Raw genomic sequence first — 120,115 nt, 5'->3', positions numbered from 1 at the left:
ATGCTCTTTCAGTGTTGCTCAGGCTGTATCCCTGAGTCCTCAGAAATCTTCTTGCCATAAAAGAACACCCTCAGAACCCAGCAGGGGCTTCCTCCTTGTCACAGAACCACAGTGAAATCACTTGTTATTTGAAAATCATTGTGTGATGTCAGCCTTTGAGGTCAGAAGAGAACTACTTTATTATCCTTCAGAAGGAAGAAGGGGCAAAGAGAAAAGGAAGGTTTTTTGACTTGAGAAATGGAATCTGTTGTGAAAAAAAGATGGTGTCCCAGAGGTCTGCAACGGTCCCCTCTGTCTTGGGCTAAGACTGGGGAGGCCCAAGTTGAGTTTGTGTCCTTAGGCACCCAAGTGGTAGCGAGATTTCATGTCCTGTGCTTTTAACCCAGTGCCTGAACTGAGGAGACGTCACCATTGATGCTGTCAACTTGCCCCAGATCATTCTAAGCTTCCGGCTGCTTCTTCCTGTGTGGACAAGCATCTCCCGCCCCATTGTTGATTCTAAAAGGCCTGCCTTCTGTGCCACCCTCCTATGTGCACAGGGCTTCAGGTCAGGGCTGTTTGTTCCACTGCCTGTGACCTGCCTGTCATACTTCTTCCACGTACATCCGTCACCCCTCTGAGCCATGGCCTCTAGTCTGGCCATTGGCCCAGCCTTCCTGAAGTCAAAGACAAGTTCTGTTTCTTCCTTCCTTTACGTCCCTATGCCTTTAAGAGGCATGGCCCTGGGTCCTTGTGGGAATGGAGAGTAGGAAAGGGATTGATGGTGTTATTTAGGCAACTGGGTCCCTCACCACTAACCTTCGAAGGCAACATGGGCAGCTAAGTAAAATTGCAAAGTTTTTGCAGCCCTTGGGCTGTCCAGGGCTTTATTTCCTCAAAATAGCAACCACACCCACCCTCCATCTCACTGTTGACCATGGTACTTGTCCCTTAGCAATGACTTCATTTATACTTACTTGAAATTATATTGCTTATGAGATGTCAGAGAGGGGAGGGAGAGAGAGAGCGTGTACTCTGAAAGTCATGTGAACTAGGAAGTGATCTGAGATTGGTAAATGATCCTAACTGAGAAGTGCATGACCAGATGACTGCACTCAAAGCTGATCGGTTACATCAAAAGGCACACACATATGTGTGTGTACAGACACATATGTACGTATGTACAGACACATGCATGTGTGTGTGGCTTTTTTCTCAAAGGTCTTAGCAAGCTTGAGAGAGTGTCCTTATGTTTAGGGCCCTGGCCAGACTTAGAATAGATGTAATCTACATAGATTTTTTTCTTTCCGGAACAGGGGCATGAAGAAACTTCAGGCTGGAAAATGGCTTTGCTTCCTCAGTCTATGGCAGAAGTCAGGGGCAGAGTTTTGCTGGCATTTGTTAGCTTCGCCAGTTGATAAGAATATTCTCAGCAGGTATATAGAACAGCTCCAGGAGCAACTCCTTGTTTTCTGGTACTATGGTCCTATCCATAGACCTGAGCCAGTAGCCTGGCCATCCCCAGAGTAGATGAAGGGAAGGAGGTATACTGTGGGCACAGACTTGTCCCTCACAGCTCTAATCCTGGCCAGTGTTTGATGTTCTTGTCAACTACAGTCACTGTGGGTCCCTGGAGGGGAGGCTTAGGCCTGTCCATGAAGTCACATGAGGACTCAGGGACAGGAAGAAGCCATCCTCAGAAGGGAAAAGAGTTCTCTGTGCCTTGAGCGAGAGGTGCTTACGAAGAAGGATGCACTGACTGAGCCACCAGCCTTTTCTTGAGCCCCATCAGATTCTGAGGCTCTTCCTCCACTGAAGAACCAGGACAGCCACCTATGGTGATACAGTCCATGTCCTAGTAAAGGTTCAGAACTGGACACATGCTCACTAAGATTGTCACCTGCCACTTGAAAGGCCTAGTATTAGATGTGAGGAGATCACAGGGTCTATCCAATGCCCCTAGAAACCTTTGCAACTTCGATCCCCAGGAGCAGAGTTTGGGGTCCCTTCTCTGATCTGTCACTTGTACACAGCCTGCGTTTCCTGATACATTATGGTATGGCTGTGAAGTCAACAACTGTTGTGTGCAATGCAGGACGACCCCTTGCCCCTCCTCGCCATCACCCTTCTTCTCTTCCCTCATCCTGGCTGTCCCATGGTAGCCTCAGAGTCAAGTGAGCAGCCAACTGACTCTACTTTTCCCATTACACCTAAGTGTGGTGCAACTTCCAACTCAGAAAACATTCTCAGGTTCTCTTGTCCTCAGCCCCAATCCCCAATGTATAACATTTCTACTGTCCTTCCCCTGCATCAGCTTTTTGTGACAAAATCTGTTTCCAAGAAACATACAGAAAAGAAGCTCTTTGGGGTTTGAAGAAAGGAATTCAGAGATGGTACACAGGAAGATGAGAGTGTAATCCTGGAGGGACAACAGGGGGCCCTGACTTCCTGCGTGGCTCTATTCTTTTACTGTTTTTTTTAAATGACAGATTTATGATAAAAATAATATGAATATGTAAGTGGAAAAAGGGAATGAAGAAAGGAGAGAGGGAGAAAGAGAGGAAGGAAGGAAGGAACCTTCTGAGGTCTGTCATCTCTTGGTGTCATTGGGTTGTCACTGTGGTGCTGTTCAAAGCAAATACATTTTCGTCCCTATTGCTAGGCTGAGTTTTCCAGCGTTTTCTGGCTCTGTGTCTGATTGAATCCTCCTCCTCTGCGTTAAGTTCTGATTTCTCCTGAGCCTTCTGCTCTCTAACCCCTCTGCCAGAAGACTAGAACCCAGCCTCCTTAGAAGGGTGGTTGTTGGGAGTCCATTTCTCACATTTGTTTAGCTTTTCTTGGATCCTCTTCTACCAGTCATCCATTTCCATTTCAAGCCAAAAATGCTGATGACACTGCAAGCAGACTCTGTAGAGCAAAAGGAGTTGAACTTCTCAGGTAATTCAGAGCCTTGAGTGCATACCATCTGTAATTTTCCCAAAGAGCTAATGCAGTTTTTTAGCTGCTCCTTTACTCTGAGCACTGGCTCAGAGGTGGGGTTGTATGAATGGGCTTGCATTTCAAGGAAGCAGAGTTACTGACACTATTAGGTTTCAGATTCCGGTGTTTTCCTCCTCAGACAAGTGATCAGACTTACATCCATGAAAGTCTAGAATTCAGCCATTCCTACCTGATGACAGGTGCTCCAGTCTCTCCCTTCCAGATTCCATGAGTCAGGCAGCTTTTCTCAGATGCACACTCACACTTGTGTCCAGCCAAGAGTCTTTTCTCCTTCTCTGTTCCCTCATGTGTCTGATCATCTTGGTCAGTTCTTAAACCTTGAGAAATGCTGAGTGAGTAGAACGCAGATTCCAAAGCTCAACCCATACCTTGCTTTAATTTTGACTCTGTGCTGTTAACAATAATGTACAGTCAACCACAGACTAAGGACAGAGCTTGTCAGCTGAGCCTCCCAAGCATGCAGGTTCATGGCTATCTACTGCTAACCAAATTCTTCATCTAAGGGAATAAAGTAAGCCAATTTCAACTGGGTTTGGTGGCCCATGTCTGTCACCCAGCTACACAAGAAGTCCAGATGTGCCCAGGCAAAAATGAAAGACCTTATTTCAAAACAAAACTAAAAGCAAAAAGGGGTGGAAGGTGTGGCTCAAGTGATAGAGTGCTTGCCTAGCAAGCATAATGCCCCAAATTTAACCCCTCGAATCACCACCAATAAATAAATAAATAAAGTCAATTTCTAGCCCCCTTCTCTCTGGAGCAGGTCTGTGTGGAAGTTGCTTAGCCAAGATTTGGGGAAGGCTAGGTACTGTACTTGCCTTTCATCACACTGGGTCTACACAGCCTGTGAGGGGCAAGAAAAGGCCTAATACATGTGGTGGGTGACAGGTTTGTACTTAACGCATGCCTTTGGAGGGAAAAAGAGCCCCCGATCCTTCAAACATAATTTAACTGAGAATCTATGATATGTCAAATATGGTCCTCACCCATGGAGAAAGCAGGAGGGGACAACCTCTCGTCAAATAACAACCCAGAAGGTATAAAAGCTGAAAACAATCTGCACCTGTCACCGTGGATGGTACTCCCAGGAGGTACTCATTAAATCTATGCTTTGTGACTTTAGCCCAGTTATTTATCCTGCCTAGTTCTAAATTTCCCAAATACTTTTTTTAATTTAAAAATACTCTGGCCATCGTGACTCAGAAACTGACCATGCTCTAGTGCAAGACAGAATATGATAAAAATATAGAGGCACAAGCAAATGCTCTTGACGTCTACAGGAAGGAGCACTTGACCTTGACGATAAGGAGAGACTGGGAGGAGGCAGAGGCAGCCTCTGTGCTGAGCCTATCACTCCCATTTCCTAGTGCTCCTGGGGGCCACGAATTCCACCTGCCACCCAGTCTCACTTGGGGAGCAGACAAATTTTGATTTCCCTCCCTTTCTGCCATCTCTGGTAGCCACAGCAGTAGCTCAGAGCTGAGCTTTACCTTTGCAAACCTACCTGCTGTGGAACTGGCTGTGCCCTAGGTCAGAGGAAAGACAGGAGCTGGAGGCCAGTGATGTATTTCCTGCCCATATGAAAGTTCTGGAAACCCAGGAAGGAGGAAATGGACAGAGACCATTTCCTTAAAACCAAGGTCAGGCAGACAGAGACTTATAAACACCTAGAACTATCCATGCAGGAGACTTGTGGTGACGGCAAAAAGCATGAGAGGAGTTCCAGGGAAGGATGTGGGGTCCTGTGAATTAGCTAGAGGAGGCTTCTGGCAACTGGAGGACTCTTCTGGCAGAAGTCTTTTGTTTGTCTTGCTGCTTATGCCCCAGAACAGGCTCGAATATATAATTGAGAATGTAGACAGTGGTAGGAATCATTTATTTTCCTTCTACAGAAATGGGAGTACCACTTTGGTACAGATAAACATCTGGATTTGGAAACCATTAAGACTAGAACCCCAGTTCGAGGAATCAGAAATAAAAGCAAGAATTCCATATAAATTAGTATACTGCTGAGATGACAGTCAACCTCCCACCTTCACCAGCCATCTGTCTTCAAAAGACACATTCGCCCAGATTTGGGGAGAAAGGCCACTATGCAGGAAGCCATCTCCATCCTGGTACCCAGATCTCCCAATCTTATAACCATGGATTTGGAAAGAGGAAGCAATCAAAGAAGCCTGCAGGTCACAGCAGCATGACCAGCAGTTTTCCTTCATCCAGCCCAGATTTAGAGCCTGGCAAGGAGAGTGACAGGTGGGAGTTCTGCTCCTGGCTTCCACACCCAAACCTTCCCCTGGGTAATGTGGCTCCAACCTGGAACCAGAAGCAGGTGGAGATATTCAAGGGCTGACAAGTATGGTGATAGAAAGTAAAGTGCCATGTAATCTACTCTGCGACCTTTCCTGGCTTGGCCAGTGTCACTCAGAATCCTTGGTGCTCAAGGTGGCCAACGACTTCTGTTTCCTTGGGTAGACTCTGAGGATGGAGTCGTGGTGATCTCAAACCAACACACAAAGTTAGCTGTGTGGACACCCATGGACATCTGTCCATCCTCATTCATGTAGATCCGGTGCTATTTATGGCAAACTGTGCCTATGGGTGTAATAGCTTTCCCTTCCTTCCTTTCTTTTTTCTAAATGCATTACAACCGAGTAATTATGTTACAAGGTTTCCCATGTAGGACTTTCCTTAGCACAAGGTTTTTGTCTTTTTTCTGGAAGACTTGGTTTCTAATATCTGCAGCCCCTTATTTCTTTTTAGAAACTGAATTATTTTTTCCTTTCTTATTAGGCAAAAAGAAAATTGCACTGCAAAGGACAATGTCAGGTTCTTTCTTCCCCCCTCCTGTTGAGTTGGGACGGACAGATGTACATGACCTAAAATTTTTTCAATCAGTGGCTTCAAGACCCTTGCTAAGGATGAACGACTTCAGTCTCCCACCATGGTGAGGTCAGGGCAGTGAAAACACACAATTTCACTTCTTGAAACCTTGTGGTGCCTTTTCTTGTGGTGCTTTTCTGTCATGTGACTCCACTCAAGGTAGCCACTTGCAGCAAACAGCAGTGCCAGCACTTCTCCTTGGTATGGTGTGCCAGCATGGTTAAGACATGAGTGCGTGCACAGATATATACAGATATAGCTATATAACTAGAGTTATAGAAATATATAAGTGAGGTTCTGATGTAGCTGTGATGGGAGTTGATCATTCTTCAGCAAACATAGGATACTACTCGCCTGACTGGAACTACCAGCTCTCTGGAGGGTGTTGACCTTGGGGAAGGGCACCAACTGATGAGGGGGTTTATTCTCCTGTGACACACGCTCTTCCTTGTAAAAGTTGCTGTCTCCATGACACGGACTGTTTGGTAAGGGATTGAAAGCAGTTTCTTTTGAACTTCCTTTGGTGCTGATATATTTTTTTCAGATTCTTTGTTTGTTCATTTTGCTTTCCTACTAGTAGCCAATAAGCTGCTTTTCCAAAATCTCAACTCACCAATCAAAGGTGTTAAGGGAAAGGTTGGGAGTGAGAGGCCAGCGAGGGCATTCTTGACTTAGTGTCCTAATTCAGACAGTTTGCTCTGTGACCTGCAGTCTCTGAGACTCAGTTTCCCTGTCTCCGGTGGGTATGGTGGTACTATTTCCTTACCTCATGGGGAAGGGTAACTAAAAAGGATTGAGTGATGGGGTAAATCACTAAATCATTATTAATTTGGAGACAGCAACTTAGCATGATTTTATTTGTGTGTTGCTAAAAATTCAACCTTGGGGTTTTTCTTTGTTCCCCTCTTTCCCTTTGTCTCCACTATGTTTTATGTCCTCCCTTTGGAAATATCTTTGGATTGTGTAACCAATCGAGATTCTGCTAGGGCATTGGGTAGTGCTAATTTCTCCCAAGGGAACAACATCACTAATACTGTATAAGGTGCTAGAATCAAACCTCATTTTATATACTTTGGTTCTTAGAGAAAAACAAAACATGCAGAATTCTTTCTGTGAAGCCTTACTATAGATTGTTATAGCCAATTGTTTATCCAAAAAGTGAGAGAGAATAGAAAACACAGATAAGATGCAGAGATTCTATATAAAACGTAACTAAAAGACCTTTGCTATTTCCCATATTAATTAAGCTGCCCTATATATATATGTATATAAATATATATACACACACACATATATATATATATGCTTGAGGCAGACAGAAAGAATGGGAAAATGTAAAGTATGCTCATCTTTATTTTAATTTGCACTTGGTTCACAGGTTTTAGTATGTGTGCAAGAGAGGTTTACAGTGGGGGTTGGGTGAGGGATGTCAATGTGACAGAGGTATTGTTCACCTTTCTGTTCTGATCATTATTGTATTAGGAGATCAGTCTGAATGAGAGGAAAGGGAAATAAATTAAAACATAGATATACTTTTTAATGTTCTCAATTCTGATGTTACACTTGGGTGTTGTTTCTTCCTTATACGAAGGTTTTTCAACAGCAGTGTAAAAATGATGGCCACTGCCTAGGATGTTAACAAATGTTTACCTCAAGAAAGGTTAAAAATAGAGGCAGTTGTTTTTCTCCCATCTCTTAAAACATGATAACACCCTCCCACCCTAGCCAAAATGTGGGGGCATTTCCACAGAAGCTCGAAAATAGAATTGAACCATTCTGGTGCTTTCTTTCGTGTCTCATCCTTCTGCCCCCTGGTTTAGTTGTTACTGAAAGCAAAAATCTGTGCGATGACTTTTGACAAGAAGTGGGGTGAGGAAGTAGGTCAAGTGTATTGGTGAATCCAAAACTTTGGTGGAACAAGCGTTGAGGGGTCCTTCAAAGGTTGGCTGTGTGATTCAAGTGTTGTGCTAGCATGCATGTGTGTGTGTGTACTGTATATATGTTTCCATGTATGAAATGTCTGATGGACAGAGAACAAAATACTGCAAACAGAAATGAACAGAAAAAATATATCAGATGCTATTTTATCAGACGGTGCACTTGTTCACCTTGATGAGAAGCCACTGTTTCACAACTATGCAATCTTCCAGTTTCTCTTCCCTCCCTCCTTCACCTCAGATTCCAAACTGTTTTTCATATCCCTCACAGATTTTTCCTTTGTCCAAGAACCACAATATCCAATCCCTGGTTCAAGGTGAGCATGCTACAGTGATTCTTTTCCTAAATTTAACACCTAACAACAAAAAAGTTTTCTTTCATTTGAAATTGGTTCTATAAAGTAAATTGATGTGTATTTTATGTTTTAGTTGTGTGTTTACAACTTGTTTTCATCCTTTATTGGTTCAAGATATTTATTTTCCTTATAGATTCTACTTTTTATAGTGTACATTTTGGGGATGTGTTGACTTATGGCAAGAAAAAAAATTTGGCTTAATTGGGACGATGAGCATGTGACCTCCGGGGTTGGGGTGGAGGGTGCTGTGTGTGCACCCCAAGCTATTGTAGCTCCTCCATGGCAGGGAGCTGATGTACTCTGGGGAGGATTTGACCTCTTTGATGTTTTTCTTTCCTTATTTGTGGTCATCTATATGGAGTAATCTGTCCTCAGAGGGTCAAGTAGAATTTTCTCCCTTAGCTTTTGGCCAACTGCATTCTTCCCAGTTAGTCGCCCAGTCTGTGCACCTTCCCCCAGTGCCAAATTCCACTTGCTATCCCTCCTCTCCTGCAGCCATGGATAGCAACTGGCCTGAGTGGGTTAATGACTTTGTTTTCCTTTTGAAGCTTAAGAGTAAGAAGAATCTTCGAGAGCCTGATATGAAAAGTGCTCAGGAAGCCAGCCCTCAGCCTACACACCACATGGAGGCACTTGTGAACCACATCCCCCAGTGACTGAGGATTGTAGCAAATGCCAGTGTATTCACACACTAAGCCAATTCAGCTGAATTGACATGGCTTTGTGAGGTTTTAAAAAGGAGTTACAGTGAAGAAGAGAGGACCTGGGGTTACACAAAGCACAAACTAGGCAGGGGAAGCCCTGCGTGCAGACGGCAGCTTCTCGTCTTTTTAGCTGAGACTCTGCACAAGTCTGAGTTTTGCTCATGGTTTACAAATCTTGCACAAGGTGGCAGAGCCATCCAAGACAGTTTTTAAAAGATAAATCAGACACTGCCTAACTACTCTAGCACAACATCTTCCCATTCCCTGGCTGGTGGGAGTTAGATGGAATTCCTTCAGGAAGAAGGATGCTGATCCTCTAATGAGAGCATGTGCTGGCTAGCAGCCTCGTTTCTTGCTCCCCTCCCCCTGCCATCCCTCACACGCTCTTTTAGCTACTCAGGGGATCTAAATGACATGTTGTTCATTTGCTTTTGTCTTGTCCATTTGCTTTTGTCTTGTCCATAGACCACACCTGCCAAGACTCATCCTGGGAATTCTTCACTTACTCTTTGTTTTATCTCCTAAGAAGAGGGTCCCTTTTCTCCTTTGGGGTAGTTTTCTGGAGACCTTCGGACTCACCATGGCATCCAGCCCTGCATAAGCAGCCCCGTAAAAGGCTTTGCCAGAGGCCAACCAGTCTGGAAGGCTCAGAAAATTCTAGGGGATCAATTCCAGGGCACATTCTGGCTCCTCTCTAGGAAGTGGCTGAAGAGCTGGGATCTCTCCATGGTTGCTGACGTCCTGACCTATGCCCCCTCTTCTCTGGCTTGGTATTTTTGCCTCAGAGATCTAAAGTCTTCAGGTCTTTCAAACAGTTCAGGGTTGGGGGGCAAAGCCAAGAGAGACCACAGGGTAGAAGTGTCCTGACCCTTGACTGGTCAGCCAGGGTCCATCAGACTTCTCAATGCCACTTGGGGCTGTGACGACCTGCTTCTCTAGGAAGAGACTTGCCTGCCTCTGAGGGGCTGTAGTGGTGCTGAGTCTCTTCCACAAGTCTAGACCCGGGACTCTGCCTGTGGGCTCCCAGGCGCTCATTACTAGCCTGTACTGAAGAAGCCTCCCATCAGAATGGGAGGTCAGAATTGTGGTCTTGGGCTGACCCTGAGTCTTGCCATTGATTGGCACCCTGTGGACACCCATTAGAGGAGTTGACAGTTGGAGTTAAAACAAGTTAGGCAATTTAATCTTCCTGGGGTCAATTTTTGAAGGCAGTGGTTTTGGCTTGGCAATGAGAAGGACCCAGCCGGAAATTCCCTGTGCTGGGTTGAGAGAGAGGCAGCCCAGGGGCAGGAATGAGTGCAGGCTTCGAATAGTGCCTGCTCCTTCCCCTCCCATTCCTGGACAGCCACTTGGTGTCCATAAACCTCTGTTTCTTCTCCTCTAAAACACAAGGGTGAGCTTCTGAGAGTGATCCAAACCAGAAAGGCATAAGACAGTGAGACAGGCATGCACATCTGATGAAGTCTCCAAGGTTGAGCTGATGTGTTCAGATAAGGGAAGATAAACCACTGTCAACTCCTAGGACCAGAAACGAAAGGACCAACATCAAAACAGGAAGCTTAAGAAAGTGATATTCCCAGCCCTATATGCTGGTTCCAGGAGGAAATAATAGAGTGACAGGGTTGAGGAGAGGAAATGGGCAGGCGGGGTAGATGAGAGAGGTTTGCAGATCAGGAATGAGAAGACTGACCTACTCTTTTTCCACCGTCAGCCTCATGCTTTGCACATTTGCTAGCAGTAATTGTATTAGCTTACTGCCTCCTGTGCAACCTCCACACGCACATACACATATTCACTCTGACCCTTCCCTGCCACAGCAGTGATCCATGGGAAGGGCCTCAGTCTTTGAGCATAGCTGGGTGTCTTCAGAGCACAGGGCACAGTGCCATCTCAGGGTGCAAAGGAGACCCACCACCACTTCAGCTTTGCTCTTTCACACCATCACAGACAAACTTACTCTCCAAGGCCTCAAAGGACAAAAGCCACTCTCCTTTGTTCCCAAACAACCTCCCTAATGCCATCTGATATAGACCAGCTGGTTTCTTTTACTTTGGTTCTTCCAACAGACAAAGACCCAGACTGTGGATTAATGAGTTTTGGGATCTTTGGAAATGCCCTCGGTCTTGCCTTGTGCAGGACTCCTGAAGGCAAGAGTGGGAGTCACAAGCTCACCTTGCCTTTGCCTCCTAAAATAAACTGTTCAAGACAGATGGCATCTCCTTTTCCGCCCCCTACCAAGCTCCCATCCATTCGGGCTGGGGGCAGCTGCTGGACCTGACAGTGACTTGGTATTACACAAACTCAGAAGGATTGATTTGGGTTCTTTCTCCATTGGGCCCAACCCAGGATGGGTTAAGGAAGGAAGGAAGGAGCCCTGTGTACTGCCTAGATGGGATAGATATCCACAGTGTCTCCAAAGCCCTGATAACCCCACAGATAGCTTTCCTTTTGCCCGAGCCAATCCTCCTGTTGCATTTCCAAAAAACACAGCTCAACCTGGATAGTGCTTTCCATGGGCCAGGTGCTGTGCTCAACTCTGGAGAGAAAATGGAAAGAGGGTCTCCTAGGGCATTCACTGTCCCCAGGGAGATAAAGCCCAAATGCAAGGGACAGCCCAGCGGACCCTGGCTTGTGGGAGGGTAGGGAGCTCCTGTCAGCAGAGGCTGCCTCCCGCCTCACTGCAGTACTCCTTGCTGTGCAATGCGACCCCCACCAGTACACTCTCCTATCTTCCCACCCTACCCAAAGGAACCAAATGTTCCACCAGGACCCTCTCAGTCTTCTGTCTGGTCGAAGGCCAACCTGGCCTGCAGCTGTTTCCCACTGTCTCTAAATAAAGCAAATCTCACTAAAAACAGGATCAAGTCAAAATGAAAATAACTATTAAACCATCCAAGAAAATTTAATTCAGTTTGACTCCTACAGATAAATTTGATCTTTGTTCCCTCCATATTTTTTTCTAGGCCTCTAGAGCCTCCTAGGACTTATGACAAAGCCAAAGGTACTCTGTGACTCTCGGGTGGGAGCCCCATTTGTCATCTCCATTCGTCTGAGCTGACCTTCCTTGGTTGGATGTTTCATGCCTCTGTTTAGTCACTGCCTCACCTGGACCAGAGTACTCCTCTCCTGATTCCTTCTCTCCACCCACCCTCCTATCGTTCAGGATGCAGACATGAGGACACAGAGGGGCTGGTCTCTGTAGTAGCTGCCACTGCCTGATGGTGCATGGACAGTGACAACACACATACAGTTAAAATCAAAGCTGAAGAGGAGCTTCAGTGGCCTGGTAGGTTTTCCATTGGAAATGATAAAAGGAAAGGGACATCCCAGGATCTCCAGCTAGTAGGCGCCCATGCTTCTACCACTCTGAGCTGATCCCAGAAAGAAGAGGCTTGCCAGAAACTTCACAGCCAAGTTCATTTCCAGCCAGTGTCAAAGACCAGTGGTCCTAGTCTCAGTAGCTGCTGCAGTGAGGGCCTCTCCAGAGAACAGGCTAAAACCCTGACTTTCTCACCATCTATATCTGGCTGCTGAACTCACAAGGTACCCCAACTCCACTTGGCATAATACACAGAACCCTATGGGACAGATTACTCCTAACTAGATCAGTTAAAATTCCTTCTTTTTTTGGTGGTGGCTGGGTGGGGTGGGGGAGGGGAGCACAAAAGCAAAAGCAAAATTTTTCTTAATTTCACCAGGGTTTGCAATTGAACATATCTGATACCCTGATTTAAAAAAAATATTTTTTTCTTTCCATTTTGAAGCAGGTATTTTTAATGAGGCTTATTTTTGATTGGAGATCACTGGGCTTCTTGCTCTGTGACTCAGTGCTTGCTGCTGTATTGAAAATGCAGACATTGGTGACCACAGTATTAAGCCAAATTTAAACTCTTTAGTCTCCTCCATCTGTAAGTGTTATGTATCTACCTCATTATGATTTTTTTGGTTTCCTGTGCTTTCGTGTTGTGTATAATGTCAGAGGTGAAATGTAGATATAAAAATATATATATATAAAAATATATATTTTTGCTTTGCAATAAAGTTCAAAGCTATAACACAGAATATTCATGAAATGTCATAGCCTTTTATTGTGCTCTATCTTCTTAGTTGTGAATTGTCCTCGGGAGCCCTTTCGCCTATTCACGAGAGTCAATATTATTGTATTTGTCATTTGATGAATTATTCTAATTATTTTAACTGTACTTTTTTGACACATTGAATAAGACACTAGGATTCTTGAACAACTCTTAGTTTCAAAGGTGCTTTATTTCTGTGGACTCAAGTGATCGAATGGAAGTGTCTCTGTAGACTTGAATCTTCCAGATAAAATTATCGATCTCAACACCATTGCTTTTTGGGTTTAAAACAAAAGGTTCGTGCGTAGGGGGAAAAAGGAAACATTGGTTTGGCTTTGACTCTTTGAAGCTTTTGCTATTTATTTATGTCCAATCTGATTTCTTTTTGTCACTTCAATTCTTTGGCATTGAGAATGGTATTAACTGACTCACTAGTGTTCTGTCTAATTTGGAGGCTTTTGACTTTTTGACTTTGCTGTTTTCTCTAAGTTGATATTATGTGTTATGTATGCTATTTGGTGGTGAACAAGGCTGCGCTCAGCCCCCACCTCTTCTCTAAACCTTCTGGAACTCTCTTCCATACCATGTGCTAAGAGGGGTGGTGCTTTGGAAACATTTGTAGCCTATAAACCAGTGATACCCATAAAGACATTTTTACAAGAGTCCTGATAAATTACAGGACAGGTTTGTGATTTTGAATAGAAAGAAGGTGGATTGTCTGCAATTGATTCCTTCTATCTATATGTTTGGACAAAATTGCTTTTCTTCTGTTAAGCTGTAGATTGTGAGCTCTACACAATTTATGTGGTTCAACAATCCTTGTTTTTCTGTGTCTTTGGCTAAAATATGTAAGGATTTCTTTTCATATCATTAAATATGTTTTAAGTGAGATTTAAAAGTCTGTAAGTTAGAGCAAAATATTCTGTAAAATGACCCTTCTGTAAAATCCTCCATTATTTTATTTCCCCAGCTCCAAGGAGCTAGGGAAAAATAGGAATCGAAGAGGGAAAACCATTCCACAAATGGTGATTTTCCCATCAAATATGTACAATGCTACAAAAAATGAAAACGCCTAAGATTCAACTTCATTATATGTTGGGTTTTCTCTTTCTTCTAATGATCATAAAGAATTGCTGGTGTATTTTGATAATTGCCATTTTAGCCTGTATTTGGGGAGGTTTGCTTTGTTAAACAATGCTGAGTCCGCATGTCAAACAACTCTGGCTAGGTTATACTTTGCCTGTTCTTGGCTATTTCTCTTGTTCTGTGGTATAATGGTCTGTCTATGAATTGAAATGCAGAGAACTTATATACTGAAGATGGACTACACCAGCGTTATTTGGAGGGAAAATATAATGATAGATATGCATTTATACATGTATACATGTGTAAGTAAGTGAGTGGGAACACACCCTGTATTCACAAACACACACACATGGGTACAATTGATAATATGCTTCCAAAGTTGGTTGGCTTTTGATTCTGAGGAATTTGCCACCTCACTGAGCTTTCCAAGATTCCAATAATTAAAATGTTTGCTTTTTTTTCCCTTCCTTTCCCTTCCCCCGCCCCCAACTGTTGGTCCTAGAAAGCACAATTCTTATCATTTCCTATTCTTTTGGTGCCATTGCTATGTGGATTCAGAGGAACCTATTTTTAGGTGGATATTTGTGGGATCCTGTCTTGTCCCTCCACCTTCCATCCTACCCAATGCCAAGGAAAAGTTAGTTGCAGAGACATCTGCTTCTGCCTAACTTGACTCTATCTTTCCATGTACCACCTCGTTTGCTCTGTTTTTCCATGGTGAGGGGGTCTTACTTACTGGAGACCCTTCCAGAGTTTAAATACTGGACTCCCTTCTCTCTCCATGAAGGTTCTGGGCCACCTCCCTACTTTGGTGCCATCCTTCCTGGATGCCATGCCCATTGTACAGGGCGGAGAGGATGGGGAGGTCAGTGTTAGCAGGAGACTGTCTTCCTGTGTGGCAATAGTTTAAGCATGTGTGTTGTGCCACAGAGCATGAGGCTTATTCTGTTTCTTTTAAAAGAAGGTCCGAATGAATCCGATTCTAATAGTTGCCCAAGAAGAGGGCATGGATGAGCCAACTTTGTCCATGCCGTGACCTTTGGCTCGTTCCTGGGCACAGCTGTCTTGGTGGGAAGGGATCCTAGTAGGTCAGAGCAATGTGGAAAGGGGAAAGGAAGGTGAGCTTCATCCACTGTGAGAATGAATTTTCTCATCTCCTGCCTTTTCTGTCCAAATAACACATCTCTGCAGGGTGCTGGTCCTTGGCCTTGACCACCATTATTGGGTGTTTCCTTCATGGCTGTGAGGCTTCTGGGAGTGTTTTCTCACTTTATGTTATCTGGACACCTCTGTCCCCTGAAAGGGAGAAGACACTATCCCAGAAGGGAATCATTCTGGATATAGATGCTTTCAGTCCACTTCCTGGTTGTTAGTTACTCTTGGAATCTTCAATTTGGAATCCATTTCTGACCTCCTCTCTGCCCCCACAGCTGATTTCTGGCTGCCCTGATTTTGGAAGAGAATAACTTCCAGGTCTGAGGAACTTTGAAATCACAGGGCCACAGGCAGAAGGTGTATTTCAGTGGGATGTGGCAAATGGTGATAGGATTTATTTTACCCTGAATTGGAGGTGTTGTACAGCCATGGTAGAGACTTTTTGACTTTGGATTTCTCTGGCCCCTAGGTCTGCCATGTTCTGACCTTCCTGCAAGGACAAGGTGGCAGATAATGAATACATTTTACCTCACAGGAGTTTTCCTGACAGAACAGTGTTTCTGCTTCAAATTCAGGCAGTCAATTAACTATCAAGTATTTATTGAACACTTACTATGCCAAGCACAGGGCTAGAATTGGAGGGATGCAAAGGTGAAAAATTCAAGTCATTTAATATAAGAGGCAAGAAATGTACACAAATCACCATAATATTGTGAAAAATGGAGCCCTAGGAGCAGTGCAAGGTGCTATGGACATCCCAAACAGGAAGCAATACTTCCAACTCAAAATATAAGGAAGGGCTGAAAAGACTGGCATTTGGATGAAGCTTGGAGATTTCATGGACATGTGGTGGTGAGCAAATGGTTCAAGCTGTGCTCACAGTTACATCACATTCATTCGCTTAAGATCTTGTTTGCTTTCTGATGAGAAAGCAAGACAATTTCCAGCAGTGTACATTCATGCCATCCAGTGTCATTCACTGTCAACCTTCCCTTGTCTGAAGAACATCCTTCAGTTACAGGTAGATGAACTCTGGGTTGGAAATGTGACCTCAGGAATGGATAGCTACATTCCCTTCTCAAAGGCTTCCAGGACACCTTGAAGGGCTGACTTATAAATGCTCATATGTGTTCAATGTACATGCCTTGACTCCAAGTTTAGTTCCCAGAAGACTTGTGTTCTAAAATCCATCCCTGTGGTCCTGCACATGGTAGAAGCCAGGAGGACTGAAGTCTGAAGCAGTGACTTGAAGTCTCCACCAGCAAGGGCCCCTGTGAAGACTGGAAGGTGTCAGCAGATCACTCTGCATTTGATTTCTGGGACCACTGAGCCCATAAAGTCAAAGGGAAGGAATTTGAACAATGAATGGACTTTCTTAAAGCCAAGCTTCCCAAGAAACACATAGAGCCCTAAAAAGGTTTCAGTTCAACCCTGGTCAAGCTAAACTTCTGGAATATTTGAGATCATGAAGCTTCCCAGAACCAGTTGAGCCATGCAAATCTTAGTCATTCCCAGGCCCTCTTGTACCAGCCACAGCAGTTAGTCACAGTGGGCAAAGCATGTCCTATTGGAGGACTAAGCCTTTGGGATCTGGAGTAAGTTCCATTTTCCCCTATAATTTATGCAGTAGTTTCATGCCTTTCCAGATACCACAAAGAATATAGAAAAGAAGGCCAAGAAAAAAATTTTTCTCTTTCCTCATAAGTCTCTAAATTCCTTAGCCCTTCACTGAGATTCTCCCAGTTTTTTCAACCTAATTTCAAGTTCTAAAAGTTTAGAAAAACACAAAAACAAAAACATCCAAACAATGAATGAGAGATGCAAAGGCAAAAAGAATTAGGTCCAGTGTGAGAACCTACCTCCACGTGGATCTGTTCCTAGAATTGGTCATCTCAATTCCAAGTGCAGCCTGGCCTTGAAATAGACCTTAGATCTCAGCATGGCCAGGTGGAAGTGCAAGGGTGGCAGTTCTGATCCTTGAACTTAGAACAACAGCCTTGGAATTCCGCAAGACCTCTTACTCTGGTTCTTCACAGTCATTCTCCCTTTAACTTCCATAAAATACCTACTCTTGCCAATGCCTGGCCCAGGGTTCTTTTCGGCAGGGGTGGGATGGTACCTACCTCCCTCACTGGGACTGAGAGACCAGCCTTCTCAGTCCAGCATCCATTCAGAAAAGGTGGACTTTGACTTTTCACAAATCACTTTTAACTCCAAGTTTCAAGATATTAAAGCTTGAAAATTTCTTTACCATCCACCAGCTTGGAGTTCTGGTGGGCCTGACCACCAGGCTTACTGATAAGGGTGGCACCTAGACTCTCCCTGACACCCATGCACCTCACATACCATGTTGCCTGCTCAAGGATGCATTGCCCAAACTGTCATTTAGCTAGATTTAACTCATTTGACCAAGCATTTGCTTCAGGCTGATTTGCTAAGTACATTTCTATTTTCTTACATAGTGTGCCTAACTTATTCTTCATAGAAGACTTATTATCTAGAGGGATATAACAAACAGCTTTATTTTACAGATGAGGAAAATGAAACTTGGCTGACTGAATTGTCTCCCATAGTTCCTTTGATTAATAAGAGGGAGGAGCCACGATGCAGGCAAGCTCTGGTGTTTCTTTGGGAAGTCCCCTGTCTTTCCCCTCACACCTCTGAGCACACTCTCCCTTGCTTAATTGGTACAGTGTTTTGCCTTTTTTTCCTATTACCTAATTGAACTGTGAGGGTTCTCTAGTAAAATGATGGATTTATCAGAGTCTTCACTGCCAAGAATGACTTTACCCATGTGAAAACAACCCATGTTGAACAGAGTAGGGGGTCCTGAAGCATCAGCTTGAATCTGACAGATGGAAAAGAAATCCTTCCCTTATTTCCAAAGATGTTCCCTAGGCGGGGAGTAGTGCCTACCATGCATCCTGTGAGAACCAGCTTTTTCAGTCAATTGGTTTTCCTCTGAGGTTTCCCAGTAGGACCCTTCGGTAGGATCCCTCTACATGGTAGAGAAGAGATCAGGGGATTGAGTAGCACCATTATTTTTTTAGAACTCATACTGCTAAAAAAAAAAAAAAAAACAGTGAAGCTCTGTGTGTGATAAATTTTGCTGTCTTCAAATTGGCTGACCTGAAGGACTGGACTCTTGCTTTTCTTCCAGAAGCTTGCAAAGATGGCTTTGATGGTGCCAATTGTCGAAACTGGCAGCCGTATCTCTGGAAGTTGAAGGAAAAGATTTCTTCTCTTGAGAACCAAGGGCTTAGCCAGGTCACCCAGTGCTTGCATTGTTGATTCATTCTGATCCTTAGTCTTCTTATTCATCTTTTACTTAGCAGAGATCCCAGGCTCTTGATTAGACCCTGTCCCCAAGTCATTTACTCTGGTGGGGGAGCTTAACTCTGCACACCAGGGGCTGAAAGGTAAGACTGAAAGGGATGAGTGCAGACAGAATTCTCTGAGATTCAAGGTCAGGAAGCAGCCTAACAGCACTGAGTTCAAATACACAGGGTCACACAGGGCATTATGCACTCTCTGTCATTAACTGTCTTTCTGAAGACATGGGCAGCAGGTCCTGGTTTTAGGGACAGGTGATGAGGAAACAATGAACACGAAATGTGTCCACTCCACTTCCCTTCCCTTTCCTAAAAGTGAGCCCCAATGTGCACCTATATGGTGATTCTCTTAACCATCATTTTTAGAGGATGCCTTCTGCATGATCACCGAGAACCCATCTCCACACCAACACTCTCTTAGGAAAAATGGCTTAACCAGAAAGAAGAGACAAAGAGAATAATAACATAGTGCTTTTTCTCTAAGATAGATTGCTCTAGAAGAAGTTGGGCTGCTTCCCCATAACCATGTTAGCAGCAATCGCAAGACTGAAGAATGGGCCTTTATTGCCTTACCTCCAGGAGGATGGAAGATGTAAAATTCAATATGGCTGCACTGTTAGATCATTATTAGTCACCATTTCTTTATGTCCACAGAGCATGTATGCCTTCATCCTGAGTCTTAAGCACTTAAAGCATTTAGGTTAAGAAGTATGTTGTGAACAGATACATGGGTTATGAGGACAAGGGAGAAGGATATTCTCTTAGGAACAGCCAAGAGAGACATGGGACACAAGAGCGTGATGCAAGGGCAGCACACGCCTTGTGTTAGTCAACTCACCTTCTAAGTTCCCTGTGAGATAAAAAGTTCTAGACCAATCCCACAATACCCCTTCAGGCCAACAATGAATTGTAATCAATTCCTTATAAGAACTGTTCATTCTTTGTCACTGTTCTGTTGTCATGGCAAACCTTGAGCTCTTAAGTCTTGAGGTACTTATCAAAAGAGTTCTGAAGTCATGATATATCATAGCCTTTGCATTCGTTCCTTGTTAGTTGCCTATTTCCAAAATATGTATCTCCAAATAAGTCCATTTTAAAGCTACAGGTTATGACAATAGTGGGTGTTTATTTTTTACGTCCTCACTACTTAACAGTATGAGAAATAACATGTTCTTTTCTTAAACCTTTAAAGAATAGTTATTGCTCCCTCCTTAATCTCCTAGTTCAGTTTAAAAAACTGGACCTCTCAAGTCCACCAGGAGTGTGTCCAGAGATTTTCCCTAAGCACAGTGGGTGAGAGGAGGTTGAGAATGATGTCTGTCAGGAGAAATGCAGGGAGTGTTAGAAGCTGTCACCCAGCCCCTCCTCCCCTCCAAGCAGGTTCACATCTCTTTACAGCAGCTGGGGCAAAACAGCTGGAGGTCTGGATTTACCACCAGCCTACTGCACTAGCCTAAACAGTGAAGATGTCACTCTCTGAGGTCCCTTCCTGTCCTCGAATTCTGTTACCTACACACCCATTCATCTAACAACTGAGAAAAATTTCAGCTCCTCCCTTCCTAACTCGCCCTAACGTTTATGAGCTTAAGAATCCAGGGAGACCCTCCTTAAATCAAATATGAACATCTAAATCAATTCAACTATATTTTTCTCTTGATTTAAAAGAAGCCAACTGCTCAGCACCTCAGTTCACATAGCCAAAACATTTATTTTAAAGGAAAACTTACTTTGCTCCCTCTGATCCTTTTTTTGTGGCTGATGACAAGCAGTTTAAGTGTATTTGGGTGAAAACCAGAGTGTTGACTTGTTATGAGTTGGGAAATCAGCCATGCTGGATGTACAGAGATTACTGACCAAACAAAACAGAAACAAACACAGAAGGGCTCCATAAGTCCACTGTCTTTTAAAAATCCACTTACAGCAGATGACCGTCTCACTAAGGATATACGTTGGATATGGAACATAATCAAACTTCTCTTCAGGGGCAGATGCTCTGTGTTTAGTAGAAGTGAATGAGGCTGTCCATTGCATTCCCCAAATGCCTGTGCTGGGCTTCCCACACAATAGCTCATCAGGTCTTCTCAGCAACTGTGAATAAAGTGACCTCACACCCAACATGCCAGTGAGAAGACTGAAGGCCGGAGAAGTTGACCTGCCTAAGGTGACAAGCCACATTCTCTCGAGAGTTGGAAAAGCACAGGCTGCCTACTCCCACCATTGCCTGTACTAACGATATATATTCTCCAAATACCATTCTTAGAAAATGTCTTTCAGCCTAGGGCAGCTCCATAAGTCATGGGAAGTTCTGGTTAGCAAGAGTAGACCATCCTAGCCTTGTCCTGGCGCATGTCCTTAGAGCAATTCTTCTGTCTTAAAGCTACAATCCCCTAATTGCATTCTGACCCTTTCCTAATGTAAACACATCAATGATCACAAATCCTTAAATGTTTCAACTACAGACTTCCAGATTGGAAGTACACAGTTTGGAGAGAGTGGATTTAGCAAGGCAGAGTCTTGAAATTTATCTGAAGAATGCAGCTCATTTGTGAAGGCTATGTGGGCAAACAGCCTTTAAAAGTTCTCCATTCAAGGGAAGAACCATGGTCAGCAGTTACTGTAGACTTTAGCTGACTTGGAGGGACCAGCCACTTAGTGATAATGAACAGAGTGGTACAATGAGCAGAGGACCAGGCTGTGGGCTATATTGTGGACGAGATAGCGTGGGAAGCACAGAGCATGTCTGTAGGATGACTAGTTTGGTATAATGGGCTATAGATGGGTGATGAACTCAACCATAGTCAGGAGATTCAGCAGCCTGGGGAGATGGATGGGGAATCTCATCCATCTAAAGAGGGGAGTGTGAGTCCTTTTTTGCAAAAAGCAAGGGGCAGACACACAGGTCTGCCTGACCCTGTGACTCCTAGAACAAACTGTGGTACACCTGTTGTAGGAAGCCGTGTGCTGGCTGAGCACAGCTGTTCACCTCTTCCTGACTCTGAGTGCAACCCAGAGCAGCACCAGCATGGATGCTGGTGGGCATTGAGCCTGCAGAGTCTAAGAGCATTGTTTCCTTCTTGAAGAATGCAGCAAGTTTTTTAGAGGAAGTGTAAGCTTCCACCAATGGTAAGATCTTAACCAAATAATCGAGTGCTCCCTGGGCTCGCATCATCACCTCACTCTTTATTTCCAAGGTAAGAAGATGTCCTAACATGGGGGTGAGAAAAGGCTGGTATTTCTTTCCTTCTCGTCTTGTAGATGTGAGTAACATTTCACTCAAACCACTGACCACAACCTGCGGGAGACAGGAGAGGGTGCTGCTCACACCCCACAAAGGGTGAATTAATCCTGGTGCCATAAATAGCAGCCTCTTGTTCTCTATAATCTCCCCCCTCAAAATTCAACAAACCTGGCTCTTGCCAACAATGAGCAGGGACTTAGAGGGGATAGGAAAGGGTGCGTCAAATGGGGCACAGCTTGGTTTTCTTAGGCTAATGGGGGGTGGGTGCTGAATGAGCAAAGACCAAGGTCAGGCTACTGGTATCCACAGATAGCTGGCCTGCTGTGTGTACCCAGGGTGCTGAACATCCATCCTTTCCTCTTGGCCATGGAGAAGGAGCCTCTCTACGGCTCTCCAAGGCATAATACATTTCCTAATCCACCCCAGACTGGCTGGCACTCGAATCTCAAGCGGAGAGTCTTCCACGGTCCCTCTTGCTTCTCCCTAAGTCCCTCCTGTGGATGTGAAGTCTGTTACCTGTTTACTTCCTTTAGCCATTTTGTTCCTTTCCAGCCTCTTGCCCCAAGATGAGGCTCTGGGGGAATGGCGACTGCTGTTCTCAGCTGTCCTCTCAGGTTCTTGACTCTTTCCTTCTTTCCTTCTAGAACATGAGACTGAACTGAGAGGTACCATGGTCTTGGCAAGGGCTATCCATTTGCCACATGTTGGCTCCTCGGTCTGTCCACCCTAGCCCCGAGCTCTCTTTCGTTCCATTTTCCTTTCCTGGGGTGGGGATGGGGGTGTTGTTGGCCACGCAAAGAACCTGATCCTGTTGTTTTCCTTCCATCCAGTAGACGGTGCTGCTGCCTCACCCAACAGCCGGGGATGGCAGCTGGAGCACAAAGTAGTGCTTCTCACACTAAAGTATTCTTTTAAAAAGGACAATGGGAAAAGCTCAGTGATGCGGGAAACTCCCTCAGCATCCTCCACCCTTCAGTTCTGGTTTTCCAGTCCTTTCTTGTTGGGATTTTAATACCATCAATTTCTTAGTGTTATTTTGAATGAGAACCTCATGCTGAGGAGTTGTGCAAATGACACCATTTTTTTCATTACTTATGGAAGGGGGCAAAGGCCAGAGTGAACTCTGTTTCTGTTAAGATATCCATTTATTGTACTGAGTTGATTTCCGATTGGTGCATTCTCACTTATCAGGGACCTCTGATTCTAGGAGAACAAAATCAGCTACTTATTCTAGTTACTGTAAGCAGACACATAACTTTTACTGTAATTTGAAAAACCTTGCACTGTAATGGTTAAAACAAAAGCAAATCTTACTGAAACTGATTTTGTATTTTTTATTACATCTGAATTTTCACATTTTTGTATCTAACCATGACCACGGTAGTGCTTCCATAGCTTGTGTTCAAGGTCTTGTTTTCTTTCCAGGTTGAATTCTTTAAGATTATGTTGACGCCAAAAGTTTAAGGGGCAGGACTGGGGCTCGGCTAGCAAAACTTGTCATGGGGGCTGTGTCTCCGACGGGATCACTGGCTGGCAACAGAAAATCTTGCGTAGACGGAGCAAGCTGATGTCTCATCCATTGCGTGAATCCCCACAGACAGCTCACATCTCCAGCTAATTCAAGGCCAATGGTTTAGGCCAAACCTTTGCCAGGGACTCTCTCCACTGAGCTGTCCCCACCCCTGCATTGCCCAGATACCTGGGTAAGGGAGGACATTTTTGAAAACAAAACTTGTGAAATTAATTTGTGATTCTGATCTTTTTTTCTTCTTGCTGGAAATGTGCTGGAAAACAGATAGCATGATGTTAACCGCTCTTTCTGCTTTTCCAAAGCAACTCACCCGTCGTGCTCCTTGGTTTCTTAGTGAAGAAAATTCTAGACACAGACCTAAATATGAACTCTTTTCCGCCTGTATTTCTGATTAGCAATTTTCCCTATGTATTCCTAACTGTTGAAGTGTTTTCCTTCTTAGCATCGCTTTTCATATTTTGCTTTATTTTTTTACTGAGCAACAACAACAAACCCACCAAGAAACAAATAATCTCTATTTTCCGCTCTTTCTCTCTGATGTGTAATGTTGTGTTGTCCAGATTCTGTATAAAATATGTATATGATGTATCTGATACTTGACAGCCACTGGCTGTTACTTTAACCAATATAATTAACAAAAATGCATAATGTTGGTGTTTGATTTTTTTTTTTTACAAAAAAAAAAAACCAACCTAGTTAAGATGTTTGTGTATTTTTTGCATGGTTAAAATGTACTTAGTGCATTGAGAAATGTCGTGGAGTTACTCAGTAAAAAAGGCCGGTTTACTTTTTGATTCTAATGGTGATTGGTTGTCGACCAGACTATCCCAATATGTCTGTCTTCTTTAATTTAGCATAATTCTATTTATAACTTGTTTTAGATTCAATGCAAGATTCAACATAGTGTATCTCTCTATCTCCATGGTATTTACTGTTCCTTAAAACCAGGTCGTGGAAGTTCACTTCATCTGGCACAGTATGTCCATTGCTGAGTTCTGTTCAATTATGCTTCCTTGAATGGCTGTACAGTCCAGATCTGAACCATCGAGGCCCTGTGGAAAAAGAGATGTTATCTCTCCTTGCAAAGGTCTAGTCCTTTGAGCAGTACTGCAGTTTTGCCTTGTCCTGGAACTTTTTTTTCAATCCTAGTTAATACAAAGAAGAAGAAAAGCACAGGAAGGTAAGCAGAAATCTAAGAATTATTTATATTTTCTACAAAATAGTACATATACTATATTATAGATAGATAGGCAGGCAGGCAGACTTGAAATAGAATTAAGCAGAAAGGTGATGAAGATTTTGAAGGAGTCAGAAAGAGAGAGCCTGGGCCTTCTTGTGAAGAATGCTACCAGATCAAGAACTACAGAAAAATTGGGGGCGTCCTTATGCCTTAGTTTTAGCATCTGTAACACTAGGAAGGGCAGAGTTGGGAGCGAGAGGCAACAACATTTTTTGGGGTCTCTGTGCTTTTAAAGCAAAGGTGGGTCCTGAACTGCCCGAGGGATCGAATTGCTCTGTAAGAACAAAGCTCACCGCATCCCCTCTCTTCTGGGCATGTGGATCAGCTCAAGGGAAAGACATATCTCAAAGGGCATGATCTATTCTAGGTCAAGATTTCCTTGGGGCCCAGTCATCTCTTCAGTGAGGTGGCTCCTGTGTAGCTTAGACAGAGGGGACGAATTGGTAGGCAGTAGTCAATGGACTTGAGTTGCTGTTCTTAGAACCCTATCTTCTTTCTATCAAACCTGAATCTGTAGGTTTGTTTATCCCCTGGGCATGCTGGAAGTTTATCATTCTTTATTTGTCCCACTCAGATAGCCACCACTCCATGGCTAGGAAAAAACATGTACAGCTGGTGTTAGCAGGACCTTGTTGGGTATCTCCAAGATCTGTGTTTCTCAGGCACTGGTCTTGTGGCAGAACAGTGCAGACCCCTGCAAATGACCCACTCCCTCCTCCTCAAGCTAGGGTCACAGCCAGTCCTCTGAGGTCCTTGGGCTTATTGGTTCTGCAGTGAACTATCCATCTGATGGCCATCCAGGTGGAAATGAGTGGTTGGATGGCTCTTCCTTTCTCCCTCTTCAGAATTAAGAGCTCAGCGTTCACATATCTCACAAGCATCTTCTTCCTCACAGGCACTTCACTCCTCATGACATAGGTCACCATGAGCACCAGTCACATTACTGTCCATTGCTGGTGAACATCTTTCAAAAACTTTGAAGTTAGATGGAGCAGTGGGAGTGCACTCATGTTGCTCTGGAGTCAAGAGGAAGTTTTTAGAACGTTCACTCAGCCCTCCAGGAACAAAGTTAGCTCTTTTTGGTTGCAAGGCTATAGAGACTGCCACAATGCTAGAATTCAGCCCCTACCTCATGTCTGCGCCAGACTGACATCATCCCTAGGACTAAGAGTGCCAGAAAGGACCTGAGATCCCACCTGGCCTGACCTCCTCCCTTCTCACAGCAAAGCCCAGAGTCCTCCCATCTAATTTGTGAAAATCAGATATGTCCCCAACTGTTAGGCTTGACATAAATCCCAGGGAAAGAGTTAATTTTTTCAGTGACTACAGTGAGCATACACCTTTTGCACCTTTTGCTCTCCCAGCTCACCCCTGTGGAAGTCAAGTGAAGGTTAGCATTGATGTCATATTACCTGTATTTCTGAAAGATGAAGAAGTACAATGAGAATAAGAAATAGCAGAATCTAAATCTGTAACCTGACCTTCCTCAGTCTCCTGCTGGAATGGAGTTTCCTCAATCACAGAGTTCTTTGACCATCCATCCATCTCTCCATTCCTCACTTAGCCATCCCACCTTTCATGGGTGTCTTCATTCCACACTTCCTGCAGGGATGTCTTCACTCCTGAGGGTTCTGATCACTCCAAGAAGAACATTCCACAGTTCCTTTTAGCTATCTGTCTCAGAAAACCCACAACTTTTAAATCTAAGTGAATCTTCATAATATTTACTACAAATTCCTTCTGTTTTATTTTTGTTTCTGTTTTTTATGCACCTCTCTCTGCTTTTTTTTCTCATTCATATGTTATGCACCTCTCTCTGCTATCTTTTATCTCCATTTGGCCACCAGTAGCCAAACTGTATTTTCCTCATGCAAAATAGTAGACCCAGGAATATCCGTGGACATCATCGTCCCAAAGTGGTGGCAGGCCTTGTGGTCTCGCCTTCCCCCTTCAAGGAGTTTACAAGTACCCAGCTTACCTGGTTTGCTTTCCTCTTGAAGACTCGTCCAGGTTTGTCCCCCAAAGCTTACAAAGATTTAATCTAGGATGTGTTTTTTATTCAAGTTTTTGAAACAATTCTTCAATTTGCTACTGAGACCTGGACTGCTATTACAGCCCTTTACACTTTGTCCCCAAAAGACAGCACTCCCTCCTCTCACCAGGCCCCCAGTCAGAGAAACCTGTGCTATAGCCAGGGGCTCAGAAGGACTCAAGAAGAGGTGGGCCTCTACAAGAACTGCCTGGTCCCTGGGAGTGCTCTTGAAATGTAGAGGCTGAGAGCACCCCCTGCTGACTCTACATGAGAAGGTACCATCCAGGCGTGGTCTGTTAGCTCTGCAGCCAGTGGGCTCTGTCAAGAAAAGGAAATACAGTTGCCTCCCCAAGTTAGGGCCACAGGTCCTGAAGCTAAAATGTGCTTGATATTGGTACTAATGACTATAATTATTATTTATTTTTTTAAACTAAAAAACACAATAAACTTTGGAAGTATGTTATTTTCTAAACCCACTACCCTAACACAATTCTTCAGCAGGTACCTTCTGAGTTTCCATCTGATGTGTGTATGTTCTGGTCATCCTTGTGTGTGAATAGTCTTTGCACAGTTGCCAATTCAGTCATATCAGACTTTCATTTTTGTGTATTAAAATTTGTTTCCTGGACTGTTAACCAGAATAGCTCCTATGTCCCTCATATTCTTATACTCATATAAAAATAGGAATGACTGGTGAGCACAAAACCTCAGCCAGCAGTTGCTGCCTGCAAGCCCGCTTGCTGTGCACGGTGACACCTGAGCCTAGGGCTGCTGTCTCTAGTGAGCTCCGCTTCCACACCAGATGGGTGTCCATGAGCTCAGTAACGCAATATAGGTACTTGCCAGGGGTACCGTAGGGCTCACGGGCATGTGTTCTAAAGATTGCTTCTTGCTTTTTGACATGCCAAGAGCAGAGCGGAACAGGACACTGAGTGAAGAATGTGAATTCAACCACAATATTCCAGTCCCTGCAGAAAGATGGACAATTTCCAGTTCTGTCTCTGCAATATTTTCCTGTGTGACTTTGGTTGTACTGTGTACAAAATGAGGGCTTAAGCTATATCATCTTCAAGAGGACTTATTTACTATTATGCATAATTTAGAAAACATAACCACTGCCAATCGTTAACACATGGCTAATCTTGTTTTGTCCCCAAAACAGCTGATTGTCACATTTCCTTATTATTGGATTATTATTGTAATTCTTAGATTCCTAGGACCAAAATAAGATGGCTTCCACTAGACATAAGCTGGTCCCCCAGACAGCTGGCCATTATGACTGATGGAGTGACAATTCTCCTTGCACATGTTTCATCCACATAACTGTCCCTCTGAGATGTTCTTGAGTAATTAGAGCCCAGTGTCTCCATGCTGCTGCATCTTCAGGCCCCAGGCATAGCATGGAGAGTCCTTTGTAGCCTGCCATCTTCTGCTGGAGGAAGGAGGAGGTTCTGTCTGGCTTTCCAAGGTCACATGGGTAGGAGTAGGTACCTTGCCAGCAATCGCCTGAGAGCTAATTGTTCAACTCTAGGGCCTCTTGCCAGAAGCTGATCCAAAACCACAGGCAGCTTTCTGAGCTAACTCTTCCTATAGCATTCCACGATAACTGTCCATCTCCTTCACTCCAGAGCATTAAAGAAGGAAACGGTTCTTGTCTGTCCTGCTCTGTCTTCTGTATGTTTCCCTGTGATCGCATTCAAGTCAGGGAAGTTCTCCCACTCTTGAGACCACCTAGGACCTCACATTCCCATGGCCCTTGTAGTCGTCCTTCCATCTCTTGGGGGAGGGGCATTCTGGAGCCCTGAAAGGCTTTTCCCTTCTCTAGCTAAGTGCACGTTTCATGGGGCACTCAAACATCTGGCCTTTCTAGGATATGTGGCATTCAAGGCCATTGGGATGAGCCAGATGGACCATAGCCAGGGTCTCCACCTAACTTCCACATCAATCTTGGTGCTTTCATCTGTCACTTGCCAGCAAGCAACCACAGGAGAGATTCTGGGAGTGGAAACTTTGGTTAAGGCCCCAAGTCAGGGATGGCCTTCTTTCCATGGAGCCTCTCAAAGGGCAAGCCCTCTGCTGCTGTGTACTGTAAATCCTGTGCTTCGGTATCAGGCCTCCTGGGCTTGGGGGGAGGAAGCTGAGGAGAAAGGGCCCCCCTTCCTGCCTTTTCTTTACCTTCTATCTGGCTGAATTTAGCTGCCCTTAACTTCTAGTTTGCTAAAGTCCTTATTGCCTTAATGACCACCTACTAAGCAGTCAGAAGCAGGAGAGACGCCCCTCCCTTAGGATCCCTTGGAAGCCTGCCCAGCTCCCCAATGCTGCTGTGTCTGAAAAGAGGCCCAGCCCCATCTCCAAAGCCCAGGGTTCACCTCTTGTAAACAGAGCAATGTTACCAGGCTGAGGACAAACACAGGACTGCTCAGGTGGAGAGATCCTGTGCCCATTGTGACCACCGCCAACCTAACTCCATCCTTTGGCCTCTGCTGCTTCAGATCTGGACTCACCCCTCTCCTCCACCTCCACCTCTCGCCCAGAGACCCTCCACCCCCGACATGCTCAGTATTGTTCCTGAAGATCACCTAGACTCTTTTGTTTTCTGGAACATTCTACTCACCTTCAGCTGCAGCATATTCCTTCAGCCTCTCCACCAAGCTCTTTAAGTGAAAGGCAGTAGCTGTCTTCCCTTGGACAATAATGAATGTATCTATTGTAAGTGCAGACCATGTAGAGAAGTGGCTGGGTTTAGAAAAAAAAGAGGGTTTTTGTAAAGCCTGTTTATTTTTTTAAGTCAGTTTTAAGCATTTCTATTTTCCCACCCTTCACATGGTTTTGGGGAACCCAAATTGTATCAAGGTCTCATGCCAAACAAGCCAACGGCTGCTTCCTTTACCTTTTTCCTCCATGCACCATGATTTCAGTGATTGTTTTGGTGTCATTTTAAATGTTTTCTTGTGACATGTACTGACGATAAGTCATCTTGACAAAAAAAAAAAAGAATTTATACATGAATCAGAAAGTATTTATTTCAATTTTGTACCTTTCCATTTTAATACATTATAATGTATTGACTCAACTGAGATAATATAAACAGTTCATTTTAATAACACATATGTGTGTGTCTTTTCCTTTATGCATAGTAGGGGGACAAACACATACTGTGGGGTGAATAGTGATGGGTAGTACTGGGCCTCAGTGTGAACAGGGGTTGGGGGGGTGCCCTCTGCTGCATCCAGGCTTTTGGGCCTGGAAGTTGGAAACAACTGGCACCAGGAGAAGAAGAGGTGGTAAAGAGGAAGTGAGGAGGTAAGTGGGTGTGGCCTCGAGGCACTAACTGCCTGGTAAATACTGTACACAACCCAGCCTCCCCATCCAGTGGGACAGCCATGCACACAGAACTACTCACTCCTAGAGCTTGATGCAGGCTGGCAATCAAAGGCAAATCTCAAAGAAGCTTTAGCTGAGAAGAAGCTAGAAAGGTAAACTTGGTATGAAAACAGGGATCTGAGGAGCTGAGTGTGGTGGTGCATGCTTGTAATCCCAGTCACTTGGGAGGCAGAGATGGACATTGCTATCTGAAACCAGACTGGGCAAAAAGTGTGAGACCCTATCTGAAAAACAAAGTAAAGCAAAAGGGCTGGGGGTTTAGCTCAAGTGATAGAGTGCTTGCCTGGCAAGAGCAAGGCCCTGAAAGCTCAGTATCATCAAATAAAAGGTGAGAGGAGGAGTTTGAGGGTGAGGAGAAATAGAAGGTGTTTTGAGTATAACACCTTTACCCCTAATGACTTCCACTAGAAATCCTGCAAATAAATCCCTGGAGTGAACGACCTTCAGACCAAGCCTCAGTGACAGCCAGCAAAGGTCTCTTGTTTCATTAGGTTTATTTCCTATGGCGGGGTTAGGAGAAAGGCCAGACCAGGAACAATCATGTCCATTTTGGACCCTCAATTGGAAAGTGGGGCTGGGTTGAGCAGGTGGAAGCAAAGAGGGAGAGATGAGGAGGGCTTTATGTCAAGGTTTCAAAGCACGTGTGCAAATGGGTAATGATCGCCAAGATTTGTGTACACTATACTCTTTTCTGCGTGCTGGACACCATTCACGTTGAAACTGCTGATGGGGAAGAAAGGGGAGGGACACAACTTGAAAGGAATGTGTGTTGGGACCAGCTCGTCCTCCTCAGCAGAAGGCCTCAACAGTGATTCTCCTCCGAGGACGGGGAGGAAGAGAGGGAGAGAGATGAATGATCCTTTATCAGGTGAGGAAGGAGTCTGGGACTCTGAGAGGAGAAGTGGCATATCTTTCACAACTGGCCATTTGATCCATCTCCCTCAAGGTCCCTGTTGTCCCCATCCCCTCCCCCAGCTATTTAAACTGGTGACTTTTTATGTATGCCTTTCCACACTTCCCCTCTGGTGCAGGCACCTAGAACTTCAGCTGGTGTTCCCCAGGAGGAGTGCTACAGGGGAAACCTGTGTTCCCTTCTGGAATCCCCCACCTATCCTCAGCCTCTTCTTTCACAAACATGTGACACTGGCCAAGGGATTGATAACTGGGTTATCTCAAGTTCCAAGTCAGCACTTTATTAACAAATCAGTTGCCTGTTACATAAGATAGATAGCTCTTCAGTCCTATGATGGGGCAAAATTGGACACAGAGAAGAGACTACTCATTCCCAAATCCCTTTTCCAAAATTCTCACTAAACTGATGGGTGATCTTCAGTTTACAGCAGATTTAGCTGTTTAAAGAAGGTTAGGATTCTGAAAAAAAAAAGGCATAGGAGGCTTTTATTGATTACTTTAGATTAAAATCCTGTATCCAGTTATCCACTTTCCTAAACGTCCCCATGAGAAGCAATGATAGACGCCCCTCTCCTTTGCTCTTAGGGGAAAATGGATCCAGAATTTAAGGTTTTCACTCAGTGTCAATGCATGATTTGCCCATCTTAGTCCATTTGGGTGGATATAACAAAATACCATAGACCAAGTGGCTTACAAACAACAGAAATTCATTTCTCATAGTTCTGGAGACCGGAGAGTCCAAGATCAAGTTGCTGCCAGATTCGTTTCTGGTGAGAGTTGCTTCCTGGTTCATAGAGGGCTATCATGTCGCTATGTTCTCACATGGTGGAGCAGAGAGAGGAAGCAAGCTTCTTGTTACTCTTTTATAAGGGCACCCCCCATCCTGAGGCTCTGTGCTCATGACCTAGTCACCTTCCAAAGACCCCACTTCCTAACACCATCACCTTGGGGTGAAGATTTCAGGACATGAGTTTTGGGCACACAAATATTCCATGATGGCATGCCTTCTTTTCTCTGTGATAAAGAGCAGTTTGGGCTTCCTTGGTTCCTGGTAGTTGGAGTTGTGGGGATAGAGACTATTATGACTGACACCTGTAATTCACTGGGTGAACTGCTGTCAAGTTTCACACATATACACAAACACACACACACCACACACACACACACACGACCCCACCTCCCATTCCCACGAGGCTCCAGCAAACCCGGCCATCCGTCCCTGGCCCAGCCATCTAATCACACACCCCAGAAACACCCTGGTGGCCCATTTGGATACACTTTGTTGAAGCTGAGAGAAGCAGGAAGTGACCCAATCCTTTCTCCATGCCTCTTCCTCCTCCTCTTCCTCTTCCTTCTTTTCCTTCACTCTCTCTCTTTCTCTGTTACTTTCTACCTTTGAACAAAGGCTTTGGTCCAGGAACTTCGCCATCAGGGTCTTTCTTCCTGGGGACAGCCCGGTGTGAGTCATCAGAAGGAGGAAATGTCCCCTCAGACAAGTTCAGGTTGCACAGAGATGGTTTGGATCATCATCAGCCAGCATTAAAGTGAAAGACAGATGCTTGCGTAAGGCACAAATGAAGTGTATTGACAAATGCTCTCACTCTAGATCTGATTAGGGATTCTGCTGAGGCCAGCAGCTGTGCTTTTAACACCACAGAATATTTTCACATAATGTCAGCTCTAATTCACACTGATGGTCTCAGTTACCGGTTATTTCAACAAAGATTAATTTAGCAGTTTACCTTTTATCACCAAAGTGAGTTTCTGCTCCAGGCAAAATAATGATATAAACAAGTTTCCTGCAGTGTCCTAACCATCTTGGCTGGGCCTCCTTAAAACTCTAGACTTGAGTTGAGTGCATACTTTCTTCTCTGCCCTTGCCCCAAGATTTGCTCCCCATTTCTCCATAAACAGAGGCAAGTGACTAATAACGGCTGGCAGCCCTTCCCTAAGGATGTTTTCAAATGAAGAGAGACAAAGGTGTTACCACTGGTGTCACCCACAGTGTCACTGTTCTCTAACGACCACATAGGGAAGATTAACAAGCCACACCCTCATTGCACAGTCTCATTTTAGCCCTGGACAGGCACAGCTGAGGAAATGCCCCCATGGGTCCTCCTGCTTGGAAATTCATCTGATATAGACCAGGATCTTTGGCCCAGGAAAAAGGAAAGATGAAAAGGATCTGAATGGTAGCTTATGTGTTCTGGGGGATGACTTGGTTAGGCAAAGACTCATATCTATTTCCTTTTCTTTGTCATTTGCAATTCATGGTCTAGTGATGGTCCTCCTTGGCCAGATGCTATCAACCTCTCCATCTTATGATAGGAAGTGGAGCTTTCATAAGGTCAGCTGACCTCTGTGCCTAATAAGTGGCTGGTCTCAGGGTTGTTGGACCCCTAGGACTTGTGCACTCCCCCAACTGTAATAGACTGCCTCAGACACACTGCTTTCCACCTCACTGTCATGACCCCTCCTGGAAGCACAAAGGGACGTATTGACTGCAATGGAGTCTACGGGGAAGCCTGTCAGATCTAGCTAAGGATGAATGTGCCAGGCCTAGGAACAGAAAGCTAGAAGAGCCCCTGAGGTGGAGAGGGCCCTGGTCAGTGCTGACAGCAAGGCTGCAACTACAGAGTCCTGGAAGAAGCTGAGGTCCAGATCCAGAATTGCTCCTAGGGGCATCTGGAAGCAAGGCTGAAACCATGACAAATAATGGGTCCCCGAAGGAAGTGAGGCTGTAAGGAGAGGAGGAGAATAAACAAGCAGCTTGGGCGATAGTGAGATCATCGGTCTGGAGGAGAAGTGACAGCAAAAGGAGGAAAGCAGATGTGACACAGGAAGCATTCAGTGAATACCAGTTGTGCAGGGGCTAGGACAGGCCTGCAGGACCAGTGGGGTTACTGGGGCTTGTATTTAACATCTTCAGCCTGTGACATCTGTGGAAGAGTTAAGACTTTCCCACCCTTGGCTTAAAATATGTTTTGGGTTTTGTTTTGTTTTGTTTGTCATCTGGCTGCTGTTTGCTATGGGTCTGGATGGTCTTGGCTCCTCCTCAGGGGCACCCATAAGGCATCAAGATGTTGACAGATTTCTGTCACTGGTGCTTACAGCAGGTTCCCAGCATGCCTTGCATTGAATTAAATTTCCAGAGTTAAATTTCCAGGCAAGAATTGAATTAAATTTCTAGAGTTAAATTTCCAGGCAAGACAATTATGTCGCCCACGGCATGCGGCCCACTTTCCAAGAGAGTGTGCCCCCTTCCATACATGAATAAGTAGACTAGGTGTATGTAAACTATTGTGATATGTATAGAAATAGAAAGTGTTGTTATTACTTAAAAGTTCTGATAACATAGAAATGCATGCTGTAAAAACTATAATTACATTCTCGGCTCTGCTGAAAAGAAGTGGTAATCACAGTCTGGAATAGTCTCCATGATTTTCTTGCCATGCATATACTAAACTGTGTGTGTATGTATATGTAGACTGCCACACGTTTTTGTTTAAAGGGAGATTTAAAAAAAAAAAGGGATGCCTACAGTTTCACAGACGGCTTTATTTACTTACTATTTTCTCATGACGAGGTTTCTGAAGGGATTATACACAAATTAACTCTGTATAAATAGCAAATGTCTTTATAAGACTGATCGGGATTTCCTTAAATTAGTCCCTTATAGCCAGTCACCAGTGGCTCATGCCTCTCATCCTATCTACTTGGGAGGATGGGGAAGATTGCAGTTTAAGACCAGGTGGGGCAAATAGTTCTTGAGACTCCATTTCCAAAATAGCTAGAGAAAAATAGAGTGGAGGTGTGGCTCAAATGGTAGAGCACTGCTCTGAGGCTCTGAGTTCAAACCTCATTCCCAACAACAACTAACTAGCTAATAAATAGATAGTCCCTTATGCAAGTATTTGTGCTCCATGTTCATGGCCTCCTCTTTCTACCTCCTCTGTCAGCAATAGCTCCCAGTTAGCAGCTTAACGGGGCTGCAATTCTGAAGAGTTCTATGTCCGAAGATACACTCCTTTCCTCTAAGAGTCCTCTCATCTGTGTCTATACAGATCAAGACAGTGATGTTGTCGTACAATAAAAAACAAAACTGTGCACTCCAGTACAAATAAACTATTTATTGTGTTCCTTCTCCAAGCCAATGCTGTCCTGAACTATACATGTCACTCCATTTACTCAGTAGTGTATTAGTGAAGTGAAGCTTCTATAACAAAATACCATAGACTGGATAAATAGTCCTATAGACAATAGAAGTTTATTACTCACAGTTCTGGGAAGGTTAACATCAAGATGTGGCAGACTGTCTGGTGAGGGCATGCCTCCTGGTCCATACACAACTGTCTTCTCACTGTGCCCCATATGGCAAAATCAGAGGAGCTTTCTGGGGTCTTTTATGGGCATTGATCCCATTCACAAGGGCTCCACCCCCATGACCCAATCCAAATACTCTCACATTGAGGATTAGGTTTCAACATACAAATTTTGGGGAGATCACAAACATTCAACCTATGTCATGTACAGTGCCTTTGAGGGAGGTAGGTACCATTTATCAAGTGGATGGGAAAAATAAACATGGGAAATTTAGTCACCTGTCCAGGGTCAAGAGCTGGTCAGTGGAAGAGAAGAACAGAGTGGAACAGATTCCATCCCAAACAGAGACCACACGCAGTATAATGGCACTGCAGTTCATGAGGCCCATGTGTGGTCTCTGAATGCTCATGGTGATGGCCTGGAGCAGCCGTGGAGAATCAGGGAGAGAGAGGAGTGCAGGTATCAGAGCCAGGTTTGAACCCTTGACTTGGGCACTCATTGTGCTAATTAGCGCACCACAGAAATCCAACCTGGGGAGGACAGACCAGATGAGCAGAGCTCTACAGGCTGTGTGCTGCTTACCTAGAGAGCAACAGATGTCAGAAAGAGAGCTCCACAGAAAGCTTGTCGCAAATCACCCCATTGTGATTGCCTGACATGATGTTTTCTCACCCCTAGGACAGGGATGCTCCTCCAGCAGCACAGGCATGGAAACCTCAGTGACCAGGCCATTATCTCCCACCCTTTGCCCTGCTTACCTCCTATCCTTGGCAGGCACCTCCCTGCCTCCCTACCCACAGCTGTCATCTCAAGAGAGAAGAAACAAAAGCCTTAGTATCTCACTCAAACTACCTCACCCAAAGGATCGGGAGGCTAATTTACAACAATATCAAAGTTACAAGACAGTAAGGAGATTAGCTTTTTCCTTTAAATTTGGATCTTTGGGTATGATTTTCCACAGTTGACCTTTACAGATTTTCACAGCCATTTTGTAACTTGATGTCATAAAATTTTGACATGAATGGAGGAAGAATCTCAGGCCAGCATTTCCTCCAAGAAGGCCTTCCTGGACCAAGATGCACACAGAACCTTCTCTTCGCACTGCACTTTGCTAGTATGAGTCTTCCTACTTGAGCTTCTATAATATACTACCTTTCTGGCCTTGGCTTCAATTCATATGATTCCTAATTTTTTTCTTTAGCTTATATTCTTTTTTTTAGCCTCACAAATCTCTCCTTAGAGTATTTATTTATTTAATTTCAATACTGGAGATTGAACCCAGAACCCTAGGCAAGTGCTCTACCACTTGAGCCACACCCCCAGTCCATTTGCTTGTATTTTTTGAGATAGAGTCTCCTGGACCCACCTCGAACTGATGATCTTCCTACCTCTGCCTCCCAAATAACTGGGATTACAGGCATGACCCACCATGTCGGACATTTCATAGCATTTGTTGGTTATAAATTTATACATATGTATGTAGTTACTTGATTCATGGACGTCTTCCTTGCTAGAAAGCAGACTCAATGAGGGTAGTAGTCATTGTTGTTTCTGTCTATCTTTTAACCCTAGCTCCTCAGACATGCCAAAATAATAAAGATTTGTCCAAGCATCATCCTAACCTCTGTTTTATTTAACGTTGTAAGTACTGGATGCTTTCTACATGCAAGATGTGATCTTAGCATCTGATGTGGAGCATCTCATTACTCTATGTAGCAACTCCATGCAGTAAACACTATTCTTCTTATTTCACAGATGAAGGACAGCATCATAGAGGGCAGAAGTGCTCAGCCCCAGATATACAGAAGGTCAGCAGAGCTGGTGAGTAACAGAGATAAGATTTGAACCTGGTAATCTGGCTTCTGAATTCAAGCTCTTAACTCCTCTGTTATTTCACCCCATTTAATACTCAATCACTGAATTGTGCTTTTCTGGTTAAAGTAATTCTCTGAAAGATTTCATACCTGGAAACCATCTCAGAGATATCCAACTCTCTGTTTTGTAATTTAAATCCTAAAACCAAAACGGTGAAATGACCTGCCCAAGGTTGGACTCCTAAATTGGTGGTCAAGTTTACTATCATCATAGTGCATAGTTTTGGCTTTATTTTGCATTATGTTGGGATGCTGCCTCTGAGGAATGAGGGAAGTTGAACTGGCAAGCTCCAACTCTATTTGAGATAAAATTGTAGTGATCTTTGCCAGTATTTCATAGACACAGAGAAAGCTGGAGCTGGAATAAACCTTGGTTTATTAGTCTATCCTGCATTCATCCAAATGCAGTGTCCTTTCTACAACATTCCTTTGTGGCTTCTGAGTGAGCATTTCCAGAGAAGCAGCTTGCTTTGTCACCAGGTCCAAGGAGATCTGACTGTTCCTTCCATTCACTGCCATACCCAGTGGCCACCTAGTTCTGACCATCCATCACTGCACCACAACAACAGCATAACAAACTTCTGCCTCAATCTTTCTGACCATCCTAGAGACAAAATTGTCTTCCTGACATCATCGACCAACATATGTGGAGCTTGAAAAACACTGACTCACTGATTGACTCACTATTCTCTGCTCTGTATAACTCCCTTCCATTTTCTTTGCCATAGTTAAGCAGATCGCTTAATTATTTAAGACTTTCACAATTCTGCCTAAGTCTTAAGTCTTTAATCTTGTTCTCCATGCTACACCTCACTTTCTCCTGATCTTAGCTGTGTAAATTTCATTGACTTGCACTCCTCATTCCCACTCATTTCCTAGGTATTCGCTGATAGCAGTAAATATCTTTGGTGTCTCTTATTTCTAACTTTTATGAAACCAAATAAGTTTACCTTGTTTGTCTAGACTCCTCATTAAAGGGTGAGTTTCATTTGGAACAACTTTGCATAATTTCTCTTGGCACCTGGACTATGCTTTCTTCATCTTCTACTTACTTGGGGAAGGCTTCTGTCTGCACTATTCCCTGAAGTTCACCAGGGTCACGTGTCCAAAACATTTCCTTATTGTCTGTCTTAGGTTCTCATTAATAGAATCTCATTAGAATTTTCCTGGAGACACATGCACTTTAATTAGATTTTGAAATCATCCATAGAAGCCTTGCCATAACCAAATTATTTTGCTAGGTGTTGGTATGGATGCAGAGATGGATATAAAAAAAGCAAAGTACAGTGTGCATGCTGTAGTGAAGAAAATAAAATCTCTTCTTTTGAGGCATCACATTATTTAGAGACATTTCCCCAAAATTAGCTACCTGCTTAACTTGGGATTCCCAAAGGCAGACCGACAGAAAGATAGATACCATATCTATTTATCGTCTTTCCATTCATCCACCCATCCATCTATCCATCCATCCATCCTTTCATCCATCCATCCTCCCTCCCTCCCACAGGGCAGAGGTACCGGATGCAGAAAAACAACAGCTGAGTTTCTCCAACTCCTGGTCCAGACATAACAGTGACGACAGTAAGGACGCCCCTAAGCATGCTTACATATTCCTTTTCCCGGGTTAGATTGCAGGGTAGAGGCCGACTCCAAGTCCTGGGCTCCACGTGCTTCAGCCAGAGAACAGACACGCCTCTTCCCGCCCTGCCCCACCTCCTTCCCCTAGTGGCCCCGCCCACACCGCCCTGTGGTCCGAAGCGAGTCGCGCGCCGTTGACGTCACCAGCACGCGCCTGGGCTGCTGCCATTCGCCAGGTGTGCGCGCCGGGTGCTTCCAGCTTCTGCCTGCGCTGGCAGCCTAGCAGCCACAGCTAATCTGATCCGAAGGCCAGATCTCCACAGGGTGGCAGACATGTCGATGCTGGCGGAGCGTGAGTGTCTGACGCGGAGCCCAGCTGGGCGTGAAGGGGACATGCCGGGTAACGCGGGTCTCCAGCGCTCAGTGGGGCTCCGCTGGTGCCTCCGAGGCCGGGGGTTCCTGGCCGTAAAAATGTCCCAGGCCAGTCTTCCCTGAAAGTTAGCCGCCGGTCTGCTAGTGAGAGAATCCCACTGCCCCTAGAGACTCTTAACCCTACACTCAGACCCGGGACGCGCGCGGGGTTTCGACAGGGAGGCAGGACACAGTTCCTAGGACTCCTGTGCCGGCGGTCGTGGAGACCCGACTGGTGCCTTCACTTCCCCGGGCCTCGGTTTCCTCAGGTTAAAAAGAGGAGATGGGCCAGGCAATGAGATCCAACTCTCGAGGATGTAGCGGACCCTGGAAGAGAAAAGTAGAGGGTTAGAAGTATCAAACACAGGAAGTTAGCCCTGGGAGGGAGTGCAGGCTGACGAGTGAGTCCAAGCGAAGCTGGTGGGTTCGACATCCCAATGCTGGTTTGCCATTGACATTTACCATCACTATTAATCCCCCCTTCCTGGGGAGCTATTTTACTTCTGAATGGGACCTGTAGCTAAGTCTGCTTGCCACCAGATGGCGGTCGGCACTTAACTTTTTGGAAGTTATGTAGTGAGCCAGAAACAGTTGATTTAACTGACCAGAGGCAGCTTACACAGGGATTTTGCAAACTAAATGCTGTCAGCATCCTACTATGTAAGAAATCATCAAAGGTCTAGAAGCACAAAACGAAATGGGCCACGCACCACCCTTATTTCATAAGGGCAGAAATTGAGGTTCAAAAGAAAATATTTTGCTTCAAGTCATTGAGCAACAAAGTGGCAACATTGATGCAGTTGTGTCTGTATCTTTACATTTTTGCAACTAAGCAGCTTTCTGTTGTTTTTAAACAATAACTTGAAAGGAACGTGTTTTAGATGGTGGTCCTGTTGATCTATTGATCTGTGAAAATGAGTAGTCAAGATTAGAATCTACATTCCTAAAATATCTTCTAGTTCTCATAGTCTTTAATGAATGCTTAATTCAACATGCACTTGTGGAGGTTGGCCCTGGCTCTGCTATTTGTTTATGCCTGTTTCCCTGACTAGATTTAGGGTGTCTGTTAAAAATTTCTCATCTTCACTAAGTTGGCTTAAAAATCAATGAGATGATTAGGTGAAAACAATGGAAGTGTTTGAAGTGGTGTACACTTGTGCAGTGTTCTTTGTAAAGACCAGAATTCAAATTGCATTATTTCAATTATCTTGCCCTTTATTACTCTACATTTTCTAACTTTTGTTAAAAATGTTTGTAACATTTTTATGTTGCCTTGTCATAATTTGCTGAATTAATGTTTATGGTATCCCCATCATAAGATATTTAGGATTGGTGTTCTCATCTTAGAGATGAGAAAGTAGAAGCATAGAAAATTTTCAGTCCCATGCTTTCACTACCTAGCAATTATTCTTCTCTGATAAAAACAAACAAACTTGGGATCATTCTGTAGGTTCAGTTTTGTAGCCTACTTCCCCCTCCCCCTTTGTTAACCATAGATGTGTGAACATTTTCACTCCATTAAGCATGCTGTTTCCTTTATTTTGCCTTGTGGACCATGTTTGGTTCTTTTATCCTCAGCATAGGCACTTGTTCTAATTTTTAAATTTACTGTTGGTTAGCCTGTATTTCTCTAGTTATCAGATGCCATCCTATTGGGTCTTTCCTTTATAAGACAAGAAATACAGCTTACACAAACTTCCTCTGATGTGGGATAAGAATTTTATTTACCACCCTTACTGCTTGGTCTTTGTGTAATTCACAGTTTTATTTTTTACTTTTGGGGTTTTCTTTTTTTTGAGGCAGGGCCTCACTGTATAGCTCAAGCTAGCCTGGAACTCATGATTCTCCTACTTCAGCTTCCCAAGTGCTGGGATTGCAAATGTGCATTACCATACCTGGCTTAAATTAGTAGTTTTAGACCCAGGTTATTTATCAGGATACTACTTTTTTTTCATAGATGCTTTAGTTTTCAAGACCAGTTTTTGACATTTGTAGTCATTACATTTTATAATTAAACCACAATGCTATAGTTAATGGATTTTAATGCTCATTGCATTAAAATTTTTATGTTATAATTTCCTCAATCTTGATATGCCTTGAGTAATTTTTTAATAAGTATACATGGTTGGTATATATGAGCTCCTGAATATCTAAAAAAGTCTCTGGAAAAACAGAAAAGACAGAACTCCTGTTCCTGACTTTGGGTACTGAACATACCAGTTAGAGTAAGTAGAGTACTAGCATAAGCCATATGGCCTCAGGTATTGGAGTGATTGAAAGATGGAGTCCTTTGCAGCTGTTCTGTGGAGAAGTGTTTATTGGGATCACCCCAGGGTTATCCCAGTGGAGCCATTTACAGTCAGCTCTCCAAAGAGGAGGAGCCCCTGCTACAGGATGGTTGAGCACACCATCCCAATAGTCACTCAGCAGATACAGGCCACTCTGCACTGTTCATTACACTGCTGTTCCAGGCTCTGTCAGGGGTCCTCAAGACTACCCCTAGATTCAGTGATTTGCTGGGATTTGGGCACAGGAGTCAAGATTTAGTACAACTAAAGGATGCTGAGCCAAGTAAAAAGACCCAGACACAAGCTTCAGAGCCCTCTCCTGGTGGGGTCACACATGGTATGTATGATTCCTTCAACAAGGGAGACTCAGAAGGAAAGCAGGTGTTCAGCATAAACCACATCATTTATATAAACAGCTAAGACCAGTGAGCCACTCTTACTGGTTCTGAGAATGGTGGGAACCCTGCTCTCCAAAAGTTCTCAGCCAGAGGCCAGTCTTGTCAGCGAGTCTTTCAAGGGTAGCAGTTGGGCTTGCTGTTAACTCTTTTCTGCATTAGCAAGGCTGACATCTGAACACAGAAAAGATGGTGGGGGCCATAAGAAAATGTGTTAGCTTTCCATTGCTGTGACAAAATGCCTGAGATAAATAACTTAAAGGCTTACAGTTTCAGTCCATGGTAGGTTGACTCCATTGCTTTTGGGCCCGTGGCAAGGCAGAACATTATGACCTGGAACATGGGATGGAGCAAAGCTGCATACCTCATGGCAGCTGGGAAGCAAAGAAGGAGAGAGGAAACGGTTGAGGTCCAATATCTCCTTTAAGAGAAAGCCCCCCAGTGACTTATCTTCTTCTCATTAGGCTCCACCTCATAAAGGTTCCACTACCTCCCAACAGTTCTGTTAGCTAGGAACCACACCTTCAATGCATGAGCTTTGAAGGGGACATTTAATATCTAAGCCATAACAATAGAAAAAAATGTGATTAAGTCAGAGAAGACCAGAGACAGTCTTCTTGCCAGAATTTCCCAAACCTGGAAACTTGTACAACATGAGAGCAAGGAGATGCTGCAGAGAAGTAGGGTTCTGATCATAAATGTGGGGAATCAGGCATACCTGTTCTGTCCTCCCCACGTTTGCATGTTATAGGCTCTGGGAAGTTCCTTGCTGTTAAATTTAGTTTAACCCAGAGTTTCTCTTTTATTTTCATTGGCACCCCATCCCCTTAACATCCTTAGTTGAGGAAGTCAGCTCTAGCCCCTTTGGTCAAGGATACCTGCCTTTCCTGCAGAAGAAAAATTGACTTCTGATAGCCAGTCCCAGTGTAGCATGGCAGTCCTTTGTGTGTAAAGAGGTGATATTGTTATGGGCAAATGGTGTTTCCAGAAGAATTTGGTCCTTGTGTTCTGGGCGAACACGTGGATGAGGTGAGGTAGAATAGCTTTATTGAGGGAAGGGGAGTCACTGGTTCTGCCAGGTGAGAGAAGAGCAGAAGAAAGGCTGGGGTCTCTTGGAAGGTCGTTTTTATATCACCTTGAAATTGGAGGTGGAGAGAGAATACATCATCATCACCTGTGGGCTGGGGGAGGCGCTCTTGAGTCAAGAGGGGAGCAGTCCCAGACTATCCCTAACCTAACCTGCCTCAACATGAATGGGATGCATGTCTTATTGTAGTGGATGGGCTCATCTTAAAACGCTCCATACAAGCTCAGTGAAAGACCCCTGCAGGCACTGTGTAGAGCCGTGAATCTGACTTATCAGTGACTAGATTCTGTACAGAATACTGGTTAACCAGGCTTATCTCTGCCTCTGCTGTATTGTTCATCAGCAGAGACATTGTTATGTTGAGTATTTACCAAGTTAAGTAAGGTGATTATTTAGCCAGATAAAACAATTTTTAGATCATCTCCCCCCCTCCCCATAGAACACTGTAAATTTGAATCCACCTTGTTTTGCTTTGTAGTGGTCCTTTTCTGCCTGCATGCTTGTAAAGGATTTCCTATTTTTGCTAGCGTATGTATAGGTAAGGGTCCCTATTGATTTTGCATGCAGCACAATGAGCTCTTTCACTGGCGTTGTGTTATTTGTTAAATTGGGTTATGAGAGCTGAAGTCCGAGGCTGCTATTGATTGATAGGTGATGTCTTAGAATGATTCAGTAGGTGAATAATGACACACAACCTCCAAAGTCCTCACTTGGCCACAGTTGGCTTTAGGGTCTCATATTCTGTAAATCTTTGGGGTTCTTTGTGATAATTTTTCCTAAAACTACAGTGATAAGCTTGAGTTCCTAATGTTAGTTATTTATATGCATTTCCAAAAATACTGTTTTGTTTTGAGACAGTCTTGTTATGTAACCCAGACCAAGCTCAAACTCACTGCCAGCTCAGGCTGGTCTTGAACTCATGATCCTCTTGTCTCTGTCTACTAACTACTGAGATTACAAGTGTGTGCCACCATTCCTGGCTTCAAAAAATACTTTAATGAGACTCAAAGTAGTTTCTTTCTTCCCTTTTTTCTTTCCTCCTTCCTTCCGTTCCTTTTCCCTTTCCTCCTGTCCCTTCTTTCTTTTGCATTCATTCACATATATATTGAGCTTCTGCTATGGCCAAAGTTTTTTTTTTTTCAGTGAAACAAAAGACAGAATAAGGAATGAATATGGTCTATAAGGAGTAATAGGAAACATACAAGTTGGATATAAATAGCCATAACACAGTAGGATGTCAATTAACTGTCAAAATAGAAATAGTTTATTCTGGAAGTTCAGTGGATAAATTGCACATTTAGGACGTTTCACTGAGAAGGGAGGATGTCATTATTATCTGTAGATTATGAGTGTGAAGGTACAGTTGACGTTCCCCAAGATCATAATGACTGTCACATATCATGGATTAAGAATATAAGCTTTGAAGTCAGGAGGACTTTGGTATAAAGGGTCTGGATTTGGTGACATTAGACAGATTTCTTTCTCTAAGTTTCAGATTTTCTCATCGGAAAAGTATCTCCCTTCATTGGACTGTTGTGAAAATTGAATCTATTATATGTATAGCATTTGGCACATAACATGTGGCAATGAGAGCAACGATTGTGCCTGCTACTACTGATCGTGGTGGCAGTGCTGGTGTTGACAGATGCTTTTAGTTGCTGCTGATGGCAGAATGTGAAAGGCCCAACTGATAGTATGTCAACTATTTATTTTCCTTTTTCATATTTAAAGGGAACATTTTAATTTTATAGTCAATTTATATTTTAAGAGTATATAATTATTGGGGAAACCAGGAGATCAGATCTGTTAGCAGTCCACTGTATGTTGACTATATCATATTGTACGCGTGTGTGTGCATGCTTGTGTGTGTGTGTGTGTGTGTGTGTGTGTGTGTGTGTTCTCTCCCAGGCTTGAAAGGTAAATATCTCATAAGATACTTTTTCATTTATAGGTCGGCGGAAGCAGAAATGGGCTGTGGATCCAAGAAACACTGCATGGAGTAATGATGATTCCAAGTTTGGCCAGAGGATGCTAGAGAAGATGGGGTGGTCTAAAGGAAAGGTATTTTGAAGAAAACCCAAAAACCTGGAGCCATGCTATGAGATTATGAATCAGGAGACGACATCCTTCTGTAGAGTCTGGGAGAAATTGATGTTTGGATCAATAAGTGATTTTGGAGAAATAAATTGTAGTGACTAGATGATGATAAAATTAGAATAGAACATAATGCCAGCTCTGTTGGTTATTATAACTACTGTGATTAGTCTTTCTCAAACATCACCTTGGAATCAGTCACACATGGAGTCACACTTCGCCATCAGAGTTTTAGTTGCTGAGAGTCATAGGTGACTCTCTGTGTGACCAGTCTGCCCGTGTTTTCCTTTCCCTCACATTCCACTTCTCCCAGCTCTTACAGGGCTTCTGCTGTACCTGCACTTACTGGCTCTGGCCAAGGTCTGTAGTCCTCTTGTCAAATCCAGTGGACCCTGTTTTCTCATATTACTGCCCCTTAGCAAAATTGCTGTAATTGACTATTCATTCCTTAAAAATACTTGTGTCTTGGCTTCCAGAATGTTCCTTTTCTCCTCTGATCTCACCAGCCATTCCTGAAGTCATTGCTGTCTCTTTGTTTTTTATACTTTTGAGCTTTGGTGTTTCAGGGTCTAGCCCCAAACCTATTCTGTACTGTGCTCAGGTGATTTCACTCATTGCCATGCTAGTCTTTGAGTTATGTGAAGTCTGAGAACTATCACTTTCCTATTTCTAGGCCAGTTGTCTTCTTTGAGCTCCAAATTTGTAAATTCATTGCCTTCTGAACTTTTCTAGTTCAGTGAGCATCTCAAGGGTACTATTTTTATTGTCAAGCTCTTGAATACCCCACAGCTTTTCCTTTCCAGGTGTTCCTGATGTTTGAAAATGTTACCGTCTGCCCATGTAGAAAAAAGTTGGTGTCATGCTTGGTTCCTCAGCCTCTTTCAGTTCCCACAAAATCCTCTCTATCTAGACTACCACCCTGGTCTAGCCACCTTCATTACCTGTCCTGTTGCCCTCAGTACCCTCTCCATGCTTCCCTGCCTCCCTTCTTCTTCTGGTCCATTTTGACATACAACAGCTGAAATGACCTTTCAAAATATGGAACTTAGATCATATTATTCCTTTGCTTAAGATTCCAGTGTTTCCAACCGTTTTTGAAGTCAAATCTAAATTTCTACTGTAACTTCCAAGGCCCTGTGAAATCTAGCCCCTTCCTGTCATCTTATCCTCTCTACATTCACTCAGTTAAAGCCACCCTGAATTCACTTTTCAGGTCCTCCTGTACCTCAAGTCCCTTCCCACCTTTGATTTTGCACTTGCTAGTCTCCTCGCCTGGAACTGTACAAGTGAATGTTAACTGAGGCAGCAGACCAGGGGTACCCCTCTTGCTCCTTTCGTGGTGTCCTGTTCTATTGCTAAGTAATGGACACAGCCGTATACTTGGAGAACCACCTATGGGGTTCGTTAGTTTTTTGTAGTGGCACTTTGCTTCTGAGCTTCAGGAAGAGATGTGATCCTTTTAGTGTCTACCTGGGCCTTGCATTTGTCTTGGGTTGAGTAATTAGGGTGCTATAGACACCCTCTTCTAAGAGTCCACTGGACTCTGTTCTCTTTGAGGGCAAGGAGAGCGCCTCACCCTGGATGTTCAGTAACTGATTAAACAGTTGGTGAAGAATATACCTGATAAAAGTGCTAATTCTCTTTATTTTTAATCTCCACAGGGCTTGGGGGCTCAGGAGCAAGGAGCCATAGACCATATTAAAGTTCAAGTTAAAAATAACCACCTGGGACTTGGGGCTACGAACAATAATGAAGTGAGCAACAGTGTGCCATCTGTTTTCTTGCCTAATTGACTTCAGTTTTATAAATATAAAAATTCTAATCCAGCCAATTAGACTGAACAGTTTTGAACTTTTCAAGTGTGTAGTGTCAGTTTTGGATAAAGCGCCTCTGGCTGAGCTGGCTCTTCATCTAATAGCATCCCACCCATCACCTTGCCTGTGGTCCTCTGGGATCCTCCACTTGCTTGTGCTTAAGAAATTCAATGAATTTTATTGCTTAACTTTGCTAACAGTCCTCTTTTTACAGAAATGTTCGTTTCAGGATAGACAGAGAGGATTTTTGTCTTTGCCTGTGTACTAATGTTATTTTGCACTATTAAAAGCTGGTAACATTTGGTTTAGAAGTATTGCAAAAAGTAGGATTCTTTTCCCATTGTCCGTTTCTGACTGTTGTTGTGCAGTAGTTGAATTTATTCACATTTTGTCTTGAACACTGCCCTTATACTTAAAAAATAAAAAATAAAAAAAGGAACCAAAAAGTCTAAGGGCTTTAGGATTATAGTTTTGTGCCTATAACCCTAGCCTCTTGGGAAAATTAGCAAGAGACCGTCTCAACCAGAAAGCTTAGGGTGGTGACTCATGCTATGTGTGCCAAGGCACTGGGTAGGAGGATCATGGTCTGAGGCTCCAGGCAAAAACCTTGAGACCCTGTCCCCAAAAAAATCCAAAAAGGAGTGGGAGTGTGTCTTAAGTGGTAGAGCACCTGCCTTGTAAGTGCAAGGCCCTGAGCTTTTCATTTTCATACCATTATTTCCTTTACAAAGTATATAAGATGAAAGCTTTTTTCCTAATTTTTTCAATCAACAGAATCTGGTAGAAAATTGAGAGAATTATTTTATATAAAGTGAATTACTTTAATTAGTTCAGTAGCTTTGAGTGGTAGACTTGAACAACTAAGGTTTTCTAGACTAATAAGCTAAAATTTTCAGCTACTAAGGAGATTATATAAAGTGGTTTTGAATGTAGTTTTGAGAAACAGATAACACTATGTACTTATTTTCTTAGGAGAAGCATTACCCAGGAAACCTATTCAATATTCCTAAGCATTCTTAAAAAGAAATGCTTAAGAAAAGGTATGTGAGAGAATTCCTGCTCTGAACCCTGCTTCAGTGGTTTATATTGTTTGGAAGATCTTCATTCTCTCATTAACTCTAAGACCTTACAAATGGGTACTCATTGATTCAGGTAACTTAGGAGTCTTTCCTTCCTCCAGCCCCATAGTTTTGTAGAATTGAGGTTGATGCAAATAGTTGGAATTAGACAAAATATTTTAAGTTCTCCGAGCAAAGAGCTGTGTTCCTTACTGCTCTTGTCCTTTGAACTACATAATTTCTCCAACTGAGGAAAGAAAAAGTAATTTTGTTTTGCTTTATTTTAATATTTAGCACACAGGTTGCCTGTGCTGTGCTGGAAACACAAACATGGGACTTTACAGATGTTAGGCAAACACTCTACCACCTGAGCCATACCTCCAGTCCTGAGCTGTACCCTTAAATGCCCCTTTTAATAACTGATCTGGATACATCACATGTAATGTGTATGTTATTCTTGAATCCATTTAAATTTACCAGTGATAGTGTAATGAGGCTTTAAATTTTGTATTAACTGTCAGATTCCTCAGTTGTAAAATACACCTACTTCAGTCAGTGTATGTAAGCTCCGGGCTTGCCTCTCACTCACTTTTTGCTGTTCTTAGGATAACTGGATTGCTCATCAGGATGATTTTAACCAGCTTCTGGCTGAGCTGAACACTTGCCATGGGCCAGAGACAGCAGGTAGGGAAACATTAGCTTTGGATATCATCTCTCAATGTAAAATATTTTTATCAACTTTCCAGTATAAAGCATTATATAGCTGAGAGCCAGTTGATTGAAGCAATTACAAATATTCACTTCTATTTACATTTTAATGGTGCTTTCATTGAATGAAACTTTAGTTATCAGCAAGCACTTTTTCCCCCACTCAGAATAACAATGACAAGATAAATCCATTTGGATTTTACCTCAAACAGTGGAGTCATCTTTACAGGGATGCTTGAATATGGCTGAAAAGATCTTTTTGAAATACAAACAAGAAATACCAAATGGGACCATTTCCAGCAGCCAGCAGAGGCTCAATAGAAAGGCCTTTTTCTATATTGATTCTTCCTACTGAAGTTTGTTTCACCTTTTAATTCATGTAAGAGGTTCAGGTTGCTCAGGTATAGTGAGATTTCTCTACCTTGAACTCCTAGACTCATGCCAGTCTTGTGCCTCAGCCTCTCATGAAGCTTAGGAACACAAGTCTATAACAGGCATTTTAAAACAGTTGATGCAAGTAGGCAGTACATATGTGACAGGGCACACTGCCACACTAGTCATCAGGAAAATGCAAATAAAACCACAGAATGCTACCACCAGAATTAGGAAGACTGACAACATCAAATTCTGAAAATGTGGAATGGTGGGATTCTTAAGTGTATGATCATTTTGAATCGGTTCAGATTTATTTATAAAAGTTGGAGATAGGCATAACCTATGAGCAGCCTTTCTACTCCTTTTGAGCAGATCTCTGGGCATATGTGTTCTGCATAAGAATGCTAATAACATTCTTTGCAGTATTCTCTAAACTGGCATTCACCCAGATGCCCATCAGTAGAGTGGATGAGTACACTGCCATCTTTGTAAATGCAAAGAAATGCAGCATAGTTACAGGAAAGAGTATAGAACGAGTAGCAAACATTTTCTGTGGAGGGTCAGACAAAACCATTTTGCAGACCACAGGGTCTGTCAAAACTGCTCAATTCGGTCATTGGGGGAGTGAAAACCACAACAGAGAGGATGTAAACAAATGGACATGACTCTGTTCCCATAAAACTTTACAAAAGCAAGTGGTGAGCTGGAATTGGCCTACAAGCTATAGTTTGTTCACTGGTGTAGAAATTAATGTTAGTTGAAAGAAAATGGACACAAAGATATATCTCCCATGGTTCTACTTATGTAAGCTGCAAGTAGCAGGCAAGACTGATGGTAAGTTGCTATACTTAGGCTTTGAAATTATCTTAACAAACAAGGAGTGAGGACTCCCCTGTGAAGGTCATGATGGTGATGCCTCAGGATCGGGGGGCCTGGGATTGAGAAGGCTCCTGAGGAACTTCTGGGATGATAATAATGTCCTATTTCTTGACCTGGCCACCAGTTACAGATATCTATGAACCTCATGCCTTATGCACTCTCTGTGGCTTTTATTCACCCCCTACCTTAAAAAAGAAACAGTTAAAACAAAAATGACAAGTGGGAGGTGGGGAAGTTTGTCACAAAAAATGGCAAAATGGTTATCCTGAGATGGTGCTTCTCAACTGGGGACAGTTTTGCCACCCAAAGGACATTTGCCAGTGTCTGGGGACATTTGTTGTTATCATGACTGGGAATATATTACTGGCATGTAGTAATGCCAGAGATGTGACTAAACATCCTACTGCATAAGACAGCCATGCTTCCCAATAGTGCAAAGGTCAAAACCCCTGCCCTACGAGGAAGAAGGAGAATACAATGAGAACAGGCACAAGATACTTCTAGATGGTGGCAGTGCTTATTTTCTAATCCTGGGGGTGGCTACAAAGTGGTTTGCTTTATAATTCTTTAACTGTACAGATTTTAAACAGAGTATGTATTATGGTATATGTTATTTTTTAAAAAGCCCTAAAAATTGCATGGATCTCTTTCTAGTAGACTTAAAGTTTGACATGTAATTAATGTTATATTAAGGCTGTAAAGAAGGCTGACTAAAGAGTAACAGAACAATTTGAATATCAGGGATTAACTTCTACCTTAATGAATTATCTGGTGCCATGTTAGTGGCAATCACTTTTCCTAAGCAGGTTTAGTGTTCAGAGTCAAGGTGCTTCTGCTACCACCATAGTGGTAGAAGAGGAAACTTTTGAACCTCGGATCCTTTCCTGAGGCTCCCACACACTCATTTTATTTATTTATTTGTTCTAGTAGTACTGGGATTTAACCAGGCTTTGTGTCTACAGGCAGGCACTCTGTCTCCTCAGCCCCACCCCCAGCTCCCCATGTCCCCATTCTTAAGTTGGGAAAGTTGTTTTCCGTGTGGTTTGTCATCATCACTTTCTCACCTAGTGCTTGGTGCCGAGTTAGAGGATACTTCGCAGTTTTTCAGGTCACAGGAATATGAAGACGTGTTCTGCTCCACGAGCCCATAAAGAACTGAGATAAGAGGTTTTGTTCTGTGGATAGAAAAGAGAAATGTGCTTTTGAGACTTGACTGTGGTAGCTGGAAAGTTCCTTTTCTCTAGTGTGACATGCTGTATCATGATCACTGTTTTCTAGGAAGAGAGCCTTTGCAGTAGTTTTGGGAACCCTAGCTCAGGACAGGACCTCCTTGTCCAGCACTGATGGCCAGGCTGAGCAGGGTCACTGCAGTGGTTCCAGGAAGTGTCAGCAGTGGGCTCTTCTCAGGGACCCAGCAGACCCTTTGTTCTTTCTCAGAAAGGCAGTGAGTGCCTGGCAGCTTTCATGAGGTGCTGCCTTGTGCTCACACATCCTCCTTCATGTTTAATCTGTGCAGAATGAGTATTCCCTTTCTGCTTAAATTACGGGGGTATTTTAAATAAGGCGAAAGCCTCAGTTACTGACCTGTAGATAAACTCCACCTCCAAACCGCTAGAGGGAGCCAGTAGCTCTGCAGTAGTGACCATGCAGAGGCACTTCCTCTCCAGCCTCACTGCTACTCCAGGACTGGAAAAGCCCTCACAAGATGCCTTTTAGAGACCAGAGAACTAATTGATTATTTTATTGCCATGTCATCTTCTGTAAATACACTATCTTTAGACAAGTGAATTTTTGGTTACAGTCATGCCATACTTGCATTAAAGCTGAAAGGTAGATCACACAATAACCTAGTAACATGTTTTTCTGCTGTAAAACCACTTAATAATTCACACCATTTCCCTTTTAACTAAACAGACATTTTGTGCTGTCTCTTTGGAGAGTCTTGCAATGATTCTAGGAAAAAAACCCACCTTTTTCCTTGTGGGAAAAATCAGTATATGCTTTAAAATTTCACTTTTAAAAATTATTCTATCTCAGAGCCTATCACACTCAAGTTAGCATTTTGGTAAACTTATGTCATAGTTTAGCTTACTTTTTTTTTTTTTTGGCAGTACTGGGGCTTGAACTCAGGGCCTCAAGTTTGCTACTTGAGCCATTCTGCCAGCCCTGGACTTACAATTTAGGAAATGCTTGTTAGCTCTTATCTGATATTTTATCACTGTGATTTTAAATACTTTGGGAAGTAAAGTGGGATGCTGCAGACCTGTTACATGCAAAGGGATAGTTCAGAGCCAGCAGCTTCAATTTTTTTTTTCTCACATCACTTAAAAAAATTTTGAAGAAAGTGTGTCCTATCATACATTTTTAGTTTGACGCCCAGGATCTTTTTTAAATTATAGGTACATAGTTGCAAAGAATATAATTTCTGGCCTTTTAGGGAAATACTGGTATTTTAAAATAAAACCATTACATCACTCTTGAATGAATATTGGCATTTAAAAATGAAAACGTTGGGTCACTCCTAAATGTCTGCAGTGGCTGCTAAATGCCACAGCAGTGAGGACATACTTCTTCAGTCTTCCAAAGCACTGTGAATTTCATAGTTCCTTTTTCTCTCTGAAATAGTATTTCTATCTCCTATACCCCATAGTAGTTTATGTTAATATATTTTTATTATTGATTTTTCATTTTTGTCTTTTGAGACAGAGTCTTACTGTGTAGCCCATGTGGCCTCCAAATGTCTGAGCCTCCTACCTCAGCTTCCAGAGTGCTGAGTTTAGAGGTGTGTGCCATCATGCCTGGCCTTAAACTCTTTTTAATTGGTGACCACATGCAAATTTCTTTGCCACAAGACAAATATACATAAAAAATTTTTCTCTAGTGATCCCAACACTTACAAAATTTCTTTTGGATTAAGTTGCCATTAGTGGATTGTAATTTGTACAACCAGCAAATATAAATTTTGATAACTACTTATTAAAGAAAACAGTAAAATCTGTGACAGTGTGTCCCTTAATGAGATAAGTTGGTAGTGGTGGGTTGGAGAACTGGTTTAGCTGCTTCAGTTATAACACACACGCCCCTGACCCCAGTATTTGTCTTAATCCTCATTGATCCTGACATGAGGAGAATCGTGCCTCTCTTGTAAAGAGGAAGGAGGGTACGTGGGAGAGGAGAGGAGAGGACAGCCAGGTGGGTGCATCCCTAAGGTTTAGAGCAGTTGTAGAGAGAGTACATGTGGACACTCAGGGAGAAATCGGTCCCCTAGGCTCCACCAAGGCTCAGGTATTCTTACACAGGGACTCGGTGTGACTTCCACAGGGCCTTGAGGTGACTGTTACTCAAGTGTGAAAGCAGCTGTGTTAGAGAGACAGTGTGGTGGTTCAGGGTGTGCACTCAGCAGTGTCTGCTTTACTCAGTGTCCTGTGTGAGTTTAATGATCACAGCAGCTCCCTTATGGGCTGATAGAATGAATGGGTAGAGAGGTCTTAGTCCAGCATCATGCTGTCTAAGCCCTCACTGACAGTAGCTACTGCTAACTTCCTAGATGACTTATGTTTGAACCAGCAATATTGAAAATGTTTTGTGCCATATGAAGTGTTTGGCCACAAAAAGAGGAGAAATTTTCCCAGTGGGACTGAAAAATAATCCTGAAGTGTGCCTGGGAAGTAGCTGCAGAAGCGAATGCTTTAGCTCATCTAACCCCTGGTGGGACTGCCTGGAAACTTAAAGCACCTGTCCCCACAGTTCTCAACCTACTATGTAATTCACACTTTACTTTTGAAATGAGTACCAAGCTCCTGGGAGGGATCACACATACTTCGTGTGCCTAGTGGTCAGTGCCTGTGCTCCAGTATGAAGGTGAAAGTGTTTGTGTTTCCCTTTCTTGGCCTCACATCTAAATGTTCTTAAACTCCAGAAAACTAGTGTCTTCTACCTAGGGTGTTCTTTTTCTGGGTCTTCTATCTGAACTTGACAAATCATGGAAGGCAGCTAGTTAGTTAATATCCCCTAATTGACTAGCCCCAGATGGACTTGCTCTGATAATTCAGGCAAGGAATTCACAAAGAAATAACCACATGAATTATTTTTTGTTGTTCTCCCCTCATAGGCAGTCCTCCTGGGAAAAGCCATATTTGGACCAGTGCCTCTCCTTGCTCTTGGAGCATCTATTTCTTGAGAATTGTTTAACCTTTTCTCATTTTTAAAAATAATTATAGACTTAACAATAATTATTAAGTACAAAATAGTATAAAAATTCCTGAAAAGCCTTTCCCCAGCTTCCCCTTGTGGCATGTTACATTGCGGTTGCACATCTGAAGCAGGAAATGGACCTTAGTGTTCCTGTTGACTAGACTACAAAACTTTTTACTTTTGCCATTTTTTTAGCCTCCTTCCTGTATGTGCAGATGTATTGTAAGTAGATTTATGTAGCCATCACATCAACCCAATCAGATAGAGTTAACTGTTTCATCATTACTAAAGAGCTGGCCCATGCTGACTGACTTTGTATTTGCACCCACCTTCCATACTTCCAACTCTTAGCACCCCATTTTCATCCCTGTTGCTTGGAAACCAGAAATCTGTTCTCCATCTATAGTCTTGTCATATCCAGAAGGTTATGTAAATGGAATCATTTAGTATGTGACCTTTTTTGCTAAGCAAATGCTCTAAAGTCCTTTCAGATGTGGCATGTGTCTCTAGCTTGGTCCTCTTCATTGTAGAGAAATAAATGATTTTCCTGTCTGAAGCTGTGCAAGAGTGAGCTCAGCCATTCATTTCCTCATTAAAAGGCTCTTGCCTTTTTTTCTTGCTCATCCTCATTAGTTTTTTACTATTATGAGTAAGGGTAATAATGAGTATTCATGTATTAATGTTTGTATGAGAACAATTTTCATTTCGCTTCCTCAAGGATTTTATAAATGTCTAGATGGTAACCTTGCCTTATTAGTTTTACAAACTAAAAAAAAAAATTGATGTGAATTTAATAATAAATGATGGTGCTCCTAAAATTCTTATTTGAGTAAGACCTTTCTTTATAAGAGAATAGTCAAGAATGAATTACATAGAGTTTAATGTTTTTCCTCTTTTTTTTTTTTTAAAGACTCCCCAGACAACAAGGAAAAGAAAACATTTAGCCTTGAGGAAAAGTCCAAATTCTCCAAAAACCGGGTTCATTATATGAAATTCACAAAAGGTAAAAGCAAGCATTTCTTTTTTTGCTGTTGAAATCTGTGTGTGCATACTGAGTTAGCTGAATGACTTTTAGTTCTTTGCGGCAGTGACTTTGTGTATGCACTGAGCAAGGAAGTCTGGACAGCCTGCCAGCATTGATCTTGACATCTCCATAGTACTGCAAGTCGCCTGGCAATCTTGGTAAAATGCACACTCAAGTCAGTGGCACTGAGGAAGGGTCTGGGTGAGGTTTCAGGTGGGACGGGTCTGGTGGCAGAGCTGAGAATGGAAGTCAGCATGCTGGTTAGAGGAGAAAGGAATACTGTGGTTGGGTCAGACATGACTGTAATTTGTTGTTCAGCAGTTTTAGCTACATCTTCATATTTTTCAGAGCTGAATGAGACAGTTTAGGGAATTATGCTCTGAGTTGAAATCTCCAGTATGGTACATTGCACTCCCAAGTTGACCCTTGTAATATCCCACACAATTTATCCATCTATGAGTGTTCGTGTAGGCATCCCGTGATCATTGCCAAGGTAGTATTGGAAAACGTGTTTGAGAATTTGGGGGGTAAATTCTGTCTTACCCATCTCAGCCTCCCCAGGCCACTTTCCATCTTCCCAGTACATGTGGTCATTTGTCAATGCAGTTGTCCTCTGTAACCACTATGTGGCGGCCTTGTACTGGTGAGAGACCATCTAACTTGCATTAACTCCCTAGACGTTTTCCCAGAACAGCCACAAAGCCAGTTTATGACATACTATGCTTAAGGTATACTTAGTATGACGATGATTATGCTGTGCTATCTAGTCACCATTTGATTGTTCTTCTCCAGGAGACTGGATGTTGTTTCTACCTTTATATGCACAAAAAGCCTGTCTCTTTGCTGTAGTCTTGTTGGCATGACTGAGGATGCCTTAACTCCCAACACTAGCAGTGGGAGATGGCATTCCCACTACTGTGAACTGTTTGTGGTGTTTCCTGTTTGAGACCAGAACCCCAGTCAGTAGGACTTGGTTAAGTTTAAGTGAGAGGCATTCAGCAGGAGCTGAATAACTTCAGGGTTGTGTACAAGGAGAGATGTTTTGAGTGACTCCTCCATGTCATTCCTTCTGTTCTCTGGCATGCACTTCTTTGTAGTTAGACTATGTGCTTCTGCCCAGGGATTCTCTTCATCAGCAGATTGGGCGTGCAATCGGCTGTAGGACAGAAAATAGACTTTGTTGCCCTCCCTGCCCCCCAGTCTTTCGAGGAGAGGGTAATGACAATTCCTTAATTAGCCCTTTTTTTCAATAGTCCCTATAGAAAAAGTAGAGATACAGCAGACAGGTGTTACTGCAGAACACACGAACGGAGTTAAAAGTGACCTGCAGCTTTTAGATGCATAATAGGCATTCATGCTTCCCTCTCTTAGCAGAGTCTTCTAGTTGTCCTTTCTACCCGTCTCCATGCCTGATTTCATCTGAAGCATTTGCTGAAGCTAGGATAAACCTCACTAATCTGCTTTCATCTATTGGATGCCACAGGATCTGCTTTCTATTTTAGTTAAGCCACTCCCTTGCTTGGTGACCCTGTCAAACTGCTTGGTGCATGTGCCTTTGTTTTTCCTCTTACAGTGGGGTTTGCATATTGACGAGCCTTGTCTAGAGAGAAGGGAGGCATTGCTGTGCAGAGAGAAAAGCTCAACATACATTGTCACAGGTAGAAGAGGAGTTGAGTTGGGAAATGGAGGACATGCAGACTGGGAATGAGGACAAAGGCAGAGAGAAGGAAGCAAAATCCAGGTAGTAAAGGAAATACCATCCATTTTCACCATCCTCAGTGAAAGCTAATTTAAAAGCTCTTACAATTTCCTAAAAGGGCATTTCTTTTGAGTTGGTATTGTCACTGGAGGTGAATGGTAAGCTCTTAGGTTCCCCTAAGGGAGACTGTCTTGGGTTCAAGTAGGCTTGGATTCTGGCCATTGCACATTCTTGAACCATTTCTCTTCTTTCAGACTCAGTTTCCTCTTTTGTGAAACAAGGAAACATTTGTAAGTCACCATTTACAAGTGTAAACTGACTGTTTTATGACTTGTGAGAGATGACCCCTTTTATGGAACCTGGCTTTTCAGTATGGGGATGATAGAGCTTCCTTCTCATGATGATGGGTGATGCTCACATGGTTGACGTGGATGATTCACACCGTGCCTCCACCTGTGGTCAGGAAATGAGAACATGGGACGACGCTGTCCTATATGCCTTGCTGGACAGTGAAGATGAAAACCTTACAACAACTGGTGCTACTACAAAATTTGCTAATATTAAGTAATTATATCGTGTTAATTCTCATACACAACTATTACTTTCTGTAGCCTCAAGTTCATAATTCTAATTTGGAATAATGATTGAATTTGAAGTTACTCTCATCAACATTTGTTTAAAACCTAATTCCACCATGGCTTCATATTTGGTGAGGTCACATTCGCAGAAGGGAAAATCTCAGTATGCAAAATTTTTTTTTTTCTTTTTTTTAGTGATGCTGGGGATTGAACCCAGGGCCTCATGCTTGCTAGGCAAGTACTCTACCACTTGAGCCACACTCCCAGCTTCTTTTGCTTGAGTTATTTTTGAGATAGGCTCTTGTGGTTTTGCGTGGATCAGCCTAGACTACGGTCCTCCTACTTACACCTCCTGAACAGCTGGGGTATCAGGTGTGCACCACCATACGTACCTTCTGTTTGTCTCACTTTTTGCCCTGGCTGGCCTTGAATCACAATCCTCCCAGTTTCTGCCTCCTGAAGGAATTACAGGTGTGAGTCACTGTGCCCAGCTGCAGAACTATTTTTGAAGGTTTTTTAAAAAAAAAAAATCTATACAGTGAGAGGTTGTCAGAGTGTTGTACAATGGCTGGATGAAAAGTTCAACTTCATTGCAATAATTTACACAGATCTCATATCTCTGTGACAGCCTGTGCTGTTTTATATGCATTTTAAACATGGAAGCCACCTACACAACACATGTTCCAGCTGGATGGCAGGTGCATAACAGAGCTAGCTCCTCTCATGGTCTACTCTGGTAGTAAGGAGCCTCATTCTTGCTTCTGCTTCTTTTGGCATTAAATATCAGATAGTGCCATTTGGGGCTTTTTAAAAATGCAGGCTATCTTCTCACTGGCTATTGGGGGTCTCAGCCATTCATCCTAACCCTGATTCTTACAGACTTTCTGGGTTTCTAACTTTCTCTTTTAGTGAAGTTGATTTGCTCTTCTGCCCTACTGTCAGTCCTGTGTATTACATGAAAAAAAATTTTAAATATAATGCTATTTTATTTATTCTTTTTGTTTTCCTTGTGATACTGGGGATTAAACCCAGGACTTTGCATGTGGTAGGCAAGCACTCTGCCACTGGGCTACATTCCCTAGCTTTTATTTATTTTTGATTAAAGTGTGCAAATGAACTTTTAAACAATTGATGCTATCTGCATAAACCTTAGTCCTTTTTTCTAACAAACCTATATTTCTCTGTCCTTGCCCCTTTTTTACTCTGGATAGATAAACTCTACTTTTCTGCACACTTTGAGCCTCGGTTATAATACAGTGCTTTGATTCAATTTATCAGATTTCTGATTTATTGCTTTTGCTGTTAAACTCAGTGTTTGCACATCATAGAGATTCCTCAGTTTTTATGTCCATCTGTTAGTCCACTTGCTTCCTGTGTGGACACATTGGCATGGTACATGTGTCTGTCTATACCAGTACTGCTCTTCCTTCCATTTGCCATTCTGATCTTTGGAAGACCTGGTAACCATGAAAATTAGCAAGTAGTTTTGGTGATCCTAAATACAGTGTTTTTCTGTGAAACTGTCCACTCAGCCTTGTGTGGACTTTGTTACATCAGTTTGGCTACTAAAGAAGAGCCTTTCTTCCCAAGTCTCAAAAAGCTATAGCCGGTTGAAGACTAATCTATAAGATGAACCAAAGCTAGATAAATAACCTATTTTCTATTATATTCAGTTTTTAAAATTGTTTTCTCAAAGATCTAAATTTATTAACAGTATTAAATATGATTTCACCATTGTTCAGAACTGAGACTCATAAACTTTCAAAGTTATTTACTATCTAGAGAGGCCATAATTTTATAATGTTTATAAACCATTAATAATGCTCTCAAAGTTGTTTCCATCTTCCTTTCACATTTTTATCCACCTTTAAGCTCCTTTCTGGTGGTCTTTGACTCTTATTTCTTCTCTGTGTTCTTGTTTTCCAGACCAGATCCAGAGCAAGGCCTGTAACAATCCTGGTTTCTACATTTACTTAAGTGAACTTTACTAGAGGATAGAAATTTCTGATACAAGAACTCACCACCAAAACTTTAGAAACCCTTGCACTTCCATTGGTATAGCTTACTGTTTCTACTGGCTTGTCAGTTTTCCCTTTGCGTTTCAGATTTGCTATTAATCTAGACGGATACATATTTTGACATTGTATTTTATAATTGTGATCTCCCATGTGTCCTCCCCTCCCTGATCCCTTCAGCTTTTCCTTCAGTTGAAGTGCTGTAAAAGAGATCTTAATTTTCACTTCCTTTTAGGGTATCTCTTCTGTTCCAGGGATAGGTTAGAATGAATATCTGATCCCTTTTCTGAAGTAGTAACTGTCACTCTGAATGTGCTTGCAGTAGAAAATGGGTTGTGCTGGTGACAGCTGAGGATAGATCTCAGCACCTGCAGAGAGTTTGTCCACCTCTAGCCACCTGACCAATTGCCTTTCCTGATTTCTGTGCTCCTATTTGTGTTATGCTTAATTCTCTTCTTTAAGTAGGTTTTCCTTGGGTTCTTTTTGTAAAGGCTCTACTTAATTGTCAGTTAGAATGGGGGTGGGAGGCTAGAGTCTGTTTCTGGCTCAGTTAGGAGAGGAGAGAGCAGCAGACAGAGCCACAGCAAAGCCTTCCCTCTGACAGGAGCAAGTTGGACCAACTGTACCATCTAATCTGGTACTGCTGCCTTCTGGGGCCTGCTTTTGTGTGAAGTTAAAGGGTGGTTTGTTTTTTAATTTCATGGAGTCACTGAGCAATATATATCTGAATGCCCCAGTGATTGTCAGTGAACCAGAACCTTCTGGGTCATGACATTACTTTGCCAAGTCAGTTTGCTACAGGAAACCAAGAAGACGCATAAGTCGGTGACAGTGGAACTTGGCTTCCTTCTTGAAACCCAGATCCCTGTGTCTGACCCAGACCGCCCTCCCCCAGAGCTGCAGACTTCATTCACATGGACTGGTTACGTTTTAAAACACACTCACCAAGAAGTTGACAAATGGGAATGGATTTGGCTGGCTGCTCACAGAGTATTACTGAGTAGAAGTAGAAATTCCAAAGAAGTGAATTTTAAATTAGTTGGTTTGTGGCTTTGAAATTAAGTTAGAGTTTAGTTTTTTTAAAAGAATTATAGATCGTTTGGACACTTTTTTTTTGTTTTGTTTTACCAGAACAATTTGATTTCCTGTTCTTATGTCGCCTTTTATTTAAAGATGAAACAGCTGTTACAGTTAAGAACATTTAAAAAAGGAAAGTTTGAATTTATATTTGAACTCATTCTTTTAAATTTTCACTTGCTCAGTCAATAATTATTGAGATTCTTTGTGTCAATAATTGTTAAATGAACGAATGAATGGACATTTAAAAGGTCTAACAGTGTTTTCAATTCCACATTTCATAATCCTAAGTGAGTAGTAGTGTCTCTTCGAAGTGAATGAGATTTTACAAATGCAGAGCCCAGAGGCCCAGAAATTGCGTCTCGAAGGCATACCAGTAGTAGGACCAGCTTTAAAATTTAGTCTTCCTCACAGTCTGTGGGCTCTAAGTTGTTTCTGCAATTAAGAAAAGAATGTCAACAGTTCTAGTTCTAAGACATTTACTTGGTTTTTAAATTTAATTCATTTTATTAATCAAATAGTTATAATCTGTGTTACAAAACTGTTTCTTTTCCACATGCCATCTTCCTGTCGGGAGTTGGATATTTACATTTGCATTCCTTAATTTTGGACAAATGGTTTTATTGACAAGCATCATGTTGGTTTTCTAGGGAAAGATCTGTCATCTCGGAGCAAAACGGACCTCGACTGCATTTTTGGGAAAAGGCAGAGCAAGAAGACCGCTAAGGTATCTGGGCACATGCATTCAGGTGTTCTGTTTTCATGCTATTTGGTTTTTGAGAATGTAGGATTATTTATGTCTATTACTAATGGAACTTCTCAAAGTTATCCCCCAGTAATCATTACTTCCACTTTGAGAGACTTTATACAAAAGCTAAGTGTGATCCTCTTGATAATAGTAGCTGTGTTTTGTAAGGGATCTTTTTATTTCTTTTTGGAGTTACTGGGGTTTGAACTTGGGGCTTCACACTTGACTAGGAAGGCACTCTACCACTTGAGCCATGCCTCCAACTCTTTTTGCCCAGGCTGGCCTGGACTGCAAAACTTCTATTTTAAGCTTCTTGCCATTGCTGGGATGACAGGAGCACACCACCACACGCAGCTGTTGGTTGAGATGGGATCGTGCTATCCTCCCGAGCTCAGCCTCCCAAGTAGCTAGGATTATAGGCATTAGCCTCTAGAGTACAGTTAAAAGGAACCTAAAAAGAATGCACAATGTCTGCTTGTTTTATCTGGCAAGAGGACTAGAATAAACTGGGGAAGAATGCCTATTGCTGACATACTCAAAGGGAAAACGTGTCCTGTCGCTAAGGAGGGGAGGTCACATGCAGAGATTTTAAGTTGTTTGCTTTGCTCAGACTGCATTACTTGTTTGGGATGTGACTTGGGGAGGAAAGATATCCTACATATACTCTAGTTTTGTCTGGTCCATTTTAAGAACCTTTAGATGGTACTAGAGCAACATCCTCAGGGAGGGAGCTCCATGGAGGTTGTCTCCGCTGTAACTGTTTGTTTCAGGACTGGAAGGTAAAAGTCCATCTACTCCCTAGATGTGGCGAACCCATAGTTCATCTTCCTAATCATTAAATTCGGCTGTATAATGCATAGAAGTTTGCACCATTTCTGACTGTAAGAGACAGTCTTGTATGCAGTTTTGATGTCAAAATATTAGAAGTTTTAAACTCTGGATTTCTGAAGACAGTGGAATGAGATAATTAAAATTAGTATTGGGTAAGAATATTTGGGATATGTGGTTGCTACATTTATCACTCAGCTAAATCTGGTGTGTTGTACTGATGCTCCTTTATTGGTTCCTAGCTAAGGCCCTTGGTGACTGTAGGATAAAAAAGACAACTTTCATTTATCTCTGGGTTTTTTTCAGACTGGCAGGAGCCTTTTGTACCAAGTGGTAGGTATTTATTACTTACTATGTGTAAAGACTCTAGTAGAATTATCAACCATGAGAGGTTTAGTTGAAAGATTTCCTTGCTGGTTGGGGCTGGATTCCAGGTCCTCCAGCACTGCCCTCTGCCCTGTCCTTCAGCAGAGAAAGGACAGGAGAAGCTCCCACAGTGTAGCCTGCTGAGACTGGTGGCTGCACCGTTTGTGCTGAGTTGTACGGAAGGCAGCCTGTCCTCAGCAGGGAGGTGTTGAGACATGGGTGTTCTTCACATGAAGCGCTGGAAAAAGCCATAGTCATCAGGCCAGCTCTGTCACACTTCTGCCCCTCTGTGGTTGTCTTGTAACCTGGGCTGGGCCAATCTCCCTTGTTCACCAAGTTCTTCACACCTGGCTCATCCCAACCTTCTCCTCCAAGGCTCTCCTTTGACTGTTTTCAGTGGTGTCCTTGATCTCAGGGAGAACCCAGCTTTCTGGGCCCTTCCCTTTGTGCTCTCACCTTTCTGCCCTAGCAGTCCTCTGTGGTTACCTGCACCTTTGTAGTAGCCCAGCATTCCTCCCTGCCTCTTCCAGCTCTCGCTATAGTACATTCCCAGTGTGCTGGCTCTTCCAGTTCCTTGCTTCTCCCATGACTAGCTCCTTTTGCTGCACACTGGGCCCTGCCTCCCGAGCCCGTGTCAGTGTGAGCTGCTGTTGGGTGGTGTCATCACTTACAGAAATGTTCAAGTGAGAAGCTCGCCTGTGTCTGAGGTGCTTTAACAATTCCATTGTGCTAGCCCATTGAAAATATTTAGTGATGCGGCTTCTAAAGATAAGGTCACATTTGGCTGTGCTTTGTCAAAAATTTCCAGGCACACACAAGTTGGTGTCTGGATTAGTGCTTCCTTTTGATGGCGTGGAGACCCTGCTATTGGCCAGGAGGCCTTCAATCAGATGCTGCTTCTTCTTTGTGGAATTCTCATTGCAAGCTTTAAGCAAATGTCAGTGCCAGGGGCTCACCTAGTCAAGTTAAATCTTGAGTCTTGGGCCAGGTATCAGTATTTTAAGAAGAATGAGAAAATTGTTTAAAGACTTTTTTTTTTTTTTTTTTTGTAAAAGCCTCCCAGCTGATTTGGTAAGGATGCCAGTGTGTGATGAGGGGGGAGGTTTAAGAATGTCAGGCAAAGCCCAACAGCTATGCTGGGATAGCTGCTCCACTGTCCCCAAGCAAGGCTGAGAACTGGTCTTCTAAAACCTTCCCATTAGTTACTCTGGGAGTTTCTGAGCTGCAGATTCCGGCCTGTGTAGTTTTGAGAGCCTGTGTTTCTGAGCAACTCCAGTACTACTGGTCTGCACCCCACACAGGTGGGTGTGTCCTACATGTATGCAGAAAACAGATTCTGTTTAATTCTACATGCAAGACCACAAATCAAAAGCTCTCTAAAGCAGTTACTCTATCTTTGATGTGCATATGGGTTTTCATGGAGGTTTGCTTTTGTATCTTAAGTTTCGAGGACATCTGTACCTTCCCTGAATAAAATGTTGCTAAGAAACCTTATTGTGTTATTTACAACTGCCTGTATAGCCAAGGGCAAGAGGCCCTTGATCAGATTTGTTTGAAAATACTTCTTTTGGTTCCTCCTCTCAGTTGGAAGGAATACTGCTGTTTTTCCTTTCTTGACCCCCATAGCAACATTGGCTTAGACTTGTGTTTGGCAATGCCAAACATTGTATCTAATAAATTCATTGTATCTAATAAGGAAATTGATATGCTATATTCATATGTGACCTCTTCCACATTCCTGAACACTGAACAACTTAAAGAAAGAGACGACTTGTGTTCCCAATTTTGGGTTCCTGCCATGTTCTTGATTCAACGTGTGGCACTTGCAGCAGTTCAATAAATCAAAACCTATTGTACTGCTCTTTTTTGAAAATGCACTAAATTGTTGTGCATTTTAAAAAAATCATCATTTGTATAATGTCAGAGTTGATATTTGAAATACCTTTCCCTTTTCAAATGTTTTGATCAGTAAATATCTCTTTTTATTTTGTTTTTTAAAAGTCCAGTTTGTTAGAAGTCTTTCCCACATCACGGCTCAGGCTGGAACGGTTTTCTGTAGCTGTAACTATTTCCTATTTCTGTAGAAGTTAAAGCATTTGTGTCACTTCCGGGACTGCTCCAATTACTTGTGCTTCCACTTTTTCCAGCCACAGGGCTGCTAGGAGGCTGGTTCCTAGCTGAGTTGGGCTGTTCAGAAGTACTTGCATAAAGAAGGAAGGATCGCTGCAAACCTGTAGATACTCAAAACTTTTAACAGACTAATGTGGGAATGTCTGGCTATAATATCTCATTTCCATCTTTCCTTTCCCACCATCTTTGTGCTACGTGAACTGGAAGGCAGGACTCTGGAGTGGTGTGTCTCTAAATTGGAGCTGTGTGAACCTTCTTACAAAGAAACGCTCCAAAACATTGAATTGAAATGACTTGGGCCTCTTGAGGTCTACAGCAGGTACTTTTCCTGGCCAGGGCCTGCCAGGAATTGTATGTATATAGGAGGTGTGTGTGTGTGTGTGTGTGTGTGTGTGTGTGTGTGTGTGTTCTCACTTGGTTTGCAGGTTGAAGTTGGAGACACTGAAAAACAAATTCCATTAGTTCCAATCTGGTTGAACTTCCTGATATTCCTGTTTTTTTTTCCTCACTCATTTTTTTCCCTCCTCCACCTTCCCAGTTTCCTTCCTCTATCCAGTTTGTTTCCTGATTTGGCCTTATCACTAGAGAAAATACTTCTAAACCATATCAAGGATGGAGAATGTGTTAACCAATAATCTCACTGTGTCTCTCTAAATAACAGGCCTGTGGCATAGGCTCTGGGTAAAGAATTGTCAATTTCTTCACCTCTCTGACCTGACTGAATTAGAGTGTTTCTTATGCTGTCCCAGGATACCCAGTTAATGACTTCTTACACTTCTCCCATTGACTTTTGCTTTTTTAATCAAAGTGTGACATCTTTTTAGTCTGTGTTCCTTTCTCCTCTATTATACAAATTCTCTTTCTGTTCTATTTCTTGCTGATTATTCAGTCTTAAAACTACACCCAAGTAGACCTTTCTCTTTTGTTTGAATAGATTGTATTGTAGACCATTCTTTCTTCTGTTTGGATTCAGTGCCTTAAATATCTCATAGAGAAAATCATTGGAAAAAGAAGAGACCTTTTTTTCAAAATTTAAATTTTTACTTGAAATATCTTTGGATGAAAGGGTGTTATTTCTTTGTTCTGGATTTTCATGCTAACAACCTATATTGATGAACTAGAGTGAATTTCAGAAACGGTTTACAGGAGGTGTCCCCCTCTTCCTACAGCCTCTGTCCTGGCCACCCTGTTCTGCTGCTGAGCTGGGCACCAGCATTCATTCCAACAGTGATTGACTTTCCCAGCACTAAAAAAGATTACTAAAAAGATTACTAAAAAGTAATCTTCCAATGCGGAACCTTTTAGAAATACATTTAACCAGAGCCAGCAATACAAACACCACATGATACACCTGTTCTAAAATTTATTGTTTTCCAGCAGTGATGACTTTAAAATTCTTGTTTACCAGAATCATCAAACAGAGTTAAGATTCAAAATAGTCTCTCTTAAGTTGGGACTTTTGTCCAAAACTTCTGGACCTCTTTCAGGAGAAATTTTGTAAAGACGTATGAAGTCTCATTTTAATCCTGGAAAGATCTGAAGTGGCAGCAGTTAAATGAAAATTAAGTTAGAGGGTAGGACATGTAACCTGACCACAAGTTTAACCTAAGCCAAAATATGTAGCATGTACCTGCCTGACTGCAGGCAGGACTGCCTTGCTTTGGAAGGGTTGTGCCCATGTGAAAGCAACAGGCCTTTTGTTTGTTTTTTGCCTGGAGGCTGTGTTTGACCTATCCTGTCAGGCCTGGGTGCCATATTCTAAAGGAGTGTTCAGAGACACATTCTGAGATGAAGGGTTCTAGAGAGCATGCTGTGACAGAACTGGATGGTTAGCAGATGAGCAGTGAGGAAAAAGGAAGGGAGAGTCTGATGGTCAGGACCTAAAGGAAGACTTCTACTTAGAGAAAGGAAACAGCCTGGGCCAGCTAAAGGATGCACCTTGGGGCTGGTTTCTTACAGGAGCTTTTGTACAGGTAAGTCTGAGCTACAGGCCTCTGGGCTCTTCAGCTCTAGCCCTCTCTGATTCTGGAGTGAGAGATATGAAATCCCATGTGAAATGCTGCCAGTGTCTTGCTGCAGAATCTATTTTCCAAAGGTGACCTCAGTGCCCATTCCACGTGTTCTTCTAGATTGATGTGTAGTCACTTCTTCATAGGGAGGTGGAGTTCTGGTCCGTTCCCCCAACCTGTGCTGGCCTGTGACTTGCTTATAATTCATATAGCCATTAGAGCCTAGCTATAGGGATGCCGTGAAACTTCTGAGGACTTGTGAGCTAGAAAACTTGCTCTTGAAGCCTTAAGGTAAGTAGTCCAGTCATCTTGGGACCCCAAGATGAGGAAGCCCAGTGTCCAAGTAACCCACATGGAGTGTCCAGGACTGCATGAAGAAAGAGGTGCCAGGCCAAGTCTTTCCTTGAACTACTGACCCACGGAAATAGGGTGTGACTGTTTGAAGCCACTCAGTTTTGGGTGATTTATTATGTGGATAACTGTAGTGTCTCTCTGGAGATTGGTCATCCCATAGTTCTGTAACTGTATGTTACTGGTGACCTGGCAGAATCATCTCAACCAATAGAGTGAGGTAATTGTGTCATCTAATAAGATGTTTTATTCCTCACTTTAGAGTGTCATAGGCCTGCATTTGAGTCCATGAGTAGTTTAGAGAATGTGATATGGAGCAAGGGACTTCACTTCTCTGAGCCTCAGCTTCATTTGTAAATGAGGACAGTAAAATGTATAGTGAAGATTAAATGATCAGCTGTGTATAGCTCTTAGCAAGGGGCCGTATGGCATAGTAATTGCCCAGTGCCTTTTAGTTGCTACTACTAAGATCACTGTCATTGTTATAGTTAGTGCAAACGTGCTCAAGTGTTAAGACAGGGAATAGTAACGTCTGCTGAAAGTAATTTAGAAGTGAGGTAGTTTTAAACCGTGTGTGTGCATAATCACATGCTGAACAGTATTCACTACAGATGTAGTGATGGAATTCACCTTTTGTGGCTAAGTTGGCCTGTTCTTACAGCCCTCTGGCAAAGTGGCTTTGGGGTATCCTTTTGCCATTACTTCCATTGTAATGTATTGATTTTTATCTTAATTAATGTTTAAGATAAGTAATGCCTCAGACAATAATCTTCTTTCTAATATTATGTCCTTTACAATTTGGGGTAGAAGTACAGGCATTTATTTAGAGTATGAGGAAACTCCCTGCTTTTAATATGAAAGGAAACTGAGGCAGAATCTCTTTGTCAGCAGCAGAATTTACTGAGCATTGTAGAGGTGATGGTGCTGAATATTACATAGTTTTTTAAATGATCAGTTGCTTTCCCTGCTCTGCCCCCCCAAAAAAATAAAAGCTTTAGGGTTTGTTTATGTAAAGTAAAAGGAATCTAACAACAGTCCCCTGTGATCCCTTAGCTTATGCCTTGTCCCAAGAAAGTCTATTTCTGGCATCACTCTGGAAATTGCTCTAATTCCATTGACATTAGAAAAGGGAAACAGTTTTTGTGTGTGTTCCAGAGGTTAGGTTAGATAAGAAGAAGGTTCTCATTTTAAAGAGGGGACAGACAGGGTTAGATTATCCTGCAGGATCACAGAGAATTGCCCTCTGGAGACATTCACCTGAGAATCAAATGCCATCACAGAACCAGGGCCAGTCCATTAAGCAGGCACTGGACACTGAAGTGCCTAGTTTGCTGAAGTTCACTACATCTTTGGAGGACGGAAACTCAGGCAAGATAGTAATTGTTTACCCAGGAGTCTCTGTGCTAGTGCACTGTTCACTTCCATTAATACTCAATGTCAGGCATAAAGAATATTTCCTTACAGGTCCCATGTGTTTGTTTTCTATTCTTCCATTAGAAGTGTAATTTATTGGTATTTATGTAGTAATGGAAGACAGAAAAAAACCTTAAGGTATAAAATTTTTACTTTTCTATTCGTATTTCTTAAGTATCTACCATGTGTCAAATTATCACTCTTACTTGCTGAAATACAAAGACAATAGGATTTGTCCCTTCAAGGACTTCATAGTCCTCTGCTAGCAGAGGCAGACTGTAAACATCTTGAATGTAATGTACTGACGTCTTTATTAGAGTCAAACACAACCTTTTCTATTGTGTGTTCTCCCCACTACAACTTGAGTGATCTTTTGAAAATGTCATGACTTTGTCTCCAGTCCTCCCAAGTCTCCTTGTCACACTCGGCGAGGGCACATCCTTACAATAGCCTAACGTCTCCCATGATCCCCTCCTCATACACACCCCAGTCCCCCCTCCACACACACAGAGTTATTGCTCATCTATCTCCTGTGCGCTCTGCTGCCATCACAGCCTCCTTGCTGTTATTGCTCCTGCTTCACGTTTAAGTACTTGGGGATTCTGGGTGGAATGGCTCAACCCCTACCTCCTTCACATTTTTGATCAAATGTCACTCCCATGGACTTTCCTTGATTACCCTGTTTGTGATTGAAAAAGCAAAAAACAAACCCCCCTGACACTCTGGTACCCTTCCATGGAGTTGTTTACTGTTTTCTGTCTTCTCTCAGTAGTTGGAACCCCCTGAGGGCAGGACCAAACCTGGCATGGAGGAGGTTCTCAGTAGAGTTCTTGCTGAATTGAATTCAGTTGTCACAGTATGCTTTAAACTATGTGTGAACCCAGACAAGGGAGCCACTAATTCTTCCTTGAGATGTCAGGAAAAGCTATGGAGAAGAATTGACAATTGACAGTTAGTTGAGCCAGGCCTTGAGAGCAGGAGCTCTCTGATGGACAAGGCACAGCAAAGCAGAAGCAACATAAATGACTTATCCTCGTCCTCAGGCTCAAATGCTGGTGGTGTCCCTGTAGTTAAGTGTAGCATTGTAAGCAGCCTGCCTTTGAGATAGCTGGGAATGAAGCAAACAGTGATGTCCTGTCTGCAGGCCTCCAAGATCCCTAAAATTACATCAGTGTTGATGATGGTTGTGATGACAATGATGACAATACTTTGCAGGACAAGTGGATTATGTGTTTGTGATCTCCTCGGACACAGACTGCTAGCTCGTGACTTTTGGCCTTACTGGTAGGCAAGAAAGGTTTTTTATGTTCTTCAGTGTGGGGTCACATAGCAGAGTCCAGCTGTGTTTGGTCCCTCTTGTCGAATGTGATAGGTGGAATACTAAATGAACTGTGTCTTGGATGTATGGATATTCATGTCTGTCCTCCCCCAGCATTCGAACTTCTGCTTCTTTGTGCTTCAGTGTGCAAAGTCATCGAGCTGGAGGAGAAACTTAGGGATTTATGGTGTGTGGGGAAAGTAGTGCTTGACGCAGAGATGCTCGCTGGCCTCTTTGGGTCCATAACACAGGTGAAAAAACTCTAGTGAGTAAGAAGCATTACAGAGCTGCAATCACTATTGAGCCTAGCTCCCATAAAAGGAGGAAGAGCGAGGTATTGACTTTTTGGTGCCTGTTCTATCAGTGGCCTGTTAATCACCAGAGGATAAATTATTGCTTTTCTGAAACAGGAAGGGATACCCACCCCTTGGCTTGAAGGTGTTTGTACCTTTCTTTTACTTGCTTTTTCTCTTCATTGGTAGGGGATCTTTCCTCCAGCCGTTTGTTCCTTGGGGGTTTTGTTAAGGACTGAAGGGAAACTGAAGGGAGCTCTTTTGATTTATCTTCTATCCTTTCCTTTTGGTCACTCCACAGGGCTAAAATAGCCGAGTTGGCTTTAATATGTCGCCATTAGAGACCAAACATTAGCTGAAATAAACCATCATACCTCACAATGAAAAATGTCCCCTGATTGGCTAATTAATCAGTCAAGGAGGAATGACATGGCTCTTGGCTTGAGGGACTCTGCTAGAAAGAAACAGGCTGTTGATAAATGGTTTTCGAACAAATTCATATATCAAGGAAACTTAGTCATTTTTTAACTGCAGTTTGTGTGGCTGCAATTTTTTTTCCAACTTTTTCTTTTCTGCTGCTCTTGCTGTTTAGGCTGTGCTTTTGTGCTGTTGATAGAAAAATATAGGATTTTAGATATGGGAAAATAAGTGCTTTCTACTTATCCATGTCTGCTAGACTGATTGGTTTTGACTATCTGGGTTTATCACTAGGTAAAAATCAGTTTTTCCCAAAATAATTTATGAAATGATCTTTTCCTGGCTTCCTTCAAAGTTAAGATCTCCAAGTTGTAGTCCACATTTTCTGAGTTTAGATCCTGGCTCTTGCTGTTGCTGGCAGTGAGCTACTGGGCAAGTTACTTAACCTCTCTGTGCTTTCATGTTCTCATCTTTACACTGGGAGTAATAAGGGTATCTAGCACCTGCCAGGTGTGGTGATGATTAAGATCTCCTGTAAAGCATTGGCAACAGTGGCTGGCACATGAGAGGATTCTTGAACATTGCTGTTTTCGATTGTAGTAATCTATGTAAACAAATGGAAAAATGTTAAGCTTATAATGAAAAGCAGTATTCCTCCTTCACAGCCAACCACTCCACTTCCCACAGCACATTCATTTCTTTTAATCTCATAGTTACCTTCATATTTTCATATTTTACTTTGACTTTTGTTTTCAAATTTGCATCATAAATTTTATTCCCAATGCAGGACTTATTCCTTCCATCCCCCTGTGAGTTACCTGCTGCCCTGAAAGACCAAGGAAACTCCTCCATCTCCAGGGCAGGAGTGAGAAGGGCAGGGGCTGGGGACCTGGAAGACTTTGCAGTTCCCCAGCCTATTTTCCCTTCCCTTCTCAACAGAGGACAGCTGCTCCCGCTGTTCTCCTCTCACCCATTCAATCTCTTAATAACAAACAAATGAAGAAGCCATCACGCTGTTCTGCTGCAGGGCTTCCTTCCTTGCTGCATTCCATTGCAACTGTGTTTGCTGGCAACTTCAGACAGAAGACTGCTAAGCCCCAGATGAAGCATTTCTTCACTGATAACGTGAGGTATCTCTCAGCGTCTGTGACACTGATGTCCATTAATTTGATGTTGAGATACTGATCCCCAGACTGGAGGGTTCTTCAGATTCTCAGGTCATTCTTGAATTTCTTGCCCACAGGGACTTGAAAAAGTTGCAGATGAGCGTGGTGCTGATGTCTCACGCTGACAGATAGACCAGGAAGGAGAGGGTTAAGAGTGCAGGTCAGAGGCCAATGGGAACCCCACCTCGAGCCCACCCATTGTCACTTCTTATTGTATAAATTCTTGATATCTGGACTTCAATTTTGGTACATTAGGATTTAGGCCTTTTTATCATGCAAACTACTAATGTGTTATAATTGTTAATTTGTTATTTGGCACTTACATTTTTATTACTAGGTAAATATTTTTCCCTGCTAAGCCAAGTAATATACTATGCTAACATTTCTTTTCATAATTTTGGGTTCTTTTCTCATGGGCAGCAGAAGGCTTCTGTGTGTCTGTGTAATGTTTTCCACCCATGTGGTATGTAGGAGCCCTCACTCTAACCCTTTGCAGAGTGATATTCACGTCAGACAGTCTGTCATCTGGATTAGCTGGTTGCCCTGGAAGACCTCCTTCCAGTTCCTCTTCTTCCTGCTCTCTTGGCTGCTTGCTGGGTTGGCCACACACCTATCGTCCTCTACATTGTTCCTGTTAGTTACTGTCTTCTGAACCCTTGTCCCTTCACTCACCTCCCAGCAACTGAGAAGAGCACAGATCTGACAATCTTTTTCTTAATATCATAGTGGGTTCGGTATAGAATTAAGGACTGGAAATTGTTCTATCAGAATTTTTAAGGTAGAGCCCTGGTGTCTTGATATCCCATGTTGGTGTGCTTGTTTCAACCCATTACACAGATCTGTTTTTTTGTCTCCCCTTCAGGAGATTTTAGAATACTCTTATCCTTGAATTCTAAAATCTCATAGCAATGTGAACTGATTGTTTTTATTCACCATCAGTCTTAGAAAATTACTTTTCTTCATTCTTTCATACTTCCCCCTCTATCTTATGTGTAGTTGCATGGGCATCTTGTATTATTCCTCAGATTTTTCTTTAGTCTCTGATTTTTCTCTATCTTCAGGAGATCTTGATTTTATTTTATAATCTTTCTATTAGAATTTTAAGCTTTGCTCTTGTAACTTCTAAGAGCCATTTCTTAGGACCTTATTGTTCCTTTATATTTACTTATTTTCAAATAGCATCCTGTTCTTGTTCATGGATTCAGCAGTACATTCCCTTGTCTTTGAGTGCATTATGTAACAAGACCCACAGATTCTGTTTCTGTCTTCTCCCACTGAATGTGTCTTTGCTTTTGGTTTGGTTGTTTTCTGTCATGTTGGAGACTCCATGTAATCTGGCTATTCTTTGCCTTCTACTCTGATTTCAGAGTCAGTTAACAAAAGCCTGTTGGGAGCCCTATTTGTGGAGGCGACCTTCTCAACTAGTGAACTTTGCTATAGTGATCAGAGAGAATTGGCTTTTTCATTAGGAAACCCTCAGATGGCAGAGTTTGTAGGTCTTTATGTCTGTAGGTTTCAGTTTTTCTACAGCAGCGCTCTGGCCTGGGAGACGTGGGCCTGGGTTCTAGTGTCTAAGGTGGGAAGGGCCTCGCTTACACCCTGACCTCCCTCCTTTCAGTGGAGCCTCTCCTCTCTCCTCCTGCCATAGTCGAGTTCTACCATTAAAGCCTCTGAGGCCCAACATCCCCAGATATTATGCCTTCTGTCACCTCCATGTTTTTAGTCTTAGAAATGGAGGAAAAATTACTGGTGTTCTCCATTCTGTAAATTGGATAGGGGTATTCAGCAAATTGTCACTAAAGCAAAGGAGGTTAGAAACACTGTAAGAAAGCCCTTTTAAATCTAAAGAAAAACTTTAAAAGGCTTGTAACACTCCATCAATTCCAAATCCTTTTTACCTCAAATTACTTGGGAGTGGTGGTGGTGATCCCTATTTTCAAATCCTGACCCTGGCATTATTCCCATTTTAACACAAACAAAAATCATTCTATGTACTATTCAGATTTACTTCCATATAAGGTGTATTTAATCAGGATTAACCTAGGAATAATCTAAATTTTAGATCATCTGTGGCTGCATGCAGATTCCTCCACTTGTGTATCCCCCTTCTCCTGCCCCTGCCTTTTGAGCATGAGCCCTAATAAGCCTGAGAAGGCCCCCTTGGAAGTGAAGGCACCGGTCCTGCCATCTCCATGCTCCACTCAGCACTGGTGTTTCTACTTCCTTGGACTTAGACCCTACACATCCACCAAGAACCTTTGTTATCTAAAGAGTATCTCAGAAAAGTGGGAGTGGATTGGAAAAAGTGCTCTGAGCCTCCAGAAATTCATCATTATTACTACTCTAGCCTAGAAACCTTTTGTGTGACTCCTGTCGCCAGCAAGCTGCCCCTGCTGTATGCTTCCTCCAGGCACACACTGTGGGAGGCATCATGGGTCAGATGCCTTGTCCTGGCTCCTGTTTTTCTCTCCCACAGAAAGAATGCAAGGTGCTTTGCCAGAAAGGCGGCCTTGCCAATGGAGGTTGACCCTCTTGGGAAAGATGAATGGAAACTGGTAGTTTTGATGTTGAAGTGGAAAGAAGAATGAACTGCACGCTAGAAGTATCTCTGTCAGTGTTAGAGCTGTCCGTAACTACCTTTGTGGACTTGAACCATGTCTTAACTTCCCTGGTCCTGAGTTTTAGATTAAAGCTTCAAAGGGGTCGCTTCATATGAAAATGATGGTGAGTGGTCTAAATCGTTACCCAGAGTGGTAGGGAAGAAAGTAAAAGCACTCAGTACAGTTTTTATCATTGGGTATCTATTTGCCTAGAATTGTTGGACAGTGAAGTTGGGTGTGATCTGACTCTTATATCTAGTTGGAACATCACAGGGCCTGTTGATTTTGGATTTTTTAAATACCTTGGACATGCATCCTACTTTTCCATTCCTACTGAGAAACCATTCTTTGTCCTTATTACTCCTGAACTGTAATCCCCAAGTGTCTTCCCAACCTCAATTTTTCCTCTTGTCAAAGCATCCTATTATTTATTTTTTCAAAATACTCTCTTTTCTAGTTCTGTCCAGTGTCAGTCATCCCCTACAGATAACAGATGTACAATACCAGTATCTCAATCAACCCACCCTCCTCAGTCTTCCAAATACTAATGCCTGACAACCTGTAATACAGATCCCCACCAAGACCCTTCTCAGCCATGTCCTTGTTACCCACACATCTACCTCTGCCTCCCCTTTTGATGGCCTGGCTTGTCTGCTCTGACATGCCCTGAGTGTGTCTTCCCTCTGCTTCCTGCATGGAAGAGGGAGGCAAGGAATGCACAGTTGTTCCATCATACAGGCATTTTTATTATGTCTTTCTGTGCTAGGCTCAAGTGATGTGCAGGGGCAGAACAGATAAGTCACCAGCCTCAGGTAGCTGACATTGACATCTTCACAAATGGTCTCCTTACCTCAGTCCCTCCTTTCACCCAATTCTGTGTTTGTTCAAGTTGTTGATTACTGTGTGCTGCCTTGGCACACTACCTGCCCTGTTATCCTCTTAATAACCAGGTCTCACTGCTCTACCCATGTGACAGATGTCTGATGACTTATATCCCTTCACAGGTCCTGACTCTCTGTCTTTAGCAGTGGCTTATTAGGAAGCTAGGAAACAGTAAATTAGTTGTTATAATTAAATTGATAAATAGATTGAACTTTAATACTCATGGGTATCAAGTGTATTGATTTCCCTGCTTCTTAATTGATAATCATATAAAAGAATTTTTATGTTTCTTTTCACTTCTAAAATCCATGTATGTTATCCTTTCTATTAAGAGTTCTTCAAAATCCACTTCCATAGTAAATCTAGTTCCAAAAAAATAGTATTTTTCAATGCTAATAAAGAACTACTCTTTCATAGGTTGCTGTTAGTGCCCTAGAAAAGGCAGACCTTGTGTAACCTGACATGATACAACATGAACCTATGAAGTATGCTTGCCAAAAGGTTGAAGCTAAAGCCAACCAAGTCTCTAAAACTAGTCTCAGGTCACAGGAAATACAGGATACTGAGTTACAAGCTCAGTGACCTCATAATGAAACAAACAAAAATCCAAAATGTGGGACATAGTTCAAGACCACTGATCCATTTTCTGCAATAAGTCAGTGGCATGAAAAAAAATGAGGGCATGGGATGGATGGAGCACTATAAGTAGAAAGACCCTATGAGATAGTAAGTGAGTGGATACTCTATGGGAGCCTTGTTTGGGACCTGATTTGAACCATAAGAAGATAGACATGACATGGCTGAAATCTGATATAGATTATATCAGATGTATACTGACTGACATGAAGGAGTTTTGTTAGGTACACTAATGGTATTACAATTGTATAAGGAAATATCTGTGAATTTTAATTAGTGAGTTTTTTGGGGGATGGGGAAATACTGGGATCAAACCCAGGGCCTTGTGTATGCTAGGAAAGTGCTCTGCCACTGAGCAATATCCCCAATCCTAATTTTTAATGACTAAGAATGAAGTGACTTGATGTCTGAAATTTGCCTTAAAATGCTGTAGCAAAGAACAAAGGAATACCCTAACAATGCGACAAACCTTGTTAATTATTGATAGGAACATTGGCATTCACTACTTTTTATATCTGAAATGCTTCGCAATAGATTTCTCACAAAGGAATTTACTAATGATGTTCTTTAACGTTATTTAGCCCATCCAAGGATGATTTAATTATTTTGTATTATAAGTTCAGAATGTCATGGTCATCCTTCAAGAGTAACGTTGTTAATTCCCAACTTATTTTTGTCTTAGTTTACTTCTTCCTTAAGTATATTAATATCAGTAGAGGTCAGGGATGGAAGCACACAGAGAAAGGTAGTTGTCTTGAGAGAATGTATGTTTTGGTTCTTTCCTGGAATATAATGCTGCTGTCCTTTGAGCACTCCTCCACACCCCAGAGGTCTACAATTCCGTCCACACAGCTATCACCTGAGCCTTATGGGACAGCAGTGAGGAGGTGCGGAAACAGTGAGGTCCTGCTCCCTCCTGGGCCTGTTGTCACCTCTACTTGGGACTGCTTGGGAGGTCAAGGCAGGGAGAAGCAAGCAGGTAGCAAAGCTTAGGACTGCCTGTAGGTTACATAAGAGATTTGTGTTGTTCCAGAGCCCTGGAATGGGAGCAAGCTAAAAAAGTGGCTGTTTTGTTGTGGCATGAAGGAGTGGAATTCCTTGTCTGGAATACCCAGTTTTCATTGGTATCCCCAGAAAGTCATGTGCAAGTCCCATGCACATGAAGTTTGCCCTTGTCTGTGAAGTGAAGTGCTCTGAAGTATCTTTGGTATATGCATAACTCACTGTGTGTAAGTCACAGAAGTTTTTCTCCTTGGCCAAGGTGACACAAGTGTAGTTGACCCTGAGAACCTCATCTTAAAATTGTCTCTGTGTTTCAGCAGAGGGACTTCCTTGGGGATATAAGCTGAAGAGAGTTTCTAGATTAAATTTCATTCTTCTGTCCTTCCAGCCCCCAACTGTCTTTTTTATTTGTTCATGTCTTTGAAGTCTTTGGGTTGTTTTCTTTTGTGTACCCTTTTTGGTTTATCAGTAGGATACAGTTGTGGCTCGTATATGTCTTTACTTCCCTTTCACATTGGAGGAACAATACTCTAGTTTGTCACATTTTTGGTGGCTCTTCTGCCTGTGGCATTTTCTTTGTCACTGTCTGGGACCACACATCCATGGCTAGTGACAGAGGGGCTTTGTCTTCAGATAGACCTGTTCCTCCAGTAGTCAGGAGCCTTGAGATGCTGACCGAAAGTTCACAGTTTCTGGAGTCAGGTTAGAGTAGTATCTATGAGGAGATCTTTGTCACTGAAGGGGGTTAGGCATCTTTCTGTGAGTACTGATTAAATCATTTTAAATATCAGAAACTTAGGTTCAAGTCCTGGTTCTGTCATTTATTCTTAGAGTGACTTTGGCAAATATAGAATTTTAGAGCTGGAAAAGACCATCTAGTTCTTTCTCTGACTTTAAGAAAAGGAAACAGATTAAACTTGTCCGCTTTAGAGCTGGGCCTAGAAAATTCCAGCCTGTGTTTTGAGTGAGTACCTGGCCACTCTGTGCTCTGAGCGTCTGCTTCTTCACTTGGGAGACTGTGATGATGCAAATTTCCCTCACAGTTGCTGAAATCACTGTGAGAGCACTGAAATGCATAAAGCAAATTTAGAGCCACTATAATCTTTAAGGAAGTCAGCAAACAGCTGGGTTGTGGTCACTGTCTCCTAGTAGATGAGAAACTGAGTTTGAATTTGGGTTTTTTAAGCCCCGGTGGAAACTCATTTCATCGCTTTGCTAAACCCACCACCCACACCACCCTTCCCTGGCTCCTTGCTTCGCTCTGCAGGGTGAGGCATGATTATTACTTGGTGATACTAGGAAGAAGCCACCGGGGGTGTTTTTGTCCTGGGGTTCTGTTTTTAGTAGCAATGCATTCATAAAATATGCTTATCTCAATCTTGCTGAGTTTGTGGTAATAAAATCCAGAGCAAAAGAGAACTGTCCAAGGATTCTGCAAGACACAGCTAACTTACACTGGGCTGAGCCAGGTTTGTTGTCCCTGTACTTGATCGTGGGTCTCCCTAAGCCAAGTGCCTGGATGCAGCATTTTCGCCTGAGGCTGGGAAAGTGAGGAGGAGAATGGTGTCCTTTTTTCTCTTGAAGCTAGCATAGCATTAAGAATCTGTACTTGGTGTTGGCGAGGATGCGGGAAAAAGGAACCCTCTTACACTGTTGGTGGGGATGTAGACTAGTACAACCACCTGGAAAAAAATTTGGAGGCTACTTAAAAAGCTGGACATCGATCTACCATTTGATCCAGCAATACCACTCTTGGGGATATACCCAAAAGACTGTTACTCCAGAGGCACCTGCACATCCATGTTTATTGTGGCACTATTCACAATAGCCAAGTTATGGAAACAGCCAAGATGCCCCAGCACTGACGAATGGATTAAGAAAATGTGGTATCTATACACAATGGAATTTTATGCAGCCATGAAGAAGAACGAAATGTTATCATTCGCTGGTAAATGGATGGAATTGGAGAACATCATTCTGAGTGAGGTTAGCCTGGCCCAAAAGACCAAGAATCGTATGTTCTCCCTCATATGCGGACATTAGATCAAGGGCAAACACAACAAGGGGATTGGACTTTGAGCACATGATAAAAGCGAGAGCACACAAGGGAGGGGTGAGGATAGGTAAGACACCTAAAAAACTAGCTAGCATTTGTTGCCCTTAACGCAGAGAAACTAAAGCAGATAACCTTAAAGCAACTGAGGCCAATAGGAAAAGGGGACCAGGTACTAGAGAAAAGGTTAGATCAAAAAGAATTAACCTAGAAGGGAACACCCACGCACAGGAAATCAATGTGAGTCAATGCCCTGTATAGCTATCCTTATCTCAACCAGCAAAACCCCTTGTTCCTTCCTATTATTGCTTATACTCTCTCTACAACAAAATTAGAAATAAGGGCAAAATAGTTTCTGCTGGGTATTGGGGTGGGGGAGAGGGAGGGGGTGGAGTGGGTGGTAAGGGAGGGGATGGGGGCAGGGGGGAGAAATGAACCAAGCCTTGTATGCACATATGAATAATAAAAGAAAAATGAAAAAAAAATAAAAAAATTAAAAAAAAAGAATCTGTACTTTATTCTCAGTCAGATCATGCAGATTAATTCCATTCTTTTGCTTTAGTTAGTCATGACCAAGAGAAGCCCAGAGTAGTCATAGCAGCACTTTCAGTAAAAGAACCACAAAACAATTATCATGACATTGTGTAAAAAGCCCTGTCCTGTTCTAAGTTTTGATTGCACTTCAGCAACAGGGTGGTTCCTTCCAGGTGGAACAGGTTCATTTATACATGTGCAGTGTTCATGTTCACTGACCACTTAGGAATAGCATCAGATTCTGCACTTGTGTACTTCAGTCTCTAAGCAGGTTAAATTCCTGCATCCCAGGTCTCACTTTGTGGAAGTACCAAAAGAATTCTGTAGAAGAATGTAATTTAAATAAAAACTGAAAAGGAAAGAGAGTCTTACAAACTGGAAGTAACCACTGCAGAAATGGTGCCATGGAGCAGGAAGAGCAGAGGCTGTATTATCTCACAGCCTGGATCCCAGTCCTTGTCATCCTTCTAGTTATATGACCTTATGCAAGAATTTAATCTCTCTGACTCAGTGGCCAGCCAGGGACAAACGGCCCAGCAACGACTAACCTGGACCCTCATTCAGAGCAAGTTTCCTGTTCAGTTTCCTCAGAAGTCACTCTAACCAGGAAAAAACCTCCTTTGCCTAGTAACATTGCTGAGATAAATGTTCTCATTCACAGTCCTTAAACACTGTGCTCCCTTGAACTGACTCTTAGCTAATGACCTCTGGGCTGTGTTCTTAGGTGCCAGGCCTCTTCCCTCAGTCACATGCAGGGGGCACAGTTTTGCCTAATACACCAAAATTAAGGGAGACAGTGGTGAGATTAGATAGCTATGGGGTTGTCACCTTGGATTGGGTCTGTGTGGCTCTGCCCTTCCCTGTATGCTTTCTCCTTGTCAGGCTGCTCATTTGGACATTTCCTACCCTATCAAAGCCAAGTAGGTGTGGTGGGGAATGAACTGGAGTCTTTTATGGTTCCAGAGGAAAAGAGCAGGCAGAGCAAAGAGCGAAACAGGAGCAACAGGTGTTCAACTGTCAGGTCTCTGGGGCCTCCAGGGGAACCCTCTCCTGTCCTAGCAAGGCGGCAGCCCCAGAACACTTCAAACATTAGTAGTCTTCAGTCCTGTCAGTTTTGCTAAAACCTTCTTATGTGCATTTCACACTCAAATGTTGTTAGTAGCAAAAAAAACAAGTATAGGTTTATAATAAAGCACTTAACTGTGCCTACCTTCCATTTTTTGCAGTTATCTTCTGTCCAAATATACCAGAATAAATTACAAATTGAATTTAAAAAAAAATAACAAACTAGAAAACTTTTTTCCAACTACTGTGTTTTATTTAAATAAAATTTAAATATGCTGCAGACTTGGTTTTCTAGAAAGTTGGGAGGGCCCTTATTTCTAATTTCTGTTCTTCAAAAGTGTGCTTGGGTACAAACTCTCACTTTCTTACAATTCATTTGCTGGAAAGGATAACCAGACTTGGTGGTTCATGCCTGTAATCCCAGCTACTCAAAAGGCAGAGACATGGTGGTGGTGATGGGGAGAGATCATAGTTTAAGAGGTCAGCCTGGGCAAAATGTTAGCAAGACCCCATCTCAATCAATAAGTTGAGTGTGGTGGTGCATGTCTGTGGTCCTACTTTCTAGGGAGTCTGTAGGGAGGATGGTGATGTTCTGAGTCCAGCCCTGGGCAAAAATGTGAGACTCTACCTGCAAAATAACTAAAGCAAAAAAAGGGGGGAGGTTGCTGAGGTAAAGCTCAAAGTGGTAGAGTGCTTGAGTTCAAACCCCAGTACCACCAAAAAAAAAAAAAAAGCAAAAACAATGTACAGGCAAAGTACATAACCTGAGCAGTATAAATGGTCTATAACCAGATAGGGAAGAGAGTAGAAGGGATTTTCCCCTGTAGAGTAAGTGGATAACCTTTTCTCTGACCACCATCACTGACAATTTGGGTGATGATTGTTGACGTAATACAAATAATTCCTTCTTATGCACAATTTGGGATATTGGAGTATCTTCTGAAAAGCTGGCACCAGGAGGAGCTACTGAGCAGTGACTGTTCATTGCCTCCAGCTCATGGCTGGCAAGAGTCAGCTGGTGGACATATTGTAGGCTCTGCCTAGAAGTTGGCATTTTTAACAGATTCCCAAGTAACCGTGATGTGTAATGTCAGAAACACGTCTAGGCTGTTAGACTCAAAACAATTCACCTGTTCTGAATTTAGAAAGAGTGGAAGTTAGAAAGATGGAAAGATTTCACTTTGCACAGGTTCCTGCCAGGGGACTGTTCAGCCAGCACCATGGAGCTGTTGCTCTGCCTGGTTGACTGTGTTCACACAGGAGTCCTACCTACAAGCTTGTCTGATTAAAAGAGATTATGCTTTTTTCTGCTTTAATAATTTCCTTTCTTGTGTTTTATGTATATCAAGTGAAAGTAAACCATCATACTGACGCTTTCTCTTTTTAACCATGTGCTAGTTAAAAACTGGTAGAAGCTATATGTAGTCTTGGTACTTGTTCTGATTTGTTTCCAGTTGTTTTTAAGGAAAATGGATTGGAGAAGAGGTGGAAGCCAGCTCTCTGACACTGAGGACTGTGTGTGCTTCTTAAGAGAAGTGACAGATTTGAGTATGTGTGCGTGCACACGCACGCGCGCGCGCACACACACACACACACACTTATTTATTAATGGGCACTTAACAGATTTTACCCAGGTCAGATGTACTCTTAAGAGAAATTAAGCAGCATTTTCCAAAATTTCAATTGACCAGTTTATTCAAAGAAACACATGTTGATAGGGCAGGTCTGGAATGGGACTTGCCTCACCATCTATCCTTCACTTGGTACATACAGCTCTTCCTTGTGAAAAATCACTTCAGTGCTTTATGTTTTCCTTACTTAAAAATACCTGTTTTAATTATGATGAAGTGAAGTAAGAATTGTTCAGCTGCTCATTTAGAATTTTATGTTTGGATGCCTTAGGGCAGCAGAGATTGTTCTGACCTTGATCGCACATGCACCTGTCCTTTCTCCCTCAGCTGCCTAAAGGACATAGTTTCCTGTGGTACCATTTCCTAACTACCAAATATTTAAAGGAATTATTAAGAATTATTAATGTGCTAGAGTTTTCTTTTTCTTCAAGTTATTTGAACATACCAAAAAGATGGTCTGGGGAGTTTTGGGTCATGGTGCTGAAGCCTAGAAATAAAAGTAAATTTCAGGTGCCCCTGGTGGTCTTCTGTGCTTAGGTTTCTTCTAAATCTCTCATTCAGGGGTTCTCTTTTACTTTGATTAAAATAATGGTTTACTAATTAATACTCCTCAAACTGCAGTAATCTACATGACTTAGACCTTGTTTATCTTTAGAAAGTTGGGTTTATTTGTTTAACACAACATGTTCAAAACTTTGACATAGCAAATAGAGTACCACTTGTGTGACTGGGGCTCTGCCAGCACATTTGAGCTCAGAAGTCCTGTAGCGTAAAACTAACTCTTACTAGATTGTGAATGGCTTAGTGATGACCACAGGCCTCATATTATGGAACTTTTGGTTTAGTGGGTACAGTTCCAAAATTTCTCCTTCTAGCTCCATTAGACACCCTCACCCTGGGAAGTAGGTGAGAATTTAGTGGGAGGAGCCTGACTGTAGCTGGAGTAACTTGGGTGAGGACTCAGATTGGTAAGCGCCAGGAGGTGGCTTTCACCTCTCCTCAGTTGCCCTGCTTTACGAGGATGCAGACTGATACCCATTTTGGGGTAGGGGAAGACTAGGGCGGATCAGCTTCAGTGTAAGCTATGCTCCTTTTCTTCTGCTTGGTTCTTTCTGTCAGCATTGATACAGGTCAGGGTTTCCCAGAATGTGTGTCCTGGAACAGTAGATATTACTAATAGGTAGGGGGAGAGTGTATGTGCTAATGGTTGTCATGTCTCATGCTTAAATTTATCTGGAAAACACCAGATTAAACACATAATCATTTAACAAGGTTTTTATTGCATCCTTCTTAGAACATTTTATTTGGTGCCTCTCCAAAATTTCTGTTACTCATGGGACTGCAGAACCCTTTTTTATGGCTCCTAGAATTAAATTGAGGGAAGATGTTCAAGTCAGTATGGGAGGAAATTAAAAATGATGAAAAACCAAAATGTAGGCAGAGCAGTGACTTGTTATAACCTGTCTGAAGTGAGCTAGCTTATTTCCCATGTCCTACATGTTTCTGTAGTGCCCAATGTCCCAGTGGTATATGTTCCAAGACCCCCAGGGAACCTGAAACCACAAATAGTACTGAGCCTTATACAGTACATACTATGCTTTTTTTCTTAGATACCCTGCAGCATTGCCACTATCTGTCTTCCCATGATTTGTGCCCTTTGCATTGCTACTTGTGTGCTTTGGGGCCATCACTTGAACACAAGCCGTTTGATACTGTGGCAGTCAGTCTGGTAACCGAGATCAGTGCTAACTGATGGGCTGCTAGCATTTACAGCATGGATTCACTGTGTGCATGTCCCAAGCAGGATGGCATGAGATTTCATCACACTCCTCAGAAGTGTGTGTACTTGAAATCTTGAATTGTTTATTTCTGGAGTTTTCCACTTAATATTTTAAGGCCACAGCTGACCTCAGAAACCATGCAAACTGAAGCAACACACAACGGGGACTCTTGTAGCAGTTTTATGGAAAATATATTACCAGATAGAACTAAACAAATAGAACAGCAACCTGGAAGGCATGCCTAGCTAGCTGGGTCAGCAATATAATAAACAGAGAATTACTGTCATTCTTCTTCCCAGGCTGTTGTCCAGAAGATGGAGTGGTGGCCACGTGAATTTTATCATAAGGGCTAGAATATCAGGTAGTCAGTCCCTAACTCAGCATATTTTTGCAGATCATCTTCACTCTGGCTGAAATTAACCAAGTCAAAATTCCTTTATGTTCTACTTGGCCCAGGGGGACCTGGGCTTTCTATATGCCTGGAAGTTTTGACTTTACATTGAAGCTCTTCTCTCCAAGCTGTGCTACTGACTGGATTTTCCTCAGAATTCCTGAGAAGCCTCTTAGGCAAGCAGACAAGATAACTCCATGCATTCTGGACCTGCTGCGTGTGCTCCTGTAGCCATCGTTTTGTGCTCCTTTGGATCTTCTAGCTCACTTTCATTTGAGCCTACTTAGCATCCAGCTCTCCAAGCTCTCCCTCCACTTGGCTTCCTAAGTCACTGACCACTTCCCTTTATGACATACTCCCTTCTGTGACTTCAGGAGTTTTCTAACTACCTTTAGGTAGTTGAAACAGTTACTCTGCTTCACTAATCTGTAGTCCAGGTGACTAGACTGGAAGCTCAAGCGGCATGGGGAAAATTCAAGTGGTATTTGTGAAAGTGTTTTTCTTGTTCTATGTAGTTATCACAGTATTTGGCATTCTCTAACATAGGAAAGCTTTACCTGCTCAGGTAACATGGTATGCTCAGAAGCAGAGAGTATAAAGCTGGTCATGAAATTACAAGTTAACAACTCAGTTTTCACCTAAGTTGACATTGATTGCTGAATACTTTTACTGGTGCCTTTAGAACGGGCATTTTCTCTTTACAGATATGGGAACAGAGAAAGACAGCCAAGGGCTAAGCCAAGTCCTATTTGTAGCTAGGCCAGAGAAGTTTCTGTGTTCTTATTTGGCTGAGGTGCGGCCATGATAACCTTTAGCCTTGTTGATATGGTGAATTTTCTCCCTCTGATATTAGCATTTCACTTAGCCCAAGTGACTTTTTTTTTTTTAGTGGATTAATCTTGGAACTTTACATTATAAAGTCAAGAATCTTTTGAATTTTATTTTCTTACTGTCTGAATGAAAACTCACTTTTTAGATGGATGTAGTATTTACCCTCTGAGCACTTGGAAATATTAACATATGTTCATTTCACCATCTCTCTTCTCCAGTAATGTTAAAGTCCCCAAGCTGACATGCACAGGAAGCTTGCCCTGAATAAATACAATAGATGAATGGTCTTTCTGTTCCTGGGAAGAATTCAGAGCACTTTTTATATTTTATGTGACTAAAAACAAGACGCCATCTTAAAATCATTTGTGCACTGAGATTTTAGTTTTAAATCCTAAAAGCCTAATTGGAAGGCATCTTCCCATTCATTTAAAGCGACAACAGTATTACTCTGTGATACTGTTTTACCATTAAGTCACTGTATAATAGTGCTACTTTTTGTGAATAAGTAAAACTTTCTTTCTAGGGTAAAAGATACTATTTGTATGAACATTCATAGGATCCATATATTTTTAAATACATTTGTAATTAAGAATTTTAAGTATGAGAGATTACCAGGGATTAAGCATTAATAATTTAGGAGCCCGTTCCTAAAAATATTCCTTCATTGCCACTCCATGATGTCATTTTCAAAGAAAAAAATTATTATGAAGTTAGTATGCTGAAGACAAACAATTGCTAAGCAATTTAGCAAGTCCATTTTTAAGCTTACAGTTGTTCAAATTTAAAACGACTTCTAAACCTTTGAATGTAGCTGTCTTCTTAAATAAAAGCCATACTTAACGGCATGACTTCCACACGCCCCAGCTGAATTATTTGCCTCTTGTTTGAATCTGTTCTAGGACTTATTGCAGTAATATTTGTTTTAAGTTTATCTTAAGTTAAATCTGTACAGGTAATAAGATGTAGAAGGAGAATGCTGGTAAGTGACTCACATTGTCATGATTTGTTCTAACAACATTAACTGTATTCATGCTGCTGCTTTGATAGGATCCCTGAGGCAAAAGACTGATAAATTCACTACACCTTTTAGTTTTCAAAGTAGGGTTGTTTTTGTTTGGCTATTAAAATTAATGACCTTTCTAATTAAAATAAATGCCTTCATTCCAATGAATATGTGTGTCCTTTCTTTAGCACTTGCTCATTTGAATCTTTTTAATAGAAGAGTAATGGTCTGGGTCAAAACATTTGAACAAACTGAGTTCAGAAAAGCTTTGCATAAATAACAATTTGGTTTGGTTTGGTTATTTATTTTTTTTTTTGTAGATCAACTAATAGAAGGCTATGCAGGTGGGTGTGCTCATTAAAACAGTATAGACAGACCTGAGTAGATACAGATTTGAGGGTGGGAACTGCTAAAGTTTGCTTGGAGAAGCTTCTGAAGGGCAAAGACCTTGTTTTCATTATCTTCATTTTTAGCAAAATGCCAGTGTGTAATAGGGACTAGCAGATGCTGGGGAGGGTTGGCACACAGTTTGGTAAATCTTGGAAATGAGACTGTCTGGAACAGACTGAGCATGGTGTGGAGTCAGCTTTTCCCCAGGAATGGAAGATGCCTAACTTGGGAAGTCTGGGGCAGTGAACTAGACCAAGCAGTTAGATGGTGCATTTTGTGTGATCATATGTAGTATATATTGCAATTATATATAATACACAGTATGATATAGTAATTCACACAGGTTAGAACTACATTGTCAGATATATAATACAGAATGCCATTTGTGACTAATACAGAGTCCTGTGCTTATAGATTAGATCATATCACAATTAAGCAATTCTGACCTTTTCCTATTAAATTCACAGCAATTATACCAGTGAGTCTCAAGATCCTAAAAAAATTACAGATAAACCTTGCATGAGACCTTATAGGTTGTGTGTGTCATCCATCTGAAATTTCTCTTGCGTTCAGTCACTATGCTTCTCCTGGTGGCAGATCTGCTTTCCTTTATTCACTGGGCCCACAGGCAGCTCCTGAGCAGTACTGTTGGCTGGGCACTCCTCAGCATTGTGCCCTGCCTTCTCTTCAGAGAGATGTAGATGGTGGGCTCATCCCAGTGCAGTTTGGCAGCTCTGTGTTCATGGTGTACACATGGCCCCAAGGGTACCTTGCATCCTGGGTGCTCCCACTGTCCTCCAGGAGGCATTGTCCTAGGGAATCTAGAAGGGACAGAGGGTCAGCAGGGTTTTCATGTAGAGGTGGAACCTGTATAACAGGAATGAATATGCAGGTGGTCTGGCACATCCAAGCTGAGGTGCAGAGTACCAGAAGAGGGCATCAGGAGATGAGGGCACCAGGGTTTTTACAGGGCCTGATTTCCTGAAGTCAGAGTAGAGTCTCATTTCCTGGGCCCCTAAGTAACTGGCCCTTTATCCAGAGACTTAAAGAGTGCAAGTGGAGGAAAGGGGCTGTCCTGGCCAGAGTGGAGTTACTAGTGCCTACCTTGCCAGGATGCACAGAGATGTCAGAGGCAGAGATGAGGTAGGGATAGGTGCCCTGAGAGCCACAGGGCCTCTGAAAGGTAGATTCTTCTGGTCATCCGAGAAGAAAACTTCCACAGGGTGGAAAACACAGCAGCACTACAGGCCAAGTGACAGTCATTTGTCTTAGGTGGTACCAGAAAGAGGCTGCCACTACCCTCACCTTTCTTCCAAGATCTATGTTTGGTGCACAGTCATACTTTTTGAAGAAGGTTATATGGGGCCAGCAGGTCCTCACCAGTGTTTTTCAAAGAATACAGCTGTTTCTAACTATGCACTAAAGCCTAAATTCTACCTGTAGCTTCTCAGGCAGTCTCACTGGTCTCCTTTATTCTTAGGCCATGAGTGGGTTGTAGGCGAGCCAGGATCTTGACCTTGTCAGCCCTCCAGTGGCCAGTTGGGGCCTGAAGCTGCTGATGTCCCTGGACTGGTCACTTCCCACTCCTACCAGCAGCCAACTGCAAATAGCTACCCTGAGCAGCTGTATACATTGCTTATATACATGATTCTTTGCTTTGTGTGCCTCTACTGGGAAGGGCTGGAAAGGCAGCTTATTGTCAAAAGAAAAGAGAATCTTATCACAAATTAGTTTTGACTGCTGGCATAAAATGAGTGTTGGCTCCCAAAGGGGGTGGGATTTTCCTCCATACAACCCCACTCAAACATATGCTGGGAGCTTAGATCTTCCTTCACATGCAGTTGAGAGTTACAGAAGAACTGAAAGCAGAAGGGCATGATTTCTTTTGTATGTTAGGACATCATTTTGGCTGCAGAAGATAGGAAAATAAGAATGGGAGTGGGGAGGGGTAAGACTAAAGGTGGTCAAATCAAGAGGCAGAGGAAGAGTCCAGAGAGGCATTGAAAGCTTGAGTCAGGGTTGTGGCACGGAGTGAGAGATAGGAACAGACCGGGGAGATACTGGGAAGATGGGACCAAATGTGGCAAGCTCAAGGCTCTGGCTCTATGCATAGATAGTGGTGGGCTCCTGAATCAGGAATCCCAAGGCAGGGGTGTGGTTGTAGACAGTTCAGGACAGGAAACCTCACCTAGCAGCCATCTGTCATCCTGGACCTACCTTGCAGCCACACTCTTGCTGTATTCCCACACTTGTGCCATCACTTGCCTTTATTTCATTGTACTTCCTATTGACTTATTTTTCACATTTCACCTGATCTAGGTCTTTCCTTCACTTTCTGTGTATTAACCATGGCTGAGAGGGCCCTGTCTCCCATTACAGTGTGTCTTCCTGATGAGCCCATCATTTCGTTTGGTGGTTTTTCTCTTTCACTTGTCCTTGTTAGACTCCCTGTAGACAAAGGCCATGGGGCCCAGTTGGGGATGAATCTTGAGTGACACACTGGGACCTTCTGGAAGTGAAGGATCAGGGATGGTGGCATGAGTGAAGAGGTTGCTGCCTCTTGTGACTAGTCTAAAGACAAGGGCTAGCAATTTCCTCTGGGGCAAGACAGCAGCATGACCTAAATGTAGGTAGTCCACTGGAGAGAGCACGTGGCCCTAAGCTTGTAGGGCTTTTGCTGTGCTTTGGTTTTCTTGGTTTTTTTTTTTTTGTTGTTGTTGTTGTTGTTGTTGTTTTGTATTTTTTAGTGTAAAGCAGGAGAATTTATTGAGATAGAAAAGTTTGAAGTGGGAGAATAGAGCCCTCAGTGTTGGTGAGGTCCCAAGAGAGGGTGCTTATGTGCCTGTTTTCATTTCAGACGATTTCTTATTATGAAAGTGAAAAAATGTCTACTGTAGAAAAATTATAAGCTGTAACTACACACTAGGAAGGAGGAAAATACCCCATGATCCACAGGCACAGATAGCCATAAGGAGAGGCTTGGCGTGAGTGGGATATGACTGTAGTAGTGGTGATATGCACCTTCCTGTCTGTCCAAAAGTGGGGTCATTGTTAACAGACTGTTGAGCATCTGTCTCTTGGCACTTGTGTTTGTGGCTCTGCCACTGAGGCCATGACTTGCATTGCTTGTGGCCCCTGTGCTGTTTGCTGACATCCCCAAAGTGCTCCTCACTTGTCCACTATGCTCTGCAGTTCAAGGAGCTCCTTCAGTCAGAGGCACAAAGTTAAGAGATAAGTAAGTTCTGGTGGCCTGCTGTACAGCATGATGCCTATAAGCAGATGTTATGTAATGCTGGGATGGTGATGCCTGCCTGTAATCCCAGCACACACAACAATGAAGTAGGAAGATTGAAAGTTGAGGCTAGCCTGGGCTGTAGCAAGTCTCTATCAAAAAAGGAAGGAAGAAAGGGACGGAGGAAGACAAGGAGGAACGGAGGGAGATGAATGTGTTATATAGTGGGAATTTGCCAAAAGAGCAGATCTAGTAGATCTTACCTGGCCTCACCTTGCACACACACAGGTAACTGATGAGTGATGGGTATGTTAATTGACTTGATTGTGGTAATCACGTCATAATGTATACATATATGAAAACATCCTGTTCATCGTAAATATGCACGGTTTTTATCAGTTATCCCTCATCAAAGTGTGTGCAGCAGGGAAGCTTGTCCTCCTAACATGTCTGTTCCACATGGGCCCCGTTATCTTCTCTTTATCAGAGTCCTGTTACTCTGTGTGCTGTAGAGAGGCTGAGTGTTCTCATGTCCCGCAACCCCTCCTTGTTTGGACTGTCTGAGGCTCCTGATAATCCAGGAAAGAAGTTCCAGCGGCGGGAGGAAGTGGGTGCTGGGTTCAGTCCTGCCCCCAGTTCTGTCCTGAGTGCCTCTGCTTTTCCACCCCCTGCCTCCACCTTCATCCTGTGGTGCCTCTTTCCCCCATCCTGCTTCTTCCAATCTCCTCACTCCTGGCATTACATAATATTCCGTTAGGATCAGTTCCTGTTTTGCCGGGGATAGGAATTGTGATTCTTTCAGGGAAAAACCCTGTTCTAACATTAGTAGTGGCTGCTGGTGGCCAGCGCATGATCTCATAAAGGGAAACACAGTGCTCCCCTGGCTTCTCTGTTCCTGCTTGAGTCAGTGCACAGATGGGGTCACCTTTCTGCGGGGGTGGCTCCCTGGCCTTGCTCCTCCCTTGGGAGCCACTGTTCTGTATTATTGTCTTGGGGTGTGGAGCTACCAGGCTGCAGGGCACTGGGTAGTTAGTGCCCACTTTTACCTGGGTTACTTACTGCACTCAAGGAAATCTCTCTTAGTTAATGCTGTCCTCATCATGTAAGGAACCTTTACTTTGTGCAACTTTTTATGGTGGAAAACTTAAAAGTGTATAGAAGCAATACATTCACTTTTAAAGAAACCCAACTCTGAATCCTCTACAACATACTCTACCACTCCTGCTGTATCTGCTTTTATCATTAATTTCCCTTCTGTGGTTCTTTAAGAAATAAACAGTTCCTGCTGTCATGTATCTTACCAGGTAATCTGAAAGATAATGTTTTATATTAACATTTCTTCAGAAATATTAATGTTAAATAGAAAGTATAGCTATATTATGTCAAATATGTCAAATATATTATGTTTCTGCTATAACACAATTTGTGTATTCATGAAAAATGTTATTTTTTGCAAAATTCCACATTAAAAATAACAGAGTTTACAGAAAAAGTTGGGTAAGAGTCAAACTGTTAAAATCTATGCAGTTTTGTTACCAAAACACACTGTTGCCTCCCATATTCCCAAACACACACAAAATTTTTGCCTCATGAGAGAATTCACTCAGGCCAGGAAGACCACTTAAAGGACCTTAAAAATGATCAAAGACAGGAGAGAGGACATGCTGGCTTGTGGATGCTGAGGACAGAAGTGGAGAACTGAGCCATTGGGGTTGGCCTTAGTGGGCTCAGGGACAGGGCCTCTATTAGCTGTGAGCCTCTTGGGGAGGGCCCTGTTCACACACTGTGCAGCTGACTCACTGGATTGGCTTGTAGGAGGTTTACAGGAGGGCTGTTGGCAGGGCTAATGGAGACCGAGAAGTGTAAGCAGGATTGGGCAGGGAGAGCAGGTTCTCAACCAACTCCTCAGAACTGCTCAGATCTTTGGAGTGCCTGCAGTGACCAGGCACCTGGTCCACCCTTCTCTGTCCCCAGGAGCACCCAGGTGGCTGCTCCCAGAAAGGTCTTCTAGCTGAGCAGTGTCAGCCCTGGAGAGTAAACCACCTGTGCTCATTCTTAAGTTTCTTTAAATAATAGGCTAGCAAGGGGTTGGCAGAGTGTCTCAAGTGGTAGAGTGTGCCTAACAAGTATAAAGCCCTGAGTTCAAACCCCAGTACCAGAAAAAAAAAAAAGACTGCCAGGGGTCTGTCTGGACCTCAGCCAAGCCAAGAGATTTTGGATTTTTTTCCTTTCCCTCCTGAGGGTTATTATTCTGCTCTCACTGTCTGAGCCCCCCTTGTCTATTAGCAGTCATGTGGGAATTGTATGATGTCCCCACCCTTGCTGACACCACTCAAAAATCACACTGCTTACAAAAATGATAGAGGTGCTTGGCAAATGTCAAAAGAACTGCCCATGCAGAAGAATCCGGAGTAACATCAAGGCCTCTGCACTTTTTCATTGACTTTAGGAAGCATTGGTACTATTCACAAATTTGGCCTTGGTGTCCAGTTGATCAGTCTTAATTATCCCAAGAAATTCAGCTAAAATTTAATGTTTTTCTTAGGATGGTGCATGGTAATTGTACCCAGCTTATTCATCCTGTCCTACCAGATTATCACAGACTCAAATATTAGTTACTTAAAAGCAAAACAAAAAACCAGAAACTGATACAAGATTTCTCTGCCCATCAAAAACTCTCCAAATTACCATAATGACTAAGTATTTCTATTATAATATATCTGTTTACAGGGAAGCAAGCAAATGATTAAGGATAATTTTGTAGGATTATAAGGCATTTTGGATCAATGAAAATGTGAAAAAGGACTAGGATTCTGAGCCAGAAACACTGTTGGAGCCACATACAACCTAGACACTTCCAGTGAGGAAAGTGATGGTCTACTCTTGTCACTCACCATGTTGTGCTTCTGCTGTGAAATCCCTTAATGTGGTAGTGACATACACAGCCCTAATCTCTAGGTAGCCAATCCTGAAGTAATTAATGTTTAATTTGATTTTCATGACCACAAACCTAAATATTTTCCTAGCTAACAGGGAAAGAACTGTGCTCAGTACATCACTATGTTGCTTCAGATTATGTAGGACCCCTTTCTTACATGGTAAGGGGGTATTGTACACATGTGTAAATACACATACACAAGCAACACAGTCACATTGGTACTCAAAAATTGATTTTTCAACACAAGTTAGTTCACTATTGGGAAAAGTATTTATATTCAAAGTTTTCTTATTTGAGTTTGGGGTTTAAAAACCTTTGCTCTAGAGGAAAAAACATCTTCAACCCCAGCTTATTGTTTAAACTGTCCCATGGGATTGCTATTATAAGAACTAGTTGTAATTAGTACAGCAAATGTTTGTACATAAGTGAGCGTCACTAAATTTCTTAAAGCTACCTGAAGCATTTCTCTTAAGCAATTTAAGTATTAAACATTTCCCTCTGCCTTAGGAGTTCTCTGTGATTAAAACTGAAATTAAGTCATTTAGATAATTTATCACCAGGACATCTTTGATTGAGTCTAAGAATCTTTTCTTTTATAGACTTTGGTTCTAAAGTATAGTATTAAAATAAAAAGGGTTCTGACTTGTTCATTTGCTTCCATAGAATAGTACAAGAAGCAGGTTAAACTGAGCATAAATTAACAGGATTTCACTAATAGCTCTAAGTATAGTTTAGTACAGTTGATTGAAATCAATCTTTAAATTGTAATCCTATATAATTCCATTAGAATTAATTTATAACAAGCAAAAATTTCTGTTTACAACTAACTCTTTAGCCCAAAACTTTGTGGGAGTTTTCCAAGTAATTTTTTTCCTCCAAAAGATTCAGGTTCTGGGTTCTTTCTGTTTTATTAGAATCAGAGTGCTTGGTGGGTTTTCCATTTGTGACAGTTCTACACATTCTTATCTAAAGCTGTCTAGGAAGTTCACCCAGAGTCCTTGTTTCTTGGAGCAGCAGCTGGTCTCTGCCAAGGAGCACGAGGCTGAAATGGTTTGGGCTTCTTTGATTTGTCACCTGCTTTTCTTTGACAGGTTTACCTTTTTTGCAGAGGAGAGTTTTTCCAAGCAAAGTAGCAGCAGCAGTAACATGCAGCCTGCAGTCCTCTTTCCCTGACACTAGTCCATTCTGACTCTTCATATCATATGGAGGTTCTGAGTTTCCTTTGCCTAGCTTTGAAGCATTTTGTGAATCTGAATTCCAAATAGCCTTTGAACAAATGCTTAAACTTAGTTTGTGTCATGATTTCAGTAAACTCGATTTCATAAAGTTTCTGTTTCTACAAAAAGGGAAGCTGACCTGAGTCAGCCACTTCACCTATGTAAATGTGAGCACAGAATGAATGTCAGCACCTTCTGGAAATCAGTAAAGTCAGTTTTCTTTTGTTTCTATTTATCACTCAAATTTATAAACAGAGTGTTAACTTTAAAACATGTTCTGATCCTTTTTCCAAAAGTTTCAGATTGGAAATTGCATGCCTGTTTGCTTTATGATTCTTCCTTTGTGATCTTTTAAGTTCATGTGTGCTTCATGGCTTATTCATTGAGTTAACTCAGTCATTTCATTTTTAGATTAGCACCTCACTCTCATCTTACTCCATCCTCCCTGGTGAGGAGATCCAAATGTCATCATGGGGCAGGAACATGGCCTTCTTGTCAATTTGCTTTTTGATGGACTTCAGTTCCTCAGAATTGGGTTAGTGATGACACATTATCATCATGGGCCACTGTTTATTTTAGACTCCTTTTAGCAATCCATATCACAGTCTGAACTGTCAGGCAAATACCTTGGGGTACTTTCTTTAAACTAATGGTTAAAATCAGCTGTGTATGAATTGAAGTTGTTGTAGTGATCCAAAACAACCTACTTGCTAGTCATTTGTGTTGGAAAACTAATCAGTCTTTGACTGACTCAGTATCTTTACAACGAGCTGTACATTTAGAATAATCTCTCATTTCTTCTTTCTTTTAAGTATATTACTCTACTTAGTTCCTTGTTATCTAGTTCCTCTCAATTCCTTTTTTGACTTAACTCAGATGTTTTTCCTTGCCATCTAATAGCATTGTGGCAAGACAGATTAAACAAGTGATACATAATCACTATTCACAGTCTAGCCAGAATGTCTAAGGCACACAGAGTCAACTGGAGCACTGATTTGGGGTGTGGTACAGAGGGTTGGGGGTATGTGTATGCAGAGTTCAGAGAAGGGAGCATTTGTGTGGTGTCTTCATGGCAGCGGCCTCTTTGAGGGAAAGAAAACTACCTGCCAAGACATAGATCTTGAGAAAGAAAGGCCTCTGGGGGAGCATTGATTCCCCAAGTAGCTGGTTTGTGTGGACAGAAGGGGCACACACCCTGGATGCTTCCCTCTCTGTGGTATTTTGAAGCTAAACCCTTCCAGAAACCAGCATTTCATCTGTCAAAATTGCAGCCTTCCAGTTAAGGGACTCTTTTTAAATGTATAACTCCATCACCAATATTATAACCTATAAATACTGATAGTAATTGCATGCTGCCATCAATAAGAATTCAGAGTTGTAATTTTCATAAATATGATAAGGTCTGGTTTTGTTTATAGTTTGTTTGTTTCAATAAGGATTCAAGTAATGGTCACATAACAATTTGTTGCTCTTTTAAACTTTGTTAATCTATGAGTTCCTTGCCATAAATTGGGTTCTGAGTACTCTCTTTTGTTTTAAACAAGTTTTATTGTGCATATCTAAGGTGTACCACATATTATGAAATACATATGTAAAGTGATTACCATAGTGAAACAAATTAACAAGTGCATCATCTCCTATAGTTACATATTTCCCCCATGGCAAGAGCAGCTATAAACTCATCAAAAATCCTGACCACAATACACTATTACTACCTATACTCTTCATGTTGTTCATTTAGATCATTTGATTTGTTCATCCCACATATCTGCTACTTTGTATCTTTTGACCTGTATCTACCCATTTCCTTTCCCCACCAGGCCCCACTATTTCATTTTCTGTGTCTGTATAGTAGGGTTTTTTAAATTCTACATATAAAATGAGATCATGCAATAATTTTATTTGTGTCTGGCATATTTCACTTAGCCTGTTATCCTCCAGGTTCAACCATGTTGTGCCAAATAGAAGGGTCCCCTCCTTTTTTTGAAGAATTAATAATTTTCCTCTATGTGTGTGTGCATCATGGTTTCTGTCTGCATTTGTCTATCATTGGACACTAAGGTTATTTTCATATCGTGGCTATTATGAATAATGCTGCAATGAACATGGGCATCCAGATGGCCTTATGAGATGGCGATTTCATTTTCTTTGAGTATCCCAAAAGAGGCTTGCTAGATCACATGGTGGTTACTTTTAATTTCTGTGGGAACTTCATAATGTTCTTCACAATGGCTGTAGGTGTTTCTCTATCCCCTTGCCAACATCTGTTTTCTCTTAATTTTTGTTTGTTTGTTTGTTTGTAACAGCTGTCCTAACAGGTGTAAAGTGATACCTCAAAGTGGTTTTTTGATTTGCATTTTCCTGATGATTAGTGATGTTGAGCATCTTTCTGCACACTTATTGGGCATTTGTATGTGTTATTTTAAGAAGTAGTTGATCACATCCTTTGCCCATTTTTAATCAGATTGTATGTTTTCTTCCTAATTGTATGGATTCTTTATAAATTTTGAGTATTAGCCTATTTTTACATATATTGTTTGCAAGTATTTTCCCAGCCCTTAGGTTGCTTTTCTATTTCAATTATTTCCTTTCCTATACAGAAGCCTTTTAGTTTGATATAGTTCCATTTGTTATCTTTGCTTCTGTAGCCAGAGCTTTTGGTGCACCGTCCAAGAGATCATTGCCAAGATCAAAATCAGAGCACTCCCCCTGTGTTTTCTTCTAGGAGTTTTATGGTTTCTGCTTTGCTACTTAGGTATTTACTCATTTTGAGTATCATGCGTATGGTGTAAGATAAGGATCCAGTTTCATCTTTTGCATGTGGAAATCTAGTTTCCTAGCACCGTTTATGAACATACACAAATCAATGAGTGTGACACATTGAATTAACAGACTGGAAGATAAAAACCACATAATCATCTCAGTTGATGCAGACAAGCATTCAGGAAAGCCCAACATCCTTTCTTGATGAAAACCCCATGGTTTAGGTATAGAAGAAATGTTCTTTGACATAAAAAAAAAAAAAAAAAAGGCCATGTATGAAAAACTCACCGCTAACAAAACAGTCGGAGGGAAAAATCTGCATCGCTTTGCTCTGAGACTTGGCACAAGGCAGGGTACCCACTCCCTTGCCATGTGTATTCAGCACAGTGTTAAAAGTAGTCAAGAGCAGACAGACAAGAAGAAACAAAAGATCTCCAAATTGGAAAGAAAGAAGTAAAATTATCTCTCTTTGAATATGACATAATCCTATATATAAAACACACACACGCTGAAGACTTCCCCCCCAAAAAAACCCATTGGAATTAATGAATTTAGTAAAGACGCAGGATACAAAATCAACATACAAAACCCCATGATATTTCTATATAAAAATAACCTGAGTACTTTTGCCATAATCCTAAATTTTTAATAGCTTCCTTCCAATCCAATATAAGATGTTTTCAGAGCCACTGTGTTCATTTGCTGCCCCAGACCTGGAGTCGTCCATTTCTCCGGTTCCCTTTTTGTGGTACATGACATTTGGAGCCCACAATCTAGGCATTAGGGTCACTCCTTTGTTCATAGGTTGATTTTTGTCCCTACTTCTCATCACATGGATAGAACTTAGACCTATGATTTTTTTTCATGATGAAATATGAGTTTATACTCAGATTGCCAATTCATGTTCAGGGCCATAAACTTATTCTCAGGACTTAACCTTGTTCTCTTTTTATCTTTTACTTATGTGTACATTATGACATTATAATAACACATTATTCATTTGCTTATTTCCCATTGTATGTACAGTGGCCACAGGAATAACACCATTAACTTGATTATTCAAAAAGTGAAAAAGAAAATAGATTCACAGGGTTGAGGGTAGGCAATTATTTTTGTCTTTGAGGGTATATCCTGTTGGATATGTGCAGATTACTGTGATTTAAAGTCATTAGGAATTTATTTTTGTGTGGCTACTTAACAAACTGGTTGCAGAATCAAGTTTGTTTCATGTTGTTTTTAGAAATTGCTTTTTGAAGAAAATGAATTTGTAGTATGCTTATGACTCCTGATTATGTTCTCCATTTTTACTCTCTTGATTATTGAGACATTTATTCACTGTTGTGTAGTTCAGACTTGGTACAGAGTGTAAGTGGAGCCCAGCTCCCGGATCATTCTTCACAGCGGTTATTCCCTGGAGCTGAGAGGTCTGGAGAAGGAAATTTGGTTAAGATGTGGGCAGTCTTAAGACTGGGCTGTTCCTCTGCTGCCTTCAGTTCCAGAAGGGAAGAGTGATTTTTCTGACTAAGCCTGGGAACAGATTCTCCCATGTTGATAAGGGGATACCCTCTTTCCCCAGAGTCCTCTAGCAGCTGGTTGTTAGAGGACTTCCCTATTATACTTCTGCTGGTTTTGTATAAAACATATTATCCATTGGTTAAAAAAAAATCCTACCCCCTTAGACAGACAAAGGTAAACCTAAGACCTAACTATAAGATTCAATCAAGAGAGCTCCTCAATTTAACCAGATTTTCTGCTCAGTGGAGATTATTCTTTAGCAGCTATGTTTACCCCTTCTTCCTTCCTCCAGAAAAGGCCAGGGTTTCTAAAAAGTATAGTCCTTGGCATCACAGGAGTGACTTGTTGCAGAACAAAACAAATTATCAATGACATCCTTCTGTATTTGGAGTAGTGTCCCAAGAGACAGGAAACATCCTCTGTGAGTGAGTATGTGCTGGCCCCAGAAAACCTGGGTTGTCCAAAGGGGACTGGCTTGCTTGAGGAAGGCAGTTGCCCACAGCTGGGGCTTCCTAGGCACCCACTGAGCATCCATCATGGAGCCGCCCTGTGCTACGTGCCCAGGAGCTGGTACACAGGGCTGTTAGGGGCAGGGCTCAGAGCAAGGAAAGTGCTGCTTCATTAAGGAAGTTACAAAAACCCTACCCGTTGCTGCAGTTTTAACAAACAGCGATGCCGAATCTATGTGTTTAAACAGAGGACAAGGCAACTTTATTTGGGCCACACCATTTTAAGATAAATGAAAAGCTCTCTTTTGCTTACTCCACACCCCTCCCTAGCTCACTCCCCATCCTGAGCCCTGCACAGCCCAGTCCTCCCCCCACAGCTCTCTCAGTTTATTGCCAGTCATTCCTGGTGCTGTCTGCTCTGGAAAGTCGCAGGAAGGGCTGATAAGGGGCTGAGGACAGAATCTTGGGTCTTATCTCTCCCTAGCACACGGTGCCGAGAGTGCGTCCTTTTCCTGTCCTCGGACAAGAGACCTAAACAGCCATGTCCTGGCAGCCAGGACGGCAAACAGGGCTGGCCTGCTTCACTCTTGAAGGAGCCAGAGAAGAGAAAGTGGGTCCCTGCTGTCTGGAAAGTTGTTTAGCACCACTAAAAGTACGTGTCGTCCTCCTGATCAATTTATGGGCACACGCACATGTAACTTCACAGTGAGCTGCTTGTTAGGAAGAGGAGAACGGGAAACAGTGAGGGCGAGAAAGGACTGCCAGGAGCTGGGGCTGGAAGTTGTGGGCTGCTTTGTTTGCTTAGAGTTTTGCCAGGACATGGGTTTAACCTGAAAGGATTAGATTTGTTTTTTTGTTTGTTTACAGATCAAGCAACTGGTATTAAGAGCTTTTGTGATAATAAGAAATTGGCACCCGTTTGAGAGCATTAGAGTGAAATACCAGCTCATTGTCCTGTCCTTCCCTCCTGTCAGGATAGTGAAAATTGCATTCTCTTCCAGATCTTCATCCTATGACATCATGAAGATGGGGCAAAGAGAAACCCGGCTTTGACTTAGAACATGGGGAAGGTCTGGAAAAGGCCAAACCTTGCTTCTTGTGCTGTTCTGGGGAGAGAGAGTAAAGTACTTTTGGGGTCACTGTCCCATTCCACTGTTCCCCACCATGGGGTGTCCTTGAGACCTTCCCTCGCCTGTCACCATGAGCCTCACAGACAACCTGGTTTGCAGCATCAAGACTATAGTGTTGGGGAGCCCAGCATTGATACTTGTTACCATTTTTGGAAGAAATTGGTTAAGTAGACAGTTCTGACAGAACTACTTTTTTTTTGGTGGTACTGGGGTTTGAACTCAGGGCCTCATGCTTGGTAGGCAGGTGCTCTACTGCTTGAGCTACATCCCCAGCCAGACAATTATTTAAAGTCCAAATGTTAATGACTATTTTAAGAATTATATATACTATGTAGTATTAAAAGGCCCTGTTTTATTTTTGAAATCTCGTAGTCTCTTATTATCTAGGCTATAATGAATGTTCGAATTGTAATGACCTTAAAAGTACACCTATTGGTTTTTACATTGCATTTCATAGGAACTTCAAGGGCCTTTGTGAGGGCAGTAGAGGGGAGTGGGGGAGAGTTGGATGTGTCCTCTGGGTTCACCAGCCAGCTCCACTTTAGCCAAAGCTGCCCTGGTGTGCCAGACCCAGCGGCCCTCTGTGTAAGATCTCATCTGAGGAAAAATATGTGGTATTAAGACTAACATGGAGAAATGATCTGAGCAACTCACCGTCCTTGTCTGGTGTTGATTCTGTTTGAGGCCCAGAAAGACCAGTGGCGGGTCCAATCACACATTTTGTGTATTGTGAATCGAGTCTTAGCAGGCAAGCCATGCTACTCATACACCGTGGATTTCAGCACTTTTTTCTTTCCTTTGGCAGCTGCTGTTTTATTGTGTGCCCCTCAGTATGGTCCACAGCCCAGCCCAGGAGGAGTTGAGGGCAGGAATTAAGAGCAACCATTCAGGAACTTTCATAGTAGCTTGAGTGATTTTTGTAAATTGAGACTTGTATTTTATATGATCTTTGTAAATTTTCATTTTCCCATTCATTTTTTTCTTCTTTCTTTCCTTTTCATTTTTCTTTTTTATATTTTATAACAATCTTGGCCCACAATGCAAAACATTTTACATTAGTCCTCCGCCCCTGATAGTTTGAGCAGCTCTGTGATTAGGGCATTGAATTTCCACTGAGACTAGCTTATTTAAGGACCACAATCACATGCAAAAAGACAGGTCTTAGCTTTAAAGAAACTTTTTGAATTCTCAGCAGATAGGGGACAGTATTGCTTATTCTCTTTTATCTTTCTTGATTATAAAATAAAAAAAACTATAGCTTGCATAAAAACGAGAAGTAGTCACTAAAGGATTATGTATATAATAATGACAACAATGTTTACTTTTTATGATCTCCTTGGAATTGTAATCTCAATTTAATGGATTAGGATTTTTCTTGAACATAATTATTTTGTAGTTGGGTCCTGTGCTTGTTGTTTAACTTCTGTTTATTTTAAAAGCAAGTGGCCCCAGTGTATAATTTTTTAATGTTGTAAGAACTCTGGTATGAGAAAATATAACTTTTGTATCGTTTATTTTTTAAACATGACTTGTTGAACTCAGAATTTAACTTACTCTAACTTCAATGTCTTTTGAACATGGAATTTTTCCGTACTAAATTTGCTCTAAGAGTATTTTTAAATACATTTATTTGCTTCATTGACTTCTGGTGAGTATAAAAGCATCTGTGGAAATATTAGCCTTATATATAGTGTATAAGAATTGGAAGAGATTCTTGTTAACTATGGTATCCTAAATTAATTTTCCTCTCTCTTAAAAATAATGTTGACTAATTTTTCCAGATTTTAAAGATCTTATTCTTTAAAGAATATAAAGTCCTTTTAAGCTGCTGTGCTTTCTATAAAAATGAGCCCAAATTTGAGTTGTGAGGATTCTTAAGCAGTTTTCCTATCTTTCGTGGAGGAGGGAAGGAAGCAGCAGGAGCGTCCAGAAACCTTGTCTTCTGTTCTTTGACGCAATCCCTACCTTCAGCTGGGTGTGGAAGTTGTTTAACCTGCCTCTGGAGAGCAGAGGAGAGAACCAGTTGACCTAGAATTATAAAATACAGTCAATATGGATTATTTTTAGACTTCATTCAAAGAAGTTGGTGCTTATGTCACATTGATCATTTCCAGCCCTGGAGGAGCCTCGTTTATCTTCCGATGGCCAGTGTATGGGAGATGTCCTCACGGGAGTCAGGAGGACCTTTCAGGGAGGCAAGCAGCTGCAGCTCCTTTCCTTCCCTTCTTTCCTGAAGGCAGTGGAACTTGTCTTGATTCTGATGTCAGTCACTGGAGAAGTTGCCATAGAGCACCATCCTTTTAAAATATGTTTTTGTTGGCTTTTCTTAATGAACGGTAATTTGAGCAGCTGACTAGGCAAATGGAAAAAAAAAGAAAGAAAAGAAACAAAGTGAACAGGTTTGTTAACATTGGCATTCATGTGAGGAATTTGGCATTGTTTGTATTTCTCTACCAAAGGCCAGTGAAAAGCTCCCAGTTCCCCGTTATCTTCCCCAAGATGTCCAGTTCTTTTGTCTCAGTTTGAATTTCAAGCAAAGATCTGATGCATGCTACAGCGTCATTGAGAATTCCCTCTGCTGTCCGGTCATTTCCTAATCTAAGCCTCCCTTTGCTGTTTGAAAACCAGCACATTAGCAGCTTCTCTCCTATTTATCAGCATAATTCTGCAAGGTTGGTGTTCTGTTTGTTAGTCTCTTGTGAGTGGACACAAGGACTTCATCAAAGTCTAAGGCTGTGCAGTCCCATATGTGTACAGTAGTTCCCCTTTTTCCAAGGCGGGATATGTTCTAAGACCCCAGTGGATGTCTGAAACCTTAGATAGTACCAAGCCTTTTCCATCATAACCAAACACTTAGGCTTTAACTTACACATTTTGAAGTGCAACAGGAAAATGAGAATCAGTTTCTTTTCCTCTCTTCACAATTTTGATAGGAGATTCATTTTACTGTGGATCATAGCAACCTTAATATATAATTTTTTTCTTTATTAAGTTAAGAACTTCCTCCTTTTCATTTAAAGGAAGTACTTTACAACTTTTCTCTGGCATATCTGAATTGCCAAGATTTCTATTCTTATGCTATTGAGCACTATTGAGGAAAAAAAGGATTGCTTGAACACAAGCACTATGATACCACAACACTCAATCTGATCACTGACACAGCTACTAAAGTGACTAACATGTGGGTACCGTGCTATACCAGAGCATAGAAACTCTGGTCAAAGGATGATTCATGTTCCAGGTGGGATGGAGAACAAAATTTCATCATGCTATCCAGAATGACAGGCAATTTAAATTTAGGAATTGTTCATTTCTAGAATTTTTCATGTAGTATTTTTGGACTACTGCTGACCCTGCCTATTTAAAACCACATATCTTAGCCTGTTTTCTGCTATTATAACAGAATACCTAAAACTGGATAATTTATAAAAAATCAAGAGTCATTTCTTACACTTGTGAAAGCTGGGAAGTTCAGTGTCAGGGTGCTAGTGTCTGATGAGAGCCGTCTTGTGTCCCAACGTAACGGGAAGCATCGTGTGCTGTAAGCCCTGGTCTCTCTTGCTCTTTTTATAAAGCAACTGATCTCATTCAGAAGGGCATCCCGCCTTCACTGTCTCATCTAACCCTAATCACCTCCCAAAGGCCTCACGTCCAAATGTGAGGACTAAGTTTCCAACATGTGAACTTTTAGGGGATACTTTCAGGCCAAGCATGGTGGTTCATGCCTGGACTCCTAGTTACTCATGAAGGGGAAATCAGGAGGATTTCAACAAAAAAAAGCTGGGTATGGTGATGTTCACCTATGATCCCAACTAGGCAGGACATATAGGTAGGGGGATCTCAGTCTGAGGCCAGTCCTGGGAAAAAACATGACACCCTATCTGAAAAATAACTAAAGCTAAAATGGGTAGGAGTGTAGCTCAAGGGGTAGAGCTCCTGCTTAGCAAGCAGGAGGCCCTGAATTCAAACCCCAATACTGCCAAAAATAAAAATAAAAGGAGCTACAGATAAAGGGGACTAGTGTGTACATTCTTGAAAAGTATCTGACCTTCTAGAAGTCAGCAATACAGTACTCAAAAAGCAGATATGTATAATACGTTTATTCACTCAGCACACATTTACATAGCACCTATGGTGTGTCCTTGTACAACTAGAGAGAAAACAAACGTCCACAAACCTTTCACTGATGAAATTGAAAGCATGATGGTCACTGGTGCTTGACATTCAGTTTTTACATGTCATGGAATAATCTTCTTCCAGTCCCCCTAACTGTTTAGAAATGTGGAGAGTATGTGAGGGGCCCACAGTCATAGTTTGTTAATCTCTGTTGTAGAGAACATCTTCCTGGAAATGCTGCAGAGGGGCTTCAGCCACTTGCTATAGGTTCCTATACCTGTTTGTACCTAGGCACACACACCTAATTCCTGTATGTGTTTCCCAGTTGAGTTGTAGCCTAATTCTCATTCTGTTACTATAGCTTCAAGTTTTAGCATTACTTCAAATCCAGATGTCTCTTCAGTTGGTAAGGCTTTATATATATATTTACATATATATCTATTTTTAACTTCTGTGTACTTGCTAATGCTAAAACTGATTGTGTCCCCAAGGCTGGTTATTACTGAGAGTGTGTGTTTAGCCTAATTCCAAGCATGAATGATGGATGTTTAAAAAAAAAAAAATACAGAATGAGGCCCTGAGTTCAAACCCCAAAACCACCACCACCAAAAAAAAAAAAACAAAACAAAACAGGACTTTACACTTGAATAAACTTTTTGTGAGTGCAAAAGTAGCTCTTTGTCAGTAAAACATGATAATTTTCAATATGGAAACCATGGAGGTGCCATTGAAAGTAGGAACAGGTGCCAACACAATGCACGATGCCTGCTTTCTAGCTAACTGTTTTGTACTAACTGCTACCTTGCCTGACCTCAGTGTTGACCCATTGTGATGACTCTCTGGAAATGGAAGCTTTTCCAGGTTGTGTTTTCAGGCTGAGATATGAAGGAGGCTGCACCTCACAGCCTGCTGCCAGGGGCTGTGGAGGAAGTCCCATCTGCCATTTGACTTCCAGCTGCCTTCTTTTACAGTTGTCAGGGACCCTAGAACTCTCTTGCTCTCCACCCTGGTGAGAATAGTTCAGCCCATGCAGCTACTGATGTACAGCTAATCTCACAGAAAGAGGATGACAGTTCCCAAACTACCTTGCTTTTTCTCCAGTTGACTTTACCTGTGGAAGGTGATTATGGTAACACATGGGATTATAGATCAGAAGGAAAAACATACAGATCATTTGCATGCTAATTTGACAAATTATAAAACTCTTAAGCCTGACTTCAGGTTATTCTTTTATTTATGTGAATTGCAAGCTAGATAGTATAATTTTTTCTCTCTCTCTCTTTAAAAAGTAGTATCTATTCCTGTAAGCATGTTTTCTACATGAAAATTTGCATCAGTTAACTTCTCTCCTCCCCACAGTTGAGCTTGGCCTTTTGTCCATGAATTAATAAGTATTTCAGCATTGGGATCCTCTAAAGAGAGAAAAGGCGAGAAGCAAGTCTGGTGCAGGCTGGAGTCTAGTGCCATGTGGAGGAGCAAGGGCTCTGCACCTGGCAGCTAGGAGGCGGGTCCCACTCCTGCCAGTCAAGTGCCCTGAGCCTCACTTTGTGCCCTGGAAGGCGAAGAGAATGCCTCTGCTTGGGTTACTGTGAGTCGTCAAGATGCCACATGATAAGGAGTATGGCATACTCAGGGCTGGTCACTTTGACTGCAGTTTCCTTGCGTGATTGAACTAATGATCCCCCGGGCTCTTCTGGCTTTAAATCAGCAAGGCTCTGAAGTGGGGAGCAGGTCCCCCTGAGTTGTCAGTTCTAACCCAGAGAACATTATTGATTGGGTAGAAAATAAGGTCCTAGTTATCACTGAGAAAAATCAATCACCTGATTTTTTTCTTAACACTTGCTATGCACTCATCAGCTCTGAATAAATGAGGAGACTTGGAGTGCTTCCTGTGAGCAGATAAAGTTAACCTGTGAAACAATTTTCCAGGACCTAGGTTTAAAATAGATTATTAATTCTAGTCAATTGTCACTTTAGTTTTGCTTCTGTTGGTTTTCACTTCTACACACAATCAATTTATTGGAATGAATCCTTATATGTTTTTCAGTACTGAATAGTGTTTGGCTCTTTCTGCTCTCCTGATTGACAATACTGTGTGTGATCTTTAGCTATAGTATATGTTTTCTTTCAGATGGTGAATAAATTTACTTTATGCAAACACTATAGCTAGCTGTATTATTACTACTTTTCTGTCTTGGCCTGACAGGGCGAGAGTTTTTTGTGACCCTAGTTTAATTCTGCCACCAGCGTACACTAAAGCCTCACTAGGCCTTCTGTGTTCTCTGTACCATGAGTGACAACCAGCCGTCGTGTCTTTTCAGAGATCAACACGCACTAGCCCTGCAAGGGACCTTAGAAATCACCTAATTTAGCCTGCATATTTTACTAGATTAGGTAACTGAGACCCAAAGAGGTAATGAGATTTATCAAAGGGCTTCCATTAATTAACAGCAAAAATTGCCTGAATCCCTAAACTTACACCAAATGTTTGGCAAGATGAATACCTCACTTGGTAGTCTTTCATATGGAACTGGAAGTTTTCAACTTATTTATAAATTTATTTCACTAGTTTTTAGAATACCATTAGCAGATTGGGACATCCTCAAACTTTACACACTAGTGAAAGTCACATTTAAATATCACAGGTTTTCTTTGAGATTGTATTGGTTGCTTGTAGAAATGTCAGAAGATGCAAATTGTTTCTGTGTCAAAATACTAGAAAAAAAGTGATGCTTTACCCAATGCTTGTTCACTTTTCATTTGTGAAAAGTATTCATTTCTTGAAGATACATATTTTTTCATGTGATCTATAGCTGAGAATACAGAACTGGAGGTGATAAATCTCTGGTGAAGCTGGTTTCTATTGTCAAGTGTGTGGTCATGAGTTCCGAGCATTGCTCCTGCAGGAATCAGATTTTCAGCATGTTCCTCCTGTGTGTCCATGCTTTTTAAAGAAGACATTCCTTGTAGTGTGGAGGGTGGCCACCAACATTGAACAGCATTCCCCGCAAGCTGCTTTTGTCCATACTTTCACAGGCACATGGAAGATGCTGGTACCTCTTCTGCTTGTTTTCCTACCCTGCTGTGGGTGGTATGCAGTGGCCCAGGTCTCTTACACTCCTTACCACACCACAGGATGAGTTAGGAGCATACTTATTTTCTCAGATTAGAAAGACCCACTAAATTCAGCAAGCGACTAAAAAAATGGCCTTGTATTGCCTGATAACCACAGGTGTGATTAATGCCTGCAATCAGCTCTTGCAGTGAAACTGTTCAAAGCAGAAATTCGGGAGGTAATACACAGATGAGCAAGGTGAGGAGCCATGGGACGTGACTTGCACATGAGCTTCTAACTCACAAGCACATTCTAGAAGAGTGGCCCACACAAGGGGCAGCTGTCAGTGGGACCTGTTATGTGGTGGGCCATCTTCCCAGTACCTTTGCCCCCTTGTGGCTGGGGGTGTATGCCATTACTTGGGAAGTGAAGATCTTTCTTGTCCACCAGCCTGGTTTTGGCTAGTCCCCAGAGCCTTGAAAATGTGCTTCATTCTGCTAGGCAAAATTTCAGCACTCATTCAACATTTGAGAAACAAAAAGACAAAGCAACCTGGTTTTTGTTTCTTGGAGCAGCTTTTTTTACTTTTCTCAAAATTACCCAATGAGATTCCAGCAAAAATTGAATGCTGATAATTTAAACTTCTTCCTAAAATTTGGTGTATTTATCACACGTTCTGCATTTTATTTTTGAAACTTCAAAATTGACTACATGATTTTTTTTAGTCTAGAGGCTAAAAAAAAATAAGGTCAATGTTGATTTGATAAGTAGTGATATTGATAAAGGTGTCTTTTTTTTACTTATTTTTTTTTTAGTGGTACTGAAGTTTGAACTTAGCCAAACCCCCGGTGCTTTTGACTTAAGTTAGTTTTCAGATAGGGTCTCACACCTTTATCCCCAGAGCCAGCTGTGGACCATGATCATTCTACCTCTCCCATGTACCTGTAATTACAGGCATGGGCAACCACCCCACTGATGGGATAAAGGTACCGTTTGATGAGAGCTCTGTGGGGCAGTGGCCACTAAGACCTAGCTGTTTCTTGATAAAATATTGGTCCTGCTGGAGTTTCAAACAGGGTGTTGTTTTTGATCCCACTAAACTGGATTTTGAGTGTCGCTGTGTCAAGAAAACACATGTTTAATGTGTTAGTTTGTGATTAGGTTAGCTGTTCCCACAGGGCATTGCCACCTGCATTCAGAATCATTTGTAAAATCCTGATCTGGAAATTGCTTTCTTTATTCAGACCTCTCCCTGCCCCACAACATACAAGGGTAGCATACCAGCCTCTTTCTGTAAGAATGAATGCATGTGAGAGGAGAGACCAGGTAAGTATGAAAACCTAAGTATGGCATTATTGTTGAATAACTTGAATATTTCAAGTCTTTTTAGGCAGAGTTACTAGGCATTGACTTTACTTAAAACATATTCCTTATAGTTTTCAATTTGAAGTTTCTTTGTGCTTCATGCGTTCGTTTTTATCACCCCATGTGTAGTACCAGCATTTGTAATTTAACTCACCTCTTTTTTGTGTTAGGCATTTTTCTCTCCCTTCTCCAGTTTTACAGCTAAATGTACTTTTTAAAAATTAATGTATCCTTACTTAATCCCAGCTGTTACTCATGAGTAATTCCTCAAATTGAAAAACAAGACTAACAGATCTGAGTTATCTAGCCCATGTTAGGGTAGGAATGGAGCCTCTCCTTTCTCCCCATCCCCAGTGGAGGGAAGAAGATCCCCAGGTGACCCCACTCTTTCAGGGAAGAGGATTAGCATATTCTTTCCAGGAGTAGCTACCAGAGTAGCTGTACTCTGAAGGGGGAGTAGGGGAGTGGGAGGTGTTCCCAGTAAGCCAGCCTCCAGGTTGAAATTGTCTTCTGTCCTCATGGGGAAGGTTAACCTGTTCACGTGACATCTGACTTTCTACATCAACATGTAAAGACCTATGTACTCCATAGTGGAGCTGAAATCAGTGTCTAACAAAATCACAAAGCTCCAGAACTTCAGTGTCCCTGGTTTTTATGGGAGACTCTGGGGCTAATTGCCCTTTATAGCATTGTTTCTAAGGAGCAGTTTACTCAGAAGCCTGGCTAGGCAACTTGCTCACTGACTTCCTCAGTTAGCATCTGCCTGCTCAGCCTCCTGCCTGACATGGTACAGAGCCCGAGGGCATTGCTACCTTGTTCTGTGCCTTGCAGTTCAGGTCCAGCAGAGGGGAGAAAGAGACCAGCTCTCAGCATCACTGTGTCTCCTGAGCACGAGTGGCTCCACATGGAGTCCTCTTGGCTGCTGTGCAGAATGATTGAGACACTTAACTGCTCTGTAACTCTTCTTCCCCTTAGGAGGATTGCGGCCCGGCTGCTGCAGATGGAAACGAGCCCTCCACCACCACAACCAGCTCCTTCACCATCCAGGAGTATTTTGCTAAGCGGATGGCTCAGCTAAAGAACAAACCACAGGCCCAAGCTCCAGGGCCTGGCCTTTCAGAGCCCCCAGTAGAAGGAAAAAGGGAAAAGAAAAACACAAAAGAAGCAACAGGTAAAGATGTGGAGAATCTCCCCAAACCCAAGGCCAAGCAGCCTAAAAAGAAAAAGCGTGAGGAAGAGGAGAGCCAGGAACCTGTGGCCAAGAGGAAAGACCAAGCTGAGAAGCAGCCCGGAGAGTCCTATGGGGACAAGTGTCCCAGTGCTTCTCCCGAGACTGCAGGAGACTATATGCAGCCCTGTGATGACCAGGATGGTGCCCAAAAGCCCAAAAAGAAGAAAGCAAAGAAAAAGCAGCAAAAGTTGGTAGAGGTAGCAGTAGATGCTGTGCTAGATGAAGCACCCGGGAAAAAGAAGAAGAAGAAAGCTTCCAGGTGAATTCTCACCAGGCAGAGCCTTCCGACCACTCTGCTGTCAGGTGCTGCCAGGCAAACTCTCTGGCCTGAAGTCAGAGCAGAGGGAGCCCCACGCAGATGGGGCACATCTTTTAACATGCCCGTGAACTGCTGAGTCTCGCCCGCTCACCACATCTTCCCCAAGTCATCTTCCTGGGAGAAGTGATCTTAATGTTCAGATCACGACCCTCATAAACAAGTAAATGCCTTTCAAACGCGGTGCCCTTCACGTGAGTGTTTATTTGCATTCATACGAATACACGCAGGCACGTATGTGCGAGCCCATGTGCGTGGATGCCTTGGTCTGTGTTTGCTCTGGTTTCCTTCAGTAACAATGACTTCTGCTTCCTTCTGAAGGACTTAGTCTAATTAAGGGATTAAGAGGCGATATTTGGATTCAAGTAGTTCCTTTTGTTCTTCAGCCAGCCATACATTTCTGCCAAGTAGGAATTATATGACTACATTCCCGAATGAGAGGGCTTTTGTTGTATTGGGCTTCGGTTTTAGTGGGGCAGCTATTCCTCTCTTCCGCTGAGCAGTGGCAGCAGTGTGTGCTGAGGTCTCCCCATGACCATGTTGGCTCTGGGGACAATCAGTCTTCAGCTTTCATCAGAAGCCTCTGGGGTTCTGTGTGGAGGGAGCACAGAGTTTGACTATACTGTTTTGAGGTCCTTAAGGACAAACCACCTACAGCAGGTTGGTTCTGCATCAAGTATGATGATCGGGAGGTCCTCAGCGGGTGGGAAGACCTGAGAAGCCAAGGCCATGAAATTGAGGTCATCTTGAAGTCAGTGTCTAGATCAGTGTTAGGACTACCTTGGAAAGGCTCTTAAAAACATAAGTAGTATATGAGTCAAAGGCACCTTTGCAAACCTGCTCCAACCAGAGGATGTTACCTGTTGCCTTGTCTTGTCACACTCTCACTTGCTGGTAACCTCTTCCTACATGGATCTCAAAAGAAAAAACGCAGGCACAGCTCTGACCTCCTGAACCCTGTGTCCTCCCCTCTACTTGCCTTGTTTCTTTCTGCCTCTTTCCTCTTTTCTTCTTCATCCTTGTATGCTTTTGTTCCCTCTCACATGCTCTCTTATGTTCAATGTCTGGTCTTAGGCCCTACCTCCCTGTCCTGCTGGGGTGGTCTTGTGCCCCTAGCCCTGCTGCTCACGGACCTCTTAGGGTGGCCGTGGGCCATGTCAAGGAGGCCTGGGCATCGTTCTCTACTTGATTTGCAAATCACTGCTGGTAGCAGGAACTAAAACTCGCCTATGTTCATGACCTTTTGCCCTTGATTGTTAACTTGAGGTTACAGGTTGTCTCACTAGGGGAAAAAAAATACATTAATTTTATACTCTGATGCTTTCCTTGACATTCTTATGTTTTGAGAGAGGGAAAAAGTAGATCCCCAGGGAAAGATCTGTCCCATGAAGAGGCCCTTCCACAGGTCTTGCAGCATCCTCTTCCCTTTTGTAGTGATTTTAATAATTATTACCAGACAAAGTTTTATGTACCTGGTCCTATTCTAAGCACCCACTTTAAGTAAATCAACTCATTTAATCTTCATATAACCCCATGAGGTAACCATCATTACTATCCCCTACAGGAGGGTTTCTCTCAACTTCTGTAAGTAGATTTGTGCTGTCTACAAAGGGAACTGGATGCCCAGTCCCCTTTCCACTGTAGTCACAGTCCCCTTGCCTCTGGTCTTGGCCTGGCCTTTGCCACATCCAGTTTCCCCAGCCTTGGCAAAGGTTCCTGTTGTTGACACTCTCAGCTCAGCGTTCCCTTTCAGTGGCAGTGGACTGGGAAGCAGCTGGCAAACTGCAGTTTCACAGTTCATTCACAGAGGTACTGTGTGCGCTGTTGAGCATGCTTTGGGGTGCACTGCACACTGGAAATTCCAGTGGGGGAATCTCCTTTCCGGCTTGGCTAAACAGTTGGCGAGAAAATGGGTGAGTCATCTTTAAAAAAAAAAAAAAACTGTTTGCAAGTCTGTGAAAAAAGAATTTCTACTTTGTAGGAAATACTGATATTTATGGAAGATGAGACCAAAAGGAGCATTTGTGTTCTCATACAGGCTGTAGCCCTGTTTTTCTCCTCATCTGTTCACCGGTGGCAGGAGCAGGTCGAGACCTGTTTTCTTGGAAGAATCGGCAGCAGAGAAGAGTTTCAGCACAACTCTCCCAGTGATCTCAGCCCTTGGATCAGCAAGCAGCGGCTACACTTAGATTTGAGCAAGAGCTTCCTCACCACCCACCACCCTGTTTATCTCACAGCTTCTGCAGCCACTGCAGTTTGGAGCCTGTTATGCTGGCGTGTGGAGCTGAGGTCAGATTGGGTGCCCCAGTCTGTGATTTTATGGTGCTCAATTATTAATGAGCAAATTAGTACCATTTCCTAATAAAAAGAATGACTAAACTCTTACATAAAAACATATGCTCTATTTAGGAAATACTAGCTATATTAGAAATGACATGTGCACAGCCCTCATGGAACCAGTACGAGGGGAAAAAGCCATGTGGAGGGGCTACATGGAAAAGGGGCCTTGCTGGGGTGGCGTGTATGGTTGTGGTTGTGTGCCAGGGCAGGCGGGCTGGTGAGGCATTTACTCCCACCTGAGTTGAATTTTGTGTAAACATTAGCAACAAGCTTTTAAGGAGAGCTGCAGAGTTCTTTAACTGAGGGAAGGATTCTATATTGCATCTGGGATTTTCTGTATTGGATTTCTTTTGAGAAAGGAACATGGATGCTAAAAAGCAGTTATTCTAAAAATGTTTACTGAGCACTAACTTTGGGCTACAAGCTAATTCTGACAGAGTCTACCCACATCCAAGTCCTATCAGCTTGTCATTTAGAGTGGACCACCATACCCTGGAATCATCTCAATATGACTTCCCCAGGACTGAATGTTCCATCCCCTTCAGTGTTCATGTGGATATTCTTTACTATTATTTGTAAAGAATGAAGCTGCAAGAAATTCTTTACTATTATTTGACTTGACCTGAGAAGCAACTTTCTACTAAAATCCCCTTTATTAACATTTCTAACTCTGATGAGTAAGTAAATTTTGTTATGTGTTTTCCTCCACACAATGCCTTAGAAATGGGTTTTGCCTGCATGGGGAGGTGCTCCATGAAAAGATCAATGTGGAAGCTGGAGCCCAGCTGTGCTCCCAGGCCTCTGTCACGAGCAGACCTGCTGACGGGGTGGGCATTGAAGGAATTACTGTACCCACCCACCAAGGACACCCGTTGATCCTGGATGGGACAAAAACAAGTATTAAAACATTTGTCAAGCTGGCAGTGACTCAAGTGGTAAGACGCCTGCCTAGCAAGAGTGAGGCCCTGAGTTCAAACCCTAGTGCTGCCAAAAAATAAATGACTAGAGCAAAATGAGGTGGAGATGTGGCTCAAGTGGCAGAGCAGCTGTGATGGTAAAACATTTGTCAAAGTGTCCAGCTGCAACCTTCAAAATGTGGAGAAACAAGGTGGTGAGCAGTCAGCCCCCTGCCTGACAGAAGCATCCTGTCTCCTTCACCTCTTGGAGGCCCCCAGGGGAGGGTCTCCACTCCAGACAGCACAGTCCTCCTTCAGCTCCTCTCCCAGTGTCCTCCTCTCCCTGCTCCTTGGCTCCGCCTGCTGTCGTCAGCTATGTGGGAGACTGGACGACCTTTGGTATTTTTGAGTCGGGTCCCCCTCACCTTCATTCTCTCTACATAGGTACCCATGGCCGACTGCTTCCTGGACAATTCCTGTTGCTGTGCCCCACAGATCTTAAGTTTTGTTTTGCACCTCCAACCTACCATTCCAAAGGCCCTCAGATGCCCAGCCTCCATAGAGAATTCTGTTCATCTTTCCAAGCCACCTGTTGTACCTTGCTGTTGTGAATGAGAACCCCATGCATCCACAGTAGCTTTGACATGGAGTTTTCAACAATTCAACCTAGACGGAAATCCACCATCAGTGTACACAAAGCAAGCCTCCTCTCCAAGAGCTCATAACTCAATGCTCTTCCTCATGACCCTTTTGCCTGCTCAGTGCTGCCCCCAGGCTCATGGATCTATTTCTCCTTTAAGTTGCCTCTCATCCACTTCACTCCAGAATATTCTCCCTGCGCCATGGCTCCCTGGCTCTGGCCCCAGGGCTGTAGCCTCTCCCTGTAGTCCATTAGGGCTTCCACTGTCTGTCCTCTGGCCTCATGGCCTGCCTCAAACACCTTCAGGGACTGACCACAACTTCTGCATCCTTTCCAACCTACCCCTAACCTCTCCCTTCATGATTTGCATGGTGTTTCTGCACTTATCAGAGTACTTGTATTAGAGCTTGTGTGTCACTTTTTCCATTCAACCCTAGAGTCAGTAAAGGTGAGACCCAGTGTCCCTCCAACAGCACGCAGGACAATGTCTTACACAGAAGTAGGCACAAGGACTCTTGCATAAGTAAAACAAATAGATCTCACCAAGGCAAGAACCTATCCTCTAAAGGCTGGAGGGTACTTTTTTGGGGGGTTCCCTTGAATTCCCAGCCCTGTATCAGCAAGTGAGACCTCATCACTCAGGGCAAGGGCTTGATTTTGAATTTCTCCTCTAGGGCCTTCATTTTAACTGTCATCTGGCCATGGGGATCTCAAGTGACCCCTCAGTCTCCCTTCTTCAGTCTCCCTTCTTTCAGTCTCCCTTCTTCAAGGGGTGGCTGTAGGATTAAATGAAAAAGAGACCTAGAAAATACCTGACAGGCACTCAGTACATCCTCCTCACTCCCTTCACACCCAGCGGAGGAGATCAGGAGAGTGTTCCTGAGGGTTTTTATGGCAGGGAGACTGCCCTGTGGGCTATAATGGTGGGTGCGTCCCGTGTCATTATACCCTCATCCAAACCCGTAGAAGGCACACCACCAGGAGTAGGTTCATCCATTGTAACCAGTGGACCACTATGATGGGGAGGCTTGACATGGTGGGGGTTGGAGCGGGCATGGGAAATCTGTTCCTCTTCATTTTGTTATGAACCTAAAACTTTTCTAAGAAAATAGTCACTTAAAAAGAAAAATAGGTAAGTGCTTCTCACAGGAATTTGGGGTACCTGGTCACAGTAAGGTGGCCACAATCCTCTTGGTGTAGGGGAGGGAAGGCCTGGCCCGAAGTCCTGGTGCTCTGCAGAGCTGTCCCCAGGGCTCCTGAGCCTCCTTCTACACACTCTGGTGACCAACTCGCTCAGCATGAGACATGGGAAGGTGTGATCAGGTCATCCTGAAGACAGCAGAGTCCCAGGGAAGTTTGGGGCTGGCCACTAGAGGTGGTAACCTGTGACAGGGCCCTGGGATGGGGCTGGGGCATGCTTAAGTTGACTCAGAGCTCAGGTGACAAGCTCAGGACCCTGCCCTTGCTTGGGACTCCTAGGCAGTCCCAAGTAGAACAAGTTGTTGCAATTTAGCTTGGAGGGCTTGCGAAACCCTGCCGTGATGAGGCAAGGCACTGCATCTGAGGAGCAAATGATGCTAACTGACCTAGAGGAGGGAGAAAAAGTGTGTTTTGGATCCTTCCACATGCTCATCCCTTAAAAAAGAAATCTTGCTTACTTCAACCCTATAAGAACCAGTACCTTGACCAAGGTCACCAGTTCATAGAGTGGCAGGAATACCTACCCCACTGGCCTGTCTCCCCAAGTTCTCACTTTTTGATCCTGCAAAAGTTATGACTATTACATTTGACTTTTACTTTATTTATTTATTTATTTATTTTTGCAGTACTGGTGTTTGAATTCAGGGCTTCACACTTACTAGGCAGGCACTCTACCACTTGAGCCATTCCACCAGCTCTGACTTTTATTTTTAATAATTGAATTCATTCTATACATGTGAGTCCATTTGGGGGTATAAAGTGCCTTTATATAACACAACATAATTTACAAGTAAGAGGTATACAAAATGCTGGGGAGGGCAGTATCAGATGTGCTCACTGAACCACTACACTAACCTATGGCTAAGGCTCTGCTAAGAGCCACAAATATAGCTCTGAGCTCACTTTTTAGTTATCTGTATCACAGAAACTGAAAGAACAAAGCCATGTCCTTCCTTTGGGCATTCCATTTTGGGTATCCAAATTCAGAAGGACCTGAAAAGATTTTGTGAGCCAAGGGATGCTCAGTTGGCATCTGTGAGTGGATGTGGGTGTTCATGGCTTTATGCTCTTCCAGGGGAAGGTCAGAAAAGGGGACCTCCAACTCCTTTGTTGGAGCCAGCCTTTTCTGTTTTCAGCTTTGCTTTATAGGTCTTGAATTTTAGAACTGGAAGAAACCTTTGGAATGTCACCAGAGATGTGCAAGTCAGGGCAGCTGTTGGGTGCAGAAGAAAAGGAACTCTCCATGGGCTGGGGCCTCCTGGCTGGTTCCTGAGAGGTACCAGGCAGCAAAGCTGTCTCTGCTACAACCTTGCTGGTCAAGACACTATGAAGTGATTCTGGAGTTTCAGAAACCCAGGTTCCTGCTTTCCTCACCCCCAGGGTTTGACCGGGATGGTAGAAAGAGGTTGTGGTAGAAGAGGAAGATGGCTGACATGTGTTGTATCACCAGTTACTAGTGACCATGCTTATTGACCTGGATGCTTCCTAAGTATTTTCTGATTTATTCTCAGAGCACCCTGTAGGTGATTATGATCACTCTGATTCTGGATATGGAAAAGGAGACTTTGCTTGATTGATATTTTTCATGGTTGCTTAATTAGCAGGAGCCCAGGCCAGGACTGGAGCCCACATCTGCCTGATTCCAGAACTATTCCCTGGGTCATTGTATGGACATGTTTGGGGTGCAGGGGGGAACAAACAAAATCCACAATATATTCATCATTCCAGGTTTAGCTCAGCAGCTGCCTGATTTCCTGGCCAAATGAAGTCTGGGTTAAATGTGTTTTCTGCACTTCTTCAGTGATAGGAAGCTTTCCCTGCTGCATCCCTAGCACCCAGCTCTATAATACATGTCTAAGATTTTAAATAAATAAGTAATGGAATGAATGATTTAATAAAATGATTTCCTCGAATATTCACGTTTCTGTGTGTTTTTAGGTGGGGGCCTTTCAAAGTGGTAACTGAGCACCTGCCACCCAAGGAAATCCATAGCTGATGCTCAAAAGTGTTTCCCTCCCACCGCCCCAGGGGGAGTACTGGGGTTTGAACTGGCCTTGTGCTTGCTAAGTAGGTGCTCTACCACTTGACCCATGCCTCCAGCCTTTTTGCTTTTGTTTTTCAGAAAAAGTCTCATGCTTTTATCTGGGTTGGCCTTGAAGTACATTCTCCTGCCTCCACCTCCAGAGTAGCTGGGATTACAGGCATGAGCCACCACCACTGACTTGTTTTTTTATATAGGATTTTGCTAACTTTTTGCCTGGGTTGTCCTTGAATCATGATCCTCCTGAGCTCCATCTCCCAAGTAGCTGGGAAGGTTTTATTTTTTAAAGTCAGATTTATTAAAGACTAACTTATAAACAAAATTCACCAGTGTTATGTGTGCTATTTCACAAACTTTGAGAAGTGTATACCATTGTGTAATGACAACAACTACTGTGACATGAACACTTCTGTCAGCCATCAGTTTCCACAGGCCCCACAGTTAGTTCCCTTCCCCATACCCTGGCACCTTGGGAGCCACTGATCTGCCTTCTGTCATTACAGCCTTATAAAGTATCATGTAGATGGGATCATTTCAATTTAACACAGTGCTGTAGAGATTCAGCAATGTTACTGTACTTGTCAGTAGTTCGTTCATTCTTATTGCTAATTGGATTTTCACTGTCTGGATAGGCCATAATTTATCCTTTCACCAGTTGAACTCTGAGTTTTTTCTTGTTTTGTGCTCATAGGCATAAAGTTGCTATGAATGTTTAAATATGAGTCGTTATTTAGACACACACTTTTCTCCTGGAGGAAATACCTAAGCGTAGAAAAGTTGGGTTGTGTGGTAAATAGTTATTTAACTTAGAAACTCGGTTTGAAGCAGTTTATGAGATGTCTGTGTGATCCACCTCCTCACCAACACTTGGTATTCTCAGTCTTTTTAATTTTGTCCATGCTAATAAGTGACTAGGAATGCCTCACTTCTGTTTGCATTTGTACTTTCTTCTGATAACTAATGGTGAACATCTTTTCATGTGCCTATTGGCCACTCGTATATCTTCTTTTGTAAAGTGCCCAAATCTTTATCCCACCTTTTCATTGCATTTTCCTCTTAATATTGAGTTGTAAAATGATTGTCTACATAGAAAACCTCTTGAAATCTACCTTTAAAACCTCCATAAACTAGTAACTGAATTTATCCTGCTCATAAGAAACAAGAATAACACACATTTTTCCTTATAGTTTAATGAGTAATAGGAAATAGAAATTAAAAGCACTTTATTGTGTGTAATCAATCACTCAAAAAAAAATACTGGAGACATTAGTAAGATGGCAAACCAGGAAGTTCCAGGTCTTTGTTCTCCCATAAAACATTAAATAAACTACTACAGGCTGACTAAAATTACTTTAGAGGAATTCTGGAAACCATCCAAAGATCTGCAGTGCCCTGCACACCAAATCAGGAGAAAGATACACTCAAAACTGCAGGTTGAAAGGGTTCACAGGTTTACAGCAGGTTCACAGGTTAAAAGTGAAAGTATGGAAAAAAATATTCCATGCAAGTAGTAATGAAAAAGAGAAGGGGTGTCTATAATAATATCAAATATGATAGACAAGTCAAAAACTTACATGAGACAAAGAAGGACATTACATAGTAATAGAAGGGTCAAATCACCAAGCAAATACAGCAGTTATAAACATCTATGCACCAAACATCAGAGCTCCAAAATGCACGGAGAAAACACTGATTTGAAGGAGGAAAAGACAGGTATATAGATAGGAGACTTTGCTACCTTTCTTTTAATAAGAGATAGAATAACCAGGTCTGAAGATCAGTAAAGAAACAAACAACTTGAACAACATTACAGAGCAATTAGATCACTGTACACAAGAACAAAATGAATGTTTTTCTCAAGTGCACATAGAGCATTCTCATGGAAACTCCGTATTTTAGGCTATATAATAATTCTTAATTGTAAAAGATTGAAATCATACAAAGCTTTTTATAACAATGGAATGAACAAGGAATCAATAGCAAAATAAAAACTGGAAAATTCATAAGTAAGTAGAAATCAAATAGCACATTCTAAAACAACCAGTGGGTGAAAGAAGAAATCACACGGTAGATTATAAGATATCTTGAGAAAAATGAAAATAAAAACACATACAAAACTTATTAGATGCAGCGAATGCAATTTAAGAGGAAAATTAATAACCATAAATGTGCATTAGAAAAGAAGAAAGATCTCAAGAGTGATCTAATTCTATACTTTCAGATCTAGAAAAACAAAAATAAAGTAAATCCAAAGCAAGCAGAGGAAAAATGTTTTTAAAAATGAAGCCAATGAATAAACTACATGGAGAATAGAAAATAGAGAAAATAAAAATCAATTGCTGGTTCTTAAGAAAGATCAATAAAACTTACATGCCTTTAGCTAAGAAAAGAGTGAAAAGACTCAAATCAAAAGTGAAAGTGGCACTACTACCAATTTTATAAAAATAAAAGGGATTATAAGAATAACTTCAACAAATTAGATAATCTACATGATCAATTGCCTTGAAACACATGATCTACTAAGACTGACTGATGAAAAAATAAAAAATTGAAGAGAAGTAAAAATTTCCAGATATGCGATCAATATTACCCTGATAACAAAGTCAGACCAAAAAGAGAAAACTACAGACCAAAGTTCCTTATAATACACACTAACAGAATGAAGGAGAAAAGCATAATCATCTCAGTTGATACAGAAAATTCATTTGATAATACTCAGCCTCCTTTCATGATAAAACACTCAACAAAGAATAGAAAGAAACTGTAATGTACTATAGGCCATGTATTAGATGGTAAAGGAATGAGGGCTTTTCATCTAAAGTGAGGAACGAGAAGGTACCTACTCTTGCTATTTCTGCATTCTGTGGTTTTTCCTTCTTAGCATATCAATTATGTCTTTTTTAGCAACTGTCCTTGGGTTTGCAAAATACATTTTACAACTAATTCAAGTCCGCTTTCAAGTAACACCGCACTACACACAGAGTGCAAGTATTTTATAACACACTAGTCCTAACTTCTCCCCACATCTCATATCATCACTGACGTTTATTTCATTTACACATAAGCTATAATGACTGAATACTACTTTGAACCAACTGTTAACATTATGCAAGAACCTTACAAGAATGTGTTTACATTTCCCTCCTAGTTTTTGTGTTACTGTTATTATAACATTTTACTTATAGATTGCTATAAATTCCACAATATATAGTTATTATTTTTCCTTAAGCAATTCTTTTTCAGTGGCATCTTAAACAATTTTTATGTTTATCCATATGTTACCCTTCCTTTGTGTAGATTTAAATTTCCATCTGACATCATGATCCTTTGCCTAAAGGACCCCCTTCAACATTTAATATAATGATACTCTGCTGATGGGTTCACTCTGTTTTTATATGTTTGAAAAGCCATTAGTTTCCCTTCATTTTAAAAGGTAATTTTGCTCCTGCTGTGGTTTGGATATAGTGTGTGTCTGAAGGGTCTGTGTGCTTTGAGCTTGGTCCCCAAGGTAAAGGTATGAAAA

General features: G+C 42.3%; 1 protein-coding gene and 1 long non-coding RNA gene across 4 annotated transcripts; one reads left to right on the top strand and one right to left on the bottom strand.

The window, feature by feature from the left end:
* Nucleotides 1-23,060: 23,060 nt before the first annotated feature.
* LOC141416939 (uncharacterized) lies at nucleotides 23,061-38,743 on the bottom strand. The gene is made up of 4 exons (XR_012441579.1): nucleotides 38,644-38,743; nucleotides 29,434-29,519; nucleotides 29,158-29,279; nucleotides 23,061-24,323 (listed from the first exon to the last, which is right to left on the bottom strand). It is a non-coding gene; the product is annotated as an uncharacterized lncRNA (long non-coding RNA).
* Nucleotides 36,918-109,658, top strand: Pinx1 (PIN2 (TERF1) interacting telomerase inhibitor 1). 3 transcript variants are annotated; one of them, XM_020185453.2, is made up of 8 exons: nucleotides 36,918-36,983; nucleotides 38,665-38,966; nucleotides 44,747-44,856; nucleotides 46,551-46,643; nucleotides 48,367-48,445; nucleotides 54,828-54,920; nucleotides 60,961-61,037; nucleotides 108,904-109,658. In XM_020185453.2, the coding sequence occupies exons 2-8, from the start codon at nucleotides 38,948-38,950 to the stop codon at nucleotides 109,420-109,422; spliced, it is 990 nt and encodes a 329-aa protein (XP_020041042.1). In that variant the 5' UTR covers nucleotides 36,918-36,983; nucleotides 38,665-38,947; the 3' UTR covers nucleotides 109,423-109,658. The 3 variants fall into 3 exon arrangements, with proteins under 3 accessions (XP_020041042.1, XP_073911374.1, XP_020041043.1); XM_074055273.1 differs by lacking the exon at nucleotides 38,665-38,966 and adding an exon at nucleotides 38,544-38,617; XM_020185454.2 differs by lacking the exon at nucleotides 46,551-46,643.
* Nucleotides 109,659-120,115: the final 10,457 nt, after the last annotated feature.

Source organism: Castor canadensis, chromosome 14, assembly GCF_047511655.1.
Source record: "Castor canadensis chromosome 14, mCasCan1.hap1v2, whole genome shotgun sequence".
Classification (NCBI taxonomy): domain Eukaryota; kingdom Metazoa; phylum Chordata; class Mammalia; order Rodentia; family Castoridae; genus Castor; species Castor canadensis.
This window is presented reverse-complemented; position numbering and strand designations above follow the sequence as displayed.

Coding starts and splice junctions, on each gene's coding strand:
- Pinx1 (XM_020185453.2), top strand. Junction 48,446..54,827: donor CCATGGGCCAGAGACAGCAG/GTAGGGAAACAT, acceptor TTTTTTTTAAAG/ACTCCCCAGACAACAAGGAA. Junction 61,038..108,903: donor AGAGCAAGAAGACCGCTAAG/GTATCTGGGCAC, acceptor TCTTCCCCTTAG/GAGGATTGCGGCCCGGCTGC.